The sequence below is a fragment of the Hevea brasiliensis genome, chromosome 14, assembly GCF_030052815.1.
Source record: "Hevea brasiliensis isolate MT/VB/25A 57/8 chromosome 14, ASM3005281v1, whole genome shotgun sequence".
Lineage (NCBI taxonomy): Eukaryota > Viridiplantae > Streptophyta > Magnoliopsida > Malpighiales > Euphorbiaceae > Hevea > Hevea brasiliensis.
The window spans coordinates 89,919,864-90,033,262 of NC_079506.1; the positions used below are offsets into that span (position 1 = coordinate 89,919,864).

General features: G+C 34.2%; 5 protein-coding genes, 2 long non-coding RNA genes and 3 other non-coding genes across 16 annotated transcripts; all 10 read right to left on the reverse strand.

Annotated features, from left to right (window-relative positions):
* Window positions 1–9,912: 9,912 nt before the first annotated feature.
* On the reverse strand, window positions 9,913–14,681 carry LOC131172600 (disease resistance protein RPV1-like). Of its 2 annotated transcripts, XM_058133811.1 has the most exons (7): window positions 13,494–14,681; window positions 13,252–13,319; window positions 11,577–11,730; window positions 11,338–11,416; window positions 11,106–11,253; window positions 10,734–10,838; window positions 9,913–10,571 (listed from the first exon to the last, which is right to left on the reverse strand). In XM_058133811.1, the coding sequence occupies exons 1-2, from the start codon at window positions 14,602–14,604 to the stop codon at window positions 13,312–13,314; spliced, it is 1,119 nt and encodes a 372-aa protein (XP_057989794.1). In that variant the 5' UTR covers window positions 14,605–14,681; the 3' UTR covers window positions 9,913–10,571; window positions 10,734–10,838; window positions 11,106–11,253; window positions 11,338–11,416; window positions 11,577–11,730; window positions 13,252–13,311. The 2 variants fall into 2 exon arrangements, with proteins under 2 accessions (XP_057989794.1, XP_057989793.1); XM_058133810.1 differs by having other exon boundaries at window positions 10,734–11,253.
* Window positions 13,032–38,105, reverse strand: LOC131172599 (putative disease resistance protein RGA3). Of its 4 annotated transcripts, none has more exons than XM_058133804.1 (6): window positions 34,686–38,105; window positions 34,503–34,569; window positions 34,348–34,400; window positions 34,100–34,166; window positions 33,887–34,008; window positions 32,727–33,427 (listed from the first exon to the last, which is right to left on the reverse strand). In XM_058133804.1, exons 1-2 carry the CDS (start codon window positions 38,059–38,061, stop codon window positions 34,556–34,558), a joined length of 3,390 nt encoding a protein of 1,129 aa, XP_057989787.1. In that variant the 5' UTR covers window positions 38,062–38,105; the 3' UTR covers window positions 32,727–33,427; window positions 33,887–34,008; window positions 34,100–34,166; window positions 34,348–34,400; window positions 34,503–34,555. The 4 variants fall into 4 exon arrangements, with proteins under 4 accessions (XP_057989789.1, XP_057989787.1, XP_057989788.1 ...); XM_058133805.1 differs by having other exon boundaries at window positions 34,095–34,166; XM_058133803.1 differs by having other exon boundaries at window positions 33,887–34,166.
* LOC131173096 (putative disease resistance protein RGA3) lies at window positions 14,628–56,075 on the reverse strand. The gene is made up of 2 exons (XM_058134754.1): window positions 55,593–56,075; window positions 14,628–16,541 (listed from the first exon to the last, which is right to left on the reverse strand). The coding sequence occupies exons 1-2, from the start codon at window positions 55,902–55,904 to the stop codon at window positions 14,628–14,630; spliced, it is 2,226 nt and encodes a 741-aa protein (XP_057990737.1). The 5' UTR covers window positions 55,905–56,075.
* LOC131173592 (small nucleolar RNA R71) lies at window positions 19,510–19,616 on the reverse strand. The gene has a single exon (XR_009143906.1). It is a non-coding gene; the product is annotated as a small nucleolar RNA R71 (small nucleolar RNA).
* On the reverse strand, window positions 50,541–51,706 carry LOC110670791 (uncharacterized). Of its 2 annotated transcripts, XR_009143142.1 has the most exons (4): window positions 51,444–51,704; window positions 51,145–51,248; window positions 50,964–51,054; window positions 50,541–50,898 (listed from the first exon to the last, which is right to left on the reverse strand). It is a non-coding gene; the product is annotated as an uncharacterized LOC110670791 (transcript). The 2 variants fall into 2 exon arrangements; XR_009143141.1 differs by having other exon boundaries at window positions 50,541–51,054; window positions 51,444–51,706.
* A 21,161-nt stretch (window positions 56,076–77,236) lies between the features above and the next one.
* Window positions 77,237–78,456, reverse strand: LOC131172601 (uncharacterized). Its single transcript, XR_009143140.1, has 2 exons — window positions 78,054–78,456; window positions 77,237–77,893 (listed from the first exon to the last, which is right to left on the reverse strand). It is a non-coding gene; the product is annotated as an uncharacterized LOC131172601 (long non-coding RNA).
* Window positions 78,457–78,462: 6 nt separating this feature from the next.
* Window positions 78,463–98,619, reverse strand: LOC110670836 (putative disease resistance protein RGA3). 2 transcript variants are annotated; one of them, XM_058133808.1, is made up of 6 exons: window positions 98,222–98,619; window positions 80,877–83,946; window positions 80,611–80,678; window positions 79,488–79,557; window positions 78,860–79,013; window positions 78,736–78,763 (listed from the first exon to the last, which is right to left on the reverse strand). In XM_058133808.1, the coding sequence occupies exons 1-3, from the start codon at window positions 98,528–98,530 to the stop codon at window positions 80,671–80,673; spliced, it is 3,387 nt and encodes a 1,128-aa protein (XP_057989791.1). In that variant the 5' UTR covers window positions 98,531–98,619; the 3' UTR covers window positions 78,736–78,763; window positions 78,860–79,013; window positions 79,488–79,557; window positions 80,611–80,670. The 2 variants fall into 2 exon arrangements, with proteins under 2 accessions (XP_057989790.1, XP_057989791.1); XM_058133807.1 differs by having other exon boundaries at window positions 78,463–79,013.
* LOC131173593 (small nucleolar RNA R71) lies at window positions 86,930–87,036 on the reverse strand. Its single transcript, XR_009143907.1, has one exon. It is a non-coding gene; the product is annotated as a small nucleolar RNA R71 (small nucleolar RNA).
* A 1,489-nt stretch (window positions 98,620–100,108) lies between the features above and the next one.
* LOC131172602 (uncharacterized) lies at window positions 100,109–101,376 on the reverse strand. Its single transcript, XR_009143143.1, has 2 exons — window positions 101,284–101,376; window positions 100,109–100,824 (listed from the first exon to the last, which is right to left on the reverse strand). It is a non-coding gene; the product is annotated as an uncharacterized LOC131172602 (long non-coding RNA).
* A 581-nt stretch (window positions 101,377–101,957) lies between these two features.
* On the reverse strand, window positions 101,958–105,448 carry LOC131173097 (putative disease resistance protein RGA3). Its single transcript, XM_058134755.1, has 2 exons — window positions 105,146–105,448; window positions 101,958–105,101 (listed from the first exon to the last, which is right to left on the reverse strand). Exons 1-2 carry the CDS (start codon window positions 105,446–105,448, stop codon window positions 101,958–101,960), a joined length of 3,447 nt encoding a protein of 1,148 aa, XP_057990738.1.
* Between the last annotated feature and the right edge of the window lie 7,951 nt (window positions 105,449–113,399).

Below are 113,399 nucleotides of genomic sequence, written 5' to 3' on the forward strand. Positions count from 1 at the left end.
AGCTTTACCTATGGGATATTTGTAACGCTTATTCAAAACATTTTGTTTATTTGGATTTTGTCTATTTTTTAGATTGGGTAAGATAATATATTTATTTAAGATATTCGAGCAAGTGCTTGCATGATTTAAGAATACTTAAACTATGCGCGGCCACGGCTCGCACTTTGGGTCGGACAAAGTTGGCACGAGTTTCTGCTAAGGTCTAGTAATCTATGGAGCATAGGATCCTTAACGCCTTTCAGCTTTATCATTGCTTATATCTCAAGGCCCTTCTCATTTTTCACTCCGGCCTTAATTTGGCTTCACATTTTCCAAATTTAATACTTGTGGCCTTAAAATGAATAAGTGCTCGAGTGCAGTTAAACGTAAGAGGAGAGCTTGGTCGAATGGGTCTTAATGGTGTAAACCTTGATCCAACAAGGGAGGTACCCCTAAAACTATGTAATCGATCTCATCGAGCACGCCTTAAGCTAGGCTAAGACCTGGGCACAACCATTCCTTTGTTTCCCCCATACTTCTTCCAGTGGCGATATTTAGTACACCACCTAATTTGTTAGGAGTATCAACTTTATCCGTATCAACACCTATGAGGAACACAATAGGTTACACTAGCCAATAATGGTGTATAGGGGATGTATAGTTCAGCATTGGAGATATGAAGAATTAGCTCCATGTTTTGTATTTCTTTAGATATATTTGAGTTTTATGTGATTTTAGGCATGGATTAAGTTATGAACGATCACATTTCATGGAGTTGTCAGTAGTAAAGTTGTAATTTCCTCTTCACAAATTCTCGGGAGCGTGCGACTTCAATTTCAGCAGGGAGATGTGCAGTGATAGCCTCTAGTAATCTCACTCTTATATCTCCAGAAGTGGAGTGCTGTAGATGATTATCACGAAAAGGAGGTGTAAAAGTGGTATCTAGCTTATGTTAGAGATGTCTGGAGGTAGAGAAGGTGTAGGCTTTGGAGAATGTTGCGATGTGGTTAAGGAGTTTCACATGTGTTTCCCGGAAGATTTATCAAGGTTCTACTCCCCGAGTTTAGAGGTAGAGTTTGGTATAGACTTTAGTTCCCCGAATCGAGCCCATATCTATGACACCTTATGTCACGGGCACCAACGAGAACTTAAGGAGTTGGAAGGAGCAAGCTACCATGTGACCCTCTACTAGATAAGGGGCTTTATTCGCCCTTTGTGTTTCTCCATAGGGTGTCTCCACCGTCGTGTTATTTGCACGTAAAGAAGGATGAATGCTTTGAGAATGTGCATTGATTATAGGCAATTGAATAAGGTAAATCAAAGCGTAAATGTGGGCATCCTCTTCTACACATCATGACCCGCATTTGACCAACTCTCCAAGGTGCAAATGTATTTTTCCAAGATTGATCTTACGATCCGGTATCATCTAATTGAGGGTCAAGAAAGAAGACATACTCAAGACGGCCTTTAGGATTTCATTAGGTATGGGACCTACTGCGGGAATTTCTTGTAATGTCTTTTGGTCTTACCAATGCTCTACTGCTTATGGATCTCATGAATAGAGTTTTCAAGCCTTTCTTAGATCCAATTTGTTATGAAGTATTCATCAATGACATTCTAGTGTACTCCGAAAGAGTAAAGAGGAGCATGAGCAACATTTGAGAATCTGTCTTCTGTGACCTTACGGGAAACATAAGCTATATGCCAAGATTCTCAAAATGTGAGTTACAGTTAGATGAGTGTGGCTTTCCTAGGCCATGTACAATATCTAAGGATGGGAGTGTGCATTGATAAGAAGAAAGTTGAAGGTAGTGCTTCATTGGCCTGCACCTCTGAGCAACCTGTCGGATATCTCGTAGTTTCTTGGGTTTAGCGAGAATTATTATAGATGGTTTTTGTTCAAGACTCTCCTGACAATGACATGGCACCTTTAACTAAGTTGACATAGAAGAATGTGAAATTTGTTGAGCAGAGGCTTGTCAGAAAAAAGTTTTCAGAGGAAGCTTAAGACTCCGCTTAACTACAAAGATCAGTGTTAGCCCTTTTAAATGGCGGATCTGGGCTAAGGTAGTGTATTGTGATGTCTAGGATTGTAGTTTTAGGATGTGTTTTTATAAAGATGGACATGTTATTGCATATGCTTCTCGTGTCTACTGAAAGGCACGCAGCGCACTATCCAACTCAATGATTTTGGAAATGGTCACAGATATTTTTGCTTTACGAAAATGCTGAGGCACTATCCGTATGGTGAGACTTGCTGAAATCTTCTTGACCACAAAAGTCTCAAATACATCTTTGACCAACGTGATCTTAATCTTAGGCAAAGAAGATGGGCGTAATTGCTTTGAAGGATTATGATTGCAACATACGGTATCATCCTGGAAAAGCTAATGTGGTGGCTGATGCTCTAAGCAGGAAGTCTTCTGGTAGTTTAGCCCATATATCTACCAAGATGAGGCCTCTGATTGGTGAATTACATGAGTTGCTAGATCAGGGAGTAGAGTTTGAAATCATAGCTGGATCATTCTTAGCACATTTTCGAGTTAGGCCTATCTTGATTGATCGAATTAAGGCTGCTCAAAAGAAGGATTCTCAGCTATGTGAGATTATAGATAATATTCCTAAAGGCCAAGCTCAAGGATTCATGTTGAATGATGATGGAGTTCTTCGTTATGGCACAAGACTGTGTGTCCCCAATGTTGATGAGTTGAGAAGAGAAATCATGGAGGAGGCACACCGTGCCTTACGATTACACGGGTCCAACTAAGATGTACCGTGATTTGAGGGAGCATTATTGGTGGGGTGGCATGAAGAGGATATTGCGAACTTTGTTGCTAAATGTTTGACTTATCAGCAAGTTAAGGCAGAACATCAGAGACCATCTGGGTTACTTCAGCCGTTGCCTATCCCTGAGTGGAAGTGGGAGCATATTGCCATGGACTTTGTTGTGGGTTTACCTAGTACACGAGGTGGTTACAATGCAATCTGGGTGATAGTGGACAGATTGACAAAATCTGCTCATTTCCTTCTGTAAGACTACATATGACTTTGCTAAACTTGCGATTGTATATAAACTAGATTGTTAGTATTCATGGTGTTCTAGTTTCCATTATCTCTGATCGTGGTACTCAGTTTACTTCTCGATTTTGGAAGAAATTCCAAGAAGCTTTAGGAACACGAGTAGACTTTAGTACTGCTTTTCACCCTCAGACGGATGGACAGTCAGAAAGGACCATACAGATATTAGAGGACATGCTTCGTGCATGCGTTATGGATTTTGGTGGCGGTTGGGATCATCATTTGCCTTTAGTGGAGTTTGCTTATAATACTTGATTATCGAGCAGAAGTATAGAGATGGCTCCATATGAGGCATTATATGGTCGAAAGTGTAGGTCACCCTTGTTGGGAGGAAGTTGGAGAAAGAAGGCATCTTTGGACGAGTTGATACAATTAACTTGAGAGAAGGTTCGACTAATTAAGTGATCGACTTTTATTTTGCTCAAAGTCGACAGAGAAGTTATCTTTGATCCTAAGCGTAAAGATGTAGAATTTATGATTGGTGATCATGTATTTCGAGTTTCCCCTATGAAAGGAATCATGAGGTTTGGGAAGAAAGGGAAGCTTAGCCCTCGTTTTGTTGGTCCATTTGAAATTTTGGAGAGAATTGGAGCAGTTGCTTACCGTTTAGCCCTTCCACCTGGTTTTGCACATGTACATCCAGCTTTCCATATTTCTATGCTTAGGAAGTATGTACCAGATCTATCTCATGTTTTACAACCTCAAACCATGCAATTTAGGGATGATATGTCATATGAGGAACAACCAGTAAAGATTTTAGATCGACAAATTAGGAAACTCTGGTCTAAGGAAGTGGCTTTGGTCAAAGTCTTGTGGCATAATCACTCAAGTAGTGAGGCCACATGGGAGAATGAAATGCGAGCCAAATATCCTCACTTATTTGATTCTTCAGGTTAGAATTTTGTCTATTCAAATTCGGGGACCGAATTTTTTTTTAGGGGGAAAGTATGTGAAAACCCATATACATTTATTATTATTTATTATTTTATTTTAATTAGCTAACAATAATTTAATATATTTATAAAATATATATATATATATATATTTTATTAGATGGTCTGCTTATTTATTTTTAGATATATATATTATTTTTGAAATTAAATATATATCTGCAATCTGAACAACCCAGTTCAATAATAACTCTTAGCCCATTCTACACCTAATAGAACTCTTGAAATATATATATACCTTAATAATCCGCTAAACTTTGCTCTCAAAATCTATTTGTCACCTCCTTTTTCTATCAAATACTCTCAACAGAGAAACCCTAAATTTTTACTTCTCTATTCATCACATTCGATTCTGTTTTTAAGGTAAGAATTCTCTTTCCTTATTCAATAATCGGTGAATTTAATTTTATTTTATTTTCTTGATCTGTTACAACTACTCTAAAAATTTATTTTCGATCATTGGTATTAAATTGGATTGATCATAATTACTGTTAAACGATAACTTTAAATTTAGATTATATATATATATATACAATCGGAAGCAATTGGAAGCGTCCCCATGTCCTTGAATACCTTGTTATATTTGTTGGCATGCGTCAGTTCTCGTTTTTATATATATATAATCGGAAGCAATTGGAAGCGTCCCCATGTCCTTGAATCCCTTGTTATATTTGTTGGCATGCGTCAGTTCTCGTTTATATATATATATATATATATATATATATATAAGTTATTTTGTTTTATTATTATTTAATATTTTTCTTTTATATTTTGAGTATGTAGGAGATTCAAATATTCATTCTGTCAGCTGAAATTGTCTCTCTTTTATTGAATCTAGCTATTATTTTGGAGGTTCCAGGTGAGTGGTAATTATAGTACGTGGCACCGTTTTTGTCCCTTTAAAAATTTCTTAGCATTAAGTTTGTTATTAAATGAAATTTTAAATCAATATTTTAACAATAATTTTATATGTGATTTTCTAGAGTTTTATTTTATTATTGAATTTTATCTCGATTTTGATTAAATAATTGATTTTGTCAACTATCTCTGCATTAGACCCATTAGGATTCTGGGAACAGGCCTTTAATGTATTTATATTGATTGATATTTGACTATAAAATTTACCGATGTGTTACTGAATTAATTTAAGATTGATTTGATTTTATTGAAATGATTTGAGATTGATTTGATTTTATTGACTCTCTGAAACTATTGAAATACGCTATTGGAATTGTACTATCAGTTATTATTTGCTATACAAAATTTTTATTGATTTTGATTGATTTGTACAAATTGATTTTTGTTTTGAATTGGTACCTGTGCCCAGTATCTGTTTCTGTTATCTGGCCCCGCCGTGTGGACTATCACGGTATTAGGTTGCATTATCGAGTCATGCATCATTGCAGTTTATGGCTTGCATTAGTATCATATGCATTGATATCTGTGAAGGAGGAGGAAGGTATCTGATATCTGGTAGCGCGCTTACCATCTGGCCTTTGGTGATGTGGGGTATCATCACCCTGGTGCACTGTACCATAAAAAAAATTTTATTGAATGAATTTATTTTATATATATGTTTTACGAAATTATTTTATTAATGATTTTGACAGCATGAGCATGATTTTATTGAATAGAAATTTATTGTGAAATTAATCAAGCGTCTGCCTGTTCCTATTCCGTTGTGTGCTATAATTATCATTCACTGAGCATCTAGCTCAAACCACGTTTTCTGCATGCATTATACATTTTGAATCGTGAGAATGCGGTGATCCAAATATTCAGTCCATTTTCTGGAGAGGGACAACTTTGATTTATTCTCATGGTATGCCCGAATTCATGTTTTCTCGGGCTAATAATTAGTTTAGTTTATTGAACAGTTTAAGTTTTTATTAAAATCTGTAGAGACTCCGCAGTTTACCTATGGGATATTTATAACGTTTATTCAGCATTTTGTTTATTTGGATTTTGTCTATTTTTTAGATTAGTAAGTGACAATATATTTATTCAAGATACTCTGATAAGGCTTGCATGATTTAAGAATACTTAAATTATGCACATCCTGATTAATTTTGGGTCGTGACATTCCAAAAGATCATATTACATCATTTGGGTGATTCGAGATCGGCATGGCCGTCACTTTCAACTTTGATTGGTAAATTAGTCCGGTTCCCTCGCTGTCATTAGATGACGTTTTCATAGCTCTCCGATCGCCGGGGACAGGACAATCATTCTGAAACAATGCACGAAAAATTCTCAATCCCGAGCAATTTTCAAAGGAATTAATCACTATTCAGTATTCACAACATCCTCCAAAAATGCTTGTTCACTTACCTTGGAACCATCTTGCAGCGCACCTTTTGGCTTAGAATCTTTCCGGGTTTTCTTAGTTTTCTTCTTCTTCTTCTTCTTCTTCTTCTTCTTCTGATTCGAAGACAGTACCGCTAGGACAAAAGGATTCTTCTGAAGTATATTGTCACAACGAAGTACCTTCTCAATCTTCCGCCTCGCAGAAACATCTGAAGTTGATCCAAAAAAAGGAATCAACTAAAGCAAGAATTAGCGAAAAGGTGAAGGAAAAAAGGGTCGAAAAGGTGAATGAAAAAAAGGGTCCATGAGGAAAAGAAAGAAGGGGCCACCATTGGATCTGTCGACAAAGAAGAGGGACTCAGTAGCATTGGAGTGGTCCCCTGAAATGCGGTGTAAATATAGTTTTTATTTTAATTAACTTTGTTAATTTTTAATATTTTTGAGTCATTTATATTTAATTTTTATTTTTATTAGGAATCATTTTAATGTTTTTATTTTAAGTTTGATTTTATTGATTTTTATTTTTTAGGTGAAAAATGGCCAAAAGAAAATTTTGCAAAGAGATAATTAAGATCAATTGAGAGTTTCTAAAGTTAAATTTGCATGTCTAAGATGTAAAAGAGGACTCAATTCATACTCCGGCGTGTGAGACTTGCGGTTGATTAAAGAAAAATGAAGGAAAAGCTTGATTTTGGTGTCATACGATAATTCACAATGTGGGCGTGAAACAGCAAAACAAGCATGGCTAGGCTTGAATTATGGAATTCAGCCATAATGAACTTGAACGCGTGGAGACGAGATCAACCGTTTTTGGGAGAGTTTTCCAACAGCTTTACACACTTTTCTTCACCCAAAAATCTATAATAAAAATCTAATTCATTTATAATAAAAATCTAAAATCAAAGTTCTGTCCTAAAGCGTTCATTTAATATTTATCATAGGAAAATTTTTATTTATATTCGATTTATCATGAACTCAAAATATAAATATGTAGAACTCATATATTTTAATAGGTGAATCCGATCATATATTTTGTGTCTTATATCCATCATAGATAAGCTTAGATAAGAAAATTTTATTTATGATATTTAAATATAATTATTAATTATAGTTTAACATAAATTAAAATATATGTTTTATTTATTAATTTAAATTATTTCGTTTATGTAAATAATTATAAATTTTATATTACACTATTGTAAAATTAGTATCATACACAAATAACGGTGTCATTGTCTTCTTCAAATTTGGATTTTTTTTTTCTAGTGATCAGTTCTTAAAAGCACCACACAAATGAATAGACATCCAACTCATCAGAAACTTTCCCAGGATCTTCTGAATCCAAAGAGCTGCAGTTGGAAGCACGCAATGAAAAATATTAGCTTAAGAAGCCCAAGATTTGAGTTTTCTTTGTTTTTCATTGCATTCTACCTTTCCACATGTAAACCATAATTGCCTAAAAGGATATACCATAATATCAAAATAATTGAGTGATTGATAAGAAATTGTATCTTACAAAGTTCCTGCAATTGATTTAGAAAGGCGAGTAACTTTATCTGAAAAAATAGAGCAATTTCAAAATCTGTAAACTGGAAAAAATGATCTAAATACATTGGTAGATTTATTATATATTATTTAATATCAAAGACAAACAAATATAATAAAATTATCTTATTAATTACATCCAATTATGAAATTGATGGGTTCACACTGTTCCATTATGTGACTTTAATCATACAAATAAAAATTTTATTTTTCATCACTAATAAACTTCAATTCAAATGGTATTAGAGTCGCTCTTAGTATTATGCAGTCTCAAATTTAAATTTCAATCGGAAATATATAAATATATATATATATACACTTTTTACCTTTGGCTCGCTCAAAATTATCATAAAAAAAAAAAAGTTATCTAGCTTAACATCTCAGTGTATGATTTTGGTATCACCTAAAAGATACATATATAGTTAAAGTAGAGAAATTTGAAAGGAAACAGATTAATAACACTAAAAAAAAAATGAAAAGAAAAAAGAAAATTGATCGAGCTTCAATGGCTAAAATGGTTAGTATTAACGAATACTAAATTGATTACTCACCATGTAAATGAGATCTTAAGGGACCGTCAGGTAAAAAGTCGAAAACAAGCAATATAATCTCATCCCCCAATCCTTTGCTCTGTTCGAGAAGATTTTTAAGTTTCTTAATAGCAACGATTTCACCATCTAGGGATCCCTTCTAGACTAGACCAAAACCCCCTTCGCCAAGGAGGTTGTTGTTGGAGAATTGACCAGTTGCCTGATCTGGTTGATGATAAGTATATTGTTTCGGTGTTGCCAGCGATTGGTGAGTTGCCATAGTACTGGTCGTTCCCAAGCGAAAAATCCCTCAAAAGTTGCACAGTTGCGGAGAGAGATGGAGGGATAGGGTAGTGTGGAGGTAATTTTCTTTGGTTTAATATCAGGAATCTTGTGTAGACTGCGTTGACATTGAACAGAGAAAACCAGTTATGAAGCCCGTTCATTTTTGGTTCCAATTTGGAAGTATTGCTGCGATAATGGTGGGTAGAAGCAGAACCGTAGAGGTGTTAAGAAAGAAAAATTTTAAAATACAGCTGTATGTAAAATGATTATATTATGATCATGTGTCTCATATAGATCTCATCATAGTCAAAGATCATAGCGTATTCATTGTACATACAATGGTTGCAATTGAGAAGAATTAGTGCCAAACCATAAAAAGAAAAGAGATTCTCGTATTCAAGTTTGAAGAAGGGTTTGACTGATTTTTTCAACCCTTCAATGGATCTCTGTTTCCTCTGTTTTTGTTCCTAACTAAATCTGTTGGGTAGGATTTAGGAAGCAGTAAAATTTCATCACAAATTTGATGATTTATTAATGATCATATAATCATTAGATATATTAACACTTCCGTTACTTTTGATAAATTTACCTCATGATATATGTATAAATCATCCCATTTATATCAGTGTTACCTTCACAGGTTCATGGCTTCGATCCTTAACACACATAATGCGTATGGGCTAAGCCATTTTAGTTTATAATTAGAAGGCCTTCATTTATCAATCAATGAAGAAGGGAAACTGATCAGGTCCAGTAATCACTTGCCCCCATCCGTATCTTAGATCAAGATATGATAACTAAGCTACCAGTTCTATCAGTGAATCACAGCATTTGCAGAATTCATATTTGCACTTGTCTGTTTCATTTCATTTTATTTCTTCAAATGATATAAAGAGAGTATTTGTTTAATAGTCTCATTTCATTTCATTTTCTTGTTTTTTTCTTCAGTCTGTGAAACAGAGTTCAGTCTCAATGTAGTACACCAAAGAAATCTGCCATAATATGTATTTTACAACTCACGTTAATATGTAGGAAGTCACAAAGCAACACGCATGATGCAATTCAATAATCAAGATTATCTTGCAATATATACAACTGCAACAAGGAAAGCTGCTTGTGTCCTATGGGCAAAGTCAGGCTCCTTCTTCTGATGGTTCTAATTGCAAAGTGAGTTCAATTGTTCATTTGTTTAATCTTTAGTTGAAGGATGTTTTTAAACTGGAAGCTCAAAGCTCAAGTTGTACAAGCAACAGTTGACACTAGTTTTTATATATATAAGCGAGAAATTTTATTGAAGAAAAGAAACATACAGGAGGTGAGGAGAGCTGCCACCTAACCCATGCCAACAGGCATTCCCCAAAGAACCCGACCTAAAAAGGCAAGCACCTCACTCCAAAAAGACCAAAGCAGAGAACATCATAAGACCAAAGCTAAAGAGGAGCCAACCAACCAAACTGAAAACATAGTGGAACAAAAAAAAAAGTCTGAAGCCAAAACAATTCTAAAACAAGGCCACAAAATCAGACAAACGAGATTGACCCTGTTTGGCTAAAGAATCAGCAACTGTATTTGCTTGCGTCAATATATGGACAAAAACAGCCTGGGTTAGAGCAAAGTGACTGCAGGAAGTAGAATTGAACAGAGAGGAGAGTTATCATTACTTCTGTCTGCTCTTATTGCATCTTCTAATGATTCCAGAAGGTGAGATTACTTGGTCCTCTAGTCAGTTTTAGCCGAAAAATGTTGTCAATTTCAGGAGAACTGAAGGCTCAAAACTCAAGTTAGTGATGTGAACTTATCTCTATTTCAGTTCTTTCTTATTGCTCGAACTCAAAATTTAGCAAGCTTAATCCCTTTGTCTACTACTTGGGATAATGTTGACAGCACCAAAGACATTCTGAAGCACAACAAAAAACAATTACTTGTGTAACCTCTTCAACGTAAATGTGCCTCATAATCAATGTCACAAATTCACCTCAGTTAATCAAAAGTAATTAGAGTTTACTAATGACTGAAATTAAAATATCTTAAGGTAAAATAAAATAAAATGTCTCATTACCTTTCTACCCGGTTGAACAATTTTTGTCTTTCCCAACCGTCTCAAATGAAAGCAGAAAATTCCAGAGAAAACATTGCAGCTGTGTATCTGAAATTATCTTGCATCCTACATTCTCTAACAAATCGTAAGATTATCAGAATTGCTCAAAATAGTAAGTTTTAACAAACAGTAACATATATTCTTTAATAATCCTAATCTTGCACACAAGCTAGAAGCTTAAAATTTCCTCATAAGTAATCCTAATCTCCTTCAATAAATTGAGTTATTATATTTTTTTATATTGCTTTGGCCATTACTCATTAGAGACTACTGGTTTTCAAATTCAAAATATTCAAAGCAATTGTTGAAAAGGGTTTTATATCATGGAATTACAATGAAGGCCTCCAGCTACATAAATGACCTCATGAAGTATCATGCAGCGGACCACCTTCCAACATTTTCGCTTTCCTGAAATTGCAAAGCTACCTTGTGATGAAAATCACCATAAGAGAAAGTGGAACTGGAGCCGCCAAATCTATTGCTGCAACAATAAACATGAAGTCATCTTTTACGTAGGACCCTTCAATTGACAAAGACAATTTGGAACAGATATTAATAATAATACTGGTCAACTAGATCTTGAAGTGCATGAGGTCCACCAAGAACTTGCAAATGATTGAACCCTCACAAAAGTAGGCGTTTTCCTGCAACAAATAGATCATAAGAAACTTCAACACTAACTTACAAGCCTCAAGATTTGTAAACTCTCTGCAACTTATGCGCATAAGTCAGTATGATCTTCTGCCCTATGCTATCCAAGAAAAACCAGAGAATCTAGACATCAAATCTACTTTCAATACTGACCCCAAGTGAAGACATGCTTGCTTGTCTTCTTTAATTGTGAATATTTATCTGTTCCATTGAAAACAAGTTAATGAAGCTGGCTGTTTTTCTTTCTTGGTGCCGTAAACTCGTTCTTACTGAAAATCTCCATTTGTATCTGCATCATTCCTATCATCTGTCTCAAGAAATCATATAATATTGTAAAGTCTTACTAAAGGTGGATAATAAGAAAATACAATTCATGTGTCTAGTTCTAAGTAAATCAAAGTGAGTATAAATATCATATCTTGATTTGATGGACTATATGCATTCGCTTTGCTAAAACTTGAGCCAGTCAAACATGGACTAAAAGGAATATAGAACACTTCACTTTCAGGAAGTACTGGTTTTAGAAAACATTGGATAGGAAAAAGAGCCTGCCATTGCCAGAAAAAGTAATTACCCAATGAACAGCAAATGAAGGGTTAAATGAATATTTTGGGGCTTGTTGGAATAGCTGATGGTGTGGACATCAAATTATCAATGACTATATAATCATAAGGTCTGTTAATCCTCAATTGAACACTGGCTTTGCAAGTAATTGTTTTCGGAAATTGCAGCCATGCCTGCATCTAAATTTAGAAGGAATCATCTGCCAGGCTGCTGTTGATGTAAATGTTACAAAAATGGAAGTTGGTAGAAATCATTCTTACTTAATGAACCTGTAGTTTAAAGTTTGTGAATTTTGAGTCGATACAAAAAAACATAAAGAGAATGTATCATAAAATTAAGGAAGATCCATAGCATATGAAAGGTAAGTCACACATATCAATGGAAATGAAAGATTCATCAAGTGCAGGAAATGGTAACATGTGAAAATCAGAGTGATAGCCTAAGCAAGATGAGCAGGCAGTGAGGGCCAAGAAGAATTTTGTTAATTGTTGAGGTTAGAAGGTGCCAAGATAAACAGGCAATTAGGGATAAGTTTCAACGTAGGATAAATATCATTTACTTTAAACAATTATAAATGTATCTCCTCATTTTCTGGTGATATTTGGGAAAGAACTTTGAACATTTCAAAATGGTGAGATAAACAGAAAACATTAAGATGCAGGAGGGACTTCATATGCTTATTTTTCAGGGAAAAAAAAAATTATCCAATTATAGTAAATTAGCCTTTCAAATTTGCAGCTAAAAATGAAGAAATATGGTAAGAACAAAAGCTTGGAAGTTCCTTTATTAAAACTCTTCAATTACTGAGTTAACAATTTAGCTAAGGTCCTGGAAAAACAACTTGTTTGGATTTGAAGGTAAGGTATGAGTGAAGGTTTTGTAAAGGAGGTAAGGTTTAGAGACCCTCACATTTTCAACCCACCAAAATGGTCAGTTGGGAAGTTTTTCTTACCTTACCTTCTATATTACCTTACCTCATAAAACCTTCTCTCACTTCATCCAAACACACCAGAAAGGAAAAGAAAATTTCAAATTTAATCATTTGTCTACTTAACAGCAGAGCTCTGCAATTTGTGGAGACTAAAATAAGATCTGAGGATTAGGAAAAATAATTATACCTGAGACCTTGCATAAATTAAACAAATTTCAAGTTGTAATATTTGCGTGAGAACCATCAATGAAGTCATTATTCACAAAAAAAGAAAAGGAGAAGAAGAAATAAAAAATACTATTTGAGAAATGCAGATGAAAGGAATTGAAATACCTGAGTATTCCATATAAAGCTAGTGCAGTGTCCACGCCCAAAGAAAAGCAAAAATGGTAATTAATCCCCTGGAAAAGAAAACAAATAGGAGTGGATCAATGACAAATTAAGGAGGGAGAAATTTTAGAATTATTTTGGTGTGTAGTAAAATCAATCAACCTTTCTATTCAAATTTAACAAATTTCACGTTTTTGTTTAAATTACTTAGGAGGAGAAAGGAAATCAGATGATGGCTAACTTACCCATCCATATGTTTGGGATATGAGAAATCTTTGACCACTCAGAGCCACTTCCTTCGGCGCAATTATTCTTAAGAAGGGAACAACCTAGAATCCACAGATTCCTTAATTTGGGGAGGCGTTGCATGGCTGTAGCTGTAGGAAAATACTTCAAATTCTTACAACACCCAATTTCAAGAATTTGAAGGGACGAAAGGTTGCCCAACCACTCTGGGAAAGCTTCTAATCCATAGAAATACCATATAGACAATGAGTTTAGGGCAGTGAGGCGTTGAAGTTGATCTGGCAGAGACTTTATTCTATCTTTACAATCCCCATATATAGTTAAGGATTCAAGGGATGAGAGGTCTTGGATTGAATTCAGATAAGCGAAAGAATCCAACTCCTTCGAGAAATTGCCAATTCTTAATTCCCTTAATCGGGTGAGGCCTCCTAATATTGTCTCTGGAAAGCAACTCAACATTTCACAGTCTCTTATTTCTAAAAGACGAAGAGAATGCAATTCTCCTAAATATTCAGGAACAGATGTTAGGCCGTGGCAGTAACTTATCACCAATGATTCCAGAGAAGTGAAGGATTTCAGTCCACTTGGAAGACAAATTAATTTATGACACCGTCTAATTGTAATGCTTTTAAGAGAGGGGAAGGAGTGTACTTGCAGTTCTTCAAATAAGTAAATCAATTGTTCACAACTTACGATTTCCAATGTGACAAGCGATGAACTATCACTTAATGGAATTTTTGCCAACAAGGGACAATGCACAATGTTCAATTTTTCAAGGCAAGAAAATACAGATGTTTCGCCTCCTTCATCTACTGCTGGTGCCTTCCATTCAACTAAACTCTCCATATCACCAAAATATAATTTCTTTAATGCTGGAAACAGTTTCCCTCCATTGCTTGTGCTTCCACTGTCAATGCCATAGAATTCATTCCCTATACATCTTATCTTAGGCATTCGTTCTATTATGAGCGTTTGAAGACAAGGAAGATGTCCAAGCCTTGGAAGTTCTTCACAGCATTCACAATTCCCCAATTCAAGCTCCACCAACTTATCGAATCCTTCACTCGAAATTTTCATCATATACAGCCACAGCGGGAACTTTTCACCCATGTAATTTTGTACCTTTATTCTCTCTATGTTTGGGGGACTTCCGACACTTGCTCATCATTACTGCTGCTTTCTCTTCCATCACTCCATTCAAATTTAAGGGCTTTTAATTTCTTTTTCCCCTGTATATTTGACTTCTTGGCTTCTTCTTTGTCTCTCACCTCCTCAAGATGAGTTATTTTCAACTTGCCACCTAGTTGATTTAAGCATTCTAATTCTTGAATGCTGCCTCCCCTATCTGGACCCACAACAAATAGTGATAGTGTTTGGAGACAAGTTATCTGCCCCACCTTAGATGGCATATGGTCATCATTATCAAATTCAATGTGACTCAAGCTGATCAGATTGCATATTTTATTTCTAGGAACCTCCTTAAGTGATTTGCACCTAAGGAATCTCAATGTTTGCAAATTATACAGCTGGGCGATGGATTCAGGCAACACTTCGATGTCAGTCCAGGAGACGTCAAGAAATCTCAAATGTTTCAACTTACCAACCGAAGATGGCAAGTTTTTGATACCATAAAGAAGTAGGGCCCGCAAGCTTTTCAGCTTCCAAGAATTATCAAGCTCGAAACCATCTATGAATAAACTACGCAACTTCTTACCACCACCAGTTGGAAATGCCGCTAAAATGGATGCCTTTCGCCTATCTACATGTGCACGACGAATGCGCGATATGTCATCAACAGCAGAACAATTTTCCAAAGTCAATGTCTCAGAATTTGAAAGTGACAATGCAAGGTCATGCACAAGATCATGCATCTTGCACCATCTAACATTCTCATATTTGTCCCTTTCAGCATCTTGGAAAAAGGAATTCTGAAGTAAGGCATTAAAATACTTGTTGCCCTCATCTTCATTGCATCCTACAAGACCTTCAGCCATCCACAACCGAATTAATTGTTCTTTTTCAATCAGAGCATCTTTCGGGAAAGCTGAACAATATGTGAAACATGACTTCAGATATGAAGGCAAGTGATCAAAACTGAGCTTCAATATAGACTCAACATTATCTTTTCTACCGTCTGATGCATTCAAAACATCATTGCTTCCAATTGACAACCAGTCTTCCTTATCCATTTTGAAGCCCATTGTCCCACCTAAAACTTTTGCAGCTAATGGAACTCCTCCACATTTTTTGGCAATCTCCCTTCCAATGCCCTCCAAGTCTGTGGGGATTGATGTTCTTCCACTTCCAATCAGTGCCCTTTCCTTCATAATGGACCAGCATGCATCATGACATAACCCACCCAGTTTATACCTGTAATGAGTAGAAGTCTCCACTATTGATGCCACTTCCTCCGTACGAGTTGTGACAAGAATAGCATTTCCATTGTTTCTAATAATTCTTATCAAACAAGTTTTCAACTCATTCCACCTCTCAGATTCATTATTCCAAACATCATCAAGAACTAGTAGGAACTTTTTGCCTTCCAACGCCTTTGTAAGATGTCCAAGTATTGCATCTATGTTGGTAACTCCACCCATACTTCCATCAAGAGTTTGCAGCATTTCCCCTAAAATTCTTCCGTAATCAAAGTGATCAGAGACACAGACCCATATTTTAAGATCAAAAAGCTTTTTTCCTTCTATTGCTTCTTGACACACCAGTTTAGCTAACGTTGTCTTTCCCAGACCGCCCATCCCCACTATGGGAACAACGGTAAGAACTTGGTCACAGGAGCAGCTCAGCAAGTTCACAATCTTAGAGACATCAGCTTCCCTCCCCATAACTGGGTTGTCAAGGACTGAGTTTGTCAGCCGATCCAAGTTCATTTGAGGCTGTCTTGATATAATCTGAAGTCCAAAACCCATAGCATCATTCTTAATCTTATTCAACGATTCATTTATATTCTTAACTTTGTGGGCCATTTTGAAATGAAGTGCTGCCTTTTTAACACAACGAGTGCCTTTGGAGAATGAAAAACAGTTTCGTATCTGCAACAACCCAATCTGTGAGCTTTAGTGAAATATATTAAATTGTTCTCTTATTAAACTTTAATAGTTATTTTATACAAGCATATAAAATATTCATTCTTAAGAAATGTTTTGAATTAAATAATAATATTATTGATTAAGTTCAAATTTTAATTTTTGTGATTGATATTTCTAGAATTTCTGAACTTTTGGAAATTAATATGATGTTTGAGTTAAGAAGCAATATGATTATGTTAGCATGCTTGAATTTTCATATCAAGCTTGATTAATAATAATTGTATTGTATTGTTATTTTAGATCTTTTTGCAAATTAAAAAGGGTATTATAAGGCATATGCATTTTCAAATTATCAACTTAATTTAGTAGTAAATATTAGATATTAGCTACATATATGATTAATACTCAGAAATATTGCTATGTTTATTTATAAATCTACAAATGCATTAGATATTAATGCTTGATAGAAACACGTGGATATGTATTATTTGGACAGATAATATATAGGATGGAAAATTATATATATGTATAGATTGGATTCTGGTGTGTGGATTATGTGTGTAAATGGGAGGCCCAAGTTAGGTTTTTTAAATAAATGAACTGCCTCGTTTGTGTGCCCATTAAAGGCTATGGTTCTATTATGATATTATTGATTGCCTTTGATGCATGCATTTTAGATCATCATTTAGGTGTAATTTTTGCACATAATTTATCCTTGTTCATAGCTATTATTATAGATATTAGTATATATTTAGTCAATTTTATAATTTTCACACTTCTTAATTTAATTTTTGGAATTTATTTGTTTTGTAGGTTAAATTTGGAGAAATTTGATGTATTTTGATCAGAGTAGCCATTTGGAAGAGATTAAAGTCGAATTGCAAAAATTTTGAAGTTGAGTAAAATGGCCGAGGCGACACAACTGCGGCTGGCAAAGATTAGCTTATGTCGCGAGTTGTGTCGATCGTCGATATTCGGCCGAGGCGACACAACCCGCAACACAACCCACAACACAACTGACTCGGCTTATGTCATTTTTACTGGAAATTGTTGACGTGGCATTTCCGTTACTCCAGCTTTTTACCTCACTTTCTCTGGAACCTTCCCCTTTTTACCCATTCTAGGGCAGACCCTTAGCCTATATAAAGTCTCATTTATCATTATCTTTTCATAGAGAGCAAGGGAGGCATTTTTAGAAGGATAGAAAGAGGGAAAGAGAGGAGCACGTTCTACATTCTTCCAGCAGCAGCAAGGATCACGTTTCTGCACTTTTACTGCGAGATCATACGCAATTTTCTGGGTTTTTCTACCCTTTTGCTTACATTTTCATTATTTCTTCATTTATACATTTGGGTTTGTCCTAAAACTATGAATAGTGAGTAGTTGATTGAGATTTTAGAGATGGGTTTGTAAATATTGCTTTGTATTGTGGTTTTGAACTGATTTAGCCATTTAAATGGGATTTGTTACATTTTGATTTATTGCTTGTGAGCTTGTTGCCTTGCTTGATGAATGGGCCCTCATTAAGTTAAGCTTTAATCCTTAATAGATGGACTGAAAAGTGAATATTAGGGATAGATAATCTTGCAATAAACTTTATTTTCTTGGTGTTAGAGATAAGCTAAGAAGATTAAGGGGAACTTTCCAAAAAAAAAAATCAATTAGAGCATTAATTGGGTTTTGTTAGGTTTGAAATCTAGTGAAAACAGGGTTTGATTTAATGAAAACCAATTTTGAGATGCTTGAAAAAGGTTTCAAAAATTTAAGAATTGATTTCCCTCAAAATTGCAATTCTCATGTGTTTGGCTAAATTAAGGATAAACCACATGCAAACAATATTGAAAATCCAATCTCTAGAATCAATTTTATTTTCATTAAATTTAGATTTAAATCCTCCAAATCTCATAAATAGCAATTTCAATTTAAATCCAATTTAAATCCAATCTCTAGAATTACTTTATTTTTATTTTTATTGAATTTAGATTTAATTCTTCTTAATTTCATAAATAGAAATTTCAAATTAATTTTTGGTAATCTAGTTTAATTAATTTTAGTTAATTGTTTGATTTAGCATTAATTCCTTAAATACCAATTTTAATTCCAAATTTCATTTTACATCTTTAAATTTTGTCACTCTAATTAGCTTATACTTTTATTTCCAATTTAAACACAATTCCCTGTGGGATCGATATCATTTTTTTTAAAACTATACTACTGTGGCCCGTGCACTTGCGGATACCCCACATCAAGTTTTTTGGCGCCGTTGCCGGGGAATTGTTTGTTTTTAAGTTGGATTTTAATTGTTTCAAGCTAATTAGAATTTTTATTTTCTTTTATTTTCACTACTACTCCTTGTGTTTTTCAGGTACTTTTCTTGTTTATGAGGCGATCGAAAAGCACAAGTGACCTTTAATTGTTGTTCAATCCTGAAATTGAAAAATTACATCGAGCCAACAAAAGGAATATAAGAGAAGAAAGGAAGCGAGAAAAGAAGAACAACAAATATTTGAGCAAGAGGAGACAATAGAAAATATGGAGAATCAAAATAGAGCTATTGGTGGAGATAATGGAGAAAGCAGCAAAAGCGGGCAAAATGCATTGCTAATCAAAATGATCCTCAAAGAAGATCCATGTTAGATTATGCTTTTCCTAGATGTGCGGATGTGAGAGATAAGACCTATTATTGGAGCTAATCAATTTGAGTTAAAGTGGTCTTATTCAAATGGTTGAAATTCACAATTTGGAGGTAGCCCACTTGAAAATCCTCATTCTCATTTGAAGAAATTTTTGATGATATGTGGTACACAAAGACAACACAGGTTTCGATGAAGTTATTCGGCTCACCTTATTTCCATTCTCTCTTGAGATTGACATTGGAGTGGTATGACTCACTTCCACAAGCTATTATAGCTACTTGGGAGCGGTATCTCAAGCTTTTTTATCTCAATTTTTCCCACCTGGGAAAACTACTTATTTGAGGAATTTGATGGTAGCTTTTAAACCAAGGGATGATGAAACTTTGTATGAATCTTGGATGAGATTTAAGGAGCTTGAAAGGCAATGTCCTCATCATGAAATACCGAAATGGATGATTGTTCAGAATTTCTACACCAGAGTTACTCCAGCCATAAGAAACACAATTGATTCACAAGCAGGAGGAGATTTCATGAGAATGACAAGTGAAGAATGCTATGATCTATTAGAGAAGATTGCTCATAATACCCATTTGTGGGGAAATCCTAGAACACTTGAGCCAAAGAAGGCTGGGATCTATGAACTTGACTCAGTTAGCTACATGAATGCAAGATTTGACCAGTTGACTCAGCTTCTTAGTGATTTTTGCACAAAGGCAACAACCTCAACTCCTACAACTATGCAACAAGTTGCCTTCACAGATGGAACTCAAAGTTGTGGAGTTGATTACTCTTCTTATGGTGATGATTATTTGCAAGAACAATCTGCTTATGCAGGAGGTTATCAACAGAAACCTATGGGAAATGCTTACTCTAATGTGAAAAACTCAACATGGAGACCACAAGCAACTTTTGCTCAATAAGGCCAAAGCTCAAATTATGCTCATAACCAGCAGTTTATGCAGCAAAATAGGCCTCAATTTCAGCCCACAAGGCAGCCACAACCTGGATATCAAGCAAGAGCACAACAATCCCTTCCACCTCATGAACCGAAGCCAACCTTGGAAAGCATGATGGAGAAATTTTTTGCTGAACAAAGCAAGATGAATAGCAAATTGGAGGAAGAAATGCAACACATGAGACAAACCATGGATCAATTACAAGTCCACAACCGCATGTTGGAGACCCAATTGGCGCAACAAGCAAGCTCATCAGGAAGCAATTCCTATGGGAAACTACCTAGCCAACCACAAAACCCTCATGAGCAATGTAAGGTTGTAACCTTGAGAAGTGGTAAAAAAGTTGGTCAAGAAAGTGAAAACAAGAGAGAAGAAAAAGAGAGCACAAAAGAAGAAAATTCAGTTGAGAGCAAGAAAAATGAAAAAGAAGAAGAAAGCAAAAGTGAGCAAGATGAAGGAGAGAAACCATACATCCCACCTGAACCTTACAAACCCACCCTTCCCTACCCTCAAAGATTCATCAAGCACAAGCTAGACAAACAATTTGGCAAGTTTCTTGAAGTGCTAAAGAAGTTGTATATCAATGTGCCATTCACTGAGGCACTATCCCAAATGCCAAGTTATGCCAAATTTTTGAAGGAGATTCTTTCCAACAAGAGAAGGCTAGAAGATTATGACACCATCAACTTGGGAGAGCAATGCAGTGCTATAATTCAGAAGAAGTTACCTCCCAAACTCAAAGATCCGGGTGTGTTTTCCATTCCTTGTCATATTGGTGATAATTGTGTGGCAAATGCCTTATGTGACCTTGGAGCTAGTGTCAGCCTAATGCCACTTTCAATATATGAGAAGTTGAATATGGGAGAGTTGAAGCCCACAAACATGTATCTTTCATTGGCTGACCGTTCAATTAAGTATCCGGAAGGCATTCTTGAAAATGTGCCTATCAATGTTGGGAAATTTTACATTCCGGTGGACTTTGTCATTTTAGATATGGAAGAAGACACAAAAGTTCCTATCTTATTGGGAAGACCCTTTTTGGCAACAGCTGGTGCATTAATTGATGTAAAGGGTGAGCAATTGACACTTAGAGTGGGAGATGATCAAATGATATTCAACATCAATCCAGCCATGAAAAGGAAACATGAAGAAGTTGAGTCTTGTTTGCGGGTAGACATTATTGATGAGATTGTCCAAGAGCATTTCAGAAAAAGCTATCCACAAGACGCTCTTGAAAATTGCTTAGTCCATGGTGGGAGCATTAATGATGATAATCATAACATGGCTACTTTTGCACAATATTTGGAAAGCTCTCCACCACATCCTGAAGCCACAATTTTTCAACTTGAAGGAGTGCAAACTTTGGAGATCAAACCACCATCATTAAAGGTAGAGGATGCCCCAAAGGTAGATCTTAAACCTCTTCCTTCCAACCTCAGGTATGCTTTTCTTGGACCCAATGAAACATATCCTGTTATAATTAATGCATGTTTGGTGATATTGAGATTGATAAATTGTTGAGAGTATTGAGAGAATATAGAAGAGTTTTGGGTTATGCAATTGATGATATAAAGGGAATTAGTCCAACAGTTTGTATGCATAGGATTTTCCTAGAGCCAAATAGTAAACCTTCCATTGAACACCAAAGAAGATTGAATCCTACAATGAAGGATGTTGTGAAAAGGAAATCCTAAAATTACTAGCTGCTTTGGAATTATTTACCCTATTTACGATGAGTGGGTTAGTCTGTGCATGTTGTACCAAAAAGGTGGGGTGTGATTGTTAAAAATGAGAATAATGAATTGATACCCACTAGAACTTACGAGTTGGAGAATGTGCATAGACTATAGGAAGTTGAACAATGCTACAAGAAAAGACCATTTTCCCCTTCCTTTTATGGATCAAATGTTAGAGAGATTAGCCAAGCATTCATTCTTTTGTTACTTAGATGGATATTCTGGTTTCTTTCAAATTCTAATACATCCTGATGACCAAGAAAAAACTACCTTTACCTGTCCCTATGGCACTTTTGCATATCGAAGGATGCCATTCGGATTGTGTAATGCGCCTGGCACATTTCAAAGGTACATGATGGCCATTTTTTCTGATTTTATTGAAGAAATTATGGAGGTCTTCATGGATGACTTTTCAGTATATGGAACTAATTTTGATTCATGCTTGACTAATTTGTCTAAAATCTTGCAGAGATGTGCTGATAATGATTTGGTGTTGAATTAGGAGAAATGCCACTTTATGGTCCAAGAGGGGATCGTTCTAGGGCATTTAATCTCAAATAGGGGAATTGAAGTGGATAGAGCTAAAATAGAAATTATTGAAAAAATGCCCCCTCCAACCACTGTCAAAGGAGTGCGGAGTTTTCTTGGACATGCCGGGTTTTACCGGCGATTTATTCAGAATTTTCTAAACTTGCTAAACCCTTAACAAATCTTTTGAATCATGATGTTAAATTTGATTTTAATCAGGATTGTATGGTTGCTTTTGCAGGTTGAAGGCGGCCTTAACAATGACTCCTATCATGCAACCCCGGATTGGACTTTGCCATTGAAATTATGTGTGATGCAAGTGAGTTTCTTTGTTGGAGTATCCTGCCAGCGTGAAAGATAGAAAACCTTATGCCATTTACTATGCAAGCGAACCCTTGATGAAGCTCAAGTTAATTATGCTATAACTGAAAAGGAGTTCCTTGCGGTAGTATTTGCACTCAATAAATTCCGTTCTTATTTGGTCAACTCAAAGGTAATTGTTTTCACTGATCATGCAGTAATAAAGTATTTAATGAGCAAGAAAGAAGCTAAATCTAGGTTGATTAGATGGATATTGTTACTTCAAGAATTTGATTTGGAAATAAGAGATAAAAAGGGCGTTGAGAATGTGGTGGTGATCACTTTTCTAGGATAAAAGCGAAAATAAAGATGATGAAATTGTGCCAATTTATGAATTTTTCATGAATGAGCGATTGTATGTGTTGAATTCTGCACTTCCATGGTTTCTTGATATTGTGAACTTCTTGTCTTGTGGTGTCTTGCCACTGATTTATCTTAGCGACAAAAGAAAAGATTCTTGCATGATGTTAAATTTTATTCTTGGGAAGAACCTCTTTTGTTTAGGAGATGTAATGATGGAATAATTAGGAGATGTATACCAGAGGAAGAAATGCATGATGTTATTTACCATTGTCATTCCTCTGAATATGGCGGTCATTTTAGTGTCTCAAAAACTGTTGAAAAAGTCTTAACATCAGGTTTCTATTGGCCTAAAATGTTTAAACATGTGAGAGACTTTGTAAGCAAGTGTGATAGGTGCCAAAGGGTAGGCAACATTTCCAAAAGAGATGAGATGCCTCAACAATCCATATTAGAAGTTGAATTATTTGATGTGTGGGGAATTGATTTCATGGGGCCATTTCCATCTTCTTATGGGAATAAATATATCTTGGTAGGAGTGGACTATGTATCTAAATGGGTAGAAGCTATTGCTACACCTACCAATGATGCAAATGTTGTGATAAAATTTCTGAAAAATTTGTTTTAACCAGATTTGGTACCCCACGTGCCATAATCAGTGATGGTGGTAGCCATTTTTGCAACCACCAATTTGAAAAATTGATGAGAAAATATGGGGTAAAGCATAGGATTGCCACACCATATCACCCTTAAACAAATGGCCAAGTAGAAATCACAAATAGAGAAATCAAGCAAATCTTGGAGAAAACTGTCAATAAGTCCAGAAAAGATTGGTCCCTTAAATTAGATGACACTCTTTGGGCATATAGAACAGCATTTAAAACCCCCATAAGAACTACACCTTATAGGTTAGTTTTGGGAAATCATGCCATTTGCAGTAGAGTTAGAACATAAAGCTTATTGGGCCATTAGAACAATCAATTTTGATTTACAAGCTGCTGGACACAAAAGACTTTTGCAACTTGATGAATTAGAAGAATTGAGACTTGATGCTTATGAAAATGCTAGGATCTATAAAGAAAGAACTAAAAAATGGCATGATAAACATATCAAGAAAAAGGACTTTAAAGAAGGAGATTGGGTTCTCTTATTCAATTCAAGGTTAAAATTTTTTCCAGGAAAATTAAAATCAAGGTGGTCCGGTCCATTTAAAATTATGAAAGTTTTCCCTCATGGTGCTGTGGAAATTTTTGGTGAAAAATCGGGTAATTTCAAGGTAAATGGGCAAAGGTTGAGGCATTATTCAGCTGGTGAACCAATTGAGAAAATAGCAACTTGCTATCTTTCTCATTCTCCATGAAATTTTGAGTGAGTATGGTCAAGCTAAAGACCTAAACTTAGCATTTTTGTACATAACTCATAATTTTTCATTGATTCTTTATTTCTTTCATATATATATATTTGTTTTAAATTTTTCTATACTCCTTACTCAGAGCTTAACATTGTTCTAATTTCCTTGTGCAGATGGGATGCAATGCATTGCAAGCAAATGAGCAATAAAAATTTTTAGCTTTAAATTTTAGCTTTAAATTTTAGGTTGAGTATTTGCTGGTTCATATTGCTGGATTCATTGCCCTTTTGGTTAATTTTAAGAGAAAATTTTTCCAAATTTTGACATCTTGGTTTAACAAGAAAATTATTTGAATATGGGTGTGTGAATTGGTGCTTTGAAAAATTATTTTGTGCGAGTATTTAATGAACAACAACAAGTTGAACAATTAGAATTCATGTTATAAAGGTTTAATCATTTGAAATCTAATTTGTTTCAATTTTTTTAGGTGCTATGAAATTTGGTCAAATTTGGGCAGCAGATTTCACAACCTGCGACATAACCGGGTTTGCTTGTGTCACCGCTTATGTTCGCTGGGCACATTTTTGGGCAGATTGTTTCAGAACTTCCGACACAACCCCCCTATCCTTATGTTCTAACTTGTGTCGCCTGTTTGTTTTGCAGGATAACAACTTCCTTCACCGGAATGGGCCAGCAGTAAAACCCAAAAGCCCACACCCAAAAATTAAATCTAAAACCCAACCGATTAAAAAACCCAAAGCCTACAAGCCCGAAACCAAACCTAAAACCAGCCCAACTGACTAAACCCCAATACCCAAGCCCACAACCCGTAAACCCATAACCCCTTCTCTCTCTCGACATCGCCCTCCGACACAACCCTCCCATCCCTGCCGTAACCTTCATTTTCCCTGTCGCCTTCACCGGCCGCCATTCTTCCCATATTTCTCCTTTTTCCGATCACGCCCCTCCATTTCGCCATGTCCGAATCTCCATTATCCTTCGCAAACTCGCCTCCCCACTCCTCACAGCCGCCGCAGCCCCAAGGCACCCCACCCATGCACGCCAACCCATCGTCGGCCCATTCTGTTGATGCTCTGATCGCCACACTCAAGAAGAAAAAGGCGAAAAGCATTAAACCACACAAATCGACGGGCGGCGTCAAGCGGAAACAACCCGAACCGGCCACACAACAACCCCCAATCCCGCCTCCAATGCCCACCGCGCCTGCTGACCGACATGGCATTCCGAAATCAGCGGTCAAGCGCCCCGGTACATCTAGAGGTAACCTTGCATTCCCCTCCTCTTTGCCTACTGCTACACACTGGATATTACCTACTGCCGACATGAAGAAAAATAAGGCAAGAATTGTAGCCCGACAAATGGTTCAAACTCGGTAATTGGATGTGTCTACACTTAAATCCTTGAAGATTTATGATGAAATGCAGTCTCTGTTAGATGCTTTAGGTTGGGTGCGATTTGCACATAAGCAGGAACTGGTCTACCCCATTTTAGTACAGGAGTTTATGGCCTCCCTGTCCACTAATGAGCATAAAATTGCCTTGGACAATGACTTGACAATCAAATTTAGATGCCTTGGTCAAGATAGGGTCCTGTCTATGGATAATTTTCACCATATCTTTGGCTTTCCACCTGATGGTCTGTTCAAAATACCTACTAGTCAATGGGACTATAATGCGTGTGAATCTTTGAGCGAATCGCACCTTGAGTACCTTCAAACCAGGACACAGTAAGGCCTCCAAGATTGAGAATCATGCCTTGAGATTGCTTCAGCGACTAATTGCAAATACAATTTTAGGCAGAGGATCTAGTGTTGGCACAATGTCACAGTATGATCTATTCTTTTTGTGGTGTGCAAAAACTGGCAAAAAGGCTTCCCACAGTTATTATTTACGCGCCATGTGATCCGGGACCACTAGAATGCTGGTAGCATTGTCTTTGGGGGATTGGTCACACCTATTGCCCATTATTTTGGCTTCAATCCTCAAATACACAAGTGTCCTGATCTTCCAACTGGTTTGTTATTTTTGGATGGACCTCATTTGGCCAACCAAAAATTTTGTATCAAAAATGAGGCTACCAAGCAGTATGAGATTCCTGCACTAACAGAACCACCACCTGGTTCTCCCACTGCAATTAGTTCCTCCTCAGCATCTGAGCGACCATTTGTGCAGACTTCTACACAACCTTCAAGCCGAGCTCCACCAGCTGCTCAACCTGCTTCATCAACAGCTTCTGGACCATCCATATCAACTCTTCTGACATTCATGGAGAATCTCAGTGATGAGATCTATTCTTTTCGGCAAATGACGGATGTCTCTTTTCAGACACTGCGAGATTTAGCTGACATATATTTGGATCGAAGTGCTGAAATGCAAGACGAGTTGAAAGTCATGCGAGCTCAACTGGAGAAGATCGAAACAAACCAGGCACTGATTTTGAGCATCATCTCTCCACAGCAGCCCCCACAAGCACCACCACCTCCACAAGATGGCAAGGGCAAAGGACTTCTCATACCCGACTGACCAGCTTTTATTCTCCATTTACATTTTATGTCTTTAATTTCGTTAATTAGTATTTTGAACTTGTTTAGTTAATATTTTGCTTGTGTTGTTTTTATTTTACTTAAACCATTTACTTATTCAGTTCTTTTTTTTTAGTTCCTCATAACATACATTTTTCTTTTATGTTTTTAGTACATTGCTCACTTGCTTTGATATGCTCCTTCGAAATTTACACTTGATAATTATATTTTCTGCGCTTAACTTCCCTATTCCAAATTTTTGAGATTAATCGATTTCATTAATGGATTCCATTGCACTGTTTCTTTTGCAATGAGTGCAGCAGCTGTCCAAATTTTATCTAATTAAATTGGCTGCACTTCAATGAGGTAACAATTCTCATCTCAGCTTGTGTCACTGTCAACACAAGTTGTGCTCTCGCTTATGCAACAGGGTAATAATTCTTTATGCACATATCAGCTACCCATTTTCTGCACATTATCCCATTCCATGCACTCTTCTAACATTGAGGACAATGTTCATTCTGAGTATGGAGGAGAGGGTAAATTTTTTGCAAAAACTACTTTTTCCTTTTTCATTTGCATATAGCGACTCATTCATTACTTCATACTTGTACATATTTTTGCATATAGCCTCATATACTTAGTTACGCATACTTAGCTGCATATAGGTTGACTTGACATTTACACTCATACATTTCATTCATTCATTTAAAATTTTTGATTTTTAAACCAGTCTTTGAATTCCATAAGCCACTTATTCAAGAAGTCCAACTTGTCTTTAGATGGTTAAGTGGAATGAAAGTTCCAGCTGGGTACAAAGTCTTAAGCATTATTCTTTCTCTTACTTAATAGCTGAAAATTAATACATTCATCTAGGTATGCAGATTCTGATTAGTTATTTTGAGTTTTGAGTGTCTGGATAAGCCTTTAAGAAAGAAAATGGCCATTGTCGTCTCACCATTCCTAGAACAAGCATCTTAGATCTTTCGAAGCGAAATTTTTAACTTGCATTTGATAAGAATATGACTTAGGCATTTCTTCATATTTTAAACCTCACATTTAGCCTTAACCTACCTTAATTTCATTTTAACCCTTGCAAACCCCCTTGAACCTTAAATCCCTAATTTCTTTGGACCCCAAATCATTTACCTAGCCATTAAACCTAAACACTACCACCTATCTATGAGAATAGTATTTTAGCAATTAAGTGCATAAAAAAATGATAATGATATAAAAATAAAAATAAAAATAAAATAAAAAAATCTCGGAGGATTGAAACGTCTTGAAAAGTGCTAGAATAATTGTGAAAAGTTGAAAAGGTCACCAAAATATCCCAAAGGAAATTTTGGGTGTGACATGAAATAGGGACACATATAAAATAAAAATAAAATAAAATAAAATAAGCATAAAAAGTAGTCCCTTTGTATAATCATTGTGATAGCACTTGAGATTCATTGTGAATTTCTTTCCTCTTGATAAAAAAAAAAAAAAAAAAAAAAAGAGAGAGAAAAGTACACTTTGAGTTTCATGATTAATATTATTCTCATATTTTGTTTACCTTATTCCCTTTCTTTGTTAACCACAATTTTACCCTATTTGACCCCATTACAACCCTTAAAAAGACCTAATGATTTTTTGAAAAATGCTTGTTACATTAGTAGAGTTAGATCTTTTATGCTTGCATATGGGTTTGGCAATATAATCTTCCATACATTACTCACCATCTATTTGAGACACATTGGCTATCTATTTCATTTAAGTTTGTTTTGGCACAATTGACTCTTGTAGCTGGTTAGTATTTGTTGCTTGGGTTGATTGGTTAATTCTTAGCTATTCTGCAATTGTTGAGAGTGCTTGCTTCATTCTTTGTGCTTTTGCTGGTGGGAACTTGGAATGTTGGTGGCTAGAGGTAAGTTGGTGGTTTGGATTAGTGAATTTTGTGTTTTCAAAGACTGATTCTATTCCCTTCCAAATGAGTTTCAATGAAATTTTGCTTGAGGACAAGCAAGAGTTTGAGTATGGGGGAATTTGATGCATGCATTTTAGATCATCATTTAGGTGTAATTTTTGCACATAATTTACCCTTGTTCATAGCTATTATTATAGATATTAGTATATATTTAGTCAATTTTATAATTTTCACACTTCTTAGTTTAATTTTTGGAATTTATTTGTTTTGTAGGTTAAATTTGGAGAAATTTGATGTATTTTGATCAAAGTAGCCATTTGGAAGAGATTAAAGTCGAATTGCAAAAATTTTGAAGTTGAGTAAAAAATGGCCGAGAGCGACACAACCTGTAGCACAACCGAATTAGCTTATGTCGCAGGTTGTGTCGATCGTCAGATATTCAGGCCGAGAGCGACACAACCCGCAACACAACCCGCAACACAACCCACAACTGACTCGGCTTATGTCATTTTTACTGGAAATTGTTGACGTGGCATTTCCGTTACTCCAGCTTTTTACCTCACTTTCTCTGGAACCTTCCCCTTTTTACCCATTCTAGGGCAGACCCTTAGCCTATATAAAGTCTCATTTATCATTATCTTTTCATAGAGAGCAAGGGAGGCATTTTTAGAAGGATAGAAAGAGAGAAAGAGAGGAGCACGTTCTGCATTCTTCCAGCAAGGATCACGTTTACGCACTTTTCTCAATGAGATCCTTACGCAATTTTAGGTTTTTCTACCCTTGTGCTTACATTTTCACTATTTCTTCATTTATACATTTGGGTTTGTCCTAAAACTATGAATAGTGAATAGTTGATTGAGATTTTAGAGATGGGTTTGTAAATATTGCTTTGTATTGTGGTTTTGAACTGATTTAGCCATTTAAATGGGATTTGTTACATTTTGATTTATTGCTTGTGAGCTTGTTGCCTTGCTTGATGAATGGGCCCTCATTAAGTTAAGCTTTAATCCTTAATAGATGGACTGAAAAGTGAATATTAGGGATAGATAATCTTGCAATAAACTTTATTTTCTTGGTGTTAGAGATAAGCTAAGAAGATTAAGGGGAACTTTCCAAAAAAAAAAAATCAATTAGAGCATTAATTGGGTTTTTGTTAGGTTTGAAATCACACGTGAAAACAGGTTTGATTTAATGAAAACCAATTTTGAGATGCTTGAAAAAGGTTTCAAAAATTTAAGAATTGATTTCCCTCAAAATTGCAATTCTCATGTGTTTGGCTAAATTAAGGATAAACCACATGCAAACAATATTGAAAAATCCAATCTCTAGAATCAATTTGATTTTCATTGAATTTAGATTTAAATCCTCCAAATCTCATAAATAGCAATTTAAATTTAAATCCAATTTAAATCCAATCTCTAGAATTACTTTATTTTTTTTTTATTATTGAATTTAGATTTAATTCTTCTTAATTTCATAAATAGAAATTTCAAATTAATTTTTGGTAATCTAGTTTAATTAATTTTAGTTAATTGTTTGATTTAGCATTAATTCCTTAAATATCAATTTTAATTCCAAATTTCATTTTACATCTTTAAATTTTGTCACTCTAATTAGCTTATACTTTTATTTCCAATTTAAACACAATTCCCTGTGGGATCGATATCATTTTTTAAAACTATACTATGGCGTGCGACTCATGATACACCGTATCAGCCTTTAACAGGGGGAAATGTCTATTTTCTAAGGGAGATAGCTGTTGAATTTTTGGTAATTTTCTAAGAGCCACATGGATCTGATATTCTACGTGGAGTACAGAAGTAGCCTTTGAGTGCGGTTCAAAATATATATAACAATTTTGTGTTATATATACGTTATATAATAGCAAAGAAAAAGCTGGTTTGAATGATAGGTATATTGATCATATATGATTCCTAGCATTGAGTGGGAGTTAGGTGTGACAGTACCTCTGTTCCTGATTGGTCTTGCCTTTGCATCTCAACCTTTCGTCGAAGATTCTCATAGGCCAACTCATCAAAGGCATCCTCGGCCTCATAAGCTACTTCTTTGAGCTTCTTCAGCCAGAGCCTGACATGCTCCTTTCTGGTTTGCTGCTCCTCTGCATCTTGAAGCACACCACTAATCATGGTGAGGGAATCTTGAAGGTCTTTCAGGTCGTCCTTGAGATTCCAAGCACCGATGATTTCATCGGTGATGAGCGAAGCTACCCTGGACAAAGTTGCATCCACCACGAAACTGAGGATCATTTCAGCCATGGTCTCCTTCTCGCAAAGATGAAAGAAATGGGTTGAAGCAAAAGTTGAAAGCAGAAGATGATTGCAGGAATATTTATGGGTGAAATCAAAGTCTTTGAGTAAATTATAAAAAAAAATTAATGATTGATGGTTCTAAATTTAATATTAGGAAATGAGTTAAAGTCAGAGCACTTGAAAGCGAGGTTAGTATTTTTCTATTGAGAAACTATTTCTTAATCTTCTATGCAGTCAATTGCAACATCACAGCTACCCATATTTTTCAGGTTTTGTTAGTATTCTTAGGAGTAGTTGTCGCTCGTTTCTTTTTCTTTCCCATGTAAACAATTACCGACAGACTAAACAATTGCTAAAAATAATACAAATCAAAATATTATATTTAACGAGTCACCTTAAAACGCATTTTTTGTTTCTTAAATTTTAGCTAATTATTAAATATACTGTGAGCGTTAAAAAATAGTGTTCCCTCTCTCCCACTCTCCCAGATAAGTGAGCTCCTCCTATAACATACAGAGTAGATCCCACGTGATGTATATGTATGAGTACACCTAATAATTTCTCTTAAATTTTAACTTTGTCATCTGTTAAGTCACTGTCATTGCAAGTTCCTCAAAATTATCATAAGGGCAAAATTGGGATGTCATTTTTTTCCAAACCAAAATTACAAGAAGAGGAGAAATTGGTACATTGTCACTGGCAAAAGACAATATCAGAAACTTGCAAACTTGCAAGTTGAGGAGTTAACCTGCCCTGCTATCCACTGCAACAAGTTTTGGATATAATTTTGCACAGTATCCTATGTGTAGTCAATTGCGACATTCACCACTACCCATATTTCTTCTGGTTTTGTCAGTATTCTTATGTGCAGTTGTTGTTCGTTTCTTTTTCTTTCCCATGTGAACAACTACCGACAAACTAAACAATTGCCGGCCATGCTATTAAAACACTCATTCAATTCAAATCAAAGATTAGATTCAAATTATTAGATTATATAAAAATAATACAAATCAAAATATTTATATTTATTGAGTTGCTGTAAAACTCGTTTTTTGTTTCTTAAATTTTAACTTTGTCGTCTATTGAATCACTGTCATTTCAAGTTGAGGAGTTAACCAGTCTTGCTATCAACTGCAGCAAGTTTTGGATATAATTTTGCACAGTATCCTACAATGAGGCTACAAGGATGAACCCTGTTATGATATTGGGTAAGAATCTTGGTGTCACCAACCATCTTAGTAGCTTTCATCAGCATCTTAATCATTATATGATAACTAAGCAACCAATTCTATCAGTGCATTACAACATCTGCAGAATTCATCTTTGTATTTGTTTGTTCCTTTTCATTTTATTTCTTCAAATGACATAAACAGAGTATTTACTCATTTCATTTCATTTCCTTGTTTTTTCTTCGGTCTGTGAAACAAAGTTCAGTCTCAAAGTAGTACACCAAAGAAATCTGATGTAATATGTGTTTTACAATTCATTTCAACATGTAGGAAGTAACAAAGTTTAGTAACACACATAATACAATTCAATAATCGAGATTATCTGCAAAAATTGAATTACTTCACATCCTTCTCATATCTAACAATATATGTAAGCAAGAAATTTTATTGAAGAAAAGAAATATACAGGAGGTGAGGAGAGCTGCCACCTAACCCATGCCAACAGGCATTCCCCAAAGAACCCGACCTAAACCAGCAATCACCTCACTCCAAAAACACCAAAGCAGAGAACATCATAAGACCAAAGCAAAAGAGGAGTGAAACAACCAAACTGAAAAAACAGTAGAACAAGAAAAAAGTCTGAAGCCAAAACAATTCTAAAACAAGGCCACAAAATCAGGCTTACGAGATTGACCCTGTTTAGCTAAAGATTCAGCAACCATACTTGCTTCCCTCAATTTATGGACAAAAACAACCTGAGGTAGATCAAAGAGATTGCAGGAGAAAGAGTTGAGCAGAGAGGAGAGTTTCCATGGAGCTTTATCACTAGCTTTGTCTACTCTTAAAGCTTGAACTCACTAATTCCATTCCATCTTCTAATGCGTCCCAATTGCAAAGTGAGATTTCTTTTGTCCTCTAGTCAGTTTTAGCTGAAGGATGCTGGCAACGTGATGAGAACAGGCTCAAGCTGGAATTGTTGATGTAAACTTATCTCTATTTCTATTCAGTCTTGCTGCTTGAACTCAAAATTTAGCAGTCATAATCCTACAAAGAGCTAACAAAAGGCCACAATATCAATCTCCAAAGTTTTTTTGGTCTTTCACTTGACAGAGTGGATGGCTCCAAAGACATGCTGAAAACAACAACAAACAGCTCATTTGTGACAATTGTAATTAGAGTTTACCAATTACTGAAGTTCAAATATCTATGGGAAATAAAATAGAACGTCTCATTTACTTCGCTAATCAGTTGAATAATTTCTCGTCTTTTCCCAATTAGCTCAAATAGCTCAAATGAAAGCAGAAAATTGCAAAGAAAACAATGTAGCTATGCATCTGGTATTGTCTTGCATTTCGCGATCTCTAATAATAAATAGTAAGATTATGAGAACTGATCCACATACAAGAATCTTAAAGTATCCCATTAGTAATCCTAATCTCCTTGAATGAATGGAGTAATCTTAATTTCTTAATTTTCTTACATTGGTTTGGTCATTAGAGATTACTAATTTTCAAATTCAAAATATGGAAAATAAATTCTGAAAAGGATTTTATATTATGGAATAACAATGGTCTCCAGCTACAAAAATTACCTCATGAAGTATTGTATGGAGGTCCATCTTCCAATATTTTCTCTTCATTCCACAGCTACTTTGTGAAGGAAATCACCAAAAAAAAAAAAGAAAGAGTGGAAATGGAGCCAGAAAATTTAATGCTGTAACAATAAACATGAAGTGATTTTTCAAGTAAGGAGGTTTAATTGAGTGTAAAAACAATTTGGATAGACATTAATAATTATACCACACCATAGTATTGCATGAGATCCACCAAGAATTCAAAAATGATTGAGCCCTTCCAATATGAGATCTTTCCCTGCGCCATATATATGAAACTTTAACACAAATTTACAGGCCTCAACGTTTGCAAACATAACTGCAACTTCTGCACATAAGTCAGCATGACCTTCTGCCTTCTGCTACGTAATCAATATATAGAATCTAGAAATTATATCCAATTTCAATTTTGATATTGCACATGAAAGGAATTGAATTACCTAAAACTTGATTTCAGATGTAAAATAGGTTCAGTGTCCTTAACAACAGAGCTCTGCAATTTTTGGTGACCCAAATAAGATATGAGGATTAGCACAAATAATGATACATATCCTGAATGAGCATTATAAATTCGAGGAACACAGATCAAACTCACCAAAGAGAATATTCTTTTCTACACTTTTTTCACCCCATGGTTTCCTTCATGATCTATAAGTACTCATCTGGAAAAGAAAAGAAGATGGAATGGATCATTGGTGTAAAAAGTGAGCATAGAAGAAAGGACAAATTAAGTTGGGAGAAAATTTCAAATTATTTTGGTTCAACTTGCTAAACTTACCTATGCGTACGTCTGAGATATGAGAAATCTTGGGCCACTCAGAGCCCCTCCCCTTGGCGCAATTTGCCCCAAGGAAGGAACAATATGCAATGCGGAGATTCCTTAATTTGGAGAGCCGTTGCATGGCTGTAGCTGTAGGTAGATACTTCAGATTCTTACAATTCCAAATTTCAAGGGATTGAAGAGAGGAAAGATTGCCCAACCACTCTGGCAAAGCTTCCACTCCATTGAAATCCCATATAGACAATGAGTTAAGGGCAGTGAGGCATCGAAGTTGATCTGGCAGAGACTTTGTTCTACCTCCACCATAATAATCCCCATATATAGTTAAGGATTCAAGGGATGGAAGGTCTTGGATTGAATTCAGAAAAGGGAAAGAATCCAACTCCTTAGAGAAACCACCGATTGCTAATTGCCTCAATCGAGTGAGCCTACCTAAAATCGTCTTTGGGAAGTAAATCAAATTCCAACACTTTGTTATTCGTAAATCATTAAGAGAACGAATTTCTCCTAAATATTCGGGAACCGATGTCAGCTCACGGCATTCATCTATTTCCAATGATTTCAGGGAAGTGAAGGATTTCAGCCCACTTGGAAGACAAGTTAATTTACTACACCATCCAATTTTAATGCTTTTAAGAGACTGGAAGGACTGAAGTTCATTGAATAAATAGATCAATTCTTCACAATTAAGGATTTCCAGTCTTTGAAGCAATGGAATATCACTTAACGGAATTTTTGTCAGCAAAGCACAATAACTAATGCTCAATTCTTCAAGACAAGAAAACACAGCTGTTTCGCCTCCTTTATCTACAGTTGGTGCCTCCCATTCAACTAAATTCGGCATATAACTCAAAAATAATTTCTTTAATGCTGGAAAAGGTCCCCGTTGTCCATTGCTTCCAGTGTCAATTCCATAGAATTCATTCTCTATACGTCTGATCATATTCATTTTTTCTATTTTGAGCATTTTAAGACGAGGAAGATGTCCAAGCCTTGGGAGTTTTTTACAACACCTACTCTCCAACAATTGAAGTTCCACCAAATTATCGAATACAGTGACAGAATCACTCGTTATTTTCATCTTATACAGCCACGGCGGGAACTTTTCACCCCTGTAATTCTTTATCTTTATTCTCTCTATATTTGGGTGAGGCTCAAGACCTTCCAACACTTCCTCATCGTTGTTGCTGCTGCTGCTTTCTATTACATCACTCCATTCAAATGTAAGGGCTTTTAATTTCGTTTTCTCCTGTAGGTTTGATTTCTGTGCTTCTGCTTTGTCTCTCACCTCCTCAAGATGATTTATTACCAACTCCCCACTTATTTGGTTTAAGCATTCTAGTTCTTGAATGCTACCTCCCCTATTTGGACCCACAACAAACAATGACAGTGTTTGGAGACAAGTTAACCGCCCCACCTTAGATGGCATATGAGACTGATTATCAAAATCAAGATGCCTCAAGCTGATCAGATTGCACATTTTGTTTCTAGGAACTACTGTAAGTGACCGACACTTAAGAAATCTTAATGTTTGCAAATAGTAGAGCTCGCTGATGAATTCAGGCAACACTTCAATATTAGTGAATGAGATGTTGAGATATCTCAAAAGTTTCAACTTACCAACTGAGGATGGCAACTCTTTGATATCATAAGAACTCATGAAGTGTAGGGCACGCAAGCTTTTCAGTTTCCAAGATCCATCAAACTCAATATCCTTCATGAGTAAACTACGCAACTTTTTAGCACCGCCTGTTGGAAATTCCATTAAAATGGTTGCATTTTGCCTATCTACATATGAACGACGAATGCATGATATGTCATCAACAACAGAACAATTTTCCAAAGTCAGCGTCTCAGAGTTTGAAAGTGATAGTGCAAGGTCATGCACAAGATCATGCATCTTGCACCATCTAACATTCTCATATTCATCCCTTTCAACATCTTGGAAAAAGGAATTCTGAACTAAGGCATTAAAGTACTTGTTGGCCTCATCTTCATTAGATATCCCTACAAGACCTTCAGCCATCCACAACCGAATTAATTGTTCTTTTTCTATCTGAGTATCTTTCGGGAAAACTGAACAGTATGCGAAACATGACTTCAGATGTGAAGGCAAGTGATCAAAACTTAGTTTCAATATAGACTCAACGTTACCCTTACTCAAAACATTACTGTTTCTAATAGACAACCATTCTTCCTTGTCCATTTTGAAGCCCATTGTCCCACCTAAAACTTTTGCAGCCAATGGAACTCCTCCACATTTTTCGGCAATCTCCCTTCCAATGTCCTCCAAGTCTGTGGGGATTGATTTTCTTCCACTTCTAAGTGCCCTTTCCTTCATAATGGACCAGCATTCATCATCGGATAACCAACCCAGTTTATGCCTGTAATGAGTGGAAGTCTCTACTATTGATGCCACTTCCTCGGTACGAGTTGTTACAAGAATAGCATTTCCTTTGCTTGTACTAATTCTTATCAAACGAGTCTTCAACTCATCCCACCTATCACGTTCATTATTCCAAACATCATCAAGAACAAGTAGAAACTTTTTGCTTTCTAATGCCTTTTCAAGTTGTTGAAGTATTGCATCTTTGTTGGTCATCCCACCCATATTTGCATTGAGAGTTTGCAGCATTTCCCCCAAAATTCTTTGTTCATCAAAGTTATCAGAGACACAAACCCATATTTTAAGATCAAAAAGCTTTTTTTCTATTACTTCTTGACATACCAATTTAGCTAAAACTGTTTTCCCCAAACCGCCCATCCCCACTATGGGAACAATGGTGAGAACTTGCTGGTCACAGGAACGACTCAGCAAGTTCACAATCTTAGAGACATCAGCTTCCCTCCCCACAACTGGGTTGTCAAGGACTGAGTCTGTCAGCCGATCCAAATCTATTTGAGGCATTTTTCTATCACTAGATGAGACTTGAAGTCCAAAACCCATAGCTTCGTTCTTAATCTTATTCAACGATTCATTTACTTTCCTAACTTTGTGGGCCATTTTGACATGCAACGCAACCTTTTTGACATAACGAATGCCTTCGGAGAATGAAAAAAAGTTGCGTACCTCCATTCCCGGTTGATCTGGCATCTCAACCTTTCGTCGAAGATTCTCATAGGCTAACTCATCAAAGACATCCTCAGCATCATAAGCTACTTCCTTGAGCTTCTTCAGCCAGCGCTTCACAGATTCTTTTTCCGTTTGTTGTTCCTCTGCATCTTGAAGCACATCACGAATCATGGTGAGCGAGTCTTGAAGGCCTTTAAACTCGTCGTTGAGCTTCCAAGCACTGATGATTTCATTGGCCATGAGCGAAGACACCCTGGACAGAGCTGCTTCCACAACGAAACTGAGGATCATTTCAGCCATGGTCTCTTTCTGGCAAAGATGAGATGAGAGGAGTGAGTTTGAAAAGTAGAAGATGGTACTTGTGTTGGCAATAATTCTTTAATATGCAGCGCACGTTAATTATTTGGCTCGTCAATGTCAATGTAAAATGCTTGCCACTCGCAAAAGATTCTTTTAAGCTTTGTTTGCAATCTTTTTCTCCATTTTCGTTGCATGTAATTTTATTTTCTGTTCATTTACTTTCTCTCCCAAACAAAGCCTTGATGTCATTTTCCTATGATCACATAAATGGTAGAGATGATAATGAAAATATCCGACCGGACGGAATATTAATACAAATTCCGGTTAGTATATGATAAGGTTTGAAATGTGTTTAGATTTAAAAAATAATATTTTTGTTGGATTTGAATTTTATATGTTAAATACATGAATTTATTTATAAAAATAATTAATTAAATATAAAATACATATTTTATAATAATATTTATAAATTTTTTATGTATTATTATTTAAATAAATAGGAATTAAATATTTTATAAAATTGTAAAAATTTTAAAATATAAACTATTAATAAAAAAAAACATATTTTACATATGTTATTAATTAATATATAATATTAAATGTGTTCGAGTATTATCGAAATAGTGATAATTAAATTTGAGATGAGTTCAAATATTGAAAATGTTGTTCTGATTTACAAGGGTAGAGCCATGAAATTTTTATTGGGGGCCAATCATAATATATTAATAAAATATTCATACACATATATAATAGAGTGTATAAAATATATAATAAATAAAAATAACACAAAAATAAAAAATCATTTTGTATCAAAGTATTATTTCAAATCCTTGCATAAAATTCATAGATTTAAAATCTAAAAAATAAATATAAACTCCAAATAGTTAGATTATATGGCATAATAAAATAAGATTAAAAAAATAGTGCTCATTAACATTAAAGAGCGATAAAAATTAGAGACAATTAGTAAAATAATAAAGTAAATATATCATATAAAAATAAATATATATTTAAGTTGATCAATGTAAAATTCGCATGAAAGTTGAATTCACTAATTTTATCTACTTCTACATTTGTAGATAAAATAATTTTTTTAATTTGAATAAAATAAAGAGAAGAAAGTAAAATGAAAGACAAGATAAAGAAAAAAAAATAAAACATTATATTTACCTATAGAAGGTGAGAAAAAAAAATGTATTTGATTTTAGATTGTGTGATTGGAAATTATTAGATAGTGTCTAATTTTAAAATAACAACCAACAACTAAAATTTTAATTTATAAATATAAAAGTTTAAATAATTAATTTTTAATTAAACTTTTATACTTATCCAATGACAACTAAATAATTTTGATATTTCAATTTAAAACGTAATATATAAATTATAAATTATTAAAGACCAATAAAAAATTTGAGGTCAATTAACAAAAAAAAAAATAAAAATTTACAACACTTATTCAAGTGACTAATAACAATTTTGAAATATTAATAATTAAAAGAAATCATATTTTATTACATCTATTAAAATATTTTTAAAAATGTTTGAGTATCAAGGCCACCTTTTTTCTCTCCTTGTATCCACCTCTGCTGATTTTCAAGATGATTTTTATGTATATTTCTTAATTTCTTTGATATGTTTTATAAAGAGTTAATCAGAACAATAATCAACAAATAATATGAGGATATGTTATTGCATTTTCAGAACAAACAATGTGCAGGGTAAAATAGATTTTCTCAATGAAGAAAAATAATGTTCAAATCAAACGTTGATATTATTATTATTTTTTTTTCAGATAATTTGTAAATCAATCATTTCATTGTAGCAATTTATATATGCTTATCAAAGCAATTTCTCACCTAACAATGATAACATTATTACTAACTTAAAGGTGCATCTAATTTAATTAAGAGTTTTTTAGTGTTATTATTGCATGCCCATCTCTGTTTCAAGAAACCAGTAAAAATTTGTACGTTATGAAAGTTTAATAATATTATTTTACTGCCTATATATTCTTTTCTTACTTAAAATACATATAGTTTACAAATAAAAAATAAAATTATGATATGTAATTAAGCATGACATTGAAATTCATTAGTATTTTTTTTTTTATTTTTATAAAAAAATTAGAAGGATAAAGACTGGAACTTAATAATGAGTGATACATACTTATTCATTGAATAAACTAACTTAATCAGCAGCACTTTTAAATATAATGGAATTAAAAGTTAACACAACAACCAAAAAAAAAAAGATCTGCCTTTCTTTATAAGATTCTCACTATTGCAGCATAATGGAGACATAAGCAAGTGGTTGATGTGAATTAAGGCACTATCAGAAATGGACCAAAGTTGGTAAAAAAAATTCACTTTATAATTCCATATGAATGAATTTTAAGCTAAATGACAAAAGAACAGTAATCCTGATATTGATTACACCCTTACTTTAAGCAAAGTGAAAGCATATATACGCTTTTCCAAAGTAGTTGTTGGACCCTTTAAAAAGAGAGAGCACATAATATTTTACTAAGATATATGGCAGACTAATGAATGTGAACAATTGAACACCTGGAAGAAAAGTTGCATGAAAATTATTATATTGGAATGCATAATTACATTTCTGCCTATCTACTTCTTTTCATTTTAACACAATCAATGACTATATTTCTTTATTTTTTTAATCTCATTTTTAGTTGTTGAATTAACATAATCATGGACTACATAAAAAATAATAAAAAGAATATATAATTGTTAAATTCTGGAGAGTATTAATTAAATTATAATTTATATAAGTGATTGAATTATTTTACACATCAAAATAACTAATCAATCAAGTCAATCACTTATATTTACCTTTTTATGTTTATACTTTTTTGGTGTGAAATTTTAATTTCAACAATAACCATGTTCCACATCAGGATACCTAAACATGTGGCAAGCAAGGAAAAGAGAAGAGAATTCATTTGAATCTGCTCCTTATAATATATGCCAAATTTTAATTTCTGGTGGTGAAGTTTTAAATGAAACGTATTTCGAGATTGAGATGTAAGAAGGAATTTTATAAACAAACAAATAAGTAATTCAGAATCAAGATTATCCTGAAATGGTCCAAAAACTAAGTTCAGTGCATAGGCCAGTACAAGTGAAGAAAGAAATGAAATTCTCCTTCAAGTACTGTAAAGAACTGCAACGGGAAATGCCACTTGTGCACTGTCAATACAGATTAAATGTCCTGATATCAAAGCTGGGGAAAAAAAAAACTAAAGTGAAATTTCCAGTTAGATTATTTTAAGGAATGTAACAACAATAAGGAAATTCTTAAAAGGGGTTTCATTGATTTTGGTTTGAAAATATATTTATGCAAATGTTATATATATATATGGTTCCTGTTTCAAACTACAGTACAAAGAGCCTCAAGATTTTCTCCTTGAGGAAAAATAATGGGTCAAACAAAATTCTGAGCACTAATGTAAACAAAGATTCATTGGAAAATCCAAATAGCTATTAGGATTGAAAAAATAAAATAACTTTGGAGGATTCTCAAGGTTCTACAAAAAAATCTAAAGTAAAAGAAAGATGACTAACCCTTTCATAAACTCAACAGGTTAAGGATAGAGTATTGATAGAAAAGGTTCTTAATTTCCTATCCATGACCAACAAATATTCCGTATAGTTAATACAATAAGCACAACTACCCATATTTGATCAGATGGTGCTAGAAGTTTTTTCTTGATTCTTGAAATTTAGTTCATTCCTGGAAGTTGTAGCACGAAACGTCACTTTGGGTCCAGGTTTCTTAATTCAAAATTACATCTGATCATAAATAATTTAGCCCCTTCTGAAGATGACATTCGTTTCTTCAAGGGGAAAATCAGGTGGAGGATCTTGGATGCCATGATATGAGTCTATTGATCTCTTTCCTCTGTTCTAATTCCTAACTGATTCTGTTAAGCAGGCTACCAATCTTATTTCAGTGTTTCCTTCTCTGCAGCGTCCATGAGCTTGAGCCTTAACACACAAAATAGGAACGGACTCGGCCATTTTTGTTTAGGCTCCCTCTATAATTATAAGGCCTTCATTTCTCAATCTAAAAACAAGGGAAGACGAGATCCCACAGGCCTAAGATCGACCTGTATCAAGGAAGAGCAAGGTAAATCACCAAAAAGTTTACCAAAAGAAAAGTGGAGATTTTCACCAAAAAAAGGAAAATGAAGAGTCAGTTATCAAAACTAAATAAAATATTTCTCAAAATATAAATTTAAATAATTAATATTTTAATTGTGTAATTTAAAAAAAAACAAACAAACTTGATAAATTTTCATTATAAATTTTAAATATAATGACTCACTCGCAGCGTAAGCAAAAGTGTTTTGCTTGTAGGTATGAATTAAACTAATAAAGAAATTGTTAAACATTATTTTCCTCCCAATAACATATTAATAATATTGTAAAAAAATTGCATGATCCATATCTCTTTCCACAATAAGTGAAGAGAAAAAATATCAGATATATTTATTTTTGCTCTTGACACTGCAAAACAAAGAAAGTAGATATCAAAATCTTGCCGAAGATTTCTTTTGGTTTTGTATGATATTATACCCTTTGTAGATTTTCTTCTGAATTTTTGTATGATTTCTTTGATTTTTAATTTTTTTATATCATATTTACGCCAGCGCGTTGTTGCAGGCCAAAGCAAAAGCAAATTATCAGAAATGTAGATGTGGGCTCACCCACATAGACCCATATCAATGATAAGCCCATGACATTGATATAAACATGTGAGAGGTTATGCAATGGCTAAGTGAAAAATGAATAATGAGAAAAATACCACTAATTATGATGGAATCATAATATACTTGTCTTATCTGATTTTTGTTCTGTAACATGGTAAGCCAAATTAGAAAAACAATATAAATACATATGTAAAAGAAAAAAAAATATGTATATAATAATGGTAATAATACTAGTAAGCTAACTAAACCTTAAAATTAACTTAGCAGCAAAGTATGTTATCAGCCACTCATAAAATTACTATTCTCTCTCTCCCTCTCTCTCACAGACCAAGAAAATGTCAATGCTATTGTTGTCTCTTCCCTTGACTTTGTTGAGATAGAATAACAACTTGCAAGTTATTTTCAAGTAAATTAAACGATTTTGCCTTTGATAAGGCTAACTAAGAATTTAATAATTGGTAGTATTGACCAATTTTACCAGATGGTTTTCAATGCCATACCATAAAAATGGAAATTATTCACTTATATCAAATTTTTAGATGCGGTTTTGTTGGATATCCTTTCATATCAAGCAAATATCATAAAACCATACTGAATTCAACATATTCTTTCCTTTCTTTTTTTTTTGGTATTACTTTTTCTTGGAATGCAAACAGAGAGAAGAGAAACTAAAGTTCAATCAATAGAAAGAAATACTTAATATGCTTTGAGATTTCAAAAAGATCCTAGACATAGAGACTAGAGAGAAGGCATCCAAAACCCCATCCACCACCTTATTTTTCCCATCAACTGAGCTTACAATATGAGAATCAAAATGGATTGATCAAAATAAAATAGTTCAATACCAAACCCATTCTAAAATGGATTAAGATGCAACAGATGTCAGCACATAGAAAATGTTAGTAAATATTTGCAGTGTTATGTGCATCATCCTCTGCAATGAAAAAAAAAAAAGAAAAAAAGAATTTAACATGTGATGCAAATAACTTAATGTGATTGTCAATTCTTAATTTAAACAAATAGCAAGACATATTGCGGGAAGAATTTAACTTCTTACCACCAAGGAATTACAAAAACCAAACGCAATACAATTGTATGTTTAAACGAATCATTGTTGCAATGGTTTTGCGGTCGCCAGACGAATTCTCACCGAAGTGGGAAAAGTGAGGAGTCACCACTTTAATTTTGAGGGAAATTAAAGAAAACCATTTTTTTTTGAAAATTAAAATCCACTTTGAAAATCAGAGGTTCTAAGTTCGGGGTCCATATACAGGTGGGGAAGGTGTTAGGCACCCCACCTTGTCCCTTAACGAGAGTAAGCAGATTTAATGTTATGCTCTTTATAAATTAAAACTGATAATTAGGGGGTGAAATGATGATGTCAATCCTTTGTTCGGATAAAAGGAATATTTAATGTTTCACCATTTAGGGTTGCCCAAGAATACAAGTACATGAGATGACCCTTCAGTGAATGGGTGTGGTGTAATAGATTTTTGTTGGGGGTTAAGTCGCATATTGAAGTTGTGATACTTTAGTTTGGATTTAAGTGAAAAGAAATAGGGTAAGAACTCTCTCCCGATCTCTTGATGTATTTTGTTAAGAATTTAAGCGGGAGATTTCAGATAAGAACTCTCCTCCGATCTCCACATGTTTTATTAAGATTTTGGCCGAGAATTCAAGTAAGAACTCTCTCCCGATCTCTTAGTCTATTCTCTTTAAAATTTAAGCCGGAGATTTCGGATAAGAACTCTTCTCCGATCTCCACGTGTTTTATTAAGATTTTGGCCAAGAATTTGGGTAAGAACTCTCCCCCGATCTCTTAGTCTGTTCTGTTTAAAATTTAAGCAAGAGATTTCGGATAAGAACTCTCCTCCAATCTCCTCATGTTTTATTAAAATTTTAGCCTAGAATTCGGGTAAGAACTCTCCCCCGATCTCTTAGTCTGTTCTATTTAAAATTTAAGCGGGAGATTTCGGATAAGAACTCTCCTCCGATCTCCTAATGTTTTTAGGCTAAGAATTAGATTGAGCTCGGGTAAGAACTCTCCTCCGAACTTTTAATGTGTTTGCGTTAAGAATTAGATCGAGTTCGGATAAGAACTCTCCCTCGAACTCTTAATATTTTCCCGCTAAGAATTAGATTGAGTTTGGGTAAGAACTCTCCCCCAAACTCTTAATGTGTTTACATTAAGAATTAGATCGAGCTCGGGTAATTACTCTTCCCCCCCCCCCCCCCCCCCCGGGGAACTCTTAATGTGTTTATTAGAATGGCATTTTTGTAAGAACTTTGAACTAAAGATTCTGGTAAAGGGCCCTTCTCGACCCCTTTTATGAATGAAGTACCGAAGGTGCAGGAAAAACCGTGTAAAGCTTTTCCTAACCTACAGGACCTTATGACTAGATGGAGGACGAAAGATCGAACTCCTTGTCGACCTTCCACATGATCACTTTATTAGAACTCTCCGATTAGCGATATCCGATCTCTTTTACTTATGGGATTCGATCTTTTTTAGTTGTTCGCCCGGGGTCCAATCTTATCTTGATTCCCGATCTATTATATTGTCACCTGGGCTCGTTCCTTGGCCTAACCTCATAACTTACTTATTCGACCTATTCTTGTTTCCAACCTATCCGACCTATGCTATACCTATCTTCCTTTGTCATTTTTATTTTTTTAGACCGAAAGTTCTCATGTCGAAACACCCCTACCTATATTCTTTTGGGTATTTACAAGTTGCCTGTGACTTGAACGTCTACTCTCGAGAGAAATGAAAACTAAATGACGATAAATGGAATTTACGAATTAAATAAAAGAAGACACAGGAAATAACTATTGGCCTAGATAATCTATTTCGAGATTTAGTGCGACCGGATATAAAAGAAATTTCAAAAGAGAACTGGAGAAAACAAAACAAGAATATTCAACAAAAATAACAGTTTAGACGCTTACCTATGGGAAGTTAAGGAGACAGACGAGCTGACTCCGGAATCCACAAATCTTGTAGAGGTGAAAGTTGATGGCCAAAGGACTCGAATTTACCCGAAGTGATGGGAATAGGTTGGAACGAAGTTGAACTCGGAAAGTAATGCTAGATACTAGAGCGGTGGGAATGAGGTGATGTGAAGATGGTTGCACAGAAACTAGAAATGGAAGTTTCAGGACTTAGAGCTCCTTCTGATGAAAATACTTAAGAAAACTGGTTTCCAAAGTTTCTTAGCACTTCGAAAGCTCAGAATGGCAAGTAGCAAGACTGAATCAAATTTCAGAGCCTTTCCACTATAATCACCACCTTTTCCTTTTTCGTCCCTCCCTTCTACAGTATTGTATGCAGGTATTTATAGGGAGCGGGTATCCATAATGAAGGGTCAGGATCTCACTAGAGGAGACGGAGGGTTTAGATTTAAAAGGACATAATCTGATGTCTGAGAATTAAAGAAAATCAAAATAGAGGGTCGGGATTCCGTTCAGAATATTCATCCTTTCTTCTTTTAATCCAACAGCTCATGGTCTTGCCTTACAAGATGGATCCAAAGGCTAGGAATAAAAAGTGCCGAACCTGTCGTCTGCTTTTTTATCTGAGGGCTCTGGCTCCATCCTTACGATTATGATCAACGGTGGAGATCGAGATGTATAGGACTGCCTTAACTGTTTCGGCGTCTAGCGGCTAGGTGGGCGTTTCTGCAGATGAGATGTGTGGTGAGGATCTGATCGCGCCTGCAACGCGTTAACTAACTCGGATCTGACGATGAAGAGAGTTAATTGAAAGTTATTTAATCATCTCTACATTTTTCGATCTTTTTAAGTCGTCTCCTTTTCTTCCGATCTCCCCATTATGACCATCCCCTTTTCCGATCTCTATCTCATGCATCGGGTCCCCTCTTATTTCCCGATCTCTCTCATTCTAGATCTTTCTTCTCTATCTAACTTGCATTGGTCAAAGTAATAAATTCTTAAGTTACCGATGCATCCGCTTCGGATTTTGTATGCAATAAATGCCAAGGCCCTATATATATACGGCAATGAGAAATCACTTTCACACCTCACTTTTCCTTCTTCAGTTCATTTTCAATGTATCCATTCCCCAATCCTAGCTTATCTGGTGATAATTCTAATCATGATGGCCATTTTGATCTTTTTTCGACTGTTTCCTTCGCCCCTCGCCTGAAAATTTATGACCCTGACAACCGGAGAACTATGAGAGCGTCATCTAATGACAGTGAGGGAACTGGACTAATTTGCTGATCAAGATCGAAAGTGACGGCCGTGCCAATCTCGAATCGGTCTATCGATACAATCGGTAGACCGATCTCAAACAAGAGGACTGCTAATTTTAATCTTAATGTTGGTGACCGCCTCTTGAAGTTCATTTGGCTCCCAACCATATCGGGCGTCCCGACTGCCGCTCGGTTCTGGTCGATGACATCGGCGACCCCGCTCAATATCATGAGAATCATAGTCACCCTATTTGAGCTGCACATCTATCCAATATTTGTGGCTGGCTTTCTGATCAAACACGTCTTTTGATTCAGTCACAAGACTAGACTTTGACATAGGCCAGCATTCGGAGCAGTCTTAAGCTAGGTAGAACGTAGTGCTGATTTTGAGAGATTGCCCAAATGATGTAATCCGATCTTCTGAGATCACCCAAATGATGTAATTCGATCTTTTGGAAATGAAATGAAATTTTTATTTAAATGTTTTTTTTGTTTTGTTATCACATTAGTTATTTTTCCGATCTCTGATAAATGTATCCGATCTGATCCCTAGACGAATCACCATTCACCGATCCATGGATTCGGGAGTTTGTTCAATTTGATGACCTTAGTTAACCGACCTCATATATCCGATTTTTTATTGTGTTTCTGGAACCTTCTTGCGACGTGTCAAAGAAGCAACTCGGTTCCGCTAACCGATGCGTCGCTTAGGACTTCGTGAGCATTTAATGCTCAGACGGGTATAAATAGGAGAGAGGTGACTTATTTGCTTCCTTATGTCATTTCAGAGCTTCCTCTAGCAATTTCAGCATTCCTTCTCGTTTTCAAAAGTTTTCGGGCACCGATTACACTCTGGTAAGGATTTTGATATTTCCTCGGTTAATTTTCCTTTTTGTTTTCTGAAAATGAGCGGTACCGAAGGTCAGAGAGCTGTGAGCCCTCCTTCTGTCCATATTTCGTGGACCTCGGAAGAAGGCGATGTGATTAGATCAGGTGGACGTTCCAGCACGGCCATTGTTCCGGTTACTGGTCCGGCTACCAGATCGAAGCGAGTAACCTCTTCGAAAAGGGAAAACCTGCCAGTTGATGAGCTGCCGTCCGTCCTGAGAGAAACCGATCTACAATCCATAAGTCAGGAGTACAATCTGCGAATATAAGTCAGGAGTACAATCTGCGAATGGACTCCTTTGAACTGATCAAATGCCATAGCAACCTTCGAGTCGATCACTTTTTTGGCGAAGGCGATCTCATCATAGTATATGAAAAGCAGCTGAAGGCCGGGCTCCGTTTCGCCTTGGATGAATTTTACAAGGCCGTCCTAAAGTTCCATCATGTCTCGGTAGCTCAAGTGCATCCGAACTCCTGGCGGACTTCAGTAGCCTTCCGGGGCCTCTGCCGAGCCAAGAGACTGGAGCCCACGGCTAAAGTCTTTGTCGAGCAACATAGGCTTGCCCGAAGGAAGGATGACGAATTTTGGTTCTTTCAGGCAAAGCCGAACTGCGGGCTCTTCACCGATCTTCCTTCTTCGCTGAAGGATGGTGAGATTTCTTGGTTCCCTAGTCAGTTTTAGCTGAAGGATGGTGGCAACATGATGAGAACTCAAGGCTCAAAGCTCAAGTTGGTGACGCAAACTTATCTCTATTTCTGTTTAGTCTTACTGCTTGAACTCAAAATTTAGCAGTCATAATCCCATAAGGAGCAAATGAAACACTGACTATTTAGATGGTTAATGACAGAACCTTACAATTAGAAGTAACTGACATCTTCAAATTTTGGCTTTGAATCAAGTAGGCATACTTCAGTATCTATCATGGAACAAGGATTCATGCTAGAGTATGCTCCAAGGTAGAGGCACCTGCCTGAGTCCAGCAAACAAGCATTTAACAAGGAAATAAAAGGAATGAAAAAGTTCTACTGACCTTTGGCTTTTGGGTGCTGTTACAACCAATCCTCTTTTCTCTAGGCTTTTATATTGATCACTTAGAAGGATGCAGAAACCGTTTATATGATTCAAATACAAAGGACATGAGCAACAATCTTCAGTTTCTAACTTTTAATAAACAGAATCTGAAGAAACTTAATGGATAACTTTTGAAAAGAAAAAAAGATTCCTGCTGCACCTTCAGCTTGCAGAGAGAACCAGTAATTTCTTCAGATAATAGTACTTGAGCGGAGCAGGCTCAAATCCGGAGCAAAAAAATTGTCAATTAGTGTTGTCATGCTTGAGATTAACAATGCGGAATATAAGTTTTGATTCAAAAAAATAAAAATCCATTAACAAATTAAATCTTGATAGTAACCAAAAAACAAATTTTCAGCTAATTGATTTATATTTGTTTCTGGCCAATAAGGAAAGATGTCAAAAGATGACTGCATGCATACTTGTGCTTTCCCAAGTGAGGTGTACGTGTTTTTAGCCTTTCTTGCTTAGCAACTATATGCCTCATTTGTCTTTTATGCTTCTCCTCATCTTCTTTAGCTATTTCCTTAAATGATATCTAGCAAGCTGCAGCGGGGATGGAAATATACAATGGTAAGAACACATTCTTCACTGAAATAAATCTCAGTCGATCAACAATCATCATCTAACAAATCAATTTATTCTGAAGTTCCTCTTTCTTCTTGGCTTCTGCTTCTTTTTTCCGCTGTTCTTTGAGTCTGGCTCTCCTATTTAACTCAGCTCTGGTCACCCTCTTTGTTTCAGTGGACCTGCTACATAATCATCCAAATAGAAAGAATTTAGATGACACAATTATCTGAAAATACATTCAATTTCTAAGCAGATAAAGGTATGGTTTAAAGCAATAGAATGAACAGAAAGTGCACATGCATATTTGTGTAGTAGTGATCTATGTAGCATGGAATCGGAATCAGGGAACGCTGAAACGGACATGGAGAAATAGCATTTTCAAAAGCATAGGAAACAGAAACATGGTGGAAGCCTGTAAATGTAAAAAAAATATAGGGGTATATTTACAAATATACAAACACATATTAACTATAGAAATTATTACAAAAATTGTTAATATATGACTAGTCTATACATAAAACAAATTGAAATAAACAAATTATATACAAATTATTACAAATATATTAAATATATAACTTAAGAACTCACACCTAAGATTTGTGTGTGTATATATATATATATATATATATATATATATATATATATATATATATATATATATATATATATATATATATATATTCTTAACTAGTTGTAATTCTAAATTCTAAATGTAACCCTAAATTTTAAACCAAACCCACAAATGCAAAACTAAACTCTAAATCAAACTAGATTCAAAATAATCAAAACCCAATATAAAAATAAAAAAACAACCAATCAAAGTAGAGACAACTAATCAATATAAAACTCTAAACCACAACAAACCACCAATAACAGTAGAAATAACCAAATATAAAACTCTAAATCAGCTCTGCTACGCATGGGATGGATCATGGAAAGACAAAAGGTGAGAGACAAAGCATAGATCAATCCCTCACCTTGCCATCAGGTAAGTCCTGTCCTTCTCCTTCTCCTTATCTTTCTTCTCCTCCTCCTCCTGCTGCTGCTTCTTCTTCTTCTTCTGTCAGATGCGGTGCGAGTCGAGAGTCTGCATTTTTATTTTAACCTAACATTTTTTAAGGCACGCGTGTCCAGTCCAAAAACGTGTTTCCCATTTCCAGAAATTCCGGAAATGCCTTGCCGGCATGTCATCCCATTTCTGACATAGGGAAACGCCACCATTCTCGTTTCCATGCATCGTAGATAGTGATAACAAATAAAATCTTTGTTGTGATTGAGTAAATGAAGCTTACCTATTTTTTCTTGTGCAGCATTGTTAAATTCTCCTCATTATCATCCCCATCATCCACCTCAAGAAAGTACATCTAACACAATAGCAGATGTTGTAAGCTTAAGGAAAACAACTTAAATGTAAAAGCCAGCGACTCACATCTTCTTCATCAGTTACTTTCTGTTCCCCAGGAACAGTTAATGAAACAGGTTGACGTCCCAACTCACTTGGATAGACTTTCTGCATTACTCTGCAACAGCTTGGGCCAATGAATCCTAAATTGAAGAATTTGCAGTAACAAGAATATAAAGAATTTAAATTTCAGAAAGAAAAGCAATACCTGAGAGTATCTGAAATGTTAGGAAATTAAGCTTCAAATGAAGGATTAAATGAGCAACCTGGAGGCTCAACTTCCACAGCTGGAATAACTGATGGTTTGGATACCTGTAAATGATCGGATAACCAGAAGACCAAAGCAAACCTTGATTAAATATCTAAAAAGCAAAACAATATATCATAATGCCACGCCAAATTGAACATATGCTATGTGATTCTTTCAAATTTAAAGAAATATGCTCATATGCAATGTAGCAGTAAGACAACAAGCTGGAATTTAGATTTTTAAAGCCAATGAAGTACCTTTCTAATTTTGTTGTCACATCCACCCGGAACATTGTCAATGGAAAGATAAACACCTTGCCATCTCTAAACAACCAAACAAGCTAAACTAACAGAAATTATAAAGCTATACAAGCCAATAAAAATTCAATAGCTTCACTTTCCCACAAGTCGACCATGCCAGAATCCTGGACAGGACGATCACTCTAAGACAACCCACCAAATAATCTCAATCCCGAGTAATTTCAAAGGAATTAATCACTACACAGTATTCACAACATCCTCCAAAAATGCTTGCTTACTTACCTTGGAACCATCTTGCGTGGCACCTTTTGGCTTAGAATCTTTCCGGGTTTTCTTAGTTTTCTTCTTCTTCTTCTGATTCGAAGACAGTACCACTAGGACAAAAGGATTCTTCTGAAGTACATTGTCACAACGAAGTACCTTTTCTCTGTGCTTCTCAATATTCCGCCTCGCAGAAACATCTGAAGTTGATAAAAAAAAAAAAAAGGAATCAACTAAAGATAAAGTTAGCGAAAAGGTGAAGGAAAAAAGGTTCGAAAAGGTGAAGGAAAAATGGGGTCCATGAGGAAAAAAAAAGAAGGGGTCACCTTTGGATTTGTTTACGAAGAAGAGGAACTAAGTAGGAACATGAGAAAGAGAGCCACCGGAGAGAGCGCCTTTGGTGGATTTCTCAATGAAATCGTCTATGTCTTTGGTGCTTATTTTTGCTCTCCATGCTTTCTTCCCCTTCCTCGAGCTCTTCGCTTCACCATCTCTCACTCTCTCTCTTTGCTCGCTTCTTTGCTGGTGGTTGGCGAAGCGGAAACCTTGCATGTCGGTATCTTAGCCGCCTTAAAACGGTGCCGTTTCTGCTTCAACAAACGATGTCGTTCAATTCACACCTTAAAATGAAATGAAATTATTAAATGAAATTATTTTTATATTGAAAATTAAATTAAAAATTTTCTATTTTACTAAATCATTAATATGTAAAAAGTACGTACTATATACGTGTCCAATTTAATACATTTATTTAATCTAATTAATTTATTATTTAACTTCATTTAATTAATCTAATTAATAGGTTTCACAGAAAAAAAAATTGAATTTTTATATAATTATGTTTAATTTTTATTTTTAAAAATAATTTTTTTAAATTAAAAAATTAAATTATTTTATTTTAAATATGAGAATTGATTAAAATAAATTAATTGAATTAAATTTTTGTAAAATTTTTGTGTAAACTTAATTTACAATATTAAGGCATCACGCCACCTTAATTATCAATCAAATTTATCAACAAGGGTGACAATCTTCCACAAAGGACACATTCAGTGATTCATCTGAATACAAGTTCTGCTTAAGAAGATGCATAATAAAGCTGAAAATCATTCCAACAAAGGAAATAGATCCCCAGATGTTGAAAGTTCTCCTACAGCATTGCAACCCCAAGCAAAACCTATGATTTCCTTCACCTCCCTTCTGATAATTAAGAACATCCAAGCACCCAGAAACGAGAATCCCCTAGTGGAATATTGGTCTGAAAGATAGTTTGCCTCACAACAATGTTGTTACTGCCAAAGAAAATCGGAACATAGTTAAAGAACTCATGGCATTTCAGAATTTCTGTGCTGATGTATAAACATCTATTGTTGCTATTGATTAGCAGGAAAAAAGCCACCGGCGTGGGAAGAATTAGTTCCAGTTTCTAAAGCAACCATTAGCTAAATCTTATTATTAAAAATAATATCATTAAAAATAATTAAAAATTAAAATATTATTTTATTTAAAAAATTAATTCTAACCTTTTAAATATAATATCAAACATATGCTAAATCTTTTTTTTTTTTTTTTAATTCTATTGTAGAAAAGTTGCATGAAAAATTATTATATTGGAACGCATAATTAAATTTCTACCTACCTACTTTCGTTTCATTTTAACACAATCAATGCCTATTTCTTCTTCTTTCGTTCCATTTTAATTAATTAATTAATTTTTTTTATCCCATTATTGGTAGTTGAATTCTTAGGAAGGAATGTGAGGTGCCTGGATCTGTCAGATCTCTGTTTCTTCATATTTTTAATTTTGTTAGAAATTGAATTGTTAAGATCAATCATATATATGGGGAGGGCAATTCATGTGCTGATTTACTTGCGGATATGGCTTCGTCGCTTTCTTTAGAGACTGTCATTCTTAAGGATCCGCCTACTGCAATTAGATTAGTGTAGTTTGTTTTTTTTTTTTTTTCTCTTTGTCCACCTAAAAAAAAAAAAAAAAAAACATAATCACAGACACTCTCTCTCTATTATATATGTATACCCAATGCCCACACATCAGGATACTAAAACATGTAGCTAAAGGAGAAGAGAATTCATTTCAACCTGCTCCTTATAATATATGCTAACTTTTAATTTGTAGGTGAAGATTTTAATTTATGAACTTATTTACAAACTTATTATTTTTTGAATCTGCAACAATCCAATCTTTTGAGTTTTAGTGAAATATATATAAAATTATTCTCTTATTAAACTTTAATAGTTATTTTATATAGGCATATATGATTAAATTTTTTCTTTTAGTATTTAAGAATTTAAAGAATATTCATATATTATGACTAGTATATATAGAATATTAATTTTTAAGAAATGTTTTAAATTGAATAATAATATTATTAAAAGCCTCCAGAAATTAGAAGTTAAAGAAATTAGTGCAATCTCAAATTAGTTTTGGTTTACATGTTCATAATCATTTATTTTGGAAAAAAAGTTCTTTCAAGTCTTTAAGAAATCTAGCCAGATTAAGTGGGTCATTTAAGTTTTAAAACTTTTTAACATAGCCATTTAAGCTCTTAAATTTTTTAATAATAGGTCTGTTAAATAACTAAAAAAAAAAAAAGACATTTAAGCTCTTAAAAAATAATTTGATAGTCATTTAAGCCCATTAATAAATAAATTTAATTTTAAAATTTTAATAATCAAGTTTATAAATAAATTATGTTAATTTTATTGTTAATAGATAAATAAAATAATTTTATAAAATAAATAAAATGTTGTTAAAAATTTATAAATAATTAAATTTTAATAATTATAAAAGTATAAAAAAAATTATTTACTTCAACTAGACACAAAAAGAACTCCTATTTTTCATTTTTTTTCTCATCAACCAGACACTAAAATTTGATCTCAAAATCTCCTTAAAAATTTTTTAAAGTATCATTGAAAATTATATTATGAATGTTATTTTATATGTAAGATAAATAACTAATTAAAGACATACTTTTCTTAGTAAAGCTAATAAAAGACATAAAAATAGAAGAATTATAAGTTTAAAAGCCATAAAAATAAAAATTTTCTTAATAACACTAATAAAAAATTATAAGAAATGGTTTTAGGTTTTCTTTATTTCTTAATTATAGTATGATTTGAATCTCATATTTGTATTAAAAAAAAATAACTTTAAATTTTCAACATATTTTTATAGCTTTTGTTATTTATCTTAATAGAATAATATTTATATATTTTTTAATGACACTTTAAAAAGTTTTTAATGAGATTTTAATGTTAAAGTTTAGCATTTGGTTGATGAGAAAAGAAAGGAAAATCTGAATTTTTTTTAGTGTTTAGTTAAAATAAAAGATTTTTGAATTTTTTTTAATAAATTTAAATTTAGTTATTTATAAATTATATAATAATATCTTATTTATTTTATAGATTTTATAAAATTATTTTATTTATTTATTAACAGTATAAATTAATATAATTTATTTATAAACTTAATTATTAAAATTTTAGAAGCAAATTTAGCTATTCAACGGGGCTTAAGTGATTGTGAAATTATTTGTTAAGATCTTAAATGTCCCTTTATTAATTCTTTAACGGGGACTTAATGATTAAGATTTTAAATTTTTTTTTTTTAATTATGTTAAGATTTTAGACTTTTTTAGTTAATTTGATCAGAATTTAAGTGGTTATTGGTATATTTTTCAATGGCTTAGAAGGGTCTTTTTGCCATTTAGCAAAGAAAAAGTTGGTTTGAATAATAGGGTTAACAATGTATTTAAGTGACTTTTAAATAGCTCCAAGAATGTCTTCAATTTTAAGTAATGATAGGTTTATTATAATCATGTATGATTCCTAGCAAAGAGTGGGAGTTAGGTGTGACAGTACCTCTGTTCCCGATTGCTCTTGCCTTTGCATCTCAACCTTTCGTCGAAGATTCTCATAGACCAACAACTCATCTAAGAGATCCTCAGCCTCATAAGCTACTTCTCTGAGCTTCTTCAGCCAAAGCTTGACATGCTTCTTTCTGGTTTGCTGCTCCTCTGCATCTTGAAGCACACCACGAATCATGGTGAGGGATTCTTGAAGGCCTTTCAGGTCGTTCTTGAGATTCCAAGCACGACTGACTTCATCGGTGATGAGCGAAGCCACCGTGGACAGAGTTGCATCTATCCCGAAACTGAGGATCATTTCAGCCATGGTCTCCTTCTAGCAAAGATGAAAGAAATGAGTTGAAGCAAAAGTTGAAAGCATACGATGATTGCAGGAATATTTATGTGTGAAATCAAAGTCTTTGAGTAAATTATAAAGAAAAAAGATTCGCGATTGATGGTTTTAAATTATTGGAGACATAAAGTAAATGGTTAATGTGAAGGTGCCAAACTTGTATAAAAAATTCAATTTTAATTCCACGTAGCTTGAACTTTATGCCAAATGACAAAACAACAGTGATGATGACATACATGCCCATCGAAAAGAGAAAGCGTATGATATTTTACCAAGACTTTTATGAATGTGGAAGCTTTGTTGATTCCAATGGCTATCCCCACACCTCGTAGAAAAGTTGCATGAAAAATTATGAACTTATTTACAAACCCCTTTTTTTTTTTAATTTTATGTGCTTTATATAATTTGTAATTTTTAAAATTTAGAGTAAGCTAAAAAAATAAAAATATAAAAATTAAAAATCTCAATAAAATAAATCCAAACCGATAAATTGAACAAAATAAAAAAATATTTTTATTCGACACTATTTGATTTAACTCTTACTTTCATTGGACTTTATTAATTAATTTAATTTTTTAATTAATTAAATTTGATTTAAAATCAAATCGACAGAATATATGCTCTATCAAAATTAATCAAAATAATAAAACAAATTCAGCTAATTTGTAATATCAATTATTTTCTAATGTGAATTTAATTCAATTCGATTGTTAAATATTATTTAGAGGAACCCATGGGTCAAATTACTGTTCTTTAGATAATTACGTGAATTATTTATCTAATTTTTTTTTCTTTCCTTCCCTATCCTAACCCTTCTATAATTAACCTTCTATAATGTCTTCCAAATTTAATGTTGTGCTGAATTCAATTGGTATAAACTTTTAAAATCAATTGTTTCATTTCATTTTACATGAGTCTGCTTGGAAATTAAATTTTTACAAGAATTTAATTTAATTAATTTTTTTTAATTCTTAAGTTTAAAAATTTAATAGTGAAAAAAATTCAATTATTTTAACTTAAATAAAAAATTTATTTTTAATAAAATAAAAATTATTTCAAAAATAATATAATTATATGAGAATACATTTAATTTTTTTTTAACAAAATGATTTTTTTTCAAAAGGAATAATCTTAACATACTCAATATATTGGCAAATATTAATATATAACACTATAAAACTGAGTATTTTAAAAACAGTAGTTTTGAAATTGATTTAGAGGATATGCAATTACAAATTTAGCTTTGGCCACATGATTTATAATATATAACATACCCATAATTTTTTATAATAATTATAATATTAAAAATTTTAATAATTTATAATTATTAATTTATCTTTTTATTATAATTTTTTACTTAACAAGTAATTTTAAATTAAATAAATTTTTATTTATAAATAAATTGGTAGCGCTGTCACCCAACTAAGATCATGAATAAGTTGCTGCATTAGATTCTATTTAATTTGTGTTTACAAATTATTGTTTAAAAAAAGTTCACATTTTTGTGTTTGAATGTTTAAAAAAATTATTAAAATTTCCTTTGTTTCACAAAAAATTACTTGTATATGAATTTTTTTAAAAAATATTTTTTTATTATTTACTTATAATATTAAATTAATACTATGTGCTTATTTTATGTCGCGACCCAACCTATGGGCCGGACCGGCACTAGGACCTGGGCCAGCCTAAAGCCCCTGAGGCCCGTAGTAAGCCTAACTATTACTCAACCCAATTCTAAGGCCCATTTGGTCCCAATTTCAAGAATTCAACCGGACAGAGTCTTGCCATAAAATTGATCTTTCAACGGAAAATTTTTTACTCACCCGACCTGTAAACATAATATATAATCAATTGGGGAGCTCAGCTCACCCTCCACATACTCAAATGTCATAAAAATAAATGGGAGCTCAGCTCCCTCATCCAGTCCAACATGGTAATTATATTACAGACCCAAATCAAATGAATATTTCTAACACATGCGGAAATTCTAGGAGTTAACAGAATTACACAAACATTAATAAACAACCTGCGAAGAAGAAAAGCAGGTTAACCACAACAATAATCCTCCTGTAGCCTGGAAAAATAATGAACAGGAGTGAGCGTTCGACTCAGAGAGTAAAATATCAATTTTAATCATAATCTCTATAGCTATCTAAAACTAATGCACCCTGTAGAGTGAAATGCAACATCATCAATATTTTCACATCATAACAGCAAAAAGGTAATTTGGAGTACTCACACACCCGGTAATGTCAAACCATAAATATATGGGAGCTGATCCCCTATACAGCTCTTTTAATCCAACCTGTGCCAGTGAAGAACTCAAGCCGGACTTTTGTTTAATAAACCAAATCAGGGTCCCAGCGAAGAACTCAAGCCGTGTCTACTCGTCCTGTCCATAGCCAACACCATACCACACGCACGCCAACTCATGCACACCGCTCCAAATTACCACAACAATATCCACGGCACTTTAATAGTTGTGAATGCAACATAAAACATGCCTAGAGTTTAACTATATAGATACATATTTATAAGTGATGCATGGGCATGTTTGAATATATAATAATATCGAAATTATAATTAAAATTAATATTTTACTCACAGACTTAACCGCAGTCACTGTGGCGGCTGGGCAGAGGAAAAAGGCTGTCTTGGCTCATCTGATAATTTTTATTATAATTATTTAGTACATTTGACTCAATACAAACTAAGAAAAGACAAAAAATGTCCTAAGTCGTGCCGAAAATCCGACAGAGTCTCCCCTACACCTAGGACCTACCCAACCTGCAAAAGGGCTAAAACACACTTCTATGTTCGCAAACCATACATCCACAACTCAATCACATCACACAGCCCCTCCTGGGCCCATCCAAACAGTCATCAATCACAATATGTAAAATTACAGTTTAGTTCTTATAATTGACCCTTTTTGTAAAAACTACTAAAATAAGCTCTAAAAATTTTAAAACTTTGCCCCGCGGTCCTTAGCAATATTACTAAGCTAATGCAAAAAGAATCAATTAAGTACTCAGACAATTTGGTTTGGATGCTTTCCGATCTCATCAAGAAATTGAACATAAAATACTTTAATTCATTTCAAAATAAAAATGTACAAGTCATTCGGCATGAGAGTCTCCCCCAACCTGCTCCTTATAATATATGCTAACTTTTAATTTCTAGGTGAAGATTTTAATTTATGAACTTATTTACAAACTTATTATTTTTTTAAAAAAAATTTTATGTGCTTTATATAATGTGTAATTTTTAAAATTTATAGTATGCTAAAAAATAAAAAATAAAAATCTCAATAAAATAGATCCGAATTGATAAACCGAACAAAGCAAAAAAATTTTATTCAACACTGTTTGATTGAACTCTTACTTCTATTTGAATTTATTTATTAATTTAATTTTTTAATTAATTAAATTTGATTCAAAATCAAATCGACGAAATGCATGCTCTATCAAAATTAATCAAAAAAATAAAATAAATTCAGCTAATTTGTAATATCAATTATTTTCTAATGTGAATTTAATTTAATTCAATTGTTTAATATTATTTAGAGGAACCCACACATATGGGTCAAATCACCGTTCTTTCGATAATTACGTGAATTATTTATCTTTTTTTTTCTTCTTTCCTTTCCTATCCTAACCCGGAATTTACTGTAAGTCAACTAACAACATATGTAGAAGATGAACATAAAAAATAAAAATAGTGAAATTCTTAAAGGTATTAGAAAATGTTCATATTCATATAATTAATGAGTTTTTCCCAATCAAAATAAAGTCATTTTGAAAATTATATGATTTTAAATTTAAATATTAATTAAAATTAAATAAAATAAAAAAAGAAAAAAAGTTATAGGTAGTTTAGAGTTTTATAATTACATTAAGGGAGACAAAAGAATTAAGCAAGAAAAATAAAATATTAATTGAAAAGTTTGCTGGCTCCATAATTTGCACAATAGATGATTAACCTTCTATAATGTCTTCCTAATTTAGTGTTGTGCTAAATTCAATTGGTACAAACTTTTAAAATCAATTGTTTCATTTCATTTTACATAAAACTGTTTGGAAATTAAATTTTTGTAAGAATTTAATTTATTATTATTTTTAATTCCTAAATTTGAAATTTTAATAGTGAGAAGAATTCAATTATTTTAATTTAAATAAAAAATTATTTAAAAAAATAAAAATTATGTCAAAAATAATATAATTATATAAGAATTCATTTAATTTTTTTTTTACAAATGATTTTTTTTCTCAAAAGGAATAATCTTACCATGCTCAATATATTGGCAAATATTAATATATAACACTATACAACTGAGTAATTTAAAAACAGTAGTTTTGAAATTGATTTAGAGATATGCAATTACAAATTTAGCTTTTGCCACATGATTTATAACATATAAAACACCCATAATTTTTTGCAATAATTAAAATATTAAAAATTTTAATAATTTATAATTATTAATTTATCTTTTTATTATAATTTTTTACTTAACAAGTAATTTTAAATTAAATAAATTTTTATTTATAAATAAATTGGTAGCGCTGTCACCCAACTAAGATCAGCCCATCATGAATAAGTTCTTGCATTAGATTCTATTTAATTTGTTTTTAGAATATATTGGTTAAAAAAATTTCACATTTTTGTGTTTAATGTCTAAAAAACATATTAAGATTTCATTTATTTCATGAAAAATAATTTATATATAAAAAATATTTTTTTAAAAAAATATTTTTTATTATTTAGTTACAATATTAAATTAATACTATGTGTTTATTTTATATATATGTGCGTTTTTATATTTTAATAAAATCATCAAAATTATTTTTCTGAGGACTTTAAATGTAAAAAATATTTTCTAAGAAAAATTTTATGTGAAATAAATGGAGTTTAAGGGAAAATATTTTTTAATAAAAAAATAAATTAATTTGCAAAAAAATACAGCCTATTCATTTTTTTTTAGAAATAAGAAGCACATTATATTTTTTTAAAATTTAACTTTTTTTTATCAAGTATCACCGATTACAATATAAAAATAAAAAAAATAGAAAAAAAGGAAGAATAATAGAATAATATGATTGGATATTGGATAACCAATACCATTCATTTAAGTTGAATTTTATAAGGACAAACTATTTTAAAGTTTATCATTGAAATAAAGTATTTAAATTTATTTAGGACTAAAAAACTTGATGCATTAAAAAATAAAAAAAAAGTAATTTTTATTAGAGTAAATTACATTCGGTAATTGATATTATTATTATAATAAAAGATTACATTTAATTAGCTATTAAAATTTATATATTATAATAAGTTATATCATATTAAAAAATTAATTAAAAAATTATATTTTCAAAAAATTAAATAATAAGTACGTATAATAAATGTAAATAATGTGTGACACATATTTAAAATAAATTAATGAAAATAATATTATGTTTAAATTTTTAATTATTTTCTCCACTCAAATTTTTTTTTAATATATGACAATAATAATAAATTCAAAAAGATTATTTTATATTTTTATTTAACTTAAAAGAATTTTAAAATTTTTAACTGTCGTCAAATATCTAAATTTACTTTAATTATACTTAATAGCGAAAATTTACTCTATAGTGAATGAGCAACAAAAAAAGTAACTAAGGAATAATGATTTAAGAACAAAGTTCAAAGCACAGGCCAATACAAGTGAAGGAAAGTGTTGGTGGACCTAATGAAGAATTTTCTTTTTCTACTTTCCTTCTCTACTTGTCTTTCTTCTCAAATATCAAAAAAGAGAGAATGGAATTTTGTAAAAATTTTTCTTCCTATATATTCTTTGCTTCCATACACTGGCAGATATAATATTGGACTAAAAGCTTACACAAGAACAAAGTAAGGGATCTGCTTTTCTTAATCAGCTTGTGGCTATTGTCGCTCATGGAAGAAACGTAAGTTGGCCAGAAGTTGATTACTCCCTTATACTTCAATCTTAACAGCATATAAGCAAAGTGAAAGCATATTTATGTTTTTCCATTAGAAAAGAGAAAGCATATAATATTCCAAAGTTCACCCACAAATCAAGATAGCGCACTAATGATTGTGGACAATTGAACAAGCTTTATTTTATTCCAATGTCTATTCCCCCACCTTGAAGAAAAGTTGCATGAATGTAGACACCGTATTTTGGCCAATCTTCGAAGGCAATGACCTTTTAAAATTGAAACTTTACTATCCGCTCTCAACCGATGTCCCCAATCACAGGTAGCTTTTCCGAACTTACCGATTGCTCGTCCCTAGAACAAATCGATCTCACGCTCAAGTTAAATTGTTTTCCGATCTCTTGGACTTTGTCAGATGAGTTCGAGTCAATATCGGGTCTCCGGACCATTCAATCTTGCCTAATGATGTTCTCCGATCTCTCTGTGTACAAATATCGCAGAACTTCATTTTACTAATGTTGTGATCGTGCTTCTCGCTTGAATGCCCCAAATATTCCTCAAAATAAAGTTAAGGTTTTTATTCGGTCTAATAATGGTTCCGACCTTAAAAGTTTAAGCCAGTGTCAAATATTTGCAATTCTAATATTCTAAAATTCCGTTCGGTATTTGGTCATGGCTCTGTCCGATCTCATGTTCGTGTGTAATGTTTTTCCGATCTCTTATCTTTTGATTAATAGTCGCTCTCAGGTTTAATGTTCAACTATATTCAATCAATTAAGTACTCAGACAATTTGGTTTGGATGCTTTCCGATCTGATCAAGAAATTGAACATAAAATACTTTAATTCATTTCAAAATAAAAATGTACAAGTCATTCGGCATGAGGGTCTCCCCCAACCTGCTCTCTGGGTACATTGTCAGTTCTATCATCCTCTCTCTCTCTCTCTCTCTCTCTCTCTCTCAGGCTTCTCCTCGCTCTCCTCTTCACCTCTAGGGACAAGATCCACCATCCAGGAGAAGTCTTCCTCAGGATAGCGCCTTACAAGCTCGGCCAGAAGATCGCCATGAGCATTCACATAAGCACCAGCTTTTCTCGTCACAGCCTCTTCTTCTTTCACTCTGATCTCCTCGGTAAGGCGAGTGACATTGGTAGTTCGGCTCATTCAGCATGAGGGTCTCCCCCAACCTGCTCTCCAGGTACATTGTCAGTTCTATCATCCTCTCTCTCTCTCTCTCTGTCAGGCTTCTCCTAGCTCTCCTCTTCACCTCTAGGGACAAGATCCACCATCCAGGAGAAGTCTTCCTCATGATAGTGCCTTACAAGCTCAGCCAGAAGATCGCCATGAGCATTCACATAAGCACCAGCTTTCCTCGTCACAGCCTCTTCTTCTTTCACTCTGATCTCCTTGGTAAGGCGAGTGACATTGGTAGTTCGGCAGGCCCGAGCTTGTTCGAGTTCCCACTCCAGTTTAGCTATCCTATCCTCATAAGATTTTGTCCGACCCTCAATCTCGGCGATGTAGTCCTGAGCAGACGAAAGTTAGGTTTTGGCGGAAGCAACATCCTGGACCGCCTTCAGAATTTCTTGTCTCAAGAGATGAGCCTTTTCTCTGATCATATGTTGATTCACAAGGCTCTCTATGCTCAAGCTCATCGTTTGAGCCAGGAGGTCATTAATGCTATTCGGAGTTAGCCTATTCTAGTCGTTCTGAAAGCAGATGGTGGCGCCCAAAACCTTGGCCAGGCCAGGATTCCCCCGAACCGAGCGATTCTTCTCTAGTGAGTGGATGAGGACCTAGGCACCACGAGAGAGGGTCCTCATAGCGGGTTGGGAAGACCCTCCTTCCGTACTTGAAGAAACCGGTGGAGGTGGCGGTTCATCTTGTCGAGGAGGGGAAGGAGCGATCTCTATCTCTGGGGTCGGCTGTCTCGAAGGTCGGGACGAAGAGGGCACTTCTACTGAGTCTCACCCTGGCGTCTGGGATACAGCAGCAATCTTCATTTCTCGCACTTTCCAAGCGACCTCCCTTTTTCGCTTGCGGCTCTCCTTCACGCCCTCGCCTCCAGCCATACTTGCACAGAAAACAAGTTAGTGAGATCACCTAAGTCAGGAGACTAAAGATTTAGGTTATACCGATCCCGGGTCCAAGGTCCGAGAGCTGCAGCTCATAATCTTCATGGGCGATCATCTGCATTAGCCACCACTTCAGTTTGGCCATAACTGCATCTAGACATGAATACTTGTGAGTAGCCGCCTAATCCTTCAATTCCTTTACCATGACGTCCTCATCTCTATTTAGGGCGATCTTCTTTGGAACTGAAGGGACCAGGTACTTCTAATTGCGCGGGATACCCTCAAAGCCATTTGGGATCTTACTCCTCAATATGAAGAACCGGTTCTTCCAATTCTTCAATGAAGAAGGAAGATCGGTAAAAAGCCCACAGTGCGGCTTGGCTTGGAAAAACCAATACTCGTAGTCCTTTCGCCAAGTAAGCCTATGCAACTCAGCAAAAACCTTTGCTGTAGGCTCAAGCTTTTTAGCTCGGCATAAGCCTCTGAAAGCCATCAGAGTCCGCCAAGAATTCGGGTGCACTTGGGCTACGCATACATGATGGAACTTCAGAACGGCTCTAAAGAATTCGTCAAGGGGGGAATCGAAGCCCGACCTTCAATTGTTCTTCATATACCATAATCATATCATTTTCTTCAAAGAAATGATCAGCTCGGAGATCGCCATGACATCTGATAAGCTCGAAGGAGTCAGTCCGAAAGTTGTATTCTTGACTAAAGGACTGCAGATCGATTTCCTTAAGGACCGACGGCAACTCATCCACGGGTAAGTTTTCTTTCCCTGAAGAAGATGCTTGTTTTGATTGAGCCGCCCAACCGTGGGCTGAGATAGAGATTGTAGAAGGTTCGGGTCACCCACTTGGCCTGACCACCTCAACTTCATCCGATGTCCATGAGATATGAATAGAGGGAGGACTAACAGCTCTCTGACAGTTGATACCGCTCATTTTCAGAAAATAAAAGAGAAAATTAACCGATAAAAGATCAAAACCCTTACCGGAGTGTGAATCGGTGTTGGAAAACTTTAGAAAGCGAGAGGAAGTGTTGAAATTGCGAGGGGAAGGTTTGAAAATGACATAAGGAAACAAATGATTAACCTTTTCCCTATTTATACCCGTCTAAGCATTAAATGCTCACGAAGTCCCAAGTGACGCATCGGTTAGCAGAACCGGGCCACTTCCTTGACACGTTGCAAGAAGGTTTCAGAAACATAATAAAAAATCAGATAAATGAGATCGGTCAACTAAGGTCACTGGGTTAAACAAATTTCCAAACCCACAGGTCAGTGAATGGCGATTCGTTTAGGGATCAGATCGGGTACACTTATCAAAGATCAGAAAAATAACCAATGCAATAACAAAACAAAAACGTTCAAATAAAAATTTCATTTTATTTCCATGTGAAAACCCATATACATTTATTATTATTTATTATTTTATTTTAATTAGCTAACAATAATTTAATATATTTATAAAAAATATATATATATATATATATATTTTATTAGATGGTCTGCTTATTTATTTTTAGATATATATATTATTTTTGAAATTAAATAAATATCTGCAATCTGAACAACCCAGTTCAATAATAACTCTTAGCCCATTCTACACCTAATAGAACTCTTGAAATATATATATACCTTAATAATCCCTTCTGCTAAACTTTGCTCTCAAAATCTATTTGTCACCTCCTTTTTCTATCAAATACTCTCAATAGAGAAACCCTAAATTTTTACTTCTCTATTCATCACATTCGATTCTGTTTTTAAGGTAATAATTCTCTTTCCTTATTCAATAATCGATGAATTTAATTTAATTTTATTTTCTTGATCTGTTACAACTACTCTAAAAATTTATTTTCGATCATTGGTATTAAATTGGATTGATCATAATTACTGTGAAACGATAACTTTAAATTTAGATTATATATATATATATATATATACAATCGGAAGCAATTGGAAGCGTCCCCATGTCCTTGAATCCCTTGTTATATTTGTTGGCATGCGTCAGTTCTCATTTTTATATATATATAATCGGAAGCAATTGGAAGCGTCCCCATGTCCTTGAATCCCTTGTTATATTTGTTGGCATGCGTCAGTTCTCGTTTATATATATATATATATATATATATATATATATATATATATATATATATATATATATATATATATAAAAGTTATTTTGTTTTATTATTATTTAATATTTTTCTTTTATATTTTGAGTATGTAGGAGATTCAAATATTCATTCTGTCAGCTGAAATTGTCTCTCTTTTATTGAATCTAGCTATTATTTTGGAGGTTCCAGGTGAGTGGTAATTATAGTACGTGGCACCGTTTTTGTCCCTTTAAAAATTTCTTAGCATTAAGTTTGTTATTAAATGAAATTTTAAATCAATATTTTAACAATGATTTTATATGTGATTTTCTAGAGTTTTATTTTATTATTGAATTTTATCTCGATTTTGATTAAATAATTGATTTTGTCAACTATCTCTGCATTAGACCCATTAGGATTCTCGGGAATGTGCCTTTAATGTATTTATATTGATTGATATTTGACTATAAAATTTACCGATGTGTTACTGAATTAATTTAAGATTGATTTGATTTTATTGAAATGATTTGAGATTGATTTGATTTTATTGACTCTCTGAAACTATTGAAATACGCTATTGGAATTGTACTATCAGTTATTATTTGCTATTTGAAATTTTTTATTGATTTTGATTGATTTGTACAAATTGATTTTTGTTTTGAATTGGTACCTGTGCCCAGTATCTGTTTCTGTTATCTGGCCCCGCCGTGTGGACTATCACGGTATTAGGTTGCATTATCGAGTCATGCATCATTGCAGTTTATGGCTTGCATTAGTATCATATGCATTGATATCTGTGAAGGAGGAGGAAGGTATTCGATATCCGTAGCGCTTACCATCCGCCTTTGGTGATGTGGGTATCATCACCTGGTGCATCGTAATTACAAAAAAAGTTTATTGAATGAAATTAATATATATAGATGATTTACGAAATAATTTTATTAATGATTTTGACAGCAAGAGCATGATTTTATTCAATAGAAAATAATTGAGAAATAAATCAAGCGTCCGCCTGCCTTATTCCGTTGTGTGCTATAATTATCATTCATCGAGCATCTAGCTCAAACCACGTTTCTCTCATATCTGCTTTGCATCGTGAGAATTCTGCAGCTGATCCAAATATTCAGTCCATTTTCTGGAGAGGGACAACTTTGATTTATTCTCATGGTATGCCCGAATTCATGTTTTCTCGGGCTAATAATTAGTTTAGTTTATTGAACAGTTTAAGTTTTTATTAAAATCTGTAGAGACTCCGCAGTTTACCTATGGGATATTTGTAACGTTTATTCAGCATTTTGTTTATTTGGATTTTGTCTATTTTTTAGATTAGTAAGTGACAATATATTTATTCAAGATACTCTGATAAGGCTTGCATGATTTAAGAATACTTAAATTATGCGCCGGTCACGGTTCAGAATTTTGGGTCGTGACAAAGTTGGTATCAGAGCTCGGTTAAGGTCTAGTAAACTTGCGGAGCATAGGATCCTTAACGTCTTTTCAGTTTATCATTGCTTCAGATATCTGCGTCCTTCGTACTTTTTCACCTGTCTTAATTTGGCTCACATTTTCAAATTTAATACTTGTTTATTAAAATGAATAAGTGCCTGAGTCTGTTAAACGTAAGAGGAGAGCTTGGGTCAAGGGTCTTAATGGTGTAAACCTTGATCCAACAAGGGAGGTACCCCCTAAAACTATTAATCAGACATCTGAACAGACGCTTATGGCTAAGACTGGGGCACAACCATTCCTTTGTTTCCCCATACTTTTCCATGATATTTAGTACACCACCTAATTTGTTAGAGTATCCTTTATCTGTATCAACACCTATGAGGAACACAATAGACACTAATATGGTGTATAGGGGATGTATAGTTCACATTGGAGATAGAGAATTAGCTACAGTTCTTGTTTCTTTAGATATATTTGAGTTTTATGTGATTTTAGGCATGGATTGGTTAGCCACTGATCACATTTCATGGGATTGTCATAGTAAAGTTGTACTCTTTAAAATTCCTGGGGAGGCAGAATTTCAATTTCAGGGAGATCGCAGTATAGCCTCTAGTAATCTTATCTCTGTAGTGAGTGCTAGACGATTATTGCGAAAGAGGTGTAAAGGGTATCTAGCTTATGTTAGAGATGTTCAGGTAGAAGGTGTAGGTTTGGAGAATGTTGCAGTGGTTAAGGAGTTTCCTGATGTGTTTCCAGAAGATTTATCAGGTTTACCCCCGGAGCGAGAGGTAGAGTTTGGTATAGACTTAGTTCCTGGAACTGAGCCCATATCTATGACACCTTATCGTATGGCACCAACAGAACTTAAGGAGTTGAAGGAGCAACTACAGGACCTACTAGATAAGGGGTTTATTCGCCCTTGTGTTTCTCCATGGGGTGTTCCTGTGTTATTTGTACGAAAGAAGGATGGGTCTTTGAGAATGTGCATTGATTATAGGCAATTGAATAAGGTAACTGTGCGTAATAAGTATCCTCTTCCACACATAGATGACCTGTTTGACCAACTTCAAGGTGCAAAGTATTTTTCCAAGATTGATCTTCGATCTGGGTATCATCAATTGAGGGTCAAGAAAGAAGACATACTCAAGACGGCCTTTAGGACTAGGTATGGACACTATGAATTTCTTGTAATGTCTTTTGGTCTTACCAATGCTCCGGCTGCTTTTATGGATCTCATGAATAGAGTTTTCAAGCCTTTCTTAGATCAATTTGTTATAGTATTCATCAATGACATTCTAGTGTACTCAAAGAGTAAAGAGGAGCATGAGCAACATTTGAGAATTGTCCTTCAGACCTTACGGGAACATAAGCTATATGCCAAGTTCTCAAAATGTGAGTTCTGGTTAGATAGTGTGGCTTTCCTAGGCCATACAATATCTAAGGATGGGGTGTGCATTGATAAGAAGAAAGTTGAGGTAGTGCTTCATTGGCCCAGACCCACAACTGTGTCAGATATTCGTAGTTTCTTGGGTTTAGCAGGGTATTATAGATGGTTTGTTCAAGACTTCTCTCGTATTGTAGCACCTTTAACTAAGTTGACATAGAAGAATGTGAAATTTCAGTGGTCTGAGGCTTGTGAAAAAAGTTTTCAAGAGCTTAAGACTCGTTTAACTACAGTACCAGTGTTAGCCCTTTCGTCTGGATCAGGGGGCTATGTAGTGTATTGTGATGCTTCTAGGATTGGTTTAGGATGTGTTTTTATGCAGCATGGACATGTTATTGCATATGCTTCTCGTCAGTTGAAAAGGCACGAGCAGAATTATCCAACTCATGATTTGGAAATGGCTGCAGTAATTTTTGCTTTGAAAATCTGGAGGCACTATCTGTATGGTGAGACTTGTGAAATCTTCACTGACCACAAAAGTCTCAAATACATCTTTGACCAACGTGATCTTAATCTTAGGCAAAGAAGATGGGCAGAATTGCTGAAGGATTATGATTGCAACATACAGTATCATCCTGGAAAAGCTAATGTAGTGGCTGATGCTCTAAGCAGGAAGTCTTCTAGTAGTTTAGCCCATATATCTACCAAGATGAGGCCTCTGATTGGTGAATTACATGAGTTGCTAGATCAGGGAGTAGAGTTTGAAATCATAGCTGGATCATTCTTAGCACATTTTCGAGTTAGGCCTATCTTGATTGATCGAATTAAGGCTGCTCAAAAGAAGGATTCTCAGCTGTGTGAGATTATAGATAATATTCATAAAGGCCAAGCTCAAGGATTCATGTTGAATGATGATGGAGTTCTTCGTTATGGCACTAGACTTTGTGTCCCCAATGTTGATAAGTTGAGAAGAGAAATCATGGAGGAGGCACACCATTCTGCTTACACAGTACACCCAGGTCCAACTAAGATGTACCGTGATTTGAGGGAGCATTATTGGTGGGGTGGCATGAAGAGGGATATTGCAGACTTTGTTGCTAAATGTTTGACTTGTCAGTAAGTTAAGGCAGAACATCAGAGACCATCTGGGTTACTTCAGCCATTGCCTATTCCCGAGTGGAAGTGGGAGCATATTGCCATGGACTTTGTTGTGGGTTTACCTAGTACACGAGGTGGTTACAATGCAATATGGGTGATAGTGGACAGATTGACAAAATCTGCTCATTTCCTTCCTGTGAAGACTACATATGACTTTGCTAAACTTGCACAGTTGTATATAAACAAGATTGTTAGTCTTCATGGAGTTCTAGTTTCCATTATCTCTGATCGTGGTACTCAGTTTACTTCTCGATTTTGGAAGAAATTCCAAGAAGCTTTAGGAACACGAGTAGACTTTAGTACTGCTTTTCACCCTCAGACGGATGGACAGTCAGAAAGGACCATACAGATATTAGAGGACATGCTTCGTGCATGCGTTATGGATTTTGGTGGCGGTTGGGATCATCATTTGCCTTTAGTGGAGTTTGCTTATAATAACAGTTATCAGGCAAGTATAGAGATGGCTCCATATGAGGCATTATATGGTCGAAAGTGTAGGTCACCAGTTTGTTGGGAGGAAGTTGGAGAAAGAAGGCATACTGGACCAGAGTTGATACAATTAACTTCAGAGAAGGTTCGACTAATTCGTGATCGACTTTTGACTGCTCAAAGTCGACAGAGAAGTTATGCTGATCCTAAGCGTAAAGATGTAGAATTTATGATTGGTGATCATGTATTTCTGAGAGTTTCCCCTATGAAAGGAATCATGAGGTTTGGGAAGAAAGGGAAGCTTAGCCCTCGTTTTGTTGGTCCATTTGAAATTTTGGAGAGAATTGGAGCAGTTGCTTACCGTTTAGCCCTTCCACCTGGTTTTGCACATGTACATCCAAATTTTCCATATTTCTATGCTTAGGAAGTATGTACCAGATCTATCTCATGTTTTACAACCTCAAACCATGCAATTTAGGGATGATATGTCATATGAGGAACAACCAGTAAAGATTTTAGATCGACAAATTAGGAAACTCCGATCTAAGGAAGTGGCTTTGGTCAAAGTCTTGTGGCATAATCACTCAAGTAGTGAGGCCACATGGGAGGCAGAATCTGAAATGCGAGCCAAATATCCTCACTTATTTGATTCTTCAGGTTAGAATTTTGTCTATTCAAATTCGGGGACCGAATTTTTTTTTAGGGGGAAAGTATGTGAAAACCCATATACATTTATTATTATTTATTATTTTATTTTAATTAGCTAACAATAATTTAATATATTTATAAAATATATATATATATATATATTTTATTAGATGGTCTGCTTATTTATTTTTAGATATATATATTATTTTTGAAATTAAATATATATCTGCAATCTGAACAACCCAGTTCAATAATAACTCTTAGCCCATTCTACACCTAATAGAACTCTTGAAATATATATATACCTTAATAATCCCTTCTGCTAAACTTTGCTCTCAAAATCTATTTGTCACCTCCTTTTTCTATCAAATACTCTCAACAGAGAAACCCTAAATTTTTACTTCTCTATTCATCACATTCGATTCTGTTTTTAAGGTAAGAATTCTCTTTCCTTATTCAATAATCGGTGAATTTAATTTTATTTTATTTTCTTGATCTGTTACAACTACTCTAAAAATTTATTTTCGATCATTGGTATTAAATTGGATTGATCATAATTACTGTTAAACGATAACTTTAAATTTAGATTATATATATATATATACAATCGGAAGCAATTGGAAGCGTCCCCATGTCCTTGAATACCTTGTTATATTTGTTGGCATGCGTCAGTTCTCGTTTTTATATATATATAATCGGAAGCAATTGGAAGCGTCCCCATGTCCTTGAATCCCTTGTTATATTTGTTGGCATGCGTCAGTTCTCGTTTATATATATATATATATATATATATATATAAGTTATTTTGTTTTATTATTATTTAATATTTTTCTTTTATATTTTGAGTATGTAGGAGATTCAAATATTCATTCTGTCAGCTGAAATTGTCTCTCTTTTATTGAATCTAGCTATTATTTTGGAGGTTCCAGGTGAGTGGTAATTATAGTACGTGGCACCGTTTTTGTCCCTTTAAAAATTTCTTAGCATTAAGTTTGTTATTAAATGAAATTTTAAATCAATATTTTAACAATAATTTTATATGTGATTTTCTAGAGTTTTATTTTATTATTGAATTTTATCTCGATTTTGATTAAATAATTGATTTTGTCAACTATCTCTGTATTAAACCCATTAGGATTCTGGGAACAGGCCTTTAATGTATTTATATTGATTGATATTTGACTATAAAATTTACCGATGTGTTACTGAATTAATTTAAGATTGATTTGATTTTATTGAAATGATTTGAGATTGATTTGATTTTATTGACTCTCTGAAACTATTGAAATACGCTATTGAAATTGTACTATCAGTTATTATTTGCTATCTGAAATTTTTTATTGATTTTGATTGATTTGTACAAATTGATTTTTGTTTTGAATTGGTACCTGTGCTCAGTATCTGTTTCTGTTATCTGGCCCCGCCGTGTGGACTATCACGGTATTAGGTTGCATTATCGAGTCATGCATCATTGCAGTTTATGGCTTGCATTAGTATCATATGCATTGATATCTGTGAAGGAGGAGGAAGGTATTCGATATCCGTAGCGCTACCATCCGCCTTTGGTGATGTGGGGTATCATCACCCGTGTAATCGTAACTACAAAAAAATTTTATTGAATGAATTAATTTTATATATATGTTTTACGAAATTATTTTATTAATGATTTTGACAGCATGAGCATGATTTTATTGAATAGAAATTTATTGTGAAATTAATCAAGCGTCTGCCTGTTCCTATTCCGTTGTGTGCTATAATTATCATTCACTGAGCATCTAGCTCAAACCACGTTTTCTCTGCATTATCTGCTTTGCATCGTGAGAATTCTGGTGATCCAAATATTCAGTCCATTTTCTGGAGAGGGACAACTTTGATTTATTCTCATGGTATGCCCGAATTCATGTTTTCTCGGGCTAATAATTAGTTTAGTTTATTGAACAGTTTAAGTTTTTATTAAAATCTGTAGAGACTCCGCAGTTTACCTATGGGATATTTATAACGTTTATTCAGCATTTTGTTTATTTGGATTTTGTCTATTTTTTAGATTAGTAAGTGACAATATATTTATTCAAGATACTCTGATAAGGCTTGCATGATTTAAGAATACTTAAATTATGCGCCGGTCACGGTTCAGAATTTTGGGTCGTGACATTCCAAAAGATCATATTACATCATTTGGGTGATTCGAGATCGGCATGGCCGTCACTTTCAACTTTGATTGGTAAATTAGTCCGGTTCCCTCGCTGTCATTAGATGACGTTTTCATAGCTCTCCGATCGCCGGGGACAGGACAATCATTCTGAAACAATGCACGAAAAATTCTCAATCTCGAGCAATTTTCAAAGGAATTAATCACTAGTCAGTATTCACAACATCCTCCAAAAATGCTTGTTCACTTACCTTGGAACCATCTTGCGTGGCACCTTTTGGCTTAGAATCTTTCCGGGTTTTCTTAGTTTTCTTCTTCTTCTTCTTCTTCTTCTTCTTTTGATTCGAAGACAGTACCGCTAGGACAAAAGGAATCAACGAAGTCCCTTCTCAATCTTCCGGCTCGCAGAAACATCTGAAGTTGATCCAAAAAAAGGAATCAACTAAAGCTAGAATTAGCGAAAAGGTGAAGGAAAAAAGGGTCGAAAAGGTGAATGAAAAAAAGGGTCCATGAGGAAAAGAAAGAAGGGGCCACCATTGGATCTGTCGACAAAGAAGAGGGACTCAGTAGCATTGGAGTGGTCCCCTGAAATGCAGTGTAAATATGGTTTTTATTTTAATTAACTTTGTTAATTTTTAATATTTTTGAGTCATTTATATTTAATTTTTATTTTTATTAGGAATCGTTTTAATGTTTTTGTTTTAGGTTTGATTTTATTGATTTTTATTTTTTAGGTGAAAAATGGCCAAAAGAAAATTTTGCAAAGAGATAATTAAGATCAATTGAGAGTTTCTAAAGTTAAATTTTCATGTCTAAGATGTAAAAGAGGACTCAATTCATACTCCGGGTGCGGTTGATTAAAGAAAAATGAAGGAAAAGCTTGATTTTGGTGTCATACGATAATTCACAATGTGGGCATGAAACAGCAAAACAAGCATGGCTAGGCTTGAATTATGGGATTCAGCCATAATGAACTTGAACGCGTGGAGAGGAGATCAACCGTTTTTGGTAGAGTTTTCCAACAGCTTTACACACTTTTCTTCACCCAAAAATCTATAATAAAAATCTAATTCATTTATAATAAAAATCTAAAATCAAAGTTTAGATTCGATTTATTATGAACTCAAGGTAAAAATATGTAGAACTCATATATTTTAATAGATAGATCCGATCATAGATTAGTTTAGAAAAAAAAATTTATTTATGATATTTAAATATAATTATTAATTATAGTTTAACATAAATTAAAATATATGTTTTATTTATTAATTTAAATTATTTCGCTTATGTAAATAATTATAAATTTTATATTACACTATTGTAAAATTAGTATCATACACAAATAACGGTGTCATTGTCTTCTTCAAATACAGATTTTTTTTCTAGTGATCAGTTCTTGAAAGCACCACACAAATGAATAGACATCCAACTCATCAGAAACTTTCCCAGGATCTTCTGAATCCAAAGAGCTGCAGTTGGAAGCACGCAATGAAAAATATTAGCTTAAGAAGCCCAAGATTTGAGTTTTCTTTGTTTTTCATTGCATTCTATTTTACTTTTTACCTTTCCACATGTAAACCATAATTGCCTAAAAGGATATACCATAATATCAATATAATTGAGTGACTGAATAGAAATTGTATCTTACAAAGTTCCTGCAATTGATTTAGAAAGGCGAGTAACTTTATCTGAAAAAATAGAGCAATTTCAAAATCAGTAAACTGGAAAAAATGATCTAAATACATTGGTAGATTTATTATATATTATTTAATATCAAAGACAAACAAATATAATAAAATTATCTTATTAATTACATCCAATTATGAAATTGATGGGTTCACACTGTTCCATTATGTGACTTTAATCATACAAATAAAAATTTTATTTTTCATCACTAATAAACTTCAGTTCAAATGGTATTAGAGTCGCTCTTAGTATTATGCTGTCTCAAGTTTAAATTTCAATCGGATATATATATATATATATATATATATATATACTTTTATCCTTCAGATCGTTCAAAATTATTATCAAGAATAAAGTTATCTAGCTTAACATCTCAGTGTATGATTTTGGTATCACCTAAAAGATACATATATAGTTAAAGTAGAGAAATTTAAAAGAAAATAGATTAATAACACTAAAAAAAATGAAAAGAAAAAAGAAAATTGATCGAGCTTCAATGGCTAAAATGGTTAGTATTAGCGAATACTAAATTGATTACTTACAATGTTCATGTAGATATTCCAATCCTTTTGCAGAACCTATGGCAGTTTTCATTCTTTTTTTGGCAAAAAAAATCTCCTGCCGTCTATAATGCCATTTCTCATTGGTAAGATCTTATATATATATATATTTTGTTAATCATATATATATATGGATAGGCAAAAAAAAAAAAAATGTGTTGTGATGCAGTTTTCACCATGTAAATGAGATCTTAAGGGACCGTCGGGTAAAAAGTCGAAAACAAGCAATATATTGGCTCCTTCAATGCAGCAGCCAAGCAGCTTAACAAGATTTCGGTACTACCATAATCTCATCCCCCAATCCCTTGCTCTGTTCCAGAAGATTTTTAAGTTTCTTAATAGCAACGATTTCACCATCTAGGGATCCCTTCTAGACTAGACCAAAACCCCCTTCGCCAAGGAGGTTGTTGTTGGAGAATTGACCAGTTGCCTGATCTGGTTGATGATAAGTATATTGTTTCGGTGTTGCCGGCGATTGGTGAGTTGCCATAGTACTGGTCGTTCCCAAGCGAAAAATCCCTCAAAAGTTGCACAGTTGCGGAGAGAGATGGAGGGATAGGGTAGTGTGGAGGTAATTTTCTTTGGTTTAATATCAGGAATCTTGTGTAGACTGCGTTGACATTGAACAGAGAAAACCAGTTATGAAGCCCGCTTCATTTTTGGTTCCAATTTGGAAGTATTGCTGCGATGATGGTGGGTAGAAGCAGAACCGTAGAGGTGTTAAGAAAGAAAAATTTTAAAATACAGCTGTATGTAAAATGATTATATTATGATCATGTGTCTCATATAGATCTCATCCTAGTCAAAGATCATAGCGTATTTTGTACACACATATGGTGGTTGCAATGAGAAAATTAGTGCCAAAAAAAAAAGAAAAGAGATTCTCGTATTTAAGTTTGAAGAAGTGTTTGACTGATTTTTTTCAACCCTTCAATGGATCTCTGTTTCCTCTGTTTTTGTTCCTAACTAAATCTGTTGGGTAGGATTTAGGAAGCAGTAAAATTTCATCACAAATTTGATGATTTATTAATGATCATATAATCATTAGATATATTAACACTTCCGTTACTTTTGATAAATTTACCTCATGATATATGTATAAATCATCCCATTTATATCAGTGTTACCTTCACAGGTTCATGGCTTTGATCCTTAACACACATCATGCGTATGGGCTAAGCCATTTTAGTTTATAATTAGAAGGCCTTCATTTATCAATCAATGAAGAAGGGAAACTGATCAGGTCCAGTAATCACTTGCCCCCATCCGTATCTTAGATCAAGATATGATAACTAAGCTACCAGTTCTATCAGTGAATCACAGCATTTGCAGAATTCATATTTGCACTTGTCTGTTTCATTTCATTTTATTTCTTCAAATGATATAAAGAGAGTATTTGTTTAATAGTCTCATTTCATTTCATTTTCTTGTTTTTTTCTTCAGTCTGTGAAACAGAGTTCAGTCTCAATGTAGTACACCAAAGAAATCTGCCGTAATATGTATTTTACAACTCACGTTAATATGTAGGAAGTAACAAAGCAACACGCATGATGCAATTCAATAATCAGGATTATCTTGCAATATATACAACTGCAACAAAGAAAGCTGCTTGTGTCCTATGGGCAAAGTCAGGCTCCTTCTTCTGATGGTTCTAATTGCAAAGTGAGTTCAATTGTTCATTTGTTTAATCTTTAGTTGAAGGATGTTTTTAAACTGGAAGCTCAAAGCTCAAGTTGTACAAGCAACAGTTGACACTAGTTTTTATATATATAAGCAAGAAAATTTATTGAAGAAAAGAAAGATACAGGAGGTGAGGAGAGCTACCACCTAACCCATGCCAACAGGCATTCCCCAAAAAACCCGGCGTAAAACAGCAAGCACCTCACTCCAAAAAGGCCAAAGTAGAGAACATCAAGAGACCAAAGCAAAAGAGGAGCCAACCAAACAAACTGAAAAAATAGTAGAACAAGAAAAAGTCTGAAGCCAAAACAATTCTAAAAGAAGGCCACAAAATCAGACTGACTAGATTGACCCTGTTTGGCTAAAGAATCAGCAACTATATTTGTTTGCCTCAATATATGGACAAAAACAACCTAAGGTATAGCAAAGAGTTTGCAGGAAGCAGAATTGAGCAGAGAGGAGAGCTATCATTACTTCTGTCTGCTCACATTGCATCTTCCAATGATCCCAAAATGTGAGATTACTTGGTCCTCTAGTCAGTTTTAGCTGAAAAATGTTGTCAATGTGAGGACAACTGGAGGCTCAAAGCTCAAGTTGGTGATGTGAACTTATCTCTATTTCAGTTCTCTCTTATTGCTTGAACTCGAAATTTGGCAAGCTTAATCCCTTTGTCTGCCACTTGGGATAACGTTGACAGCATCAAAGACATTCTGAAAGCACAAAAACAAACAATTACTTATGTAGCCTCTTCATTGTAAATGTGCTTCATAATCAATGTCACAAATTGATCTCAGTTACTCAAAACCAATTAGAGTTTACCAATGACTGAAATTCAAATATCTAAGGGAAAATAAAATAAAATGTCATTACATTTCTACTCAGTTGAACAATTTTTTGCCTTTCCCAACCGGCTCAAATGAAAGCAGAAATTTCTGGAGAAAACATTGCTGCTGTGTATCTGAAATTATCTTGCATCCTACAATCTCTAACAAATAGTAAGATTATCAGAATTGCTCAAAATAGTAAGTTTTAACAAACAGTAACATAGCTTTATTAATAATCCTAATCTTGCATACAAGCTAGAAGCTTAAAATTTCCCCATTAGTAATTGCTTTGGCCATTGCTCATTAGAGACTACTGGTTTTCAAATTCAAAATATTCAAAACAATTGTTGAAAAGGGTTTTACATTATGGAATTACAATGAAGGCCTCCAGCTACATAAATGACCTCATGAAGTGTCACGCAGAGGACCACCTTCCAACATTTTCGCTTTCCTGAAATTGCAAAGCTACCTTGTGATGAAAATCACCATAAGAGAAAGTGGAACTGGAGCCGCCAAATCTATTGCTGCAACAATAAACAGGAAGTGTGATCTTTTGCGTAAGACCGTTTAATTGAGAGCAAAGACAATTTGGAATAAGTATTAATAATGATACCAATCAACAAGTTCTTCAAGTGCATCAGGTCCACCAAGAACTTGCAAATGATTCAACCCTTACAAAATTAACCATTTTCCTGGAACATATAGATCATAAGAAATTTCAACACAAGCTTACAAGCCTCAAGATTTGTAAACTCTCTGCAACTTATGCACATAAGTCAGTATGATCCTCTGCCCTATGCTATCCAAGAAAAAGCAGAGAATCTAGAAATCAAATGTACTTTCAATACTGACCCCAAATGAAGACATGCTTGCTTCTCTTCTTTAATTGTGAATATTTATCTGTTCCATAGAAAACAAGTTAATGAAGCTGGCCGTTTCTCTTTCTTGGTGCCGTTAACTCGTTCTTACTAAAAATCTCCATTTGTATCTGCATCATTCCTGTCATCTGTCTCAAGAAATCATATAATATTGTAAAGTCTTACTAAAGGTGGACAATGCAAACTTAAAATGCTTAAGGAAAATACATTCCTGTGCCTAGTTCTAAGTAAATCAAAGTGAGTATAAATATCATCTCTTCATTTGATGGACTATATGCATTCACTTTGCTAAAAACTTGAGCCAGTCAAACATGGACTAAAAGGAATATAGAAACTTCAATTTCAGGAAGTACTAGTTTTAGAAAACATTGGATAGGAAAAAGAGCCTGCTATTGCCAGAAAAAGTAAATTACCCAACGAACAGCAAATGAAGGGTTAAATGAATATTTTGGGGCTTATTGGAATAGCTGATGGTGTGGACATCAAATTATCAACGACTATATAATCATAAGGTCTGTTAATCCTCAATTGAACACTGGCTTTGCAAGTAATTGTTTTCACATATTGCAGCCATGCCTACATCTAAAGTTAGAAGGAATTACCTGCCATGCTGCTGTTGATGTAAATGTTACAAAAATGGAAGTTGGTAGAAATCATTCTTACTTAATGAACCTGTAGTTTAAAGTTTGTGAATTTTGAGTCAATACAAAACAACATAAAGGGAATGTATCATAAAATTAAGGAAGACCCATAGCATATGAAAGGTAAGTCACACACATCAATGGAAATGAAAGATTCATCAAGTGCAGGAAATGGTAACATGTGAAAAGCAGAGTGATAGCCTAAGCAAGATGAGCAGGCAGTGGGGGCCAAGAAGAATTTTGTTAAGTGTTGAGGTTAGAAGGTGCCAAGATAAACAGGCAATTAGGGATAAGTTTCAATGTGGGATAAATATCATTTACTTTAACAAATTATAAATGTATCTCCTCATTTTTTGGTGATATTTGGGAAAGAACTTTGAACATTTCAAAACGGTGATATAAGCAGAAAACATTAAGATGCAGGAGGGACGTCATATGCTTATTTTTCACGGGGGCAAAAAAATTTACCCAATTATAGTAAATTAGGCTTTCAATTTTGCACCTACAAATGAAGAAATATGGTAAGAACAAAAGCTTGGAAGGTTATCCTTTATTAAAACTCTTCAATTATTGAGTTAATAATTTAGCTAAGGTCATGGCAAAACAAATTGTTTGGATTTGAAGGTAAGGTATGAGTGAAGGTTTTTGTAAAGGAGGTAAGGTTTAGAGACCCTCACATTTTCAACCCCACAAAATGGTCGGTTGGGAAGTTTTTCTTACCTTACCTTCCATTTCCTTATCTTACCTTATCTTATATAAGCTTCCCCCACTTCATCCAAACACACCAGAAAGCAAAAGAAAATTTCAAATTTAATCATTTGTCTACTTAACAGCAGAGCTCTGCAATTTGTGGAGACTAAAATAAGATCTGAGGATTAGCAAAAATAATAATACCTGAGACCTTGCATAAATTAAACAAATTTCAAGTTGTAATATTTGCGTTAGAGCCATCAGTGAAGTCATTATTCACAAAAAAAAAAAAAAAAAAAAAAAAAAAAAGAAAAAGAGAAGAAGAAGAAGAAGAAGAAAAAGAAATAAAAAAAAAATACTATTTGAGAAATGAAGATGAAAGGAATTGAAATACCTGAGTATTCCATATAAAGCTAGTGCAGTGTCCACGCCCAAAGAAAAGCAAAACTGGTAATTAATGCGCTGGCAAAGAAAACAAATAGGAATTAAGGAGGAGAAAATGAGCAGAGAAGAAATGACAAATTAAGGAGGGAGAAATTTTAGAATTATTTTGGTTTGTTGTAAAATCAATCAACCTTTACTATTCAAATTTAACGAATTTCACGTTTTTGTTTAAATTAGTTAGGAGGAGAAAGGAAATCAGATGATGGCTAAACTTACATATTTGTACGTCTGGGATATGAGAAATCTTGGACCACTCAGAGCCACTTCCTTCGGCGCAATTATTCTCAAGAAAGGAACAATTCCCAATAGAGAGATTCGTTAATTTGGAGAGGTGTTGCATGGCTGTAGCTGTAGGAAAATACTTCAAATTCTTACAACTCACAATACCAAGAAATCGAAGAGACGAAAGGTTGCCCAACCACTCTGGCAAAGCTTCTAATCCATAGAAATACCATATAAACAATGAGTTTAGGGTAGTGAGGCGTTGAAGTTGATCTGGCAGAGACTTTATTCTATCTTTACGATTTCCATATATAGTTAAGGATTCAAGGGATGAGAGGTCTTGGATTGAATTCAGATAAGCGAAAGAATCCAACTCCTCCGAGAAATCACCAATTCTTAATTCCCTTAATCGGGTGAGGCCTCCTAATATTGTCTCTGGAAAGCAACTCAGCATTTCGCAGTCTGTTACTTCTAAAAGACGAAGAGAATGCAATTCTCCTAAATATTCGGGAACAGATGTTAGGCCGTGGCAGTAACTTATCACCAATGATTCCAGAGAAGTGAAGGATTTCAGTCCACTTGGAAGACAAATTAATTTATGACACCGTCTAATTGTAATGCTTTTAAGAGAGGGGAAGGAGTGTACTTGCAGTTCTTCAAATAAGTAAATCAATTGTTCACAACTTACGATTTCCAATGTGACAAGCGATGAACTATCACTTAATGGAATTTTTGCCAACAAGGGACAATGCACAATGTTCAATTTTTCAAGGCAAGAAAATACAGATGTTTCGCCTCCTTCATCTACTGCTGGTGCCTTCCATTCAACTAAACTCTTCATGTAACTGAAGTCTAATTTTTTTAATGCTGGAAACGATTTCCCTCCATTGCTTGTGCTTCCACTGTCAATGCCATAGAATTCATTCCCTATACATCTTATGTTAGGCATTCCTTCTATTATGAGCGTTTTAAGACGAGGAAGATGTCCAAGCCTTGGGAGTTCTTCACAGCATCTACAATTGCTCAATTTAAGCTCCACCAACTTATCGAATACTGTAAAAGAATTGCCTTCACTAGAAATTTTCATCATATACAGCCACAGCGGGAACTTTTCACCCATGTAACTTTCTACCTTTATTCTCTCTATGTTTGGGTGAGGCTCAAGACCTTCCAACACTTGCTCATCATTACTGTTGCTTTCTCTTCCATCACTCCATTCAAATTTAAGGGCTTTTAATTTCTTTTTCCCCTGTAGATTTGACTTCTTGGCTTCTTCTTTGTCTCTCACCTCCTCAAGATGAGTTATTTTCAACTTGCCACCTAGTTGATTTAAGCATTCTAATTCTTGAATGCTGCCTCCCCTATTTGGACCCACAACAAATAGTGATAGTGTTTGGAGACAAGTTATCTGCCCCACCTTAGATGGCATATGGTCATCATTATTAAATTCAATGTGACTCAAGCTGATCAGATTGCATATTTTATTTCTAGGAACCTCCTTAAGTATGTAGCACCAAAGGAATCTCAATGTTTGCAAATTATAGAGCTGGGTGATGGATTCAGGCAACACTTCGATGTCAGTCCCTGAGACGTCAAGAAATCTCAAATGTTTCAACTTACCAACTGAAGATGGCAACTTTTTGATATTATAAGGAATCATGAAGTGTAGGGCCCGCAAGCTTTTCAGCTTCCAAGAATTATCAAGCTCAAAACCATCTATGAATAAACTACGCAACTTCTTACCACCACCTGCTAAAATGGATGCATTTTGGCTATCCACATGTGCACGACGAATGAGTGATATGTCATCAGCAGCAGAACAATTTTCCACAGTCCATGTCTCAGAATTTGAAAGTGACAATGCAAGGTCCTGCACAAGATCATGCATCTTGCACCATTTAACATTCTCATATTTATCCCTTTCAACATCTTGGAAAAAGGAATTCTGAATTAAGGCATTAAAATACTTGTTGCCCTCATCTTCATTGCATCCTACAAGACCTTCAGCCATCCACAACCGAATTAATAGTTCTTTTTCAATCAGAGCATCTTTCGGGAAAACTGAACAATATGTGAAACATGACTTCAGATATGAAGGCAAGTGATCAAAACTGAGCTTCAATATAGACTCAACATTATCTTTTCTACCGTCTGATGCATTCAAAACATCATTGCTTCCAATTGACAACCAGTCTTCCTTATCCATTTTGAAGCCCATTGTCCCACCTAAAACTTTTGCAGCTAATGGAACTCCTCCACATTTTTTGGCAATCTCCCTTCCAATGCCCTCCAAGTCTGTGGGGATTGGTGTTCTTCCACTTCCAATCAGTGCCCTTTCCTTCATAATGGACCAGCATGAATCATGACATAACCCACCCAGTTTATACCTGTAATGAGTAGAAGTCTCCACTATTGATGCCACTTCCTCCGTACGAGTTGTGACAAGAATAGCATTTCCATTGTTTCTAATAATTCTTATCAAACAAGTTTTCAACTCATTCCACCTCTCAGATTCATTATTCCAAACATCATCAAGAACTAGTAGGAACTTTTTGCCTTCCAACGCCTTTGTAAGATGTCCAAGTATTGCATCTATGTTGGTAACTCCACCCATACTTCCATCAAGAGTTTGCAGCATTTCCCCTAAAATTCTTCCGTAATCAAAGTGATCAGAGACACAGACCCATATTTTAAGATCAAAAAGCTTTTTTCCTTCTATTGCTTCTTGACACACCAGTTTAGCTAACGTTGTCTTTCCCAGACCGCCCATCCCCACTATGGGAACAACGGTAAGAACTTGGTCACAGGAGCAGCTCAGCAAGTTCACAATCTTAGAGACATCAGCTTCCCTCCCCATAACTGGGTTGTCAAGGACTGAGTTTGTCAGCCGATCCAAGTTCATTTGAGGCTGTCTTGATATAATCTGAAGTCCAAAACCCATAGCATCATTCTTAATCTTATTCAACGATTCATTTATATTCTTAACTTTGTGGGCCATTTTGAAATGAAGTGCTGCCTTTTTAACACAACGAGTGCCTTTGGAGAATGAAAAACAGTTTCGTATCTGCAACAACCCAATCTGTGAGCTTTAGTGAAATATATTAAATTGTTCTCTTATTAAACTTTAATAGTTATTTTATACAAGCATATAAAATATTCATTCTTAAGAAATGTTTTGAATTAAATAATAATATTATTGATTAAGTTCAAATTTTAATTTTTGTGATTGATATTTCTAGAATTTCTGAACTTTTGGAAATTAATATGATGTTTGAGTTAAGAAGCAATATGATTATGTTAGCATGCTTGAATTTTCATATCAAGCTTGATTAATAATAATTGTATTGTATTGTTATTTTAGATCTTTTTGCAAATTAAAAAGGGTATTATAAGGCATATGCATTTTCAAATTATCAACTTAATTTAGTAGTAAATATTAGATATTAGCTACATATATGATTAATACTCAGAAATATTGCTATGTTTATTTATAAATCTACAAATGCATTAGATATTAATGCTTGATAGAAACACGTGGATATGTATTATTTGGACAGATAATATATAGGATGGAAAATTATATATATGTATAGATTGGATTCTGGTGTGTGGATTATGTGTGTAAATGGGAGGCCCAAGTTAGGTTTTTTAAATAAATGAACTGCCTCGTTTGTGTGCCCATTAAAGGCTATGGTTCTATTATGATATTATTGATTGCCTTTGATGCATGCATTTTAGATCATCATTTAGGTGTAATTTTTGCACATAATTTATCCTTGTTCATAGCTATTATTATAGATATTAGTATATATTTAGTCAATTTTATAATTTTCACACTTCTTAATTTAATTTTTGGAATTTATTTGTTTTGTAGGTTAAATTTGGAGAAATTTGATGTATTTTGATCAGAGTAGCCATTTGGAAGAGATTAAAGTCGAATTGCAAAAATTTTGAAGTTGAGTAAAAAATGGCCGAGAGCGACACAACTCGCAAAGACAACCGATTAGCTTATGTCGCAGGTTGTGTCGATCGTCAGATATTCAGGCCGAGAGCGACACAACCCGCAACACAACCCACAACACAACTGACTCGGCTTATGTCATTTTTACTGGAAATTGTTGACGTGGCATTTCCGTTACTCCAGCTTTTTACCTCACTTTCTCTGGAACCTTCCCCTTTTTACCCATTCTAGGCGCACTTTAGCCTATATAAAGTCTCATTTATCATTATCTTTTCATAGAGAGCAAGGGAGGCATTTTTAGAAGGATAGAAAGAGGGAAAGAGAGGAGCACGTTCTACATTCTTCCCCAAAAGAAGGATCACGTCAAGACTTTTCTGCAGCAGATCCTTCTGCAATTTTCTGGGTTTTTCTACCCTTTTGCTTACATTTTCATTATTTCTTCATTTATACATTTGGGTTTGTCCTAAAACTATGAATAGTGAGTAGTTGATTGAGATTTTAGAGATGGGTTTGTAAATATTGCTTTGTATTGTGGTTTTGAACTGATTTAGCCATTTAAATGGGATTTGTTACATTTTGATTTATTGCTTGTGAGCTTGTTGCCTTGCTTGATGAATGGGCCCTCATTAAGTTAAGCTTTAATCCTTAATAGATGGACTGAAAAGTGAATATTAGGGATAGATAATCTTGCAATAAACTTTATTTTCTTGGTGTTAGAGATAAGCTAAGAAGATTAAGGGGAACTTTCCAAAAAAAAAAATCAATTAGAGCATTAATTGGGTTTTTGTTAGGTTTGAAATACCGTGAAAACAGGGTTTGATTTAATGAAAACCAATTTTGAGATGCTTGAAAAAGGTTTCAAAAATTTAAGAATTGATTTCCCTCAAAATTGCAATTCTCATGTGTTTGGCTAAATTAAGGATAAACCACATGCAAACAATATTGAAAAATCCAATCTCTAGAATCAATTTGATTTTCATTGAATTTAGATTTAAATCCTCCAAATCTCATAAATAGCAATTTAAATTTAAATCCAATTTAAATCCAATCTCTAGAATTACTTTATTTTTTTTATTATTGAATTTAGATTTAATTCTTCTTAATTTCATAAATAGAAATTTCAAATTAATTTTTGGTAATCTAGTTTAATTAATTTTAGTTAATTGTTTGATTTAGCATTAATTCCTTAAATATCAATTTTAATTCCAAATTTCATTTTACATCTTTAAATTTTGTCACTCTAATTAGCTTATACTTTTATTTCCAATTTAAACACAATTCCCTGTGGGATCGATATCATTTTTTTAAAACTATACTACTGTGGCCCGTGCACTTGCGGATACACCGTATCAAGTTTTTTGCGCCGTTGCCGGGGAATTGTTTGTTTTTAAGTTGGATTTTAATTGTTTTAAGCTGATTAGAATTTTTATTTTCTTTTATTTTCACTATTGTTCCTTGTGTTTTTCAGGTACTTTTCTTGTTTATGAGACGATCGAAAAGCACAAGTGACACTGAATTGTTGTTCAATCCTGAAATTGAAAAATTCTGTCGAGCCAACAAAAAGGAATATAAGAGAAGAAAGGAAGCAGAAAAAGAAGAACAACAAATATTTGAGCAAGAGGAGACAATAGAAAATATGGAGAATCAAAATAGAGCTATTGGTGGAGATAATGGAGGAAACGAGCAAAACGGGCAAAATGCAGTTGCTAATCAAAATGATCCTCAAAGAAGATCCATGTTAGATTATGCTTTTCCTAGATGTGCAGATGTGAGAGATAACAGACCTATTATTGGAGCTAATCAATTTGAGTTAAAGACTGGTCTTATTCAAATGGTTCAGAATTCACAATTTGGAGGTAGCCCACTTGAAAATCCTCATTCTCATTTGAAGAAATTTTTGATGATATGTGGTACACAAAGACAACCTGGAGTTTCTGATGAAGTTATTCGGCTCACCTTATTTCCATTCTCTCTTCGGGATTCAGCATTGGAGTGGTATGACTCACTTCCACAAGCTATTATAGCTACTTGGGAGCAGCTATCTCAAGCTTTTTTATCTCAATTTTTCCCACCTGGGAAAACTACTTATTTGAGGAATTTGATGGTAGCTTTTAAACCAAGGGATGATGAAACTTTGTATGAATCTTGGATGAGATTTAAGGAGCTTGAAAGGCAATGTCCTCATCATGAAATACCGAAATGGATGATTGTCTGCATTTCTACACTGAGTTACTCCAGCCATAAGAAACACAATTGATTCACAAGCAGGAGGAGATTTCATGAGAATGACAAGTGAAGAATGCTATGATCTATTAGAGAAGATTGCTCATAATACCCATTTGTGGGGAAATCCTAGAACACTTGAGCCAAAGAAGGCTGGGATCTATGAACTTGACTCAGTTAGCTACATGAATGCAAGATTTGACCAGTTGACTCAGCTTCTTAGTGATTTTTGCACAAAGGCAACAACCTCAACTCCTACAACTATGCAACAAGTTGCCTTCACAGATGGAACTCAAAGTTGTGGAGTTGATTACTCTTCTTATGGTGATGATTATTTGCAAGAACAATCTGCATGCAGGAGGTTATCAATGTAAACCTATGGGAAATGCTTACTCTAATGTGAAAAACTAAACATGGAGAACACACCCAACTTTTGATCAATAACGCCAAAGCTCAAATTATGCTCATAAACAGAAGTTAATTCAGAAAAAAAGTCATCAAATTAATCCCACAAGCCATCCCCAACCTGTATATCAAGCAAGAGCACAACAATCCCTTCCACCTCATGAACCAAGCCAACCTTGGAAAGCATGATGGAGAAATTTTTTGAACAAAGCAAGATGAATAGCAAATTGGAGGAAGAAATGCAACACATGAGACAAACCATGGATCAATTACAAGTCCACAACCGCATGTTGAGACCCAATTGGCAACTAGCAAGCTCATCAGGATGCAATTCCTATGGTAATCTACCTAGACAACCAAATAACCATCATGAGCTTTTTAAGGTTTTAACCTTGATAAGTGTTAAAAAATTTGTTCATGAAAGTGAAAACAAGAGAGAAGAAAAAGAGAGCACAAAAGAAGAAAATTCAGTTGAGAGCAAGAAAATGAAAAAGAAGAAGAAAGCAAAAGTGAGCAAGATGAAGGAGAGAAACCATACATCCCACCTGAACCTTACAAACCCACCCGTCCCTACCCTCAAAGATTCATCAAGCACAAGCTAGACAAACAATTTGGCAAGTTTCTTGAAGTGCTAAAGAAGTTGTATATCAATGTGCCATTCACTGAGGCACTATCCCAAATGCCAAGTTATGCCAAATTTTTGAAGGAGATTCTTTCCAACAAGAGAAGGCTAGAAGATTATGACACCATCAACTTGGGAGAGCAATGCAAGGCTATAATTCGTAGAAGTTACCTCCCAAACTCAAAGATCCGGGTGTGTTTTCCATTCCTTGTCATATTGGTGATAATTGTGTGGCAAATGCCTTATGTGACCTTGGAGCTAGTGTCAGCCTAATGCCACTTTCAATATATGAGAAGTTGAATATGGGAGAGTTGAAGCCCACAAACATGTATCTTTCATTGGCTGACCGTTCAATTAAGCATCCGAAGGCATTCTTGAAAATGTGCCTATCAATGTTGGGAAATTTTACATTCCTGGACTTTGTCATTTTAGATATGGAAGAAGACACAAAAGTTCCTATCTTATTGGGAAGACCCTTTTTGGCAAAATGGTGCATTAATTGATGTAAAGGGTGAGCAATTGACACTTAGAGTGGGAGATGATCAAATGATATTCAACATCAATCCAGCCATGAAAAGGAAACATGAAGAAGTTGAGTCTTGTTTGCGGGTAGACATTATTGATGAGATTGTCCAAGAGCATTTCAGAAAAAGCTATCCACAAGACGCTCTTGAAAATTGCTTAGTCCATGGTGGGAGCATTAATGATGATAATCATAACATGGCTACTTTTGCACAATATTTGGAAAGCTCTCCACCACATCCTGAAGCCACAATTTTTCAACTTGAAGGAGTGCAAACTTTGGAGATCAAACCACCATCATTAAAGGTAGAGGATGCCCCAAAGGTAGATCTTAAACCTCTTCCTTCCAACCTCAGGTATGCTTTTCTTGGACCCAATGAAACATATCCTGTTATAATTAATGCATGTTTGACTGATATTGAGATTGATAAATTGTTGAGAGTATTGAGAGAATATAGAAGAGTTTTGGGTTATGCAATTGATGATATAAAGGGAATTAGTCCAACAGTTTGTATGCATAGGATTTTCCTAGAGCCAAATAGTAAACCTTCCATTGAACACCAAAGAAGATTGAATCCTACAATGAAGGATGTTGTGAAAAAGGAAATCCTAAAATTACTAGCTGCTGGAATTATTTACCCTATTTCTGACAGTGAGTGGGTTAGTCCTGTGCATGTTGTACCAAAAAAAGGTGGGGTGACAGTTGTTAAAAATGAGAATAATGAATTGATACCCACTAGAACTGTTAAGTTGGAGAATGTGCATAGACTATAGGAAGTTGAACAATGCTACAAGAAAAGACCATTTTCCCCTTCCTTTTATGGATCAAATGTTAGAGAGATTAGCCAAGCATTCATTCTTTTGTTACTTAGATGGATATTCTGGTTTCTTTCAAATTCTAATACATCCTGATGAACAAGAAAAAACTACCTGTCCCTATGGCACTTTTGCATATCGAAGGATGCCATTCGGATTGTGTAATGCGCCCGCACATTTCAAAGGTACATGATGGCCATTTTTTCTGATTTTATTGAAGAAATTATGGAGATCTTCATGGATGACTTTTCAGTATATGGAACTAATTTTGATTCATGCTTGACTAATTTGTCTAAAATCTTGCAGAGATGTGCTGATAATGATTTGGTGTTGAATTAGGAGAAATGCCACTTTATGGTCCAAGAGGGGATCGTTCTAGGCATTTAATCTCAAATAGGGAATTGAAGTGGATAGAGCTAAAATAGAAATTATTGAAAAATGCCCTCCAACCACCACAAAGGAGTGCGGAGTTTTCTTGGACATGCCGGGTTTTACCGGCGATTTATTCAGGATTTTTCTAAACTTGCTAAACCCTTAACAAATCTTTTGAATCATGATGTTAAATTTGATTTTAATCAAGATTGTATGGTTGCTTTTTGCAGGTTGAAGACGGCCTTAACAACAGCTCCTATCATGCAACCCCCGGATTGGACTTTGCCATTCGAAATTATGTGTGATGCAAGTGAGTTTGTCGTTGAGCCGCCCTGGCCAAATAAAAGATAGAAAACCTTATGCCATTTACTATGCAAGCCGAACCCTTGATGAAGCTCAAGTTAATTATGCTATAACTGAAAAGGAGTTCCTTGCGGTAGTATTTGCACTCAATAAATTCCGTTCTTATTTGGTCAACTCAAAGGTAATTGTTTTCACTGATCATGCAGTAATAAAGTATTTAATGAGCAAGAAAGAAGCTAAATCTAGGTTGATTAGATGGATATTGTTACTTCAAGAATTTGATTTGGAAATAAGAGATAAAAAGGGCGTTGAGAATGTGGTGGCTGATCACTTTTCTAGGATAAAAACTGAAAATAAAGATGATGAAATTGTGCCAATTTATGAATTTTTCATGAATGAGCAGTTGTATGTGTTGAATTCTGCACTTCCATGGTTTGCTGATATTGTGAACTTCTTGTCTTGTGGTGTCTTGCCACCTGATTTATCTTGGCAGCAAAAGAAAAGATTCTTGCATGATGTTAAATTTTATTCTTGGGAAGAACCTCTTTTGTTTAGGAGATGTAATGATGGAATAATTAGGAGATGTATACCAGAGGAAGAAATGCATGATGTTATTTACCATTGTCATTCCTCTGAATATGGCGGTCATTTTAGTGTCTCAAAAACTGTTGAAAAAGTCTTAACATCAGGTTTCTATTGGCCTAAAATGTTTAAACATGTGAGAGACTTTGTAAGCAAGTGTGATAGGTGCCAAAGGGTAGGCAACATTTCCAAAAGAGATGAGATGCCTCAACAATCCATATTAGAAGTTGAATTATTTGATGTGTGGGGAATTGATTTCATGGGGCCATTTCCATCTTCTTATGGGAATAAATATATCTTGGTAGGAGTGGACTATGTATCTAAATGGGTAGAAGCTATTGCTACACCTACCAATGATGCAAAAGTTGTGATAAAATTTCTGAAAAAATTTGTTTTAACCAGATTTGGTACCCCACGTGCCATAATCAGTGATGGTGGTAGCCATTTTTGCAACCACCAATTTGAAAAATTGATGAGAAAATATGGGGTAAAGCATAGGATTGCCACACCATATCACCCTTAAACAAATGGCCAAGTAGAAATCACAAATAGAGAAATCAAGCAAATCTTGGAGAAAACTGTCAATAAGTCCAGAAAAGATTGGTCCCTTAAATTAGATGACACTCTTTGGGCATATAGAACAGCATTTAAAACCCCCATAGGAACTACACCTTATAGGTTAGTTTTTGGGAAATCATGCCATTTGCCCGTAGAGTTAGAACATAAAGCTTATTGGGCCATTAGAACAATCAATTTTGATTTACAAGCTGCTGGACACAAAAGACTTTTGCAACTTGATGAATTAGAAGAATTGAGACTTGATGCTTATGAAAATGCTAGGATCTATAAAGAAAGAACTAAAAAATGGCATGATAAACATATCAAGAAAAAGGACTTTAAAGAAGGAGATTGGGTTCTCTTATTCAATTCAAGGTTAAAATTTTTTCCAGGAAAATTAAAATCAAGGTGGTCCGGTCCATTTAAAATTATGAAAGTTTTCCCTCATGGTGCTGTGGAAATTTTTGGTGAAAAATCGGGTAATTTCAAGGTAAATGGGCAAAGGTTGAGGCATTATTCAGCTAGTGAACCAATTGAGAAAATAGCAACTTGCTATCTTTCTCATTCTCCATGAAATTTTGAGTGAGTATGGTCAAGCTAAAGACCTAAACTTAGCATTTTTGTACATAACTCATAATTTTTCATTGATTCTTTATTTCTTTCATATATATATATTTGTTTTAAATTTTTCTATACTCCTTACTCAGAGCTTAACATTGTTCTAATTTCCTTGTGCAGATGGGATGCAATGCATTGCAAGCAAATGAGCAATAAAAATTTTTAGCTTTAAATTTTAGCTTTAAATTTTAGGTTGAGTATTTGCTGGTTCATATTGCTGGATTCATTGCCCTTTTGGTTAATTTTAAGAGAAAATTTTTCCAAATTTTGACATCTTGGTTTAACAAGAAAATTATTTGAATATGGGTGTGTGAATTGGTGCTTTGAAAAATTATTTTGTGCGAGTATTTAATGAACACAACAAGTTGAACAATTAGAATTCATGTTATAAAGGTTTAATAATTTGAAACCTAATTTGTTTCAATTTTTTAGGTGCTATGAAATTTGGTCAAATTTGGGCAGCAGATTGCACAACCTGCGACATAACCGGGTTTGCTTGTGTCACCGCTTATTTTCGCTGGGCACATTTTTGGGCAGATTGTTTCACAACTTCCGACACAACCCCCCTATCCTTATGTTCTAACTTGTGTCACTGCTTGTTTTGGCAGATAACAACTTCCTTCACCTAATGGGCCAAAGAAGAAACCCAAAAGCCCACGCCCAAAAATTAATCTAAAACCCAACCAATTAAAAAAACCCAAAGCCTACAAGCCCGAAACCAAACCTAAAACCAGCCCAACCGACTAAACCCCAATCCCAAAGCCCACAACCCGTAAACCCATAACCCTCTCTCTCTCGACATCGCCCGACACAACCTCCCATCCTCGCCAGAACCTTCATTTTCCCGCCGCTTCACCGCCGCCATTCTTCCCATATTTCTCCTTTTTCCGATCACGCCCCTCCATTTCGCCATGTCCGAATCTCCATTATCCTTCGCAAACTCGCCTCCCCACTCCTCACAGCCGCCGCAGCCCCAAGGCACCCCACCCATGCACGCCAACCCATCGTCGGCCCATTCTGTTGATGCTCTGATCGCCACACTCAAGAAGAAAAAGGCGAAAAGCATTAAACCACACAAATCGACGGGCGGCGTCAAGCGGAAACAACCCGAACCGGCCACACAACAACCCCCAATCCCGCCTCCAATGCCCACCGCGCCTGCTGACCGACATGGCATTCCGAAATCAGCGGTCAAGCGCCCCGGTACATCTAGAGGTAACCTTGCATTCCCCTCCTCTTTGCCTATCAAGCACACATCGGATATTACCCATCACGACATGAAGAAAAATAAGGCAAGAATTGTAGCCCGACAAATGGTTCAAACTCGGTAATTGGATGTGTCTACACTTAAATCCTTGAAGATTTATGATGAAATGCAGTCTCTGTTAGATGCTTTAGGTTGGGTGCGATTTGCACATAAGCAGGAACTGGTCTACCCCATTTTAGTACAGGAGTTTATGGCCTCCCTGTCCACTAATGAGCATAAAATTGCCTTGGACAATGACTTGACAATCAAATTTAGATGCCTTGGTCAAGATAGGGTCCTGTCTATGGATAATTTTCACCATATCTTTGGCTTTCCACCTGATGGTCTGTTCAAAATACCTACTAGTCAATGGGACTATAATGCGTGTGAATACTGGAAGCGAATCGCACCTTCAGCAGGTACCTTCAAACCAGGACACAGTAAGGCCTCCAAGATTGAGAATCATGCCTTGAGATTGCTTCAGCGACTAATTGCAAATACAATTTTAGGCAGAGGATCTAGTGTTGGCACAATGTCACAGTATGATCTATTCTTTTTGTGGTGTGCAAAAACTGGCAAAAAGGCTTCCCCTGGTTATTATTTCTGCCGCCATGTGATCCGCCAGACCACTAGGGGTACTGGTACCATTGTCTTTGGGGGATTGGTCACACCTATTGCCCATTATTTTGGCTTCAATCCTCAAATACACAAGTGTCCTGATCTTCCAACTGGTTTGTTATTTTTGGATGGACCTCATTTGGCCAACCAAAAATTTTGTATCAAAAATGAGGCTACCAAGCAGTATGAGATTCCTGCACTAACAGTAACCACCACTGGTTCTCCCACCGCAATTAGTTCCTCCTCAAAGATCTCGAGCGACCATTTGTGCAGACTTCTACACAACCTTCAAGCCGAGCCCACCACCGCCAACTCGCTTCATCAACACTTCCGACCATCCATATCAACTCTTCGACATTCATGGAGAATCTCGATGAGATCTATTCTTTTCGCAAATGACGAATGTCTCTTTCGCATAATCGCGAGATTTAGCCGACATATATTTGGATCGGCGTCAAATGCAAGACGAGTTGAAAGTCATGCGAGCTCAATCGAGAAGATCAAACAAACCTGTAATCGATTTTGAGCATCATCTCTCCACAAAGAATTTCACAAGCACCACCACCTCCACAAGATGGCAAGGGCAAAGGACTTCTCATACCTGACTGACCAGCTTTTATTCTCCATTTACATTTTATGTCTTTAATTTCGTTAATTAGTATTTTGAACTTATTTAGTTAATATTTTGCTTGTGTTGCTTTTATTTTACTTAAACCATTTACTTATTCAGTTTTTTTTTTTTAGTTCCTCATAACGTACATTTTTCTTTTATATCTTTAGTACATTGCTCACTTGCTTTGATATGCTCCTTCGAAATTTACACTTGATAATTATATTTTCTCGCGCTAACTTCCCTATTCCAAATTTTTGAGATTAATCGATTTCATTAATGGATTCCATTGCATCGCTTTCTTTTGCAATGAGTGCAAAGAAATTGTCCAAATTTTATCTAATTAAATTGGTCGCACTTCAATGAGGTAACAATTTCATCTCACTTGTGTCATCACAACACAAGTTGTGCTCTCGCTTATGCAACAGGGTAATAATTCTTTATGCACATATCAGCTACCCATTTTCTGCACATTATCCCATTCCATGCACTCTTCTAACATTGAGGACAATGTTCATTCTGAGTATGGAGGAGAGGGTAAATTTTTTGCAAAAACTACTTTTTCCTTTTTCATTTGCATATAGCGACTCATTCATTACTTCATACTTGTACATATTTTTGCATATAGCCTCATATACTTAGTTACGCATACTTAGTCAGATATAGGTTGACTTGACATTTACACTCATACATTTCATTCATTCATTTAAAATTTTTGATTTTTAAACCAGTCTTTGAATTCCATAAGCCACTTATTCAAGAAGTCCAACTTGTCTTTAGATGGTTAAGTGGAATGAAAGTTCCAGCTGGGTACAAAGTCTTAAGCATTATTCTTTCTCTTACTTAATAGCTGAAAATTAATACATTCATCTAGGTATGCAGATTCTGATTAGTTATTTTGAGTTTTGAGTGTCTGGATAAGCCTTTAAGAAAGAAATGGCCATTGTCGCCTCACCATTCCTAGAACAAGCATCTTAGATCTTTCAAGCTTAAATTTTTATCTTGCATTTGATTAGAATTTGAGTTAGGCATTTCTTCATATTTTAAACCTCACATTTAGCCTTAACCTACCTTAATTTCATTTTAACCCTTGCAAACCCCCTTGAACCTTAAATCCCTAATTTCTTTGGACCCCAAATCATTTACCTAGCCATTAAACCTAAACACTACCACCTATCTATGAGAATAGTATTTTAGCAATTAAGTGCATAAAAAAATGATAATGATATAAAAATAAAAATAAAAATAAAATAAAAATCTCTGAGGATTTAAACGTCTTGAAAAGTGCTATAATAATTTTGAAAAGTTGAAAAGGTCACCAAAATATCACAAAGGAAATTTTGGGTGTGACATGAAATAGGGACACATATAAAATAAAAATAAAATAAAATAAAATAAGCATAAAAAGTAGTCCCTTTGTATAATCATTGTGATAGCACTTGAGATTCATTGTGAATTTCTTTCCTCTTGATAAAAAAAAAAAAAAAAAAAAAGAGAGAGAAAAGTACACTTTGAGTTTCATGATTAATATTATTCTCATATTTTGTTTACCTTATTCCCTTTCTTTGTTAACCACAATTTTACCCTATTTGACCCCATTACAACCCTTAAAAAGACCTAATGATTTTTTGAAAAATGCTTGTTACATTAGTAGAGTTAGATCTTTTATGCTTGCATATGGGTTTGGCAATATAATCTTCCATACATTACTCACCATCTATTTGAGACACATTGGCTATCTATTTCATTTAAGTTTGTTTTGGCACAATTGACTCTTGTAGCTGGTTAGTATTTGTTGCTTGGGTTGATTGGTTAATTCTTAGCTATTCTGCAATTGTTGAGAGTGCTTGCTTCATTCTTTGTGCTTTTGCTGGTGGGAACTTGGAATGTTGGTGGCTAGAGGTAAGTTGGTGGTTTGGATTAGTGAATTTTGTGTTTTCAAAGACTGATTCTATTCCCTTCCAAATGAGTTTCAATGAAATTTTGCTTGAGGACAAGCAAGAGTTTGAGTATGGGGGAATTTGATGCATGCATTTTAGATCATCATTTAGGTGTAATTTTTGCACATAATTTACCCTTGTTCATAGCTATTATTATAGATATTAGTATATATTTAGTCAATTTTATAATTTTCACACTTCTTAGTTTAATTTTTGGAATTTATTTGTTTTGTAGGTTAAATTTGGAGAAATTTGATGTATTTTGATCAAAGTAGCCATTTGGAAGAGATTAAAGTCGAATTGCAAAAATTTTGAAGTTGAGTAAAAAATGGCCGAGAGCGACACAACCTGTAGCACAACCGAATTAGCTTATGTCGCAGGTTGTGTCGATCGTCAGATATTCAGGCCGAGAGCGACACAACCCGCAACACAACCCGCAACACAACCCACAACTGACTCGGCTTATGTCATTTTTACTGGAAATTGTTGACGTGGCATTTCCGTTACTCCAGCTTTTTACCTCACTTTCTCTGGAACCTTCCCCTTTTTACCCATTCTAGGCGCACTTTAGCCTATATAAAGTCTCATTTATCATTATCTTTCATAGAGAGCAAGGGAGGCATTTTTAGAAGGATAGAAAGAGGGAAAGAGAGGAGCACGCTCGCTCATTCTTCCAAAGCAGCAAAGAAGGATCACGTTTCTGCACTTTTCTACAGCAGATCCTTCTGCAATTTTCTGGGTTTTTCTACCCTTTTGCTTACATTTTCACTATTTCTTCATTTATACATTTGGGTTTGTCCTAAAACTATGAATAGTGAATAGTTGATTGAGATTTTAGAGATGGGTTTGTAAATATTGCTTTGTATTGTGGTTTTGAACTGATTTAGCCATTTAAATGGGATTTGTTACATTTTGATTTATTGCTTGTGAGCTTGTTGCCTTGCTTGATGAATGGGCCCTCATTAAGTTAAGCTTTAATCCTTAATAGATGGACTGAAAAGTGAATATTAGGGATAGATAATCTTGCAATAAACTTTATTTTCTTGGTGTTAGAGATAAGCTAAGAAGATTAAGGGGAACTTTCCAAAAAAAAAAAATCAATTAGAGCATTAATTGGGTTTTTGTTAGGTTTGAAATACCGTGAAAACAGGGTTTGATTTAATGAAAACCAATTTTGAGATGCTTGAAAAAGGTTTCAAAAATTTAAGAATTGATTTCCCTCAAAATTGCAATTCTCATGTGTTTGGCTAAATTAAGGATAAACCACATGCAAACAATATTGAAAAATCCAATCTCTAGAATCAATTTGATTTTCATTGAATTTAGATTTAAATCCTCCAAATCTCATAAATAGCAATTTAAATTTAAATCCAATTTAAATCCAATCTCTAGAATTACTTTATTTTTTTTTTATTATTGAATTTAGATTTAATTCTTCTTAATTTCATAAATAGAAATTTCAAATTAATTTTTGGTAATCTAGTTTAATTAATTTTAGTTAATTGTTTGATTTAGCATTAATTCCTTAAATATCAATTTTAATTCCAAATTTCATTTTACATCTTTAAATTTTGTCACTCTAATTAGCTTATACTTTTATTTCCAATTTAAACACAATTCCCTGTGGGATCGATATCATTTTTTTAAAACTATACTACTGTGGCCCGTGCACTTGCGGATACACCGTATCAGCCTTTAACAGGGGGAAATGTCTATTTTCTAAGGGAGATAGCTGTTGAATTTTTGGTAATTTTCTAAGAGCCACATGGATCTGATATTCTACGTGGAGTACAGAAGTAGCCTTTGAGTGCGGTTCAAAATATATATAACAATTTTGTGTTATATATACGTTATATAATAGCAAAGAAAAAGCTGGTTTGAATGATAGGTATATTGATCATATATGATTCCTAGCATTGAGTGGGAGTTAGGTGTGACAGTACCTCTGTTCCTGATTGGTCTTGCCTTTGCATCTCAACCTTTCGTCGAAGATTCTCATAGGCCAACTCATCAAAGGCATCCTCGGCCTCATAAGCTACTTCTTTGAGCTTCTTCAGCCAGAGCCTGACATGCTCCTTTCTGGTTTGCTGCTCCTCTGCATCTTGAAGCACACCACTAATCATGGTGAGGGAATCTTGAAGGTCTTTCAGGTCGTCCTTGAGATTCCAAGCACCGATGATTTCATCGGTGATGAGCGAAGCTACCCTGGACAAAGTTGCATCCACCACGAAACTGAGGATCATTTCAGCCATGGTCTCCTTCTCGCAAAGATGAAAGAAATGGGTTGAAGCAAAAGTTGAAAGCAGAAGATGATTGCAGGAATATTTATGGGTGAAATCAAAGTCTTTGAGTAAATTATAAAAAAAAATTAATGATTGATGGTTCTAAATTTAATATTAGGAAATGAGTTAAAGTCAGAGCACTTGAAAGCGAGGTTAGTATTTTTCTATTGAGAAACTATTTCTTAATCTTCTATGCAGTCAATTGCAACATCACAGCTACCCATATTTTTCAGGTTTTGTTAGTATTCTTAGGAGTAGTTGTCGCTCGTTTCTTTTTCTTTCCCATGTAAACAATTACCGACAGACTAAACAATTGCTAAAAATAATACAAATCAAAATATTATATTTAACGAGTCACCTTAAAACGCATTTTTTGTTTCTTAAATTTTAGCTAATTATTAAATACACTGTGAGCGTTAAAAAATAGTGTTCCCTATCTCCCACTCTCCCAGATAAGTGAGCCCCTCCTATAACATACAGAGTAGATCCCACGTGATGTATATGCATGAGTGCACCTAATAATTTCTCTTAAATTTTAACTTTGTCATCTGTTAAGTCACTGTCATTGCAAGTTCCTCAAAATTATCATAAGGGCAAAATTGAGATGTCATTTTTTTCCAAACCAAAATTACAAGAAGAAGAGAAATTGGTACATTGTCACTGGCAAAAGACAATATCAGAAACTTGCAAACTTGCAAGTTGAGGAGTTAACCTGCCCTGCTATCCACTGCAACAAGTTTTGGATATAATTTTGCACAGTATCCTATGTGTAGTCAATTGCGACATTCACCACTACCCATATTTCTTCTGGTTTTGTCAGTATTCTTATGTGCAGTTGTTGTTCGTTTCTTTTTCTTTCCCATGTGAACAACTACCGACAAACTAAACAATTGCCGGCCATGCTATTAAAACACTCATTCAATTCAAATCAAAGATTAGATTCAAATTATTAGATTATATAAAAATAATACAAATCAAAATATTTATATTTATTGAGTTGCTGTAAAACTCGTTTTTTGTTTCTTAAATTTTAACTTTGTCGTCTATTGAATCACTGTCATTTCAAGTTGAGGAGTTAACCAGTCTTGCTATCAACTGCAGCAAGTTTTGGATATAATTTTGCACAGTATCCTACAATGAGGCTACAAGGATGAACCCTGTTATGATATTGGGTAAGAATCTTGGTGTCACCAACCATCTTAGTAGCTTTCATCAGCATCTTAATCATTATATGATAACTAAGCAACCAATTCTATCAGTGCATTACAACATCTGCAGAATTCATCTTTGTATTTGTTTGTTCCTTTTCATTTTATTTCTTCAAATGACATAAACAGAGTATTTACTCATTTCATTTCATTTCCTTGTTTTTTCTTCGGTCTGTGAAACAAAGTTCAGTCTCAAAGTAGTACACCAAAGAAATCTGATGTAATATGTGTTTTACAATTCATTTCAACATGTAGGAAGTAACAAAGTTTAGTAACACACATAATACAATTCAATAATCGAGATTATCTGCAAAAATTGAATTACTTCACATCCTTCTCATATCTAACAATATATGTAAGCAAGAAATTTTATTGAAGAAAAGAAAGATACAGGAGGTGAGGAGAGCTGCCACCTAACCCATGCCAACAGGCATTCCCCAAAGAACCCGACCTAAACCAGCAATCACCTCACCCAAAAACACCAAAGCAGAGAACATCATAAGACCAAAGCAAAAGAGGAGTGAAACAACCAAACTGAAAAAATAGTAGAACAAGAAAAAAGTCTGAAGCCAAAACAATTCTAAAACAAGGCCACAAAATCAGGCTTACGAGATTGACCCTGTTTAGCTAAAGATTCAGCAACCATACTTGCTTCCCTCAATTTATGGACAAAAACAACCTGAGGTAGATCAAAGAGATTGCAGGAGAAAGAGTTGAGCAGAGAGGAGAGTTTCCATGGAGCTTTATCACTAGCTTTGTCTACTCTTAAAGCTTGAACTCACTAATTCCATTCCATCTTCTAATGCGTCCCAATTGCAAAGTGAGATTTCTTTTGTCCTCTAGTCAGTTTTAGCTGAAGGATGCTGGCAACGTGATGAGAACAGGCTCAAGCTGGAATTGTTGATGTAAACTTATCTCTATTTCTATTCAGTCTTGCTGCTTGAACTCAAAATTTAGCAGTCATAATCCTACAAAGAGCTAACAAAAGGCCACAATATCAATCTCCAAAGTTTTTTTGGTCTTTCACTTGACAGAGTGGATGGCTCCAAAGACATGCTGAAAACAACAACAAACAGCTCATTTGTGACAATTGTAATTAGAGTTTACCAATTACTGAAGTTCAAATATCTATGGGAAATAAAATAGAACGTCTCATTTACTTCGCTAATCAGTTGAATAATTTCTCGTCTTTTCCCAATTAGCTCAAATAGCTCAAATGAAAGCAGAAAATTGCAAAGAAAACAATGTAGCTATGCATCTGGTATTGTCTTGCATTTCATGATCTCTAATAATAAATAGTAAGATTATGAGAACTGATCCACATACAAGAATCTTAAAGTATCCCATTAGTAATCCTAATCTCCTTGAATGAATGGAGTAATCTTAATTTCTTAATTTTCTTACATTGGTTTGGTCATTAGAGATTACTAATTTTCAAATTCAAAATATGGAAAATAAATTCTGAAAAGGATTTTATATTATGGAATAACAATGGTCTCCAGCTACAAAAATTACCTCATGAAGTATTGTATGGAGGTCCATCTTCCAATATTTTCTCTTCATTCCACAGCTACTTTGTGAAGGAAATCACCAAAAAAAAAAGAAAAAGTGGAAATGGAGCCAGAAAATTTAATGCTGTCACAATAAACATGAAGTGATTTTTCAGGTAATGAGGTTTAATTGAGTGTAAAACAATTTGATAGACATTAATAATTATACCACACCATAGTATTGCATGAGATCCACCAAGAATTCAAAAATGATTGAGCCCTTCCAATATGAGATCTTTCCTGCGCCATATATATGAAACTTTAACACAAATTTACAGGCCTCAACGTTTGCAAACATAACTGCAACTTCTGCACATAAGTCAGCATGACCTTCTGCCTTCTGCTACGTAATCAATATATAGAATCTAGAAATTATATCCAATTTCAATTTTGATATTGCACATGAAAGGAATTGAATTACCTAAAACTTGATTTCAGATGTAAAATAGGTTCAGTGTCCTTAACAACAGAGCTCTGCAATTTTTGGTGACCCAAATAAGATATGAGGATTAGCACAAATAATGATACATATCCTGAATGAGCATTATAAATTCGAGGAACACAGATCAAACTCACCAAAGAGAATATTCTTTTCTACACTTTTTTCACCCCATGGTTTCCTTCATGATCTATAAGTACTCATCTGGAAAAGAAAAGAAGATGGAATGGATCATTGGTGTAAAAGTGAGCATAGAAGAAAGGACAAATTAAGTTGGGAGAAAATTTCAAATTATTTTGGTTCAACTTGATAAACTTACCTATGCGTACGTCTGAGATATGAGAAATCTTGGGCCACTCAGAGACCCTCCCCTTGGCGCAATTTGCCCCACGGAAGGAACAATATGCAATGCGGAGATTCCTTAATTTGGAGAGCTGTTGCATGGCTGTAGCTGTAGGTAGATACTTCAGATTCTTACAATTCCAAATTTCAAGGGATTGAAGAGAGGAAAGATTGCCCAACCACTCTGGCAAAGCTTCCACTCCATTGAAATCCCATATAGACAATGAGTTAAGGGCAGTGAGGCATCGAAGTTGATCTGGCAGAGACTTTGTTCTACCTCCACCATAATAATCCCCATATATAGTTAAGGATTCAAGGGATGGAAGGTCTTGGATTGAATTCAGAAAAGGGAAAGAATCCAACTCCTTAGAGAAACCACTGATTGCTAATTGCCTCAATCGAGTGAGCCTACCTAAAATCGTCTTTGGGAAGTAAATCAAATTCCAACACTTTGTTATTCGTAAATCATTAAGAGAACGAAATTCTCCTAAATATTCGGGAACCGATGTCAGCTCACGGCATTCATCTATTTCCAATGATTTCAGGGAAGTGAAGGATTTCAGCCCACTTGGAAGACAAGTTAATTTACTACACCATCCAATTTTAATGCTTTTAAGAGACTGGAAGGACTGAATTTCATTGAATAAATTGATCAGTTCTTCACAATTAAGGATTTCCAGTCTTTGAAGCAATGGAAGATCGCTTAATGGAATTTTTGTCAACAAAGCACAATAACTAATGCTCAATTCTTCAAGACAAGAAAACACAGCTGTTTCGCCTCCTTTATCTACAGTTGGTGCCTCCCATTCAACTAAATTCGGCATATAACTCAAAGACAATTTCTTTAATGCTGGAAACGGTCTCCGTTGTCCATTGCTTCCAGTGTCAATGCCATAGAATTCATTCTCTATACGTCTGATCATATTCATTTTTTCTATTTTGAGCGTTTTAAGACGAGGAAGATGTCCAAGCCTTGGGAGTTTTTTACAACACCTACTCTCCAACAATTGAAGTTCCACCAAATTATCGAATACAGTGAAAGAATCACTCGTTATTTTCATCATATACAGCCACGGCGGGAACTTTTCACCCCTATAATTCTTTATCTTTATTCTCTCTAAGTTCGGGTGAGGCTCAAGACCTTCCAACACTTCCTCATCATTGTTGCTGCTGCTTATTTCTCTTCCATCACTCCATTCAAATGTAAGGGCTTTTAATTTCGTTTTCTCCTGTAGGTTTGATTTCTGTGCTTCCTTTTTGTCTATCACCTCCTCAAGATGATTTATTACCAACTCCCCACTTAGTTGGTTTAAGCATTGTAGTTCTTGTATGCTACCTCCCCTACTTGGACCAACAACAAATAATGACAGTGTTTGGAGACAAGTTAAACGCCCCACCTTAGATGGCATATGAGACTTATTATCAAAATCAAGATGCCTCAAGCTGATCAGATTGCACATTTTGTTTCTAGGAACTACTATAAGTGACCGACACTTGAGAAATCTTAATGTTTGCAAATAGTAAAGCTCGGTGATGAATTCAGGCAACACTTCAATATTAGTGAATGAGATGTTAAGATATCTCAAAAGTTTCAACTTACCAACTGAAGATGGCAACTCTTTGATATCATAAGAACTCATGAAGTGTAGGGCACGCAAGCTTTTCAGTTTCCAAGATCCATCAAACTCAATATCCTTCATGAGTAAACTACGCAACTTCTTAGCACCGCCTGTTGGAAATTCCATTAAAATGGTTGCATTTTGCCTATCTACATATGAACGACGAATGCATGATATGTCATCAACAGCAGAACAATTTTCCAAAGTCAGCGTCTCAGAGTTTGAAAGTGATAGTGCAAGGTCATGCACAAGATCATGCATCTTGCACCATCTAACATTCTCATATTCATCCCTTTCAACATCTTGGAAAAAGGAATTCTGAACTAAGGCATTAAAGTACTTGTTGGCCTCATCTTCATTAGATATCCCTACAAGACCTTCAGCCATCCACAACCGAATTAATTGTTCTTTTTCTATCTGAGTATCTTTCGGGAAAACTGAACAGTATGCGAAACATGACTTCAGATGTGAAGGCAAGTGATCAAAACTTAGTTTCAATATAGACTCAACGTTACCCTTACTCAAAACATTACTGTTTCTAATAGACAACCATTCTTCCTTGTCCATTTTGAAGCCCATTGTCCCACCTAAAACTTTTGCAGCCAATGGAACTCCTCCACATTTTTCGGCAATCTCCCTTCCAATGTCCTCCAAGTCTGTGGGGATTGATTTTCTTCCACTTCTAAGTGCCCTTTCCTTCATAATGGACCAGCATTCATCATCGGATAACCAACCCAGTTTATGCCTGTAATGAGTGGAAGTCTCTACTATTGATGCCACTTCCTCGGTACGAGTTGTTACAAGAATAGCATTTCCTTTGCTTGTACTAATTCTTATCAAACGAGTCTTCAACTCATCCCACCTATCACGTTCATTATTCCAAACATCATCAAGAACAAGTAGAAACTTTTTGCTTTCTAATGCCTTTTCAAGTTGTTGAAGTATTGCATCTTTGTTGGTCATCCCACCCATATTTGCATTGAGAGTTTGCAGCATTTCCCCCAAAATTCTTTGTTCATCAAAGTTATCAGAGACACAAACCCATATTTTAAGATCAAAAAGCTTTTTTTCTATTACTTCTTGACATACCAATTTAGCTAAAACTGTTTTCCCCAAACCGCCCATCCCCACTATGGGAACAATGGTGAGAACTTGCTGGTCACAGGAACGACTCAGCAAGTTCACAATCTTAGAGACATCAGCTTCCCTCCCCACAACTGGGTTGTCAAGGACTGAGTCTGTCAGCCGATCCAAATCTATTTGAGGCATTTTTCTATCACTAGATGAGACTTGAAGTCCAAAACCCATAGCTTCGTTCTTAATCTTATTCAACGATTCATTTACTTTCCTAACTTTGTGGGCGATTTTGACATGCAACGCAACCTTTTGACATAACGAATGCCTTCGAGAATGAAAAAGTTGCGTACCTCCATTCCCGGTTGATCTGGCATCTCAACCTTTCGTCGAAGATTCTCATAGGCTAACTCATCAAAGACATCCTCAGCATCATAAGCTACTTCCTTGAGCTTCTTCAGCCAGCGCTTCACAGATTCTTTTTCCGTTTGTTGTTCCTCTGCATCTTGAAGCACATCACGAATCATGGTGAGCGAGTCTTGAAGGCCTTTAAACTCGTAGTTGAGCTTCCAAGCACTGATGATTTCATTGGCCATGAGCGAAGACACCCTGGACAGAGCTGCTTCCACAACGAAACTGAGGATCATTTCAGCCATGGTCTCTTTCTGGCAAGGGTGAGATGAGAGGAGTGAGTTTGAAAAGTAGAAGATGGTACTTGTGTTGGCAAGAATTCTTTAATATGCAGCGCACGTTAATTATTTGGCTCGTCAATGTCAATGTAAAATGCTTGCCACTCGCAAAAGATTCTTTTAAGCTTTGTTTGCAATCTTTTTCTCCATTTTCGTTGCATGTAATTTTATTTTCTGTTCATTTACTTTCTCTCCCAAACAAAGCCTTGATGTCATTTTCCTATGATCACATAAATGGTAGAGATGATAATGAAAATATCCGACCGGACGGAATATTAATACAAATTCCGGTTAGTATATGATAAGGTTTGAAATGTGTTTAGATTTAAAAAATAATATTTTTGTTGGATTTGAATTTTATATGTTAAATACATGAATTTATTTATAAAAATAATTAATTAAATATAAAATACATATTTTATAATAATATTTATAAATTTTTTATGTATTATTATTTAAATAAATAGGAATTAAATATTTTATAAAATTGTAAAAATTTTAAAATATAAACTATTAATAAAAAAAAAACATATTTTACATATGTTATTAATTAATATATAATATTAAATGTGTTCGAGTATTATCGAAATAGTGATAATTAAATTTGAGATGAGTTCAAATATTGAAAATGTTGTTCTGATTTACAAGGGTAGAGCCATGAAATTTTTATTGGGGGCCAATCATAATACATTAATAAAATATTCATACACATATAATAGAGTGTATAAAATATATAGTAAATAAAAATAACACAAAAATTAAAAATCATTTTGTATCAAAGTATTATTTCAAATCCTTGCATAAAATTCATAGATTTAAAATCTAAAAAATAAATATAAACTGCAAATAGTTAGATTATATGGCATAATAAAATAAGATTAAAAAAATAGTAGTCATTAACATTAAAGAGAGATAAAAATTAGAGATAATTAGTAAAATGATAAAGTAAATATATCATATAAAAATAAATATATATTTAAGTTGATCGATGTAAAATTCGCATGAAAGTTGAATTCACTAATTTTATCTACTTCTACATTTGTAGATAAAATAATTTTTTTTATTTGAATAAAATAAAGAGAAGAAAGTAAAATGAAAAACAAGATAAAGAAAAAAAAATAAAACATTATATTTACCTATAGAAGGTGAGAAAAAGAAAAAAAAATGTATTTGATTTTAGATTGTGTGATAGGAAATTATTAGATAGTGTCTAATTTTAAAATAACAACCAACAACTAAAATTTTAATTTATAAATATAAAAGTTTAAATAATTAATTTTTAATTAAACTTTTATACTTATCCAATGACAACTAAATAATTTTGATATTTCCATTTAAAACATAATATATAAATTATAAATTATTAAAGACCAATAAAAAATTTGAGGGTCAATTAACAAAAAAAATAAAAATTTACAACACTTATTCAAGTGACTAATAACAATTTTGAAAGATTAATAATTAAAAAAAATCATATTTTATTACATCTATTAAAATATTTTTAAAAATGTTTGAGTATCAAGGCCACCTTTTGTCTCTCCTTGTATCCACCTTTGTTGATTTTCAAGATGATTTTTATTTATATTTCTTAATTTCTTTGATATGTATTATAAAGAGTTAATCAGAACAATAATCAACAAATAATATGAGGATATGTTATTGCATTTTCAGAACAAACAATGTGCAGGGTAAAATAGATTTTCTCAATGAAGAAAAACAATGTTCAAATCAAACGTTGATATTATTTTTTTTTTTCAGATAATTTGTAAATCAATCATTTTATTGTAGCAATTTGTATATGCTTATCAAAGCAATTTCTCACCTAACAATGATAACATTATTACTAACTTAAAGGTGCATCTAATTTAATTAAGAGTTTTTTAGTGTTATTATTGCATGCCCATCTCTATTTCAAGAAACCAGTAAAAATTTGTACGTTATGAAAGTTTAATAATATATTTTACTGCCTATATATTCTTACTTAAAATACATATAGTTTACAAATAAAAAATAAAACTATGATATTTAATTAAGCATGACATTGAAATTCATTAGTATTTTTTATTTTTATTTTTATAAAAAAATTAGAAGGATAAAGACTCGAACTTAATAATGACTGATACATACTTAGTCATTGAATAAACTAACTTAATCAGCAGCACTTTTAAATATAATGGAATTAAAAGTTAACACAACAACCAAAAAAAAAAAAAGATCTGCCTTTCTTTATAAGATTCTCACTATTGCAGCATAATGGAGACATAAGCAAGTGGTTGATGTGAATTAAGGTACTATCAGAAATGGACCAAAGTTGGTAAAAAAAAATTCACTTTATAATTCCATATGAATGAACTTTAAGCTAAATGACAAAAGAACAGTAATCCTGATATTGATTACACCCTTACTTTAAGCAAAGTGAAAGCATATATATGCTTTTCCAAAGTAGTTGTTGGACCCTTTAAAAAGAGAGAGCACATAATATTTTACTAAGATATATGGCAGACTAATGAATGTGAACAATTGAACACCTGGAAGAAAAGTTGCATGAAAATTATTATATTGGAATGCATAATTACATTTCTGCCTATCTACTTCTTTTCATTTTAACACAATCAATGACTATATTTCTTTATTTTTTTAATCTCATTTTTAGTTGTTGAATTAACATAATCATGGACTACATAAAAAATAATAAAAAGAATATATAATTGTTAAATTCTGGAGAGTATTAATTAAATTATAATTTATATAAGTGATTGAATTATTTTACACATCAAAATAACTAATCAATCAAGTCAATCACTTATATTTACCTTTTTATGTTTATACTTTTTTGGTGTGAAATTTTAATTTCAACAATAACCATGTTCCACATCAGGATACCTAAACATGTGGCAAGCAAGGAAAAGAGAAGAGAATTCATTTGAATCTGCTCCTTATAATATATGCCAAATTTTAATTTCTGGTGGTGAAGTTTTAAATGAAACGTATTTCGAGATTGAGATGTAAGAAGAAGGAATTTTATAAACAAACAAATAAGTAATTCAGAATCAAGATTATCCTGAAATGGTCCAAAAACTAAGTTCAGTGCATAGGCCAGTACAAGTGAAGAAAGAAATGAAATTCTCCTTCAAGTACTGTAAAGAACTGCAACGGGAAATGCCACTTGTGCACTGTCAATACAGATTAAATGTCCTGATATCAAAGCTGGGGAAAAAAAAAACTAAAGTGAAATTTCCAGTTAGATTATTTTAAGGAATGTAACAACAATAAGGAAATTCTTAAAAGGGGTTTCATTGATTTTGGTTTGAAAATATATTTATGCAAATGTTATATATATATATGGTTCCTGTTTCAAACTACAGTACAAAGAGCCTCAAGATTTTCTCCTTGAGGAAAAATAATGGGTCAAACAAAATTCTGAGCACTAATGTAAACAAAGATTCATTGGAAAATCCAAATAGCTATTATGATTGAAAAATAAAATAACTTTGGAGGATTCTCAAGGTTCTACAAAAAAATCTAAAGTAAAAGAAAGATGACTAACCCTTTCATAAACTCAACAGGTTAAGGATAGAGTATTGATAGAAAAGGTTCTTAATTTCCTATCCATGACCAACAAATATTCCGTATAGTTAATACAATAAGCACAACTACCCATATTTGATCAGATGGTGCTAGAAGTTTTTTCTTGATTCTTGAAATTTAGTTCATTCCTGGAAGTTGTAGCACGAAACGTCACTTTGGGTCCAGGTTTCTTAATTCAAAATTACATCTGATCATAAATAATCTAGCCCTGCTGAAGATGACAGTTGTTTCTTCAAGGGAAAATCAATTGGAGGATGTTGCATGCCATGATATGAGTATTGATCTCTCTTTCTGTTCTAGTTCCTTGCTGAATCTGTTAAGGAGGCTACCAATTTTGTTTCACTGTTTCCTTCTCTGCAGGGTCCATGGGCTTGAGCTTTAACACACAAAATGGGAAGGGACTTGAGCCATTTTTGTTTAGGCTCCCTCTATAATCATAAGGCCTACGTTTCTCAATCTAAAAACAAGGGAAGACGAGATCCCACAGGCCTAAGATCGACCTGTATCAAGGAAGAGCAAGGTAAATCACCAAAAAGTTTACCAAAAGAAAAGTGGAGATTTTCACCAAAAAAAGGAAAATGAAGAGTCAGTTATCAAAACTAAATAAAATATTTCTCAAAATATAAATTTAAATAATTAATTTTTTAATTGTGTAATTTAAAAAAAAACAAACAAACTTGATAAATTTTCATTATAAATTTTAAATATAATGACTCACTGCAGCGTAAGCAAAAGTGTTTTGCTTGTAGGTATGAATTAAACTAATAAAGAAATTGTTAAACATTATTTTCCTCCCAATAACATATTAATAATATTGTAAAAAATTGCATGATCCATATCTCTTTCCACAAAAAGTGAAGAGAAAAAATATCAGATATATTTATTTTTGCTCTTGACACTGCAAAACAAAGAAAGTATATATCAAAATCTTGCAGAAGATTTCTTTTGGTTTTTTATGATATTATACCCTTTGTAGATTTTCTTCTGAATTTTTGTATGATTTCTTTGATTTTTAATTTTTTATATCATATTTACGCCTGCGCGTTGTTGCAGGCCAAAGCAAAAGCAAATTATCAGAAATGTAGATGTGGGCTCACCCACATAGCCCCATATCAATGATAAGCCCATGACATTGATATAAACATGTGAGAGGTTATGCAATGGCTTAGTGAAAAATGAATAATGAGAAAATACCACTAATTATGATGGAATCATAATATACTTGTCTTATCTGATTTTGTTCTGTAACATGGTAAGCCAAATTAGAAAACAATATAAATACATATGTAAAAGAAAAAATATGTATATAATAATGGTAATAATAGTAGTAAGCTAACTAAACCTTAAAATTAACTTAGCAGCAAAGTATGTTGTCAGCCACTCATAAAATTACTATTCTCTCTCTCCCTCTCTCTCACAGACCAAGAAAATGTCAATGCTATTGTTGTCTCTTCCCTTGGCTTTGTTGAGATAGAATAACAACTTGCAAGTTATTTTCAAGTAAATTAAACGATCTTGCCTTTGATAAGGCTAACTAAGAATTTAATAATTGGTAGTATTGACCAATTTTACCAGATGGTTTTCAATGCCATACCATAAAAATGGAAATTATTCACTTATATCAAATTTTCAGATGCGGTTTTGTTGATATCCTTTCATATCAAGCAAATATCATAAAACCATACCGAATTCAACATATTCTTTCCTTTCTTTTTTTTTTTGGTATTACTTTTTCTTGGAATGCAAATAGAGAGAAGAGAAACGTAAGTTCAATCAATAGAAAGAAATACTTAATATGCTTTGAGATTTCAAAAAGATCCTAGACATAGAGACTAGAGAGAAGGCATCCGAAACCCCATCCACCACCTTATTTTTCCCATCAACTGAGCTTACAATATGAGAATCAAAATGGATTGATCAAAATAAAATAGTTCAATACCAAACCCATTCTAAAATGGATCAAGATGCAAAAGATGTCAGCACATAGAAAATGTTAGTAAATATTTGTGTTATGTGCATCATCCTCTGCAATGAAAAAAAAAGAAAAAAGAATTTAACATGTGATGCAAATAACTTAATGTGATTGTCAATTTAATTTAAACAAATAGCAAGACATATTGGAAGAATTTAACTTCTTACCACCAAGGAATTACAAAACCAAACGCAATACAATTGTATGTTTAAACGAATCATTGTTGCAATGGTTTTATGGTCGCTGCATTTAATTCTCACCGAAGTGGAAAAAGTAAGGAGTCGCCACTTTAATTTTGAGGGAAATTAAAGAAAATCATTTTTTTTGAAAATTAAAATCCACTTTGAAAATCAGAGGTTCTAAGTTCGAGGTCCGTATACGAGTGGGGAAGGTATTAGGCACCCCACCTCGTCCCTTAACGAGTAAGGTGATTTAATGTTATGCCTTTATAAATTAAAACCGATAATTAGGGGTGAAATGATGATGTCAATCCTTTGTTCGATAAAAGGAATATTTAATGTTTCACCATTTAGGTTGCCCAAGAATACAAGTACATGAGATGACCCTTCAAAGAATGGGTGTGGTGTAATAGATTTTTGTTGGGGTTAAGTCGCATATTGAAGTTGTGATACTTTAGTTTGGATTTAAGTGAAAAGAAATAGGTAAGAACTCTCTCCAAATCTCTTGATATATTTTGTTAAGAATTTAAGCAGGAGATTTCGGATAAGAACTCTCCTCCAATCTCCATATTTTTATTAAGATTTTGGCTGAGAATTCGGTAAGAACTCTCCCCCGATCTATTAGTGTATTCTGTTAAAACTTTAAGTGGGAGATTTCGAATAAGAACTCTCCTCCGATCTTCACGTATTTTATTAAGACTTTGGCTGAGAATTTGCAAGAACTCTCCCCGATCTCTTAGTCCTGCTCATTTAAAATTTAAGCAAGAGATTTCTGATAAGAACTCTCCTCCAATCTCTCATGTTTTATTAAAATTTTAGCCTAGAATTCTGCAAGAACTCTCCCGATCTCTTAGTCCTGCTCTATTTAAAATTTAAGCTGAGATTTCTGATAAGAACTCTCCTCCGATCTCCTAATGTTTTTAGGCTAAGAATTAGATTGAGCTCCTGCAAGAACTTCCTCCGAACTTTTAATGTGTTTCGTTAAGAATTAGATCGAGTTCTGATAAGAACTCTCCTCTAACTCTTAATATTTTCCGCTAAGATTAGATTGAGTTTGGGTAAGAACTCTCTCAAACTTTAATGTGTTTACATTAAGAATTAGATCGAGCTGGGTAAGAACTCTTCCCTCTGGGAACTCTTAATGTGTTTATTAGAATTGCATTTTTGTAAGAACTTTGAACTAAAGATTCTCGTAAAGGGCCCTTCTCACCCCTTTATGAATGAAGTATCAAGGTGCAGGAAAACCGGTAAAAGCTTTTCCTAACCTACTGTGACCTATGACTAGATGGAGGACGAAAGATCGAACTCCTTGTCGACCTTCCACATGATCACTTTATTAGAACTCTCCGATTAGCGATATCCGATCTCTTTTACTTATGGGATTCGATCTTTTTAGTTGTTCGCCGGGTCCAATCTATCTTGATTCCCGATCTATTATATTGTCACCCGGCTCGCTCCTTGCCTAACCTCATAACTTACTTATTCGACCTATTCTTGTTTCCAACCTATCCGACCTATGCTATACCTATCTTCCTTTTGTCATTTTTATTTTTTAGACCGAAAAGTTCTCATGTCGAAACACCCCTACCTATATTCTTTTGGGTATTTACAAGTTGCTGGACTTGAACGTCTACTCAAGAGAAATGAAAACTAAATGACGATAAATGGAATTTAGAATTAAATAAAAGAAGACATATGAAATAACTATTGCCTAGATAATCTATTTGAGATTTAATAATTGATATAAAAAGAAATTTCAAAGAGAACCGGAGAAAACAAAACAAGAATATTCAACAAAAATGGGCTTAGACGCTTACTATGGAAGTTAAGGAGACAGATTTGAAAGCTGGATCTCCGAATCCACCAAATCTTGTAGAGGTGAAAGTTGATGGCCAAAGGACTCCGAATTTACCCAAGTGATGGGAATAGGTTGGAAACAAGCTGAATCTCTAAAGTAAATGCTAGATACTGTGAGCGGGGTGGGAATGAGGTGGAGGTGAAGATGGCTAGGCCAGAAACTAGAAATGGAAGTTTTCTGTGACTTAGAGCTCCTTCTCGATGAAAATACTTAAGAAAACTGGTTTCCAAAGTTTCTTGAAGTACTTCAAAGCTCTTCGTGAATGGCAAGTAGCAAGCATCGAATCAAATTTCTTTGAGCCTTTCCACTATAATCACTACC

What these genes read in the sequence shown, in the direction of transcription:
- LOC131172600 (XM_058133811.1), bottom strand. Translation starts at nt 14,604, where the DNA reads ATGGGTGAAAAGTTCCCGCTGTGGCTGTATATGATGAAAATTTCGAGT.
- LOC131172599 (XM_058133806.1), bottom strand. Translation starts at nt 38,061, where the DNA reads ATGGCTGAAATGATCCTCAGTTTCGTTGTGGAAGCAGCTCTGTCCAGG.
- LOC131173096 (XM_058134754.1), bottom strand. Translation starts at nt 55,904, where the DNA reads ATGGCTGAAATGATCCTCAGTTTCGGGATAGATGCAACTCTGTCCACG. An exon ending in AAGAGCAATCGGGAACAGAG is followed by an intron (nt 16,542 to 55,592) that starts GTACTGTCACAC and finishes GGGTTGTTGCAG; the next exon opens with ATACGAAACTGTTTTTCATT.
- LOC110670836 (XM_058133807.1), bottom strand. Translation starts at nt 98,530, where the DNA reads ATGGCTGAAATGATCCTCAGTTTCGTGGTGGATGCAACTTTGTCCAGG. An exon ending in AAGACCAATCAGGAACAGAG is followed by an intron (nt 83,947 to 98,221) that starts GTACTGTCACAC and finishes GGGTTGTTGCAG; the next exon opens with ATACGAAACTGTTTTTCATT.
- LOC131173097 (XM_058134755.1), bottom strand. Translation starts at nt 105,448, where the DNA reads ATGGCTGAAATGATCCTCAGTTTCGTTGTGGAAGCAGCTCTGTCCAGG. An exon ending in CAGATCAACCGGGAATGGAG is followed by an intron (nt 105,102 to 105,145) that starts GTACGCAACTTT and finishes TTATGTCAAAAG; the next exon opens with GTTGCGTTGCATGTCAAAAT.